This window comes from Molossus molossus, unplaced genomic scaffold (assembly GCF_014108415.1).
Source record: "Molossus molossus isolate mMolMol1 unplaced genomic scaffold, mMolMol1.p scaffold_m16_p_21, whole genome shotgun sequence".
Lineage (NCBI taxonomy): Eukaryota > Metazoa > Chordata > Mammalia > Chiroptera > Molossidae > Molossus > Molossus molossus.
Genome location: NW_023425357.1, coordinates 15,333,075 through 15,467,742, shown reverse-complemented (window position 1 = coordinate 15,467,742; position 134,668 = coordinate 15,333,075). Strand labels below are relative to the sequence as shown.

The 134,668-nt window shown below is 51.6% G+C and overlaps 11 protein-coding genes, 1 long non-coding RNA gene and 1 pseudogene across 18 annotated transcripts in view; 8 read left to right on the top strand and 5 right to left on the bottom strand.

The window, feature by feature from the left end:
* Window positions 1-6,901, top strand: part of LOC118638658 (cytochrome c oxidase subunit 6B1) — an 11,111-nt gene extending 4,210 nt beyond the window's left edge. The window contains exons 3-4 of the mRNA XM_036274745.1: window positions 1,409-1,509; window positions 6,713-6,901. Coding sequence (XP_036130638.1) covers window positions 1,409-1,509; window positions 6,713-6,766 — 155 coding nt within the window. The 3' untranslated portion in view covers window positions 6,767-6,901. The remainder of the gene's footprint in view (window positions 1-1,408; window positions 1,510-6,712) is intronic.
* A 7,735-nt stretch (window positions 6,902-14,636) lies between these two features.
* On the top strand, window positions 14,637-24,433 carry UPK1A (uroplakin 1A). The gene is made up of 8 exons (XM_036274707.1): window positions 14,637-14,681; window positions 14,986-15,074; window positions 16,764-16,964; window positions 20,857-20,931; window positions 21,069-21,176; window positions 22,141-22,320; window positions 23,818-23,901; window positions 23,984-24,433. Exons 2-8 carry the CDS (start codon window positions 14,994-14,996, stop codon window positions 24,026-24,028), a joined length of 774 nt encoding a protein of 257 aa, XP_036130600.1. The 5' UTR covers window positions 14,637-14,681; window positions 14,986-14,993; the 3' UTR covers window positions 24,029-24,433.
* A 22,591-nt stretch (window positions 24,434-47,024) lies between these two features.
* On the top strand, window positions 47,025-50,326 carry ZBTB32 (zinc finger and BTB domain containing 32). Its single transcript, XM_036275094.1, has 6 exons — window positions 47,025-47,057; window positions 48,130-49,106; window positions 49,360-49,433; window positions 49,543-49,611; window positions 49,726-49,890; window positions 50,073-50,326. Exons 2-6 carry the CDS (start codon window positions 48,229-48,231, stop codon window positions 50,324-50,326), a joined length of 1,440 nt encoding a protein of 479 aa, XP_036130987.1. The 5' UTR covers window positions 47,025-47,057; window positions 48,130-48,228.
* A 1,262-nt stretch (window positions 50,327-51,588) lies between these two features.
* On the top strand, window positions 51,589-71,101 carry KMT2B (lysine methyltransferase 2B). The gene is made up of 37 exons (XM_036274759.1): window positions 51,589-51,942; window positions 52,985-53,057; window positions 53,298-55,300; window positions 55,501-55,614; window positions 55,708-55,858; window positions 56,112-56,391; window positions 56,554-56,609; window positions 56,859-57,137; window positions 57,455-57,549; window positions 57,827-57,925; window positions 58,084-58,197; window positions 58,338-58,484; window positions 58,580-58,675; window positions 59,085-59,202; window positions 59,679-59,792; window positions 59,957-60,141; window positions 60,218-60,307; window positions 60,399-60,503; window positions 60,633-60,706; window positions 61,264-61,379; window positions 61,476-61,567; window positions 61,647-61,784; window positions 62,484-62,642; window positions 62,869-62,989; window positions 63,066-63,144; window positions 63,244-63,404; window positions 64,499-64,726; window positions 64,809-66,093; window positions 66,183-66,269; window positions 66,347-66,456; window positions 69,097-69,234; window positions 69,320-69,394; window positions 69,494-69,671; window positions 69,885-69,992; window positions 70,107-70,190; window positions 70,307-70,436; window positions 70,528-71,101. The coding sequence occupies exons 1-37, from the start codon at window positions 51,589-51,591 to the stop codon at window positions 70,801-70,803; spliced, it is 8,112 nt and encodes a 2,703-aa protein (XP_036130652.1). The 3' UTR covers window positions 70,804-71,101.
* Window positions 71,083-74,095, bottom strand: IGFLR1 (IGF like family receptor 1). Of its 3 annotated transcripts, XM_036274699.1 has the most exons (5): window positions 73,882-74,095; window positions 73,220-73,438; window positions 72,609-72,781; window positions 72,023-72,308; window positions 71,083-71,904 (listed from the first exon to the last, which is right to left on the bottom strand). In XM_036274699.1, exons 2-5 carry the CDS (start codon window positions 73,371-73,373, stop codon window positions 71,579-71,581), a joined length of 939 nt encoding a protein of 312 aa, XP_036130592.1. In that variant the 5' UTR covers window positions 73,374-73,438; window positions 73,882-74,095; the 3' UTR covers window positions 71,083-71,578. The 3 variants fall into 3 exon arrangements, with proteins under 3 accessions (XP_036130592.1, XP_036130591.1, XP_036130593.1); XM_036274698.1 differs by having other exon boundaries at window positions 73,220-74,095; XM_036274700.1 differs by having other exon boundaries at window positions 72,023-72,305; window positions 73,220-74,095.
* A 1,519-nt stretch (window positions 74,096-75,614) lies between these two features.
* On the bottom strand, window positions 75,615-77,364 carry LOC118638679. The gene is made up of 3 exons (XR_004961124.1): window positions 77,014-77,364; window positions 76,500-76,662; window positions 75,615-76,396 (listed from the first exon to the last, which is right to left on the bottom strand). It is a non-coding gene; the product is annotated as an uncharacterized LOC118638679 (long non-coding RNA).
* Window positions 77,365-77,486: 122 nt separating this feature from the next.
* PSENEN (presenilin enhancer, gamma-secretase subunit) lies at window positions 77,487-78,841 on the top strand. Of its 2 annotated transcripts, XM_036274739.1 has the most exons (4): window positions 77,487-77,574; window positions 77,709-77,860; window positions 78,261-78,365; window positions 78,558-78,841. In XM_036274739.1, exons 2-4 carry the CDS (start codon window positions 77,800-77,802, stop codon window positions 78,695-78,697), a joined length of 306 nt encoding a protein of 101 aa, XP_036130632.1. In that variant the 5' UTR covers window positions 77,487-77,574; window positions 77,709-77,799; the 3' UTR covers window positions 78,698-78,841. The 2 variants fall into 2 exon arrangements, with proteins under 2 accessions (XP_036130632.1, XP_036130633.1); XM_036274740.1 differs by lacking the exon at window positions 77,487-77,574 and having other exon boundaries at window positions 77,585-77,860.
* Window positions 78,842-80,735: 1,894 nt separating this feature from the next.
* On the top strand, window positions 80,736-85,989 carry LIN37 (lin-37 DREAM MuvB core complex component). Of its 3 annotated transcripts, XM_036274712.1 has the most exons (10): window positions 80,736-80,943; window positions 82,928-82,987; window positions 83,801-83,876; window positions 84,057-84,107; window positions 84,418-84,447; window positions 84,523-84,608; window positions 84,694-84,860; window positions 85,482-85,622; window positions 85,702-85,775; window positions 85,860-85,988. In XM_036274712.1, the coding sequence occupies exons 1-10, from the start codon at window positions 80,910-80,912 to the stop codon at window positions 85,939-85,941; spliced, it is 801 nt and encodes a 266-aa protein (XP_036130605.1). In that variant the 5' UTR covers window positions 80,736-80,909; the 3' UTR covers window positions 85,942-85,988. The 3 variants fall into 3 exon arrangements, with proteins under 3 accessions (XP_036130605.1, XP_036130604.1, XP_036130603.1); XM_036274711.1 differs by lacking the exon at window positions 82,928-82,987 and having other exon boundaries at window positions 85,860-85,989; XM_036274710.1 differs by lacking the exon at window positions 82,928-82,987 and having other exon boundaries at window positions 84,054-84,107.
* A 54-nt stretch (window positions 85,990-86,043) lies between these two features.
* On the bottom strand, window positions 86,044-88,564 carry HSPB6 (heat shock protein family B (small) member 6). Its single transcript, XM_036274725.1, has 3 exons — window positions 88,276-88,564; window positions 87,232-87,354; window positions 86,044-87,123 (listed from the first exon to the last, which is right to left on the bottom strand). Exons 1-3 carry the CDS (start codon window positions 88,471-88,473, stop codon window positions 86,944-86,946), a joined length of 501 nt encoding a protein of 166 aa, XP_036130618.1. The 5' UTR covers window positions 88,474-88,564; the 3' UTR covers window positions 86,044-86,943.
* A 993-nt stretch (window positions 88,565-89,557) lies between these two features.
* On the top strand, window positions 89,558-99,201 carry PROSER3 (proline and serine rich 3). Its single transcript, XM_036274761.1, has 12 exons — window positions 89,558-89,732; window positions 90,056-90,200; window positions 90,948-91,091; window positions 91,295-91,497; window positions 92,595-92,713; window positions 92,820-92,926; window positions 93,568-93,650; window positions 93,751-93,878; window positions 96,436-96,665; window positions 96,777-97,674; window positions 97,764-97,845; window positions 98,016-99,201. Exons 3-12 carry the CDS (start codon window positions 91,086-91,088, stop codon window positions 98,155-98,157), a joined length of 1,998 nt encoding a protein of 665 aa, XP_036130654.1. The 5' UTR covers window positions 89,558-89,732; window positions 90,056-90,200; window positions 90,948-91,085; the 3' UTR covers window positions 98,158-99,201.
* A 3,073-nt stretch (window positions 99,202-102,274) lies between these two features.
* ARHGAP33 (Rho GTPase activating protein 33) lies at window positions 102,275-116,130 on the top strand. Its single transcript, XM_036274760.1, has 22 exons — window positions 102,275-102,353; window positions 104,423-104,520; window positions 104,599-104,683; window positions 105,033-105,113; window positions 105,215-105,352; window positions 105,763-105,855; window positions 106,725-106,847; window positions 106,936-107,013; window positions 107,096-107,162; window positions 107,246-107,305; window positions 107,395-107,547; window positions 107,629-107,731; window positions 108,892-109,036; window positions 109,116-109,198; window positions 109,282-109,389; window positions 111,135-111,280; window positions 111,915-112,068; window positions 112,153-112,298; window positions 112,373-112,447; window positions 113,789-114,460; window positions 114,552-114,943; window positions 115,028-116,130. The coding sequence occupies exons 1-22, from the start codon at window positions 102,348-102,350 to the stop codon at window positions 115,823-115,825; spliced, it is 3,804 nt and encodes a 1,267-aa protein (XP_036130653.1). The 5' UTR covers window positions 102,275-102,347; the 3' UTR covers window positions 115,826-116,130.
* Window positions 116,131-116,337: 207 nt separating this feature from the next.
* On the bottom strand, window positions 116,338-119,257 carry LOC118638956 (annotated as a pseudogene).
* A 3,137-nt stretch (window positions 119,258-122,394) lies between these two features.
* Window positions 122,395-127,099, bottom strand: PRODH2 (proline dehydrogenase 2). 2 transcript variants are annotated; one of them, XM_036274696.1, is made up of 9 exons: window positions 126,926-127,099; window positions 126,653-126,849; window positions 126,322-126,460; window positions 126,154-126,240; window positions 125,502-125,582; window positions 125,264-125,419; window positions 125,024-125,190; window positions 123,703-123,813; window positions 122,395-122,419 (listed from the first exon to the last, which is right to left on the bottom strand). In XM_036274696.1, the coding sequence occupies exons 1-9, from the start codon at window positions 127,097-127,099 to the stop codon at window positions 122,395-122,397; spliced, it is 1,137 nt and encodes a 378-aa protein (XP_036130589.1). The 2 variants fall into 2 exon arrangements, with proteins under 2 accessions (XP_036130589.1, XP_036130590.1); XM_036274697.1 differs by lacking the exon at window positions 125,264-125,419.
* Window positions 127,100-134,668: the final 7,569 nt, after the last annotated feature.

Here is a 134,668-nt window from a genome sequence, read left to right as displayed (position 1 = left end):
TGAGTGAGAAACATTGATCAGCTGTTTCCCGTATGCCCTCTACTGGGTATCAAACCTGCAACCTGGTCATGTGCTTTGACCAGGAATTGAACCAGTGACCTATGGGTGCATGGGCCTATGCTCAGCCACTGAGCCACAACAGCAGGGCTAATTACTTTTATTCATTCATTCATTCATTTTGATTCTTTTATTTTTTTATCCTCACCCGAGGACATTTTTCCATTTTTTTGTTCAGATAGAGTGGGAGGGAGAGAGAGAAGAGAGAGAGAGAGAGAGAAACATCGATGTGAAAGGGACACATCGAGTGGTTGCCACCCATACAACCAACCAGGACTGGGGACTAACTACAGCCAGGTACGTGCCCTTAGCGGGACCCGAACTGGGGTCTCTCTGGACCGCAGGCCGACGCTCTAACCGCTGAGCCAAACTGGCCAGGGCGATTTTGATTCTTTTAAATATACTTTTTTTTTTTTTTTTTAAATCCTCACCCAAGGACATTTTTCCATTTCTTTTTCAGGTAGAGTGGGAGGGAGAGAGAGAGAAAGAAGCATCGACGTGAAAGGGACACATAGAGTGGCTGCCACCCGCCCGACCAACCAGGGCCAGGGACAAACCGCCACCGAGGCACACGCCCCTAGCAGGAACCGAACCCAGGTCTCTCAGGACCGCAGGCCAATGCTCTAACCACTGAGCAAAACCAGCCAGGGCCTTTTAAATATACTTTTATTGATTTTTTTTTTAGAGAGAGAGGAATGGAGAGAGAGAAACATCCATGTGAGAGAAACATTGATCAGTTGCCTTCTGCACGCCCCTTACTGGGGATCATGCCTGCAACCCAGGTATGTTTTCTGACTGGAAATTGAGCTGGGACCTCTTAGTCCATGGAACCACGCTCAATCCACTGAACCACACCGGCCCGGTTGATTACTTTTAAAAGTCAGATTAACCCACTCCTGTCTCTCTCTCAGACTTCAGCATCTTAGCATCAAGACTGTCTTCCCCGATGGACATAGACAACAAAACTAGGGACAGGGTGGGAGGAGGATAGGGAAGAGGGAGTCAGTGTGGGGAAAAAGAAACATCTGTAACAAAAATAAATTAAAAAAAAAAAAAAGGCTGCCTTCCCCTTCCCTTGCCCTGGTTCTGGATTTCCATAATCCCTACACACGCCCCTCATATTGCCCCATCAGTCCTGGCCCCAGAGTTTTCAAGTTCAACAGCAGTTCTCTAGAGGTTCCAAAGTCAGTTTAGTTAGGTATATCTAGCCTTTTTTAGTACACTTGTAAGGGTATATGTTTTTTGTGAAGAGTGTGTGTGTGTGTAACGTGTGAGGTAAAAAGTATTTCTGAGTTTTGTTCAAATTGTGTTTTAGCCGTTTGTCTTGGCTGACCCTGAACCCCTTTTTCAGACTTCCACCGCTGTGAGAAGGCAATGACTGCTAAAGGGGGTGATGTCTCTGTGTGCGAATGGTACCGGCGTGTGTACAAATCCCTTTGCCCTATATCCTGGGTAAGTGACTCCTGCTGGGGCCCTTGCGGTGCTGGGGTGGGGTCTTAGGAGAGAGGAGTTTGGAGACTTGGCGGGAGCTCAGCTACAAGAGGTGAAGGGGAGACAGCATCACACTGTCCATGGACTTGACCTTTTCTTTCTAGAATTGCCTCCCTTTTCTTTCATCCATGCTCTCAACAACTCAGGGCTCTCAGCCACGGTGACCAGAGCTGTTTTCTTGTAAGTCCGTCTCACTCATGTTCTCTACGGATACATACTCAGTGCCGGGTCTCTGTCCCTGTGGAGCTCACCATTTTGTGAAATCCTGTCCTTTTTTTTTTTTTAATCCTCACCCGAGGACATTTTTCAATTTTTTGTTCAGATAGAGTGGGAGGGAGAGAGAGGAAGAGAGAGAGAGAAACATCGATGTGAAGGGACACATCGAGTGGCTGCCACCCGCACGACCAACCAGGGCCGGGGACAAACTGCAACCGAGGTACATGCCCTTAGCGGGAACTGAACCCGGGTCTCTCCGGACCGCAGGCGGACGCTCTAACCGCTGAGCCAAACCGGCCAGGGCTCCTGTCCTTTTTTATTGTGAACATTTTCAAATATAAAAGTAGAGAGAATAATTCAGTGACCACCAAATATACCCATTACCCAAATTAAATAATGTCAAGATTTTTTTTTCTCTTTTTTTTTTTGTTTGTTTGCTATGTCAAGATTTTTTGACATTTTCTTCATCCCTCTTTTTTGTCTTTCCTTTGCTGCTGAAGTATTTTGAAGCGAATCCCAGACGTGTCATTTCGCTCTTCCTTACCTCAGTGTACATCTCTAAAAAACAGGGACACGAGAAGGCAGTCCTTTTTGCCCTGATCTGCCCAGACCTTTAGTCACCATTTAATACTCTCTGCTATACCCTGTTTTTTATTTTATTGACTTATTTATTTTTATTATTTATATATTTATTTTAAACTGACATTTTTAAAAATCTGTTTGTTTTCATGTGTTTTTATTGATTTGAGAGAGGGGGGAAGGGAGAGGGAGAGAGGCAGTGAAACTCTCAGTTAGCTGCCTCCTGCACGCCCCCTACTGGGGACTGAGCCTGCAACCTGGGCATGTGCCTGGCTGGGAAATGAACTGGCAACCTTTTGGTGCATGGGACTATGCTCAACCAACTGAGCCACACCAGCCAGGGCTAATTTTAGTGATTGATTTTGAGGGGGAGAGAGAGAGATTGAGATTTGTTCCTCTTACTTACGCATTCATTGGTTGCTTCTTTTATGTGCCCTGACCAGACTGAACCTGAAACCTTGGCATATAGGAATGATGCTCTAACCAACTGAGCTACCCAGCCAGGGCTGCTATATTCTTTTTCAATAATAAAGAGTTTATGTTTAACATTACTCTGTTTCATCAAATCAAAGCCCCCATCAACTACAAGAAACTTGAGAGATGTTCAAATCTTTACTTAAATACTGGAAGTGAATGTATCAAGCATACTGATTTAAGAGATATTAAAATGAAATACCATTTGTCTTGGAATTGAAATAGGATACTATTGCAAAAGTATTTAGTAGTGCTCATTTAAAAAAAACAAATATGCCCTGACCAGTTCGGCTCAGCAGTTGGAGCATTGGCCCGTGGATCGAAGGGTCGCAGGTTCAGTTCCGGTCAAGGGCACATACCTTGGTTGCAGTTCAATCTTCGGCCCTGGTTGGGTTGTGCAAGAGACAGCCAATCAGTGTGTCTCTCTCACATCAATGTTTCTCTCTCTCTCCTCCCTCCCTCCCTCCCTCCCTCCCACTCTATCTGAAAATCAGTGGAAGAGTATCCTCGGGTGAGGATTAAAAACAAAAACAAATGTGAGCAGAACAGTAAAATAAATAGTCGAAATCCTCTTGTGTTCTCTCTCTAACCCCTGTCCTCAGACGTAACTACTGTTAATTGATTCCCTTTTCTCTATATGAATGTATCATACGTAAGCCTGTGGCACTTTCTGTGTATGAACGGTTCATACAGTTCTGTTCTGACTTGCTTTGACTTATCAGTGTGTCTTGGAACCTTTTTTATGACAATGCTTAGATCTACCTTATTCATTTTAATAACTTACAGATGCTTTTATTTAACTGGCCCTCTTTTGATGGAGATTATGTTTTAATTTTTCAGTATTTTAAGCATCCTTTTTGATGTCTTACCATCCCTCCTTTAGCCTCAGGAGGCCTACATTGGGTACATGCTGGCCAGTGTGCTAGGTTCATGCCTTTGGTCCTGATGCTGCCCCACACCCTTACCTGGGGAGCATGAGATGGTGCGGTTGCCTCAGGTGCCTGTTGTGTCTGCCCTGTTAGAGCTGGATACAAACGTGCTCTGCACAGGCCCTTTTGTACGCACAGCCCTGGCTTCTTTATTTCAAAAACCTGATGCAGTAGAAATAAGTGTTTTATTATTGCTGCTGTTTTTTTTTTTTTTTTTTTTTTTTATCCTCACCCGAGGACATTTTTCCATTTTTTGCACAGACAGAGTGGGACGGAGAGAGAGGAAGAGAGAGAAAGGGAAACATCGATGTGAAAGGGACACATCGAGTGGCTGCCACCCGCACGACCAACCAGGGCCGGGGACAAACTGCAACCGAGGTACATGCCCTTAGCGGGAACCGAACCCGGGTCTCTCCGGACCGCAGGCGGACGCTCTAACCGCTGAGCCAAACCGGCCAGGGCTATTTTTGTTTTTTATAAGCAATGTAATAAATTCACAGAAACTTAAAAATAGAGGAAAGGGCAGAAAAATGTTCCTAATCCTCCTGATCTCTCCAATAATATTATAACATCCTCCAGGTGTTTTCTTTCTTTCTTTCTTTTTTTATTGTTGAAAGTATTACAGATGTCCCCCTTTTTCCCCATTGACCCCCTCCTCCCCACTCCTTCCCCCCTCCTGCTTTTCCCACTGTGTGGCTTTTTCAGTCTCTGATCTTAGTCTGCATATTTTGGGAGGGGTGGGGGCAGGAGTCCAGCATTTTTTTCTATATGAGCATTTAAGACTTTTTTCCAACCACCTTTTCTTTTCTGGTTTAAAAAAATCTTTAGTTTCTCCCCACAAAAAATAGCATTGGCTTTTTGTAGGATCTTCAAAATGAGAGATTTATATGTAACCTAGTCACTGCTTCTGAGTCCTAAAATTAACTCTCCTTAGGAATTTGGTGTAAATCTTCCACTTCCTTTTCTGTGTGCCAATGTATGTGTGTTTGTTTTTTTTTATGTACTTTTTATATAGATACAGATCGTACTCTAGATACTAATTGAATTTTGCTTTTTATCCTTAATATGCATTGCATTCCTATTTTCGTATCAGTGCAGTATGCTCAACTATTGGGTAGCCCATGTTCCCTTCCCCTTTGTCTGGACACATTCTTTTTTTTTTACTACTTTAAATGATATTTGATATGCAAGATATGTTTTCCCCTCCATTTGCTTTATTGATTTTTTTAGAGAGGAAGGGAGAGAGAGAGAGAGAAACATCGATGACAGAGACCATCTATTGGCCGCCTCCTGCATGCCCCTCCCCCCGCCGGGGATTGGGCCCACAACCTGGGCGTGTGCCCTGAGTGGGAATCGAACCAGGGACCTCTTGGTGCATGGGTTGAAGCTCAACCACTGAGCCACACCAGCCAGGCTTTCCCCTCCATTTGAATGGTTTCCTTAGTTTCCTTTCCATGAAGAGGGATTATTGCACAAAGGGTAATTTGCCAAAGGACCAGACCAGCCTGATCCTTTAATTTTACAGGGGGATAGGAATGTAAGCCCAGCAACTGAGAAATTCACACTTAAGAGAACAGTGGACTGTAAATAATACAAGTCCAGTATGAAGGAATCCACGTGAATCCCAAACATGAAAAGATGTTTATCCCCATTCAGGGAGATGTAGCTTAAAACAGCAAAAATGATAAAGATTGATAGTGCTAAGTGTTGGTTGCTCAGACTGGTCCAGTCACTTTTGGGGTCAATATGGCAGAATATTTCAAAATGGAAAAATACATACGCTAGATGTGGCATATTTTTCAAAATGGAAAAATATTACACTCTAGACAACTACAAAAATGTTCATATACAAAGATGTCCATTGCAGGTTTTTGTAATGGGGAACACCCAGAAACAACCCAAGTTAGAGAAATGATACATTTATCTTGGATCTACATGGCAGTACAGAAAGAGCCCTGAGACTTGTGGGGAAAGCAAGTTACAGGATGATCTATATAATGGCCCAGTCTATATATAAAGTACAGAGTGTCTGTGATGTGCATGTAAGTAAAGTAGGTAAATACAGGGCACTTACTATGTGGGCCAGCTACCTTGTAAGCGCTTTATATCATATAAAGACAAAAATGCTAAAAAAAAAAACAAAACAGAAAGAAATAGGTACTATTATCAGTATCCTCAGAAATAGGTAGTATTATCAGTATTACAGAATTGGAAACTGAGTCCCAAGTTCACACAGCTAGGAAGTGATGAGGGGGTATTCAGATTCAGTCTCCCTTATTCATGCTTTTATCCATTACCTCTACTATATAGCACATAATTGTGTGTTTGTGTATGTGTGTGTGTGTGTGTGTGTAAAAAAGTGAATATGTTTCTCACTGCCTGTAGGAGGTTCCACAAAAAGCAGAGTATTACTTCTGGGGAGTGGTAACAGTAGGATGTGTGTGTGTGTGTGTGTGTGTGTGTGTGTGTGTGTGTGTGTGATCAGCGCTAGTCCGACTATATTCTACTTGGCAGCTTTTTGCACTTGACTGTGTCTTGGAGATCCATTCGTGCTGGAGCATAGATCAGCCTTACCTTTTTCACAGCTGCCTAGTATTTCTTTATTCTGACAAACTTCGTTGAGTGTTGACTCGGGTTCCTGCGCAGGGCATAGCCACTCTCTTGAAGCATTGTCCCTCACACGTCTCTCCAGGGACAATCCTGCAGTGAGCCCGGGATTTTTCTACATGTTACTTCTCCTCCCCCCACCCCCTCAGTGGTTCAGCTTGTGTCAGTTCATTCTGGACAGTGATTCTTATCTTTCTGGGTCTCTGCTGGTTCCCCAGCTCCTGGAAGAGTGTAGGTACTGGGGTTACTTGTTGGCTGACTGAGGAAGTGAACAGGTGGGCAAAGTGAGGAAGATAAAGAAGTCCTCCCGCCTGGTTTCCCCACAGAGGAAGGGAGTAACCCTGGCTGTCTTTCCCCAGGTGTCGGCATGGGATGACCGCCGGGCAGAAGGCACGTTTCCTGGGAAGATCTGAGCTGGCTGCACCTCACCTGTCCTCTGTCCTCCATCCTTCTCCCAGGGAGGTGAAGGGGGGCCTGGGTACATCCCACCCTAGGATCCTGAATTATGGCTTAACTAATAAATACTTGTTGGAAAAGTGTAAGACTGTGTATGTGTAAAAGAGTCGGATGATTGGGCAAAAAGCTGGGTTGGAAATGGTACCTGGACCAGTAAGAGGGGCTTCAGATGAGTTTTTTTAAATAAAAATTTGACCACATCCTCTGTGCCAGACAGTAGAGTGAATGATTACATGAAATAGCCTTAAACCCGTTTGTGCTAAAATTTATCTGTATGTTCCCTTAATTATCTATAATTTTCATTTCTTTTTTTTTTTTTAATCCTCATCCGAGGACATTTTTCCATTTTTTGTACAGACAGAGTGGGAGGGAGAGAGAGGAAGAGAGAGAGAGGGAAACATCGATGTGAAAGGGACACATCGAGTGGCTGCCACCCGCATGACCAACCAGGGCCGGGGACAAACTGCAACCGAGGTACATGCCCTTAGCGGGAACCGAACCCGGGCCTCTCCGGACCGCAGGCGGACGCTCTAACCGCTGAGCCAAACTGGCCAGGGCTATAATTTTCATTTCTTTTTCTGAAGTTTTATTGTTAGTATATAGGAATGTAGTGAGGTTTTTTGTTTTGTTTTGTTTTTTTTGGTACATGCCCCTAGCGGGAACCAAACCTGGGACTCTCTGGTCCGCAGGCCAATGCTCCAACCGCTGAGCCAAACCGGCCAGGGCGTAATTATCTATAATTTTTAAAACTTTTCTTAGGTAATGAAAATAGTATAATAAAAACACACGTGTACCTTCCCTAGCTTCAACAATTATCAACAAATGACCAGTTTCATCTTTAATGACTCCCTTCTCCCCTCTAGATAATTTTAAAGTAAATCTTAAGAGATCATAGTTTATTTAGAAATAAGTATGTGTATCTCTTATACGTGTTTTTTAAAACATAATCACACTATTATTACACCTAAGAAATTAACAATACATGCCCTGGCCGGTTTGGCTCAGCGGTTGGAGTGTCGGCCTGCGGTACAGAGAGACCCGGGTTCGGTTCCCGCTAAGGGCATGTACCTCGGTTGCAGTTAGTCCCCGGCCCTGGTTGGGTCGTGCGGGTGGCAGCCACTCAATGTGTCCCTTCACATCGATGTTTCTCTCTCTCTCTCTTCCTCTCTCTCCCTCCCGCTCTATCTGAACAAAAAATGGAAAAAATATCCTCGGGTGAGGATAAAAAAAAAAAGAAATTAACAATACATGAATATATTCTGGCTGGAAAAAAGGGGGGGTGCTCTAACAGGGTCAGTATACACACAGAGAGGCAGTGCAGTGGTTATGGGTAGGCACTGTCTGCATTCAGCTTCAGGCTCCACCATTTACCAGCTGTGAGACCTTAGGCAGATTATTTCACCTCTCTGTGTCAGTTCCTCGTCTGTAGAGTTAACTGACATCTTCCTCATGGGACTGCTTTGCAGATTGAATGAGAGGTTCCATGTAAAGTGCCTAGGACAGGGCCTGATACTATTTGTGAAGTGCTCAGCGCAGCGCCCTTGCTGTTGGAAGTGCTCTCTAAATATTGTTGCTCCCAGCACATCAGTTTCCCTTCTAGGCTGTGGCACACCAAGGACATGTCCTTCTCCCAGTCTTTTTTTTTTTCCTCAATCAGAAGGACTTGGGCCCCCCATGAGTGGCGCCGGGGGTGGGTCTTCGTATTTTTTTTTTATTTTTCATATGCCCTGGCCGGTTTGGCTCTGGTTAGAGTGTCAACCTGCGGACCAGAGTCCTGAGTTCGATTTCCGCTAAGGGCACGTACCTCGGTTGCAGTTTGTCCCCGGCCCCAGTTGGGGTCATGTGAGTGGCAACCACTCGATGTGTCTCTCTCACATCAATGTTTCTCCCTCCCACTCTATCTGAAGATAAATGCAAAAATGTCCTCAGGTGAGGATAAAAAAAAAAAAACATTTAACATGAGATTTACTCTCTTAGTAGATTGTTAGGTGTACAACACCATTGTACATAGGCACAATGTACAGCAGATCTCGAGAACTCTATCCTACACAACTGAAATGTTTATGCCCATTGTTTAGCATCACCCCATTCCCCCCAACCCTTGGCAACCACCATTCTACTTGCAGCTTTAATGGGTTTGACTCTTTTAGATATCTCACATAAGTGGAATTGTGCACTATTTGTCCTTCTGAGACTGCCTTATTTCGCTTAGCACAGCGTCCTCCAGGTTCTTCCGTGTTGTTGCATATTGCAGTATTTCCTTTACCAAGGCTGAAATAACCCACTGTGGGTGTATACCACAGTCCCTCTGTCAGAAACGTTCTTTCCTGCCCTTTACCGCTGGCCTCAGACTCTTCCTCCGATGTCCCTCTCTTCAGGAAGCCTTCCTCTGCCCCAAGCTGGGTCAGGTGCTTCCTCTGGGCTCATACAGTCACTCTGTTTCCCCATTGTGGCCCTGGTCACTGCGACGTGGGATTTCTCAGTGCCTGGTCACCTCAGCATTCCCCTGACCACTCTGGGCTGTCACACTGTCTCCTGTGAAAGCAGAAACGGACCTTTCTTGATTACCACTGTGTTCCCAGCATTGCCCCGCGCAGAGCTGGACGTGAGAAAGCTCATTATGTTATATGCACCGTACCCTTACTGCCTAGTTTAGGCCTGATCATATATTTGGTGCTCAATAAATTTGAGAAAAAAATTAAAAGACCTTTTGACTGTCCCCACAGTAGTGCTTTCCTCTTTGCTTCACCACCGCACTCCATGCCCTCATCTCCCCAGACCCCTCTTTCCCTTCCCTTTCTTTTTAATCCTCACCTGAGGATATTTTTCCATTTATGTTTAGATAGAGTGGGCCGGGAGGGGGAGAGAGAGAGAGGCATTGATGTGAGAGAGAGATGTCAACTGGCTGCCTCCTCACAACCCCGGACTAACCGCAACCGAGGTACGTGCCCTTAACCAGAATTGAACCCGCGACTCTGGTCCACGGGCTGATGGCTGTAACCGCTGAGTCAAACCGGCCAGGGCTCTCCTCCCTTTTTACCTCTCTCCTCATCTCAACTCACACTGGTCCCACCTAGCTCAAACATGTCTCTTTCTTGGGCACAATATTCAGCTCTCCTCCTACCCATGAATTCCAGGCCCTCCTTTGCTTAGCTGACCCAAGGAGCTGAGATTCCAGCCTTTACACATTGATTTAGTGCCCAAACTTGAGGTTTCAGAGTGTTGCTAAGTCTGCATACCTCTGTGCTGCCGTTGATGACATCTTTGCTAAACTGAATTTATTTGGAAACAAAATTTTAACCTATGAAATACTCTTTTTTTTTCATCCTCACCCGAGGACATTTTTCCATTTTTTTGTTCAGATAGAGTGGGAGGGAGAGAGAGGAAGAGAGAGAGAGAGAGAGAGAGAGAGAGAGAGAGAGAAAGAGAAACATCGACATGAAAGGGACACATCGAGTGGCTGGCTGCCACCCACACGACCCAACCAGGGCCAGGGACAAACTGCAACTGAGGTACATGCCCTTAGTGGGAACCGATATGTTTTTAGCCCTGGCCGGTTTGGCTCAGCGGTTAGAGCGTCGGCCTGCGGTCCTGAGAGACCCGGGTTCGGTTCCCGCTAAGGGCGCGTGCCTCGGTTGCAGTTTGTCCCCGGCCCTGGTCAGTTGTGCGGGTGGCAGCTGCTCGATGTGTTCCTTTCACATCGATGTTTCTCTCTTTCTCTCTGTTCCTCTCTCTCCCTCCCACTCTACCTGAACAAAAAAATGGAAAAAATATATATATATGTTTTTATTGATTTGAGAGAGAGATCAACAACTGCCTCCTGCACGCCCTCTACTGGGGATCGAGCCTGCAATCTGGGCATGTGCCCTGATCAGGAATCGAACCAGCAACCTCTGGGTGCATGGGACGATGTTCAACCAACTGTGCCACACCAGCCAGGGCCTGTGAAGTATTCTTTTATTTTTTAAAACTTATCTTTATTGTTGAATTTATTACAGATATCCTTCCCTTCCCCACCCCTGACCCCCTCCTCCATACTTCCACCCCCCCTCCTGCCTTCCCCACACTGTTGTCTGTGTCCATGGGTCATGCATGTATGCATACAAGTTCTTTGGTTTCTCTCTTCCCGCCCCACCTCCCCGCTTCCCTTTGAGGTTCGTCAGTCAAACATCCGATTTGTACTTCTTAATCCCTCCTATGTAGTATTCTTGCACAAAAAGTGGATGAGCTAGAGCCACATATGTGATCAATAAATCTCAAAAGCATAATGTTGAGGTGAAAAAAGTTGCATGAAGATATGTACAAACTATATGCCTAAAGTTTACCAAAACATTTAGAATTATTCTATACATTGTTGATGAATATATGCATATATGTTAAAAATGAAAATGTGTATGGGAGTGAAAACTAAAAATGCTAACAAACACATTTGAAAAGATGCTCAAAATCATTAGTAATAAGAGAATTGAAATAATGGCAGTATCACTTTACAAGGAATTACTCTGTCCAAAACGAGAATGCTGGATAATGCCAGGTGTAGGTGGTAATGGAAGGATACAGGAACCCTCATGAATTCTTGGTTGCTGGGGACAGCCATTGTGAAAAGCAGTCTGGCACACACATACCTATGACCCAGCAATTCTGCTCCCTAAGAAAAAGACATATAGCACTGGCTGATTTGGCTCAGCGGTTAGAGCATTGGCCTGCGGACCAAAGAGACCCGGGTTCGGTTCCCACTAAGGGCATGTACCTCGGTTGCAGTTTGTCCCCGGCCCTGGTTGAGGTCATGTGGTGGCAACTAGTCGATGTGTCTCTTTTCGCGTTGATGTTTCTCTCTCTCTCTTTCCCTCCCTCTCTCCCATTCTATCTGAAGATAAATGCAAAAATGTCCTCGGGTGAGGATTAAAAAAAAAAAAAAGACATATAGGTCTCTGAAGGGCCATGCATGAGGGCGCTCATTGAAGCATCACTTACAGTGATGATGCAGGGAGGGAGAATTGGAAGTAGCTTGGGTGTCTTCCCTGGGGAGGGGACAGTAAACTATGGTGTCCCAAGCAACCAAGAAGCCATGGAGTCAGTGTGTCCAGAGTAACATGGATGGAGCTTAACATCGTAGTGCTGAGCAAGAAACTTAATCGGATGAGCTATTTAACTCAGTCGTGGGTATGTAAATTAGAAAACATGTGCCAAGGAAACCGTGGTACCTGTTCTACAGGAACACACACAACAAAAATAGATATGGGCATATGAGAATGTTTGCCAGTAGGGGGCACTGAAAGGACTGTGATACAGGGATATAAGGAAATATGAAATTTAAAACAAGAGGTGCCGTGTGGGGAATGATGAGCTATGAAACTGAGGGTATGAGATTAATTCAACCCATGACACCTGAGATCTGAAAAAAGAAGACAAAAGGGGTTGGAGGATGATGAGTTCCAAATTTAGTAGTGAAATTATCTCTGAGGTGAGATCAGGTGTCTTCAAATGCCATCTGCAATGTATGCCACTTCAACATAAGCAATCTGGCCCTGGCCAGTGTGGCTCAGTTGAGCATTGTCCCATATACTGAAAGGGGGCAGGTTTGATTCCCGGTCAGGGCACATACTGGGGTTGCAAGTTCAATGCATTCGATGTTTTTCACTTCCTCTCCCTTCCTCTCTCTCTCTCAAAAAAAAAATAATAATAATAATAATAATAAAACTATTTAAAAAAATAAATCTACAGCGAATACAGAAAATTACTTAGGACAAAGCTGGGTGGTGAGGATGGAGGTTGTTACTTTATTCTCTACATGTTCTTGTATATTTGAGTAACTTCAAGAAAACTTTCCTTTCATCACTGACCATTAAAAACAAAACATCTTGTCTTAAAAATACAATGAAAGTATGTTATTAAATTCTAGCCAGACACAGAGGCCAGTTGAGAGCTGCTCTGAGCAAGGCTGGGAACGTCTTGAGGACAGAGGAGCATCAAACTCCTGAGCTTTTTCTCCATGCCACCAGCAGGATTAAACTGGATCATTTTCTCATCACATGCGTTTTATGTCATTTCATGCTATTTCATTTCATGTCCATGGACAACCTAAAATTATCTCATGTGCCGCTATTGGAAAATACCACTTTAACACATTGAATATGTCTTTGAAAGGATTTACCCTCTTTAGAAGGCATTGTAACAAAGTGTGTATATTTGTTATGTATACGAGAAGTGTACTTACTGTTAACTATACAACTTGATGAACTTTCACAGTCTGAATGCCCCCATGTAACAAGTGTCCAAATCAAGAAAGAGAAGTCTCCTTGTCCCTTCCAGTCACAGTACCCCAAGGGTAACCTCTCCCTTGACTTTTATCACTCTAGATTGGTTTTCCCTGTTCTAGAACTTCACAGCTACAGTATCATACAGTAGTAGTCTTTTAAGTATGGCTTTTTTCATTTTGCATAATCCTTTTGAGATTTATCCCAGTAGTTGAGGTTTTTTTGTTTTTGTTTTGTTTTTTAATCCTCACCTGAGGATATTTTTCAATTGACTTTCAGATACAGTAGGAGGGAGGGAGGGAGAGAGAAACATCGATGTGAGAGAGACACATTGAGTAGCCGCCACCCACACGACCCCAACCGGAGCTGCGTACTGCCTTCAGCGGGAACCAAACCCGGGACTCTCTGGCTGACGCTCCAACCGCTGAGCCAGACCAGCCAGGGCCCTAGTGATTCATTTTAATTGGAAAACATCTCATGTTGTTTACTACCAAACCAGTGTCTTGACAATAGAATTTTTAGTTCAGTTTGTTGCTCATTGTGCATACACCCAGAAGCTGCAGCTCAGACAGAGAACACTACCTGTCCTGGCCCTCGGGCTTGAGAAGTTTAAGACAAGAACTGGCCGCCTCCAGACACCACTTTCGCCTGCGGAACCAGCCTCCTGACACTAGGGGGCGCCATCGGAGAGGCCATGCGCCTCCCGGGAGCGCTGCTGCCGAGGCTGGCTCCTTGCACACCAGGACTAAAAGACATCCTTGGAACATGTCACTGAGTTCCCGCTGCCTCCCAGGAAAGTAGTCTTGTTGATACCCATTCCTCAGATGGACAAATGCACACGCTAAGTCACGCAGTACAGAGGAAATGGAACTGGGAACTGAACCTAGGACGTTTCCATACTTTGGCTCCTCCCTGTGACCTGTTTTGTCTCTAAGTGTGTGGTGGTGGGACGGGGACTTTTTCCCCACCAGGCCCATTCAGTGTGCCCCCTCCATTTTCCTAGCACACTTCTCTTCCCCCTCATTGTACACTCACCTCAAACTCCCCTCGCACACCCATCTCCTGCCATCCTCTCCCCTCACCCACAGCGCATGCAGTCAGCCTCTGAGCCCAGCTGCCTCCTCATCTCTCCACCACCCTGCCTTGGGCTAGCCCTGTCCTCACCTGCCAGGGTCCCTTCCTGGGCCTCCCCCTGGGCTCCTACCTTGGAGAGACGGAACCACCCGCAGAAGAGGCAGGATTCCAGGATTCATATGCAGGTCCGACTTGGATCTCTCTTCTGCTCCCAGGAAGGCCCATGTCTTAAAGGAGAGACATCAGGTGGTGCACTCACGCTCCCAACCCCACCTCTCTCCACCACCAGGGCAGCCTTCCCAGGGGCACATCGCCCTGCCCATGTGGCCAGATACTAGCACAATCTGGAATATCAGGTCTATAAACCGCTTGGGGGTGGGGCACACAAGGCTGTTCTCTCATGCTGGTCTGCCTGCTTGACCTCTGTCCCTTTCTCCAGACACCCTCCTCCCTTCCTGGGAGTCTGGGCCAAGGAGGGGCCTGGGCATATATAGGGCACCGCTGTGGGAGGGGCTGGCCAGAGAAACTTCAGGCAGAGAAGGTGAGGTGGGGATTCTGGGGGTCTGGATGGGCAGAGGGAACTGAAGTGGTCTGAGGCTCAAGGAGGCCCAGTGCTGAGCTCTGGCCGGTGACTGCCCTGCCTGGGCCTCACTATCCTCTTTTGTAAAATGGCCCACCGACAGGGGTTGTGGGAAGCTGGGCACACTCAGTTCCAGCCTGGACCTGGCAGAGAGCGAGGAGCAGCCGCTGGCATCTGGGGTGTGGAGTCGGGGCAGTGGGTCCTGCTGAGCCCTGCCCCCCACCCCCAGCCTTTTCCTGGCCTCATCCCTGCTCATGTGTCCCAGGCAGGACCATGGCTTCTGCAGCAGCAGAGGAGGAGAAGGGATCTCCAATTGTGGTGGGGCTGCTGGTCGTGGGCAACATCATTATTCTGGTGAGACATCCCCCAGTGCTGGGAGCAGGTGGGCAGGTGGGGAGAAGGGGGCAGTCCCGAGCCTGGGGGTGGAGGCTAAGGGCCCAGGACTCCCCAGCAGGCCAGGGCTGCAGGCTCTCAAGTCAAAGCAGCCTGGATTCGAATCTCAGCTCTGCCGCTCCCAGCAGTGTGATCTTGAGCAAGTGGCTTTAATTCTCTATGCCTGTTTCCCCCTGGATAGATTATGTCCTCATTGTGGGGATATTTGTGTAGATCAATCCATGTATGACCCTCAGCTTAGAAAAAGTGATTAACAAATGCTAGCTATCAACATTAACATGGTTATGGACTTAAAGTGCCTGTTTGGCACACAGGAGGCCCTTGATAATAAATAATAACAACGTATTTTACTTGCTATTTAATGTTTTGTTTTGTTTTGTTTTGTTTTTTAAATGTGATGCCTGACCTCGGTTGTAGTTTGTCCCTGGTCTTGGTTGGGGTCATGCACGTGGCGACCACTCTATGTGTCTCTCTCACGTCGATGTTTCTCTCTCTCTCTTTCCACCTCTCTCCCTCCCGCTCTATCTGAAGATAGATGCAAAAATGCCCTCAGGTGAGGATTAAAAAAAAAAAAAATGTGATGCCTGTACATGGCTCTGGGGCCAGATAGCCTGGGTTCAAATTCCAGCTCTGCAACTTTCTATTGTGGGACCTGGGATCACCTCCCTGAACCTCAATTTTCTCATCTGTAAGATGGAGATAAAAAAGTAATGCTGAGAGGATAAAATGAGTTACTGGATTAACGTGCTAAGTGCAGTCTGGAAAAGTGATGACTCTTTGTATTCACCATAACAACAAGGTACACCACAGCTGGTAACAATAATGGTCACCACACAGTTACAGACCCATTGCCTGGCACACAGTAAGTACTCTAGGTATGTTAATTTGATTGTTGTCAGTAGGAGTCCACCAAGAAGTTTCCTCTCTTTTGTTCCCTATTCCTCATCCCACAGGTAACCAGGTGTTTAGTTTTTCCAATATGCAACCAATGCAAGATATAGGAGCTTATATAGCTATTTTATCCCCTTTTTTGCCCCAAATGTACCTCAGTGCACGTCCTTTTTCATGCCTCCCATTTCCTCCCACTCACATAGCCTGTAGGCCACTCCACAGAAGTCCTCGAGAGAGCCTCCTGGTCCTTTTTCACAACTGCATAGCACTCCATTGTGTGGCATCCTGGTTCCTCGACCCACGGTGCTGCAGGGGATCACCGTGTGGGTTTGTGATTTTCCTACATAGGCAGGTGTATGTGGAGGGTTGATTTCTGCAAGTGGAACTGCTGAACCAAAGGGTTGATGTATTAGTAATTATTCCAGGAATCATACTAGTAAGGGAGGGCAGGTTGACAGAGCATCTCTGTGCCAGTCATTCACTCTAGGCTTTGCATGTGGCATCTCCTTTTACCCTTGAAGCAAACAACAGTGCAGGGAGGAAGGGAGTTCTGACTGGGCCCTCCCTTCCTTCCTGGCCTCTGTCTAGCCTCAGCCCTGCTCATGAAAGGTGATGCCTTCGCCTCTCTTGTTACATGCTCACTTGACGGAACAGGCAGTGGCGGTTCAGAATGAGGAAGCAACTTGCTCTCGGAGACTCACGCAGCTGGGGCTGTTGCCCCTGACTGAGCAGGTCTTTCTAACCAGCTTCTCTGTCTAGCTGTCAGGCCTGGCCCTGTTTGCCGAGACAGTATGGGTGACAGCTGACCAGTACCGTGTGTACCCACTGATGGGCATCTCAGGCAAGGATGACGTCTTTGCTGGCGCCTGGATTGCCATTTTCTGTGGCTTCTCCTTCTTCGTCGTGGCCAGCTTCGGTGTGGGTGCAGCGCTCTGCCGCCGGCGGTCCATGATCCTCACGGTGAGGCCCAGGAGGAGGGGATGGGGACAGGTAGGCACAAAGATCACGCTCACAAAGTCGTAATAACCACCAGCACTGCAGCCACTAGTATGTGTTCAGCATGGCACCACACCTGGCAATCATTTTAGTTCACCGCCCCACAACCCAAAACACCTGCCACCATTATTTCAAAAAGAAAACTGGGGCCCAGGGGAGGAAAGGAATAAAGCTTTTGAGGAGGACAGCTCTTGAGTAGCAGGACTGGGATTTGAACCTCAGCTGGCTGGTTTCCAGAGTCTACGCTCATGAGTGCTGGTGATAATGACAATAATCACAGCACAGGTATCATGGAATGAGTGCTCACTGCTTTCTAAATGCTTGACGTGGCTTAGTTCATTTATTCCTCACAACTGTTATGAGAAACTCTCATTCTCCTCCTCCTCGTCATCATCATTATCATCATCATCGTGAGCCCACTTGACAGTTGAAATGGAGGCTCAGAGAGGTGAAGTCAGTTCTCCAGGGTCACACAGCAAGTGAGTGGCAGAGCCAGGATTTACAGCTGAGAAGTTCAGCTCCTGAGCCTGTGCTCTCAATCTCTGCCAACAACAACAGCTGCACCAACCATATCCATACTTCCCAGGGTGCTGGCTAAGCAGTTTATAAAATGAGCTCCCTCGACCCTCCCCCAAGCTCTCTGAAGTTACTGCTTTCCTGCTTATGTACTAGAGGAGGACACTGAGGTTCAAAGAGGCCAAAGAGGTAGGGAGAGCAGGGATTCCAATCCCTTGACACAGAGCCAACACTGTGCTTCCTCTAGAGATGAGAGCCCTTTAAATTCCCAGAAGCACCTACTTATTCAATCAACAAGTGCTAATTGAGCCAGAACCATGTGCCAACCCTGTGCTAGGCGCTGGGGCTATCCAGTGAGCAACCTATAAAGTTCTCGTCACAGGGAAGATGCTCGGAGGAGGGAAGACAGTGACCAGGGAAGGGTGAGCTGACGCTGGGGAAGAGGGGAGGCCTCGCAGCCAGAGAAAGTAAAGGCCTCGGGGAGGTGATGAGGGAGCCTGTGGGTGTATCTGCAGGAACAACAGTCCAGGTGGAGGGAACGGCAAGAACAAAGGCTCTGAAGCCAGAGGAAGCCAGGAGGCCAGTGTGGCTGAAAACACATGGGGGAGGGGGGAGGGGCGGAGGGGGGGGGACAGCGGGCGGTGGGCACGGAGGGAAGGAAGGGGAGGTGGGCCTACCAGGTGGGCCTGACCCGCCTCGGTAAAGACTTGGGCTTTACCATAAGATCAAGCCATGGAATGGCTCTTTTCCTCTCCTGTTTCCCTTCTTTTTAAAATTTCTTTCCTGCATTTAATTCTCTGGCATAACAATGTAACCAAAGCCCTAAAAGTTTCCCCCAACTAGTAAAAAAAGGTTGATATCTATCTATGAGTTTGTCATTAACTGAGACGCAGAAGTGTTTTAAACATTATTATGGGACACTTGAAACAGACTAGAGTAGAGAGAATGGCCCGATGAAACCCGTGGACCTATCACCTGGTTTCAACCTGGTGAATCACAGGCCGGCCAATTTGTCTCGTCGACTCGCTCTGCCTGCCCACATTTTTCTTGCCTGGGGTATTTTGAAGCGCATTCCAGACACCAAGTCATTTACCTATAAATACTTGAGGGCACAGTTCCTTGCGTGATAAGGACATTGTTTTGAAGCAGTCGGGCATGTCATGCCACACCATCTCATCTCTCGGCAGTGTGGTTGGCACATCCACACCCTGGTGGTTTACTTTCTTTTTAAAAAAATTTTTTTTTTTATTGATGATTAGAGAGAGAGAGGAAGGGAGAGGGAGAGAGAGATAGAAACATCGATGAGAGAGAACATCGATTGGCCACTTCCCGCATGCCCCCCACTGGGGATCGGGCCCACAACCTGGGCATGTCCCCTGACCGGGAATCGAACCTGTGACCTCTTGGTGTGTGGATCGACGCTCAACCACTGAGCCACACCGGCCCGGGCTGAAAATTATTTTCATTAAACACCAGTCAAAGAAGTTTTTCTGTTTTGCCCAACCACCACGCTGCTGTCACACCTGCAAAATTCACCCTCATTTTTTTTTTTTTTTTTTTTATCCTAACCTGAGGACATTTTTTGTTCAGATAGAGTGGGAGGGAGAGAGAGAGAAACATCGATGTGAAAGGGACACACCGAGTGGCTGCCACCCGCACGACCAACCAGGGCCGGGGACAAACTGCAACCGAAGTACATGCCCTTAGCGGGAACCGAACCCGGGTCTCTCGGGACCGCAGGCCAAAGCTCTAACCGCTGAGCCGAACCGGCCAGGGCTCTTTTTTTTTTTTTTTTGTATCCTCACCCGAGGACATTTTTTTTTTTTTATATTTTGTTCAGATAGAGTGGGAGGGGGAGAGAGAGAGAGAAACATCGACATGAAAGGGACACATCGAGTGGCTGCCACCCGCACAACCCAACCAGGGTCGGGGACACACTGCAACCGAGGTATGTGCCCTTAGCGGGAACCGAACCCGGGTCTCTTGGGACCGCAGGCTGACGCTCTAACCGCTGAGCCAAACCAGCCAGGGCATCATTTCTTCACATCTATCTCCCAATACCCAGTCTGTGTTCAGATGTCCGGTTATGTCGAGAATATCTCCCGCCACCTTCTAGAGTAGACATTTATTTTATGGCATCCAAGTATATCGTTAACTTCAGGAAATACTTTACATATATTTTCACTTCACTTTCCCCTAATATTTTATTATGGAACATTTCTAACATACAGAAAAGGTGAAAGACTTGAACAACGAACACCTACATACCCATCACATACATGCTACCATTATTGTTATTCTGTACTTTTTTTTTTTTAATTGCATTTCTGGCACTCGCCCTCCCTGGAGCACTCAGGGCCTTTCTCCTCCGCCTGCCCTTCCCCCACCAGCATTTCCTGAACTCTAAGGGGCCCCTCAAGGCTGGCAACCAGGGCAGCAATGGGCAGCGGCAGCGTGTCACAGGCAAACCCCCTTTTCTCTGATTTCTTGATGAGCCAAAGCAGACAGCCTAGGCTCATTTCCCCAGCCCTTTCTTATTTCATCGTCCCTGGGTTTTTTGGTTTTTTTTAATATGTTTTTATTGATTTTTTTAGAGAGAGAGAGAGAGAAACATCAATCAGCTGCCTCCTTCATGCCCCCCACTGCGGATCGGGCCCACAACGCATGTGCCCTGACTGGGAATCGAACCGGGACCTCTTGGTCCATGGAATGTCACTCAATGCACTGAGCCACTCTGGGCAGGCTCACTGTCCCCAGCTTTAATAAATGTCCTCTAGCCTGGCCAGTGTGGCTCAGTGGACTGAGCGTCATCTCATGCACCGAGAGGTCACTGGTTTGATTCCTGGTCAGGGCACATGCCCAGGTTGCGGGCTCAGTCCCCAATGGAAGGGTGTACAGGAGGCAGCTAGTGGATATATCTCTCACATCAATGTTTCTATCTCTCTCTCTAAAAAATCAATAAAAACATTGAAAATAAATGAATAAATAAATGGCATCCTCTAGCCTTGGCCAGTGTGGCTCAGTTGGTTGGGTGCCTCCTGTGCACTGAAAGGTCGCCAGTTCGACTCCCAGTCAGGGCACAAGCCCAGGTTGTGGGCTCGATTCCCAGTGGGGGGGCGTGTAGGAGACAGAGATCAATTGCTGTTTCTCTCTCTCTCTCCTTCTCCCTTCCTCTCTCTCTCAAAATCCATGACAAAAATCTTTAAAAAATTTAAATAAAAATAAACGTCCTCTAAAAAAGAAATTGCACTTCTATCCATCAATCCATCCCTTGAGGGGGTGTGATTTCATAGGATTTGGCCTGACTGAGCTGTTTGTTCGTCCCTCTCTCTCTCCACAGTACCTGGTGCTCATGCTCATCGTCTACATCTTTGAGTGTGCCTCCTGCATCACATCCTACACCCACCGGGACTATGTGAGCCAGGCGGGGGCCAGGGGAGGGGCATGACTTCCGGGGGGAATGATGGGGGTGAGGGTCTCGGGCTAAGAGTGGAGGTCGACTTTTCTCCCCACCCATCTCCACTGGGCCCTGTTCTTCCCGGCCCCCCACAGATGGTGTCCAACCCATCGCTGATTACCAAGCAGATGCTAACATTCTACAGTGCAGACACCGACCAGGGCCAAGAACTGACTCGCCTCTGGGACCGCATCATGATTGAGGTGAGCGAGCATAAGCCAGGGTGGGCACGGAGGCCTGGAGGACCTGAGGCTCTGACTACAGAGGTGGATAGGGCTCCCACCATGCCTGCTGGTGTATGATATCCACTTATTTGGTTCTTATGAGGGAGGCTCTGGCCATTGTCATTTTCCAGACGGGTAAACAGGCTCCCCAAAAGGGAACGTGGCTGAGCTGGCATCCAAACCTGGCAGCCTAGATCCAGAATCCCAGCTCTTAATCATGATGCATCCTGTATTAACAACAAACAATTAATGAGCACTGACATCTGGGTAGCACTGTCCAAAGCACATTGAAAGCTTATCTAATCCTCACGACTACCCTACAAGGGAAGTCAGCTTTTCAGCAATGAGGAAACTGAGGAAAGAGGTTGAGGGGCTTGTACAAGGTCACACAACTGGTAGGTCACAGAACCAGAAGGATTCAAACCCAGGATGCCAGGTTCCAGAAATCACATTCTTAGCTAAACCCAACTTGGCATGGCAGCGCAGAGGAGAGCGTTAAGGATTCAGGGGAAACTGGGGCCCCAATTCGGCTCAAGTCCTACAGCTAGCCAGGATGGGAACCCATGTCTGAAAGGGCCTACGTCTTCATCTTTCAGGGACCACAAAGTAAACACCCACAGGGACGAGACAAACACAGAAATCCGCCTTTTGGTGTCACTTAGCTCAGGTTCTGTTGGCAGTGAATTCAAAAGAATTTTAAAATAAGTTACAAGTGTGGCTTTGATCCAAATCTCCCACCAGTCTCTTGGTTCTGGAACAAATATCTATCTCCTGGTCCTTGCTCACACACATGGACCCCGCCCTCCTCTTGGGGGCCCAGGACACGACACGGGAAGGTGGGCCCAGCCGTGGCACGGAACAGCCTGGTCCTTTCTCACTGTCGGACCTCAGGCAAGCGGAGGTCTGCCCTGAGCCGGAGCCTGACCCCTGCCTCTCTCTGCAGCAAGAGTGCTGTGGCACATCTGGTCCCATGGACTGGGTGAACTTCACATCGGCCTTCCGGAAGGCCACCCCGGAGGTGGTGTTTCCCTGGCCCCCACTGTGCTGCCGGAGGACTGGCAACTTCATTCCCCTCAATGAAGAAGGCTGTCGCCTGGGCCACATGGACTACCTATTCACCAAGGTACGTCCCTCCTGCTGCCCCTGTCTGTGGTCTCTCCGGCCCTCCCTGATTCTTCTCTCTCTTCCTCCCTCCCACTGTCTGTTACTTCTTCCTCCCCTCTCTGGCTTTCTCTCTCTCTCCCTTCTCTCAACTCTCCCTCCATTTGTCGCTCCCTCCCTCTGAAAGTCAGCGGGATACACACAGGGTCTGTCTGATTTAGACCTGGCACCTGCAACTCTTCTCAAGTTGTCTGGGAACGTGAGCAACATAATAGCAATAGCACAGCACCAAGAAGAACATTTATTGTGCTTATACTTTGTACCAGGCATCCTTCTAAGTGCTTTAAGTTTCTGTCTTATTTCTCACCACAACCTGATGAGGTAAAGATGATAATTAGCCCGTGTTACATGTGATGAAACAGGGGGTCACTCACTAGTGAGGGATGGAGCTGGGGTTTGATTTTAGACAGTTAGGCCCCAACAAGGTGCTTTAACTGCAAGGGGAGTGCAGAGGCCGAGAAAGAAACCGGAGGAGGTTAGACTAGGAGAGCTGGTCCCAGGGGCCCTCTGGCTGCTCCTGGCTGCCTGGGGCCCTTCAGCACCATGTCTGAGGTCGGCATGCTAACCATCACCACTCTCAGCATGGGACGGTCATGTCCCCAGCCCTGACTCTGTGCAGCGTGCTGACATGCATCCTCATGGAATCTTCACAACTGCTCTCAGAGGACAGTGCTGTTTAAATCATCACTTCGCAGACGGGAAAACTGAGGCTCATGTGGTCAGAGTCATATGTAGGCCCCATAGCCAACAAATGGTAGAGCTAGCCCCCCACTCGGTCCTGCCTGACTCCAGGGCACACACTCTAAACCTTTGTCCTTGGCTGCTTCCAAGTTGGGGCATGAATGTGTGGGGCTCTGGACCCCCTCAGCCTCATCTCTAAATGAGGAGATGTCAGTAGTGGACTGATCCTAAAGGCATATTTCATTTATTTATTCATTTGTTTTTTTAAATCCTCGCCGAGGATATTTTTCCCAGGAAGGAGAGGGGGGAAGAGAGAGAGAGAAACATCGATGTGAGAGAGACACATTGAATGGTTGCCTCCCGCATGACCCCAACTGGGGTCAAACCACAACTGAAGTACATGCCCTTGGTCGGAATCGAACCCAGGACTCCCTGGTCCGCGGGCTGATGCTCTAACCACTGGGCTAAACCGGCCAGGACCCAAAGGCGTAGTTCAAACCCTTGGAACTTGTGGGCAGCATGGAGAGCCGGCTCTAAAGAAAACCCCCCTCAGGCTGTCGGAGTCACCACCACCGCAGCACCTACTTACACAGCGCCTGGGTTCAAGGTCACCTCCCTGCTCTCTGAGACCCTCTAGGAGGTAGACACCAAGTGATCCCCATTGCACAAGGGAAAAACCAAGGCTCAAGAAAGGCAGTGACTTCCCCCAGGGCATCCAGGGGCTCTTGCTTTCTCATTCCCTAGGAATGTTCTCGAACCCTCATTTTCCCCTGCCCAGGGCTGCTTCGAACACATTGGCCATGCCATCGACAGCTACACGTGGGGCATCTCGTGGTTTGGGTTTGCCATCCTGATGTGGACGGTGAGAGGCCGGGAGCCTGTGGGCTGGGTGGGGTGTGGGTGTGGGGCTGGAGTGCCCCTAACCCGACTGCCTCTTCCTCCAGCTCCCCGTGATGCTGATCGCCATGTATTTCTACACCACACTGTGAGGAGCGAGAAGGGATGGCCCCGTGCACACCTCGGCCTCCTCCTCCTCCTGCTTCTGCTTCCTCCGGCTGAGGCTTGGCTGGCCGCCTCACTTCTCCCCTTTCTACCTCCCTCACCCTTCCCTCCGTCTACTCCCAAGGTCTTTTACCAGGTCTCTGAGCTCTGCTAGGAATTGGGGATGCCCTGAAACCCCTGGACACGTATGCATGGACGCTTAGCCCTTAACCTCATTTCAGTTTGATTCCTGCTCCATCTACCAGTGGCAACTTACAGTCCTGTCCTTAGACCTCACCACCCCGTCCACGGATGCCTCCTTCACGGTGGATGTTGCCATTATTACTGAGTGGTTTGTGATCGTCTATTTAAGCTCTGGCCGACTGGGATTGCTCTGAGGGGAGGGACAAGTTCTGTCATGGTCATTCATTGTCCCCAGCATCGCCCAGCACTGGGCTGAGCATAGATATTCAATAAATACTGTTTGCCTGAGTTAATTTGTCTTCTTCTGGGACAGAGGTGAATGAAGGACAAAGGAGAATGAACTTCCCATGGAAAGGGCAGAAACCAACTGGCCCTGACTGAAATACAAAAGGAAATGTACTCACGTAGCCGAGTCATGAGGGCTGGATCCAGGAGCTCAGACTAGGTTTCCAGGAAGCCGGCCTCGTTCTAAGGCAGGAACTACCTGCAACACCAGATGTACATCTTTATAGCTAAGCACCAGAGCGGCGGGAAGGGGTCTCTGTCCCAATAGCTTTAGCCAAGGTCAAGGATTAAATTTCACTGTCTTGGTTCAGGTTGTAGGCCCACCCTTCGGTTAGGGAAGGGAGATCACCGACCGAATGATCCTGCTAAGGATGCATCAGGGAGTCGTGTTGAGAAGGAGGTTGTTCATCAAAGGGAAATCAGAATGCAGGGCTGATGGGCCAGTACGGGTGATAGACATCCTCCTGTTAGGGACCAAAGCTTCCAGCAAGTTCTCTAAGGGGTGCATGACAGACAGCAAACTTTAAGACTCTCATCACTGCTCTTCTGTTCTCTCTGAAGCAAGCTCATCCTCAGGGGCATTTTATTGCAATTAGGCCCTGCCAGGAAAGCCTGGCTCCCTTCCCCAACAGATGAAGTTTCTCAGGATCCTCGTTGACTCCCCTGGTCTGTGGATGGAAAGGCTAAGTTCAGATATCAGTTTTTAAAAATCTGTAATGGTGCCCTGACCAGTTTGGCTCAGTGGTTGAGCGTCGTCCTGTGGACCAGAGAGTCCCGGGTTCGGTTCCCGCTAGGGGCACATACCACCAAAAAAAAAAAAAAATCTGTAATGGTCAAAGAAGTCTCTTAGGGTAAAAAATTAGAAACAACCTAATATCCATCAGCAGGGGATGGGTTGTATGTACAACGCATGTTATATCCTTGGTCTGGAATTCTCAGTGGTGGTTAAAAACAAGATAGATCTATGTGAGCTGATATAAAAAGATGTCATAGCCCTGGCCAGTTTGGCCCAGTGGTAGAGTGTCAGCCCGCAGGCCAAAGGGTCACAGGTTTGATTCCCAGTCAAGGGCACGTACCTCGGTTGCGGGTTTGATCCCAGCCTTTGTCGGGGTTATGTGGGAGGCAACCAATTGATGTGTCTCTCTCACATTGATGTTTCTCTCTCTCTCTCTGTTCTTCCCTCTCTATCTGAAGATAAATGCAGAAAAATGTCCTCGGGTGAGGATAAAAAAACAAATAAAGTAAAACAAATAAATAAAAAGATTTCACAACACCAGTCTAGGTGATTTTGAGAGCATGTTTATTAAAGCTGGTGACGGTGAAACACAGGAAGGACTTAGGGTAGAAGGAGCAACAGGAGCGTGCCTAGGCGGTGCCTGCTTGGGCTCCCTAGGAAGTCATGGAAGAGAAGTGAGCCAAGGTGGGGCTGCTTTGAACTTACTGGAAAGTCAAACGAAAAGGAGGCTTGGAGACAGGATCGGAGGGTAAGCCGGGGACAAGCCGTCACTGGGATGCTCTTCCCCTTGTTGCAAGTCTTGCGGGGACCCTTAGAGTTTAGGAGGAAGTAACAAGTTCATACCTGAGAACAGGCATGGGCATGCTCTAGAGCAAGCCTGCACCAGGTCTTTGTCTTGAAGGTTTTTAATCTCTCTTCTGTGGGCGAGAATCTTAGGGGAGAGTTTCAGTAGAATACTCATCAGCTTTCCAGATGCATTTTCAATATGTTGATGCATCAAAATGAGTGTATGGGGGATTTGGGGATTTTTCTTTGATCTACTTTACTGTTTTACTTTTATCTTGGGTTTGTCTGGCTCTAATCAGGTTTATTTGTTCTCCTGGCTTCATCCATCCTTGGGTTTGACAGGCACAAAGGGCACTAATTGAGTCTCTGTTACCTATCTCCCTGACCAGGGTGATTTAAGCTGTTTATTCTCTGGTTAGGGAGGAGGAGGTATAAACCATTCGCTCTCAAGTATCCTTGGTTAGGGAAGATAAAGTCTTGTGATCCACTAGCTGGCTGTAAATTGTTCAAATTGTTTGGCCTTGTTTAATTATTTTGTCTCAGTTTCCCCATTCCACTTGCCCAGGAATTTTCCTGGCTTATTATCCTGCCTCAGGAACGTCCATGTTGCCCAGCTGGTGTGGCTCAGTGGTTGAGCATTGGCCCATGCACCAAGAAGTCGCCGGTTCCCGGTCAGGACACATGCCCAGGTTGTGTGCCTGATCCCCATTGGGGGGCATGCAGGAGGCAGCTAATCGATCTTCTCTCTTTCATCAATGTTTCTATCTCTCTCCCTCTCCCTTCCTTCTCTTTCTAATATCAATAAAGAAAAAAAACATTTCCCATGTTCCACTCCCACCCCAAAATTTCTCCCACGCCAAATCGGGTCCAACCCCCTACCTAGATAACTGCTATTAATACATAATAAAATTCCTTTTTGACTTTTCAAAAGTTTATGTAGACTGATTTATATTACTTATGTAAGCACACACATATGTTTAATAAAACATGCTTTAAATATTGCTTTGCAACTTGCTTTCTTCACTTAACTGTCTATATTATGGTTATCTTTCCATGTCAGTATATATGAATTCACCTCTTTTTTTTTTTTTACTATTGCAATGTATTTCAAAAAATAGATGCATCCTAAATTATCATGATCTGTTGTTAAGTAAACAAGGCAAGGAGCAGAACAGTATGTATAAGTGATTTCATTTTTATAAAAATCATGTATACAGCCCTGGCTGGTTTGGCTCAGCAGTTAGAGTGTCGGCCTGTGGTCCAGAGAGACCCGGGTTTGGTTCCCGCTAAGGGCGCGTACCTCAGTTGCAGTTTGTCCCCGGCCCTGGTTGGTCGTGTGGGTGGCAGCCACTCGAGGTGTCCCTTTCACGTCGATGTCTCTCTCTCTCTCTCTCTCTCTCTCTCATCTGAACAAAAAATGAAAAAATGTCCTCGGGTAAGGATAAAAAAAAAATTATGTATACAATCAGGCTAATGTGACTCAGTGGATTGAGTGTCACTGAGAGGTGCTGGTTCGATTCCTGGTCAGGGCACATGCCCAGGTTGCAGGCTTGATCCCCAGTAGGGGGTGTGCGGGAGGCGGCTAATCAATGGATCTCTCTCTTTCTCCCTTCCTTTCAAAAAAAAAAAATTAGATAGATAGATAGATAGATAGATAGATGTGTGTGTGTATATATTTAATTATGTACACATATTTCCCATGAAGGACTCCTTTGAGAGGGAGAGTAGGATAGAGGGCTGAAAAGAGGAAGAATTTTCACATCATATGTATCTTTATAATGTTTGAAAATATTTTTGTAAAGATCATCTCTTACTTTTCAAAAACAAAGACTAGTAAAGGGGTTTGTAAAATACTAAACAATATACAACTTTACTTTTGAAGCCAGAATTTTAAAACACCATTTAGATGTGATGTGCAGCCTATTTTAACACACGAGGGCCCCTCCAGGTACCGGCCTAACTGGCTTTTCTGCCGGTCCTGGAATGAAACTTCCCCGACCCTGGGCACATATTTGGCTGCCTTGTAAACATGTCAATTCCAGCCTAATCTACTTACTTTTATTTATTTATTTTTAATTCTTTTTTTTTTTTTTATCCTCACCCGAGGATATTTTTTTCATTTTCTGTCCAGACAGAGCGAGAGGGAGAGAGGAAGAGAGAGAGAGAGAGAGAGAAACATCGACATGAAAGGGACACATCGAGTGGCTGCCACCCGCACGACCCAACCAGGGCCAGGGACAAACTGCAATCAAGATACGTGCCTTTAGCGGGAACTGAACCTGGGTCTCTCTAAACCACAGGCTGATGCTCCAACCGCTGAGCCAAACCAGCCAGGGCTAATGTACTTACTTTTAAATGTAGGTATGGCCTCATGAGCAAGTTCACAGTGACCTAGTCTGTGACCGGGATTCTCTGAGAGAGGCCAAAAGAGGCACCGCTGGGTCTTCACCAGCCCCTCCACACTCTGAGCCTCAGTGTACCCCTCCGTGAAACGGGCCTTTCAACAGTCCCTATCTTATAGCATACAGCCCAAACATTCTAAGAGCTCAGGAACCGGTAGACCGTTTTATTATGAGTCAAGAATTTTCTCGACCCTGGGTAATCAGAAACAATTGCAGAAATACACTGTGTACTGAGGTTGTGGCTGTTTCTGGTAAACCCCAATTTCAAATGTTTGGGTCTCTACTATCCTCATATAGAAGCTGATTCTCTGAAGTGACTCAGATATTTGCACTTATGAAAGTAAAGCCATACTTGAAAATGGCTGGTGCTTTCTCTGAGAGATGGGCGCAGCATATGTTACAATTAATATGATTTTATTTATTTATTTATTTTTGGTTGAGGGAGGGTCTTTAAAGAACATTTGTGGAGCCCAGCCAGTGTGGCTCAGTGGTATAGTGTCGACCCATGCACCAGGAGGTCACTGGTTTGATTCCGGTCACAGCACATGCCTGGGTTGTGGGCCTGATCCCCAGTGGGGGGCATGCAGGAGGTGGCCAATTGATGTTTCTGTCTCTCTCTCCCTCTCCCTTTCTTTCTCTCTAAAAAAATCAAGAAAGAAAAAGAGAGAGAGAGAGAGGGAAGAAAGAAAGAAGGAAGGAAGGAAGGAAGGAAGGAAGGAAGGAAGGAAGGAAGGAAGGAAGGAAATAAGGAAGGAAGGAAGGAAGGAAGGAAGGAAGGAAGGAAATAAGGAAGGAAGGAAGAAAGGAAGGAAATAAGGAAGAGAGGAAGGAAGGAAGGAAGGAAGGAAATAAGGAAGGAAGGAAGGAAGGAAGGAAGGAAGGAAGGAAGGAAGGAAGGAAGGAAATAAGGAAGGAAGGAAGGAAGGAAGGAAGGAAGGAAGGAAGGAAGGAAGGAAGGAAGGAAGGAATAAGGAAGGAAGGAAGGAAGGAAGAAGAAGGAATAAGGAAGAGGAAGGAAGGAAGGGAAGGAAGGAAGGAATAAGGAAGGAAGGAAGGAAGGAAGGAAGGAAGGAAGGAAGGAAGGAAGGAATAAGGAAGGAAGGAAGGAAGGAAGGAAGGAAGGAAGGAAGGAAGGAAGGAAGGAAGGAAGGAAAGTTAGGAAGTTTGTGGAACTAATGGAGACTAATATGCATTAAATCAGTTTTTCCCTTAAAAATCACACTGCAGCCCTGGTTTATTTGGCTCAGTGGTTAGAGTGTTGGCCTGCAGTCCAGAGAGACCCGGGTTCGGTTCCCGCTAAGGGCATGTACCTCGGTTGCAGTTTGTCCTCGGCCCTGGTTGGTCATGCAGGTGGCAGCCACTCGATGTGTCCCTTTTGTGTCGATATTTCTCTCTCTCTCTCTCTCTCTCTCTCTCTCTCTCTCTCTCTCTCTTCCTCTCTCTCCTTCCCACTCTATCTGAACAAAAAATGAAAAAATGTCCTCGGGTGAAGATAAAAAAAAAAATCACACTGCAGCCCTGGCCAGTTTGGCTCTGTGGTTAGAGCATCGGCCTGTGGATCAAAGAGTCGCAGTTTCAATTCCGGTCAAGGGCCCGTACTTCAGTTATGGTTCGGTCCCTGGCCCTGGGTGGGGTCATGCGGAAGGTAACTAATCAATGTGTCTCTCTCACATTGATATTTCTCTCTCTCTCTCTCTCTCTCTCTCTCTCTCTCTCTCTCTCCTTCTCTCTCCCCCAATCTGTCTGAAAATAAATGGAAAAATATCCTCAGGTGAGGATTAAAAAAATTCATACTGCAAAAGAATATTTAATGTCATGGGGAAATACTTGTAAATTGTTATGTGAGGAAAAAAGATTACAAAATAGCATGCCAAGTATGATTGCTTTTCTAATAAAAATATAAACATGTGCACATTTGCATTAAAATTGTTAACAAAGGCCCTGGCTGGTTTGGCTCAGTGGTTGGAGCATCAGCCCACGGACCAGAGTGTCCAGGGTTCAGTTCCCGCTAAGGGCATGTACTTTGGTTGTAGTTTGTCCCCGGCCCTGGTTGGGTTGTGTGGGTGGCAACCACTCGATGTGTCCCTTTCACGTGGATGTTTCTCTCTCTCCCTTCCACTCTATCTGAACAAAAAATGGGAAAATGTCCTTGAGTGAGGATAAAAAAAAATTTGTTAACGAAGTCTTTCAGAGGTTAACACTGGTCCTTAAAGAAGAGGAGCCACCAGCAGGGGATTTTTATTTCATTCTTTGGGCATTTTTGGTATTTTCCAAATATTCTATGATTATTTCTTTTGTCCTCCAACAAAAATCAAGAAATAAATGTTTATAAAAATGTCATGCTGGACATGAGATGTGCATCGAGCAAAGAGTTAGCCACTAAAAATTTTCCGACTTTAACTGAGCAGTCCAGACAGGTCAGGCCTTGGGGTCAAGAGGCCTCTCCAACTCTGTCGCGTGTCTGCCACCAACCTCTCTGGCTCCATCTGGCCATATACCTGTAGAGTATGGCTCAGCCAGACTGGCAGCAGTGTGACCTGTCCAAGGCAGGCCTCAACCGGTGGGACAGGTTAGTCTGCCCTGGTCCTTCCCCTCAGAGGCCCATTCCTGTGGGTGAGAGGGGAGCAAAAACATGAGTGTCAGGACACCCAAGAGAGAGGCAGTCATTCAATGGCTGTTCCTACATGACCACGTCTGTCCATGGCTCAAGCCAGCCTCTAACCCTCCATGGCTCCCCAGTGCCCTCAGCACAAAGTCCAGCTGCTCAGTCAGGCCCTGAAGGGCCCTTATGGCCTGTCTCCTGGCCACCTCCCCAGGCTCTCGCTCTCCTGCCCCCGTGAACCAATCTTTCTTTCACCATCTGAGATCATAAAATGGAAAGAATAACCTACAATGTCAGATGGCAATCAATCAGGAACACCTCTCTGACTAGATCCACTATATTTTCCGTAAGGGCAAGTCGGCTTAAAAAATATGAAACTTACATCCCTTTGACTCAACTGATTCCACCTCTGGGAATCTATCCTGCCTGTATACTCGTGACTTCATACAAAGACCTACGCACAGGAGTAACTGAAAAGCAATAAATGAGAAACATCCTAAATCATGTCAGGAGGGGACTAGTTATATAATTCGTTTGTTCACACTATGGAGTATAATGCAGCTAAGTTTAAAGTTTCCCCTTCTCAAGAAATTTTTGTCCTAATAGCTTTCATTACTAGAATGTGTTCAAGGAGAAAAACAATTTTTTTTCTAAAATTGAGAGAGTATTGATGAAATAAGAAAGGCAGAAAGGCCCGGCTGGTATGGCTTAGTGGTTGAGCGTCAACCCACATACCAAGAGGTCACCAGTTCAATTCCCAATCAGGACACATGCCCAGGCTGTGGGCCAAATCCCCAGTGGGGGACATGCAGGAGGCGGCCAGTCAATGTTCTCTCTCATCGATGTTTCTATCTCTCTCTCCCTCTCCCTTTCTCTCTCTCTCAAAATTAATAAAGAAAAAACAAATTTAAAAAAGAAAGGCAGCCTTAGCCGGTTTGGCTCAGCGGTTGGAGCGTTGGCCTGTGGTCCAGAGAGACCTGGGTTCAGTTCCCGCTAAGGGCACGTACCTCGGCTGCAGTTTGTCCCCGGCCCTGGCTGGGTTAGGCGGGTGGCAGCCACTCGATGTGTCCCTTTCACGTTGATGTTTTTCTCTCTCTTTTCCTCTCTCTCCCTCCCACTCTACCTGAACAAAAAATGAAAAAATGTCCTCGGGTAAGGATTAAAAAAAAAAAAGGCAGAATGTTGATAGCAACTGGGTGATAGGTACATAGGGGTTCATTAAACCATCCTCCACCCTGGCCAGTTTGGCTCAGTGGTTGAACATCGACCTGAGGACCAGAGAGTCCCAGGTTTGGTTCCCGCTAGGGGCATGTACCACAAACAAACAAACAAAAAACAACAAAAACCATCCTCCACATCAAATAAACACCTCCTTCTGTGACTCTGCATGGCTCCTAGGAGAATGCCAGCAATCCTGAGCATGGCCTACTAGGCAACATCCTGCCAGCCACCCCCAGCCTCACTCTCCTCTGCTTCCCCTTGCTTTGCCCTCTCTGCTTCATCAACAATGAACTTCCAGACCATGCTTCCTCCTGCCCCAGAGCTCTGGAACCCATTTTTCTAGTGCCTGGATGAGTCTCCCCAATCCCTCGTCTGATTAGTGAATATTCATTCTTCAAATATCAGTGCAAGCATCACTTCCTCGAGGAAGTCATCCTTAAAAACCCTGGCCAGATCAGAGTCTTGTCTTACTTTCTTTTATTTACTTATTTATTTATCCTCACCTGAGGACATTTTTTCATTTTCTGTTCAGATAGAGTAGGAGGGAGAAAGAGGAAGAGAGAGAGAAAGAAACATCGATGTGAAAGGGACACATCGAGTGGCTGCCACCGCACGACCAACCAGGGCCAGGGACAAACTGCAACCGAGGTACGCACCCTTAATGGGAACCAAACCCGGGTCTCTCTGGACCACAGGCTGATGCTCTAACGCCTGAGCCAAACCAGCCAGGGCTTGTCTTACTTTCTTAAAGTATCTATCTTGGAGTTTTTTGGGGTTTTTTTCCTATATAGCACTTAATGCAGTTTTTCTTGCAATTAATAAAAATAGCTAACATTTAATGAGCACTTACTCTGTGCTGGAGCTGTTCTAAGAACTTCATAGGTGTCTATTCATTTGATTCTCTCAAGGCACAGAAACTGAAAGTTGCTCAAGGTCACACAATTGGTAAGTAGTACAGGTCAAACCCAAACCCTGTCAGAGCTGACATCTATTTTTTTTTTTTTTTAAACCTCACCCGAGGACATTTTTCCATTTTTTGTACAGATAGAGTGGGAGGGAGAGAGAGAGAGAAACATCGATGTGAAAGGGACACATCGAGTGGCTGCCACCTGCACGACCAACCAGGGCCGGGGACAAACTGCAACCGAAGTACGTGCCTTTAGCGGGAACCGAACCCGGGTCTCTCCAGACCGCAGGTCGACGCTCTAACCGCTGAGCCAAACCGGCCAGGGCCAGAGCTGGCATCTTAACCATGCGGCCCTCCCTGTTCCCTCCCTCTGAAGTAATGATATGCATTTCCCCTACCAGACTGATCCCCTCCGTGACAGAGATTCACTGTTATGGACTGAGTTGTGCCCCTCCCCCACCAATTCATATGGTCAAGTTCTACCTCAATGTGAATGCATTTGGAGGTAGGGCTTTTAAGAAGGACATCAAGGCCCTGGCCAGTTTGGTTCAGTGGTTAGAGTATTGGCCCACAGAGCAAAGAATCTCAGGTTTGATTCCGGTTGGGGGGGCCTGTGCCTCAGTTGCAGTTCAGTCCCCAGGCCGGGTCGGGGTAATATGGGAGGCAGCCAATTGATGTGTCTCTCTCACATTAATGTTTCTGTCTCTCTCTCTCCCCCTCCCACTCTGTCTAAAGATAAATGAAAGTGTATCCTTGGGTGAGGATTAAAAAAACAACAAAAAACATCAAGGTTGAATGAAATCATAAGGTAGGGCCCTAATCCAATAGAACTGATGTCCTTATATCTTAGTCCATCTGGGCTGTTATAATAGGTTGGGTACTTAAAAACAACAGAAATTCATTGCATACAGTTCTGAGTCCAAGATCAAGGCTCTAGCAGATTTGAGAGCTGGCGAGGGCCTGTTTTCATAGATGGCTATCTCCTCACTGTAACATCACTTGGTATAAGGGGTTTCTTTTATAAGGGACTAATTATTCACCAGGCTGCACCTTTGTGACCGAATCACCTCCCAGTGGTCCCATTTCCTAATACTGGCATATTGGGCTTTAGAATTTTAGCATATGGATTTTTTGAGGGGGGCAAACATTCAGTCTATGGCACCTTATAAGAAGAGGGAGAGCCCTGGCCGGTTTGGCTCAGCAGTTAGAGCATCGGCCTGCGGTCCGGAGAGACCCGGGTTCGGTTCCCGCTAAGGGCATGTATCTCGGTTGCAGTCTGTCCCCGGCCCTGGTCGGTTGTGTGGGTGGCAGCCATTCGATGTGTTCCTTTCACATTGATGTTTTTCTCTCTCTCTCTGTTCCTCTCTCTCCCTCCCACTCTACCTGAACAAAAAATGGAAAAATGTCCTCGGGTGAGGATAAAAAAAAAAAAAAAGAAGAGGAAGAAACACCAGGAATGGGGGCACAGAGGAACGGCCATGTGAGGACAAAGTGCGAAGGTAGTCATCATCAGGCTAAGGAGGGAGGCCTCTGGAGAAACCGACCCTGCCAGCACCTTGATCTTGGACTTCCAGCCTCCAGATCTGTGAGAAATTGATTTCTGTTGTTTAAACCATCCAGTCTGTGGTATTTTGTCATGTCAGCTATAGCAGACTAATACATTCAGTCTCTTCTTACTTGCCATTATATACTTTGTACTAAGCACCATGTGTAGCATGTAGTGAGTTCTCCAAAAACATATATTCAGACATCACCTTTTCTGGAAAGTCTTCCCTCACCCTTCTCCCTCCCCCGGGTTAAGTGCCCCTTCTGGGTTTCAGCTGCTATACTTTCCAATTGGTTCTTTAAGGATAATTCTTTCCTTAAAGGTTACATCTTTGGCCCTGGCCAGATAGCTTAGTTGGATAGAGCATCATTCCTATATGCCAAGGTTGCAAGTTTGATCCCCCATCAGGGCACATACAGGAGTCAACCAATGAATGTATAAATAAGTGGAAGAACAAATTGATCTTTCTCTCTCCTTTCCTTTCTCTCTAAAATCAATCAATACTTTTTGTTTTGTAAAAAAAAAAGGTTAAATCTTTGAATTTACAGGTTTCAAAGGGGCTAGTCTTCTCCAGGGCTCAGCACACATGGCATGTGCTGACAGAGTTTAATAAATACTTGAGTGAATGTAAGTCTGCTGACCCTTACACATGAGCCCTGGATAGGGAGCAGGAAGATGAACTCTAAGCTTTATGAGTCTCAAAAGTAATCATGGGCCTGGCTGGTGTGGCTCAGTGGACTGAGTGTTGTCCCATGCAACAAGAGGTCACCTGTTCAATTCCAGATGGGGGCACTTGCCTGGGTTGCGGGCTCGATCCCCAGTAGGGGGCATGCAGGAGGCAGCCAATCAATGTTTCTCTCTCACCAATGTTTCTTTCTCTCCCTCTTCTTTCCTTTCTCTCTAAAAATCAATAAAAACATTTTTTTTTTTTTTTTTAAGTAACCATGGCCTTCGGTTTATCCAGAGATCAAAGCTTGGAGAAAGTTCTTCATGTTCTGAAAAGTACAGAGTAATTTTTGTGTCTGTTATGAACACTTGGGCAGTTGAGCTGAACTCCTGAGCCTTAGTCATCTGCCTGGCTCCAGTCTGACTTTTTGCTGTATCTCAAGCATACTAAGTTCACTCCTGTCTCAGGACCTTTGCACTTGCTGCCTCTTCTGAGAGCACACTTCCCTCAGATTTTTCCATGGCAAATATATGGCCTTAATTTTCAGTGTCAAATCAGGTGGCGGTGACTGTGAGGAAGCAACTCAGTTTCAGGGTGTTGGGGGGAAGGGATGTCACTGTTCTAGTTGTTCATTTAATCCTCTCTAAACAGCCCTGGCATGTATTTACTATCACTATCCCCATTTTACAGATGAGGAAATTGGGGCCAAGAAAGGTTAAGTAACTTGCCAAAGGTCTTACAACTATTAAGTAGCAGGGGTAGGACATGAATCCAGGCAGTTTGGATCCAGTGTCTCCAGTGTCCAGCTTTTTTTTTTTTTTTTTTTTTTGGTACGTGCCCCTAGCGGGAACCAACCCCAGGACTCTCTGGTCCACAGGCTGGTGCTCCAACCGCTGAGCCAAATCAGCCAGGGCCAGTGTCCAGCTTCTTAACTACAAGGTTCTCTGCTTCTCAATGTATATTAAAATTTATTTAACATAAGGTCTGACACAGGATAGTTACTCAATAAGCTGTAGGTATTTCTCTACTCTCCTTAGGCATTTGACTCTCCTTCTCTTACAATCCAACCCCCAGAATGAAGTCAACAACCCTTCCTACTCCACCTTGCCAGAGCCAGGGTCCCCTACTTCATCTTCTTACACCTACCTATGCTGGGTAGCTGGATTTCAGGGTTCTCTGGGTTCTCATCTAGTTTCTACTGTTCACTAGCTCTGCTAACAAATAAGTGTTACATCCCACCCTGAGTCTCAATGTTCTCACCTGTAAAATGTGAATGCTTTCTACCTTGCCTGACCCATAAGAGGTATTCAAGTCCAGCCAGTATGGCTCAGTGGTTGAATGTCGACCCATGCACCAAGAGGTCGCTGGTTCGATTCCTAGTCAGGACACGTGCCCAAATTGTGGGCCTGATCCCCAGTGGGGGGCATGCAGGAGGCAGCCAACCGATGTTCTCTCTCATCGATGTTTCTAACTCTCTCTCTCTCTCTCTCACTTCCTCTCTCCTCTCTCTCTAAAATCAATAAAGAAAAAAATTTTTTTAAAGAAGTGTTCAATAAATGGTAGCAATTATGACTAGAGTTTCTCAATGAGAAGCTCCCAATGGTCCTGAGGCTGTAAAATACACTCCCAACCACCTTTAGGGCCAAAGTTGAGACGAGACGAACTCATTTGCAGACAAGTCTAGCTGGATGAGAAGACCTCTCACCTGATCCAAACCAGGATCTACCAGACAAGTACTTCCTGGAGGCAGTGTGGTTCAGGGCATGATCTCTTGGGTCTGGTAGATCTAGGTCTGAATTCCAGCTTTGATTTCTCCTGGGGGTCTCATTTTCTTCATCTGTCAAATGGGAAAGGAGCAGTGCAAGGAGTGATTAAGGATGTGGGTGTGAGCCCTGGCCAGTTTGGTTTAATGGCTGGAGCATGAGCCTATAGATGAAAGTATCCCGGTTCGATTCCAGTCAAAGGCACGTACCTTGGTTGCAATTCGATCCCCAACCCTGGTTGGGGTTGTACAAGAGGCAACTGATCGATGTCTTTCACATCGATGTTTCTCTCTCTCTCTCCCTCCCACTGTATCTGAAGATGAATAGAAAAATATCATTGGGTGAGGATTTAAAAAAAGAATGTGAGTTTGAATTCAGAAGGTTATGTATTCTTCTTCTCCTTGCTCTGCCAAGGACCAGCTGTGTAAACTGAGTGTCTTCACCTCCTTGCACCTTGGTTGTCTGTTCCAATGGGTTAAAAAATTTTTTTTCCTGCCCTGGCCAGTTTAGCTCAGCAGTTAGAGTGTCAGCCTGCGGTCCACAGAGACCCGTGTTTGGTTCCTGCTAAGGGCATGTACCTTGGCTGCAGTTTGTCCTTGGCCCTGGTTAGGTTGTGCGGGTGGCGGCCACTCGATGTGTCCCTTTCACATCGATATTTCTCTCTCTTCCTCTCTCTCCTTCCCACTCTATCTGAATGAAAAATGGAAAAATGTCCTCGGGTGAAGATAAAAAAAATTTTTTTTTTTCCTTTATTGATCCCAAAAAGAGAGGAAGAGAGAGGGAGAGAGAGAGAGATAGAAACATCGATGAGAGAGAACATCAATTGGCTGCCTCCTGCATGCCCCCCACTGGGGATTTGTCCCACAACCTGGGCATGTGCCCTGACAGGAATTGAACCAGCGACCTCTTGGTGCATGGGTTGACGTTCGACCACTGAACCACATTGGCCTGGCTATTCTAATGGGTTTTGTCATCATTCCTCTTCCTAGGGTGGCTAAGGATTGCCAAGGATCATGTGTGCCCACACTGTGGACATCGTACCTGTTAGGATGGGAGGCAGTGTATACCAATGGTTAGGAGCTTAAGTTCTGGATTCAGATTGCAACAGGCCCAGTTCAAATTGCTGCTCTGGCAATTACTTCTGGTGAGATCTTAGGGAAATCAATTTCTTCTCTCAGTCTCAATTTGCTTATCTGTTAAGTGGGAAAAATAATAGTAAATATCTGATAGAGCTTGTTATGAGGACTCAATCAAATGATGTACATAGCCCTGGCCGGTTTGGCTCAGCGGTTGGAGCATCGGCCTGCGGTACAGAGAGACCCGGGTTCGATTCCTGCTAAGGGCACGTACCTTGGTTGCAGTTTGTCCCCGGCCCTGGTTGGTCATGCGGGTGGCAGCCACTCGATGTGTCCCTTCACATCGATGTTTCTCTCTGTCTCTCTTCCTCTCTCTCCCTCCTGCTCTATCTGAACAAAAAATGGAAAAATGTCCTCGGGTGAAGATAAAAAAAAAAATTAAAAAAAAAAAAAGATGTACATAAAGCACTTAAAACTGGCCTGGTTCAGTGTAAGTGGTGAATAAGTGGCAAAGATATTATGAGGTTGATTTTTTAAATATTCTTGTCCAGAATGCAAATGCATTCTGTTTGAGGAGTTGCAAATATGTGCTGAATCATGAAGACCTCAGGATCAGATTCAAATCCAAAACAAAACAACAGCAACAAACCCTCATTTACAAATGAGGTAAACCAGGGTCATCAGACCCCACCCCACATCTACAAGATCAACTCTACTTAATCGTAGTGTACCTGGACTGTTAAACTCTGAGCAGAGCAAGGTCGGAGTCTCAGCAATTCCCATACTAGTTGTGAGACAAGTAACTGCTTCTGACCGAGAAGTTAACCTGGCATAGTAATCGGCTCCCTTCATAGAGTTATTTAGGAGTCAATGAGATGACGCAGAAAGCTGGTACACGTTAAGGCCTCAGTAAGCGGAAGCTGCAGTCACTGTTACAACGACTATCTTCCCTACTCTTTGAGGGGTTCGCTCCCACGTACTGTAATAGACACGTTTCTTAGGCAGTCTCCCTCCGGTTTCAGCTCCGTCTACGGTCCCAGGCGCCTCCGCGCGTCCTCTCCAGGCTTCTCCTGCCTCAACATCCCCACCCCCCACCCCCAGCTACCCAGCTAGCCGCAGGGCAGGAGGCTCCAAACAACCCTCCGCGGAGCCTGGGAGCTGAGCCAAAGCACAGGGACAGAACCCTAATCGCCTGAAACTAACTGTTGGGCTGGGCTCCAGCCGACCGGCCCTCTAATCAACTAAAAGTGAAGCTATCCCGGGGGTGGCCAGCGGGGACCGAGAAGAGATAAACCAAAGAACTTAAATACTTATATGCATAAGCCCATGGACGCAGACAATAGTGTGGTGAAGGCCTGGGGGCGAGGGACTGGGCCGAGAGGGTAAAGAAAGAGGATGGGGGACATCTGTAATACTGCCAGAGTGTGTGTGTGCGTGTGCGTGTGCGTGTGCGTGTGTTTAAGCAAAGAAGCTAAGCCTCGGGACCAATCACAAGTGAAAGCAGTTGCGCAATGCCTGCCTCCTCAAAGCGCCCTTGCACCTCATTGGATGTGTCAGAGCGTGAAGCCAAAGCTAAGCCACTTAGAAGAGAGTGGAGCCAGCCAATCAGCGATGCAACCGCAAAAGGGCCGGTGGGAAAAGGGAGGCAGTTGGCCCTCGCGGGCTGGCGCGGTACGAGGTTGCAGTCTGTCCGCCTAGGCAGAAAGCCCGCTGGCCGGGCCCTAAACCCGGACCCTAAACCCGGACCAATTAGTGGCAGGGCAGCGCAATGGGCTATTTTCTCTACGGTGTGGTGGGGGGCTGGAACACGAAGTACGCAGGTAATCCTGGCTCAGCTACAGTCAAGGTGTCAATGGGCATTTGAAGAGCGAGTATCTAGGCCAAGCCATTCACTGGTCAAGGCACTGCCTCCTCTTGTGTCTTCCTTGTCCCCACATACTTCCTGATGAGGCAGGGTGTGTTCTGCAGCCAGTCCGTGGTGGGACAGGGCAGGCGGTGGGAAAGGGGAGCTGCCTACAAGCACCTGAAGTCTGGCTGGCTCTTGAAGGCCCCCCGCCAATCACACACACACTTCTCCATAAATTGTAAGAAGTTGAGAGAAAGGTGAAAGGGTTTGCAAAAAAAAGAGCTACTCGGCGTGGCAAGACAGAAAGCAAGAAAGCAATAGTATCCCAGAGCTCTTGCAAAGAGAGCCTCCAAGGTTATTTGAGTGAAAGAGATTCAGGTCCCAGTCTCCTTATAGAAAGGGTGGGAGAAGGTAAATTCTGCAGCCAATCAGCACTGGGGGCAGGCTGGAGGTTTAGATCTCAGCCTTAGGGCCTGAAGCGTCAGTCCGAGACCGACCAGACTCAAGGGTCTAACCCTCCACTGAGCCAGAGCAAGCTCCAGCTTGCTCCACAGCCAACCAGCAGCGGGGCTCGAGGCAGGATCGACACCACGGAGCTGTCTAGGTGCCTCCCAGGCTGCCGAGCACGCTCATTAGGCGGGAGCTAGGAAAGAGGGTGCAGCCAGAGCTGCAACCAATCAGCATCCGCCTCGGGATCCAGGCGCGAAGAGCGCGCGCCCGCCTCCCATTTCTGGCGCAGCGACCATCCCCACTTCCTAACGGCTGCTCTAGCCTGCGCCACCCTATGTGTATGTGAGGCCAAGTGGGGAGAGGAACAGGGTCTGAGCTGGTGAGTGCCATGGTTTTTCTTACTCTTCTTCGAACTTGGGCTTGGCCCAAGTACAGATGGAATATGGGGGATTGAGTGGCCGCCGTGAGGGTCAGGAAATGAGGGCTAATGGCTTTAGGCCCTTGGAAATCCCTCTGCCTTGGAGAGGCTGGAAATGGGACCTCCTGGGCACCTTTGGGCCCTGGCTGGGCAGAGGCCAGGCCAGCATGTCCTGAGTTGGTCCATGATACCTGATGCCACCATGATTTGGAAGTGTGCTGTAGGACATTTGGAGGCCCTTAGAGCCCTGTGTGGGGTCACTGGCCATGAGGTATAGCCTCTGAACTGTGAGAGGTTGTCTGGGGTTTCTGGAATGAGTCTGGAGCTGGTGATGGAAGGAGAAACATGTGACTCTCCATAGGTTATTGGGAGTCACTGGCCAACAAATGAAACTGTTGTGCACTTGAGAGGTTTCTGGGGTCTTTGGATTAAGCCTGGGCTGAAGGGAGCATTGATGAGGTCAAAAGCTCAATGGGAAATTGTCAAGGGTCATTGCATCCAGGCTGTGCTGGGAACATGTGGCTGCAGACTTTGAGAGGTCTCTGGACTCTAGGTTGAGGAGCTCTTAGCAGATTTTCCAGTATTGGGTCCAGTTTGGACAATGTGGCTAGGAGGTTAGGCCCATGGTCTTCTGAGGATTCTGAGGAAGTGGGGGGGGGGGGGTGTCTTCAAACCCCAGCCAAATTGTTTGCCTTCCATGACGTATCATTGCCTTGTAGTGGCTCTAGACAAAACCAGATTGGATCATGTCTGGGGCATTTTAGTCTCTGTCCCCACCTCTTTCCCAAACACTTTCTGGTCACTCCCAGAAAATATCAGGTTGTAAGCATGGGGCAGGTGCATGGGATAAATGGACGTTGTACTAGAGCACAGGAAGAGGTATGTGAAATATCTTATTCTTTAGGAAATCACCCAGGTTGTCTTTATTGATGATTTTTTATACTTATGGGACAGGGTGTTGAAATCTAATTTCACTTAGCTTTTCCAGCATTACATGGTATCAAAGCTTTCAGAGTGCTTTCATGTATACCCAGAGTTCTTTTTTTTTTTTTTTTTCTTCCTTTATTGACTTTTAGAGAGGAAGGGAGAAAGAGATAGAAACATTGAGAGAGAACATCGATTGCCACCTCCTGTATGCACCCCCCCACACACACTGGGGATCAGGCCCACAACCTGGGCATGTCCCCTGGCCAGTAATTGAACTGGTGACCTCTTGATGCATGGGTCAACGCTCAACCACTGAGCCACACCAGCTGGGCTATAGCTGGAGTTCTTAAACTAAGGGTGGCCCTGGCCGGTTTTGCTCAGCGGTTAGAGCGTCGGCCTGCGGTCCAGAGAGACCCAGGTTCGGTTCCCACTAGGGGCATGTACTTTGGTTGCAGTTTGTCCCCGGCTCTGGTTGGGTTGTGCGGGTGGCAGCCACTCGATGTGTCCCTTTCATGTCGATGTTTTTCTCTCTCTCTCTCTCTCCTTCCCGCTCTATCTGAATAAAAAATGGAAAATTTCCTCGGGTGAGGATACAAAAACAAACAAAAAAAACCAAGGGTGGGGGATAAAAGGGAGTGGTGGTCTATGGATGGATTTCCAGGGTCTGTGAACTCTTGGAAATCATAAGAAAAACAATGCATTTTGGATTTTGGGGAGAGAGGGGGCAAAAGCAGTAACAGGAATAAGTGAGGAGTATTTGATCTGTCCAATGATGGGCTTCAGAGCAGTCCATGAATTTCTTATCATTCATATACAAAATGGTATGAGAGTCTAAAATTTCTGATGTAAATAATTGATTCCATAACTTACATTTTCAAAGGGATGGCGACTCCCTTAAGAGGTTAAGGGCTACTGGAATAAAGTAGGCTCCCATATTATTTATGGAGCCTAGGCATGACTAGAAATGGAGATTCCCCTTTTTCTTCCCACACCTACTGTTGGCATACATTTCAAGGTATCTCGCATACTAAGTAGCCTGTGCGTCCAAGCTCAGTCTACCTGCCCTTCACACACAGTCAGATTTTAAGGTTACATCAGTCTTTCTGTCTACTCTCTGAGTACAGAGGGTTTGAGGCCCATGTAGGCCCTGGAAGTGGGCCATCTGGGCTAGGAGGTATAGGATTCTGAGTTCCCAGAGCATGGTCTAGAATGGGGGCGGGGGGGGGGGGGGCGGCAAAGGTTCCAGGTGGACACTTTCTAGATGTCTGTGGACTCCTCAGCCTATGGGGAGGGACATAGCCAGAGGGTGTCAGAGTGGGGCCCTCTCTCTGGGTTTAAGGCAATACTGGTATTAATTAAGTACAGTACTGGTCTTAAAAGAGTCCCTGTGAGGCAATTGAGGGTGGATGGAAGAGTCAGCCCCATATTAGGGCTGAAGAAAAAGGCCCCTCACTGTGAAGATGCAGTGAAGCCTAAGAGTTTTACTTCTAGTCTAGTTCTTTTTCCACTTAATCCACAAAAGGTATACTACTATAGGTTCTCTGTGACCTCGATTTAGCTCACCTAGTTATGACTATATCTGATTCTTGGGTTATGTAAACATAGATTTAAGAGAAGAAAGGCCCTGGCCGGTTTGGCTCAGCGGTTAGAGCGTCGGCCTGCGGTCCTGAGAGACCCGGGTTCGGTTCCCACTAAGGGCGTGTACCTCGGTTGCAGTTTGTCCCCGGCCCTGGTCGGTTGTGTGGGTGGCAGCCACTCGATGTGTTCCTTTCACATCGATGTTTCTCTCTCTCTGTTCCTCTCTCTCCCTCCCACTCTACCTGAACAAAAGATGGAAAAATGTCCTCGGGTGAGGATAAAAAATAATAATAAATAAATAAATAAAAAGAGAAGAAAGAAATAGTCTGGCCAGTGTGGCTCATTGGTTGAGCATCGACCCATGCACCAAGAGGTTGCTGGTTCAATGCCCAGGTTGTGGGCCCAATCCCCAGTGGAGGGCATGCAAGAGGTGGCCAATCGATGTTCTCTCTCATTGATGTTTTTATCTCTTTCTCCCTCTCCTTTCCTCTCTCTCTAAAATCAATAAAGAAAAAAATATTTTTTAAAAAAAGAGAGAAGAAAAAAGTGAATTTACTCTGTGGTTTTTCTTCTCTGGTATGCACTGAACAATCGAACATTTAAAAGTTTATGTAAGATTTGAATAATTGGTCTCAATCTATAAAAAATGCTCGGGGTGGATGTTGTTAGCCACCTTAATATGAGTAAAGAGATGTGTTCCTGGGAAGAGTTGCAAGTTCATAGAATTTTTCTAAATACAATCTTTTTAAAACTTAGCTTTGGGGTTACTCAATATTTAAAATAAGTGAGATAAAGGGAGAATGTTTTTCATAAAATAACCATCCCTCTAATTGGTCTATTCTGATTAATTTTAATGATAACATTTAAAGAGCATCCGTACTTGTATTGCTGTGTTGATATAAATTTTTATATCAAGCTTGTGCCTGAAGGGCTCTTGGTCAAGCTTATCAGTGAGAATAAAAAATACCAGATTTCAAACTTTACTTAGTAATATGAGTATTATAAAGGATCAGGAGGCAAAAATCATACCTCCTTTTCCCACATACTTCTCTTCCAATTATGTCCTACCTAATCTCTCCTACCTACTCTACCCTCTCCCGGGGTCCAGGCTTGCATCCTCATAACCCATGGTTCCCAGGGAGAAAACCACAGGTGATTCCTACTGAGTGAGCTTGGGAAGTGGAAAGTGGACAAGATTTCTGAGATTGGAGAGGGGAGACCTTTCAAAAATAAAAAGAGCGGTGTCCCTGTCCTTCCAAGTCAAAGTGCTAACTGTGCTGTCACTCCTTACTCCATACAAGATGGCTTGGGCTGTGCAGTAAAAAATATAAAGACAGAACCCTGGCCAGTGTGGCTCAGTTGGTTGAGCATCATGCTGTGCAGCGAAAAGTTTGCTAGTTCAATTCCCAGTCAGGGTATATGCCCAGGTTTTGGGCTTGATCCCTGGCAGGGGGCACGCAGGAGGCAGACGATCAATGTTTTGCCATCACATCGCATCGATGTTTCTCTCTCCTCCCCTTCTCTCTCTCAAAATCAATAAACACACACACACACACACACACACACACACGCATATGTGTGTGTGTGTGCGTGTGTGTGTGTGTGTGTGTAGAGAGAGAGAACCTAGAGTGACACCAGCCTAAGGGCTGAGGTGTAAGGAGCTCTAGAGACAACTTTAAGGAGGGAGGAAGTCTCTGAAGGGATATCCTTAGATGAAGTAGACACCAAGTGGGAGGCAAGATAAGGGTTTCCTATTCTTGGGGACTTTTGTTCACTGAATGGGGAGTTCCCTTGCCCCTTCTACTCCTTTTTAGGCTTCCTAAAAGCTTGTTGACACTCCCTGTCAACTACATTGGGCTTACAGAGGATGCTGCCTTTTGAACTGTCTCCAACTCTCTTGAACATCAATGGGCAAACCACACCGGTGGGGGTGTTGAGTCACAGACACATGATATGGGGCTGGGAGGTGAGGGGGACCACATCCCACTGGGTGGTGATATAATCTTCCAGAACTTGTCCTTAAACACTTGGGGTTTATTCTTCATGGTTTTTCCCACTTATCCCATATCTTCAGGGATTGTGTATTTCTGTGTTGGAAGTTATTTCCCTCTGTATACATAAATATCAGGCATTGGTCCTTCTATGTGTCCAAGCCAAGCATCTTTTATATGGGTGTCTAATAAGTCCCTGGGTGTGGTGGTGTGTGGAGTTAGAAAGCTCAGAAATGGAAAATATTTAACATTCAGAGTAGAAAATGAATACAGCTTGCCCATTTGCATTTTCCCTTTCATTCTGACTCATTTTCCCCTCTCCCCACCCTATTATTGCCCCTCTACTAGCCCCACCCATTGGCACACCCTGTCAATCTAGGAAGGGTTAATGTTGACTGTACCCAAGCTAGAATGAGAGGTAGAGGGAAGGCATGTTAGGTCTGGAAAGATAAAGTAAAAGGCTGGTCTGAACATTTTGGGGTCCTAGAACCAAAGAGAGAAACAGGAGTTTAGAGACACAATATTTGAGTCTAAGAGGGGACCAGGATCTAAGGGAGAAGCCTAGGGGGGAACCAGACTATGTCTTTTCACCAGAGTAGCTTACATATCTGAGCCTGACTTATATATCTTCCGGTTATTTATTGGGCACATGTAAGTGATTTATCACTTGTCAAATGAATGAAAATTTGCCACAGGATGAGGGATAACAGAATAATAAGAAACAAAAAGAAATTTTAGTTTCTCAGACCTCATCCTTCCCCCAGGTTAACAAGTGCTAAAATGTGAAAAGAGGGGAAATCTCTGAGAACCTTGACCCTTTGGGCAGGAAGTGAAAGAAACCCTGGAGTCGATTTCAGAGAAATGTCATTTGTCATCAGTCTAAGAAAAGGAGACCACCACAGACCCTTTCTGGGGTTGCCCCCTTCAAAGCTTGATGGGAAGATCTGAGTCACTCACATACCGAGTCCCTAGTGGTGGCCCAAATGACAGAGGTCATTCCCACAAAGCAGTCAAGGCTTCCTAGTACCAAGTTAGGCATGCTTTTGGCCCTCCTTCACTCTCTCCTTGGAATCTAGATATTTCAGTCTTTTTTACTTCTGAGATAGTAGAAACTGTCTGCTAGAGCTCAACTGACACTGCTAAGAAACAGAATTAATACTATTTGAATGATACTGACAAACCACTTTCACATTCATCATTTCATCTTCACCCCCACCTCCAAATGAGATAAGCAGAGGTTTACCCTATTTCACGGATGAGGTAAAGGAGACTCAAAGAGATGACTTGCTCAAGGTGACTCAACTAGTAAATGGCAGAGATGAGACTCAAATGCAGGTCTGATTAGTTCAAATTTTTGTTGCTTCAGATGCACTTCTTTGACTCCGTAAGTTCACAAATGAAATAAAGAGACAGGAAGTTAGGAGGCCTGGATTCTGGGAGAAGTGGTCTCTACTGGAGGGGTGAAGCAGAGTCGGGTATAAAACCACACCCCCTGGGGTAACTGTGGCAGACTGATACTTGGGACACCCAATGGAACACTGTGAGGTCAGGGGCGGGGTTATTGGGGTAGGGGTGGGCAGGAGCCCAAATAGCAGTTCAGAACATGCTGTGTTCAGGAGGAAGCTACAACTGGTGAGTGGCTTCTTATCTCCAGCTGAGACTTTTCTCCCATTATACCCCTCTTTCTCTCCACTTCCTGCCAACCTGTAGCCATCTCCCTGAGGAGTCCAAGTAATAATCCTCCCTCCCACAAGGGTCCTCACACCTAGGAATATGCCTGCTGGTCACTGAGACACTTGGGCCTATCTCTGTTCTGGGTTCCCAGTCCTCTTCTTAAAAGGCAATGTGGTGGTTTTAATGTGTGATAAATTTCTGCCTTGCCGCTTCTGTCTTTCTATTCTTCACTTTGGGCTTACAAAAAGCAAAATTATACCTTCTCCTTATCTTAACCTTGAAAGGAAATAGCCTCTCCTCTACAGTTCTCATTTCCCTTTCTCTCACTTCCTCAGGGGTCAGTCTTCTCCAAAACCTCTCTCCATCCTTGGGTCAAGAACCTTCTCTCTTGTGGCTTCTGCCCCTGCTCTCTTAACTCACTATTCAGGCATCTTTGGTCTCTTCCAGTTCCTTCTCTGAGGATGTGTTCTAGACCCTTCAGCCTCAAGCAGATGATCAATTGATGCCTTGGAGCCTGCCCTCCTGCAGCTATGACCCCTGTATTGCTGACTTTTCTGCTTCTCAGGACCCTCAGCTCCACATGATGAATTGGAATTGTGTGGGGACATACTAGCTCTCTAAACTCTCCTATGAAGCTATGTCTTGCTCCATCCCTAAGTGCCAGGGCTGACTGGGTTTTGAGGTAATCTCTGTCTCGAGTGAAGAGAGACTGGCCTGCTCAGAGGTCTTTCCCTGCAGACAGGCTCAGAAAAGCAAAAGTATCAGTGTCTGCTACCCTATAAGCCAGAGATTGCTAATTGGCAGGATCCATCTATAATACCAGTAAACCCTCTACTTGATACCGGTGTTAATTACCTGGTCCTTGCTCTTTAAGTCCTGACTATGGTCTAATTTCCATTCTCTTGTCACCCAACCCCAGGCCCCTATTAGAAGCTCAAGTCCTCTTTTGAGTTAGTTTATTTGCTCCATTCAGGAAAGAGAGCTCTGATCCAGAACAAGCAACTCACTCTTTCTCCCCTCACCTCCACAGGCTTGAGAATATGCTGTTCCTCCTTCCCCTTTCCACCATGGACCTCACACTGTGGCCTTTGTCTCAAAAACTCTGAGATTGGTATCCAGGCAAGGCAAAATGCCCCTGTCCCCAACAAGACTGCCTAGTCCCTATGGCTCTGATCGGCTGGTACGGCTAGCAGCCAGGCTCCGGCCAGCACTATGTGATACCATGATCACCGTGGGGAGCGAGGTGTTCCTTGCCCACAGCTTGGTGCTGGCAGGTGTGAGCCAGCAGCTGGGCCGCAGGGGCCACTGGACTCTGGTGAAAGGAATCAGCCCTTCCACTTTTGCACAGCTTCTGTACTTTGTTTATGGAGAGAGTGTAGAGCTGCAACCTGGGGAACTGGGGCCCCTTGAGGAGGCAGCCAGGGCCTTGGGGGTGCAGTCCCTGGAAGAGGCATGCAGGAAGGCTCGAAGAGACAGGGCTGGAGAAAAATTAAGTCGAGGGCTGAAGGAACATCAGGAGGAGCCAGAGAAACCCACAAGAGATTCTGAGAGGGGAGTGGGGGACCTTGGAGAGCAGAGACCAGAGTTTATTGGAGCTGGTGGGAGAGAACGGGAGACGGTGCACAAGCACAGGCCACCAAGGGAGAGCCCTGAGATAGCAGAGGCAATGCAGGAGGGTCAGGAGGAACAGACAAGATCAGAGAAACTCGACCAATCTCTTTTTGGTCACAGGGGAGTAGATGGGAAGCAAGAAGCGATCATGTGGGTGAGGGAGAGTCCAGGGGACTCTGAGGAAAGTCTGGAGGAGTTGCCTGGCCCCCCACCCCCACCAGGTTCCCTCCAAACTAGCATCACCTCTAGGCCCTGGTGGGCTGAGACCCCTTGGTTGAGGGAGGGCCAGCCTGCCTTGTGCAGCTTCCTGCTACTGCCACCCGGATATGGCACTCCCTTCTCCCATAGTACTCCCATCACTGCAGCCTGGCAAGAGGTCTGGCCTCAGGACCCGAGGTGAGTGAGGGGCCTAATGGAAGCCTGGCTGGGAGGGAGTGGCTCAGGTGAGGCAGTGGTGATGGGTGGAAGGGCACCACATCTTTCATCTCTCTTGTATATTTCCTGAGCTGGAGATAGGACAAGAAGCTCCCACTACGGGGGAAGCCAAAGCCCGGCCCCTGAGAACTCCTGACACCTTTCTCTCCAGGATGGGATCGGTCAGGATCCCAGGTTTTGTCAAATCTGTTACTCTTCCCCACCCCATCCCCAGGATCCCACTGCCCCTGAACCTCCACAAAGGGCTCTGGAGCCCGAATCAGCTGGCCTTCCCTAACCTTACCTCAGGTAAGCCCCTCACTGTCCTGAATGAACCTTGTCATACGGTCTCTCTGCTGGGGCTGGGGCTGCAGGAGTCCAGCCTGAGTAGGGTCCTACTTCACTCTGCTCCCTCCAGGTTCCCTCCCCCAGGGCCCTGCCAAGCTCAGCCCTGGGGAGATGGAAGAGTCTGGTCAGAAGCACACAGGTGAGTAGGGTGAGGGCACTTTTGGTTCGGTTTCACCATACCCCGATGTCTTGCCTGAGTGTTCCAGTGATCCGACTCTGAAATTCCCAGCTCTGCCCTTCTTTGTCCCCACAGGTGCACTTGCAACCTGTGTGGGTCATGTGGGCAAAGCAGGCTGCCCATCTCGGCAACACCCTCCCCCATCCCCTCCTGCTCGGTCCAGGCCCTACTCTTGTTCTGTCTGTGGAAAGAGGTTTTCACTCAAGCATCAGATGGAGACACACTACCGAGTTCACACAGGTATGGGCACCTTGCCCGGTGTAAATTGTCTGCTGCTCTCCAAGCACTGGTCTGCCTGCCCCAAGTTGCTCTCTGCGCACCTGGCTCCCACGCAACTCCCTTGCCCAATTGCCCGGATCTACCCCTAGGCCAGCCTTCACCCCCCTCTCGTCTTCACTGGCCTTCCCCTTCACCTGCCCTAGGAGAGAAGCCCTTCTCCTGTGGCCTCTGTCCCCAGCGCTCCCGGGACTTCTCGGCCATGACCAAGCACCTGCGGACACATGGGGCGGCACCCTACCGCTGCTCTCTGTGCGGGGCCGGCTGCCCCAGCCTGGCCTCCATGCAGGCACACATGCGCGGCCACTCACCCAGCCAGCTCCCGCCGGGATGGACCATCCGCTCTACCTTCCTCTACTCCTCCTCCTCGAGGCCATCCCGGGCCTCCCCCTCCATGTAGGCCCCATTCCTCCACCTGATGGGATGTCAGTAGCTTCTTTGGTTTCAGCCAAAGAATTTAAGAATTAAAGACGGGCCGGTGGGTTGGCTAGGCTTCTGACCCGGCACCCCGGCTTCGGCAGCCTATCAAATTCGGCGCTAAGCACCACCGCAGGAAGGGACTGAGAGCCCTCTCCCAGATGACCGCGGACGGCGGAAGCCTGGACCAGCGATCCTGGGTGGGGTGCGGTGAAGTCTGCACACGTGAATCCTAGCTATGCGGGGACTGTTGATTTCATCACCAAAATAAAGCGTTTTCTGTGCCTTCCTCTCGGGGCGAGAAAGCCAAGTCCAGACTAGTCTGCGCGGGGGTAGGGGTGCGCGCAGCCTTGCCCAGTCCTGTAGCGGCCCCTCGTGGCCGCCGCCTCCGTCTCCCTGTCCTCCCCCGCAGGAGCCGGCCGGGGGCTCGGCATTCAGGCTGACTTAGCAGCAAGCCCCGCGGGGAGAGGCTGTAAAAACCCCAATTACTGCCCCCTCCGCAGAGCAAGCACAGGCGCACGGAGTGTGAGTCTGGGGGCGCTCGGCCCGGGGCTCGAGGAGTACGCGTGCTCCGCTCTGCTCGCGACCCCCGCCGCCTCTCCGTGAGGACGAGGGCCGCGGCTCGCTTCCTCCCTCCGCGCTGTGGGGAACGGCGGCCGGGTCGCACTGGGAACTGAGACTAACTAACCCTGGGCCGCCGCCCCTTCCTCAGCCCGAGCCGCCTGCAGGCGTGAACTTCATTTCCCAGTGTCTTCGGGGTCCCCAGGGTAAGAGGCGCCTGCACCCTGGGAGCGGTAGTTCACGCGGGCCGCCGGCCTTCGCAAGAACGAGGGGAGGAGTCTGGGGCGAAAACCACACCTCCCGGCGGCTCCGGAGCTGGCCTTCTTTCTGGGTCGGGTCCAGCCCGCAACAGACCCGGCTCTCGCGGCCCTAGCTCCCGGCGGAAGAAGCGAGGCGCCTGGACTACATTTCCCTGAGGCCCCCGCGCTTCACCCCTCTTCGGCCGCGACGCGGGGTCTGTGCTCCTCAGGCGCGGTCTAAGGTGACGGCCGACCGGCCTCGGACTCCCGCTCCCGTGGTGCCCCGCGCGTGGCCGGCCCAGCCCCCGGCTCCCGCCAGACCCGCGGCGGCGCCGGTTGTTGTCGTGAGCCGCAGCCGCACCGCCCCTCCCCTCCTCCCCTCCCCCCGGCCCTGCTCTTGGGCCGCCCCTCCCCCTGCCTCCCCGGCCCCTCTCACGGTGCCAAGATGGCGGCGGCGGCGGGCGGCGGCAGTTGCCCGGGGCCTGGCTCCGCGCGGGGCCGCTTCCCGGGCCGGCCGCGGGGCTCCGGCGGGGGAGGGGGCCGCGGCGGACGGGGCAACGGGGCCGAGAGAGTGCGGGTAGCCCTGCGGCGCGGCGGCGGTGCGGCGGGGCCGGGCGCAGCCGAGCCCGGGGAGGACACGGCCCTGCTCCGCTTGCTGGGGCTCCGCCGGGGCCTGCGCCGGCTCCGCCGCCTGTGTGCCGGCCCGCGCGCTCAGCGGGGCCGGGGCCGGGGCCGGGGCTGGGGCCTGAGCCGGGACTGCGTGCCGGAGGAGAGCAGTGACGGAGAATCCGACGATGAGGTGAGGCGGTCGGAGGCGTCCCCAGCGCCGGGCGGGGCGGAGGCCGGGGGCTTCCAGGGGTCCGGGTGGCCCCGAGGAGTGACGTGGGGAGCGGGGTCCTCGGGGGCCCTGCGGAAAGGGCCCTGGAAATGGGCATGGGAAGAGGTAGGCTGCACGGAGCTGTCGGTGAAGGGGCCTTTCCAAGTGAATGGAGAAGCCCGAGCTGCAGCGGGGCACTGGGGCCGTGGCGGGTCCTACCGAAGTGTCCTGGGCTGATCCTTCTCGGTGGTCGGCAAAACCGGGGCAGTGGAGGTGTGGGCGAGGAAGCTGTGGGGACCGCATGCCCGGCCCGTGGTGGTTGACAGCAGCAGCTCGGCTCCAGTGGACGCAGGCTAGGGCTCCTGGCTCTTACCTGTGAACTGCCCCGCCCAGGCACATAACCCCTGACACAGCCCTGCTTTCGCCAGTGCCCCGTTTCCTCTTCTGACCTGAAGTGGAGAGAGGGTAGAATGGTGGAGGGCTTCCTCTTAGGGGCACAGGTGGAAGAGACATGGAAAGAGGGCTGAGACGGGGCACTCCAGCAGGTCTGAGTTCAGCTCGGGATTTATTCCCAGCCTCGCAGAAAAGGCCGGAAGGTGTGGGGATCCTAATGGGATAAACCGTGTGATACACACACACACACACCACACTTGGGTGGCCGTATTCCCATCTTCATTCTGGAAGAAACTAGGACCCCAGAGGGCATAAGCAGAGGTCCCACTTTGTTCTGAGTTGGAGTATAAGGGAATCTGAGGGTAGTGCCTACTGCCTGGCCTGTTTCCTTCTGTGCTGTTGTGGTCTGGCTTAGGAAGTAGGGGTTCAAAATACTCTGTGTCTTCATCCTTAGGTAGAGACCCTGAAGAACACTCCCTTCACTTCCCAGTCTTTTTAGTTCTTTTGTAAATAAGCAGGGGGAAATTAAGGGGGAACCTGGGAATATTCCTTGATACCTGAGTCTCAAGTGGAATGGGGGCTTTGGCACTGACTGCTGTTTCTCCCCTCCACCCCTGGTCCCCTAAATCAGGAGTTTCAGGGTTTTCATTCAGATGAAGATGTGGCCCCCAGTTCCCTGCGCTCTGCGCTCCGGTCCCAGCGAGGTGAGTGACGGGGAAACTCTACCTCTGTAGCTTTACAGGAATGTTATTCTTGCTCTCTGTGTCAGCTTTCCCCTGTTCAACTAGAGTCTCCGTCAGTTACTGAGTGTGTTCTGTGTTCAAAGCCCAAGCTAGGCTGGTCTGTGGGGGAAACAGACAAGTAAGACTAGTCCTGGCCCTCCTGGAGTGCCTTAGTCCGAAGGGCTAGCTTGACCCATCTCCCCACACCTATTCTCCTTTTAGGTCGAGCCCCTCGAGGCCGGGGTCGCAAGCATAAGACGATCCCCCTTCCGCCTCCTCGCCTAGTAGATGTGACGCCTACCCCTCCAAAGACTTCTGCCCGGAAACGGGGTGAGGAGGGTACAGAACGGATGGTGCAAGCACTGACTGAACTTCTTCGTCGGGCCCAGGCACCCCCAGCCCCTCGGAACCGGGCATGTGAGCCCTCCACCCCCCGTCGGTCTCGGGGGCGGCCCCCAGGAAGGCCTGCAGGCCCTTGCAGGAAGAAGCAACAAGCAGTAATGGTGGCAGAAGCAGCTGTGACAATCCCCAAACCTGAGCCCCCACCTCCTGTGGTTCCAGTAAAACATCGAACTGGCAGCTGGAAGTGCAAGGAGGGGCCCGGCCCAGGACCTGGGACCCCCAAGTGTGGAGGACAGTCTGGGCGAGGAGGCCGTGGAGGCAGGGGCCGAGGCCGAGGCAGACTCCCCCTCGTGATCAAGTTTGTTTCAAAGGCCAAAAGAGTGAAGATGGGACGATTGTCCTTGGGACTTGAATCAGGTCAGGGTCAAGATCAACATGAGGAAAACTGGCAGGATGCCCCCCAAGGAAGAGTTGAGTCTGGACAGGGAGAGGGCCCTTGCTGGAGCAAGGAGCAGAAGTTGAAGGAGGAGGGAGAGGAGGAGAAAGACAAGGAGGAAGGGGAAGAGAAGGAAGAGAGAGCTGTAGCTGAGGAAGAGATGATGTTAACCGATGAAAAGGAAGAGGCAAAGCTGCCCTCACCACCCCTGACTCCTCCAGCTCCTCCACCTCTTCCATCTCCCTCAACATCTCCTCCATCCCCACTTTGCCCTCCAGCACCCTCAGTGACCCCACCATCCCCTCCACCGCCTCCTGCCCCAGAGGAGCAGGAAGAATCCCCTCCCGTGGTCCCAGCTACCTGCTCCAGGAAGAGGGGCCGGCCTCCCCTGACTCCCAGCCAACGGGCAGAGCGGGAAGCTGCTCGGGCAGGGCCAGAGGGCACCTCTCCTACCACTCCAACCCCCAGCACCACCACAGGAGGCCCTCTGGAAGACAGCCCCACTGTGGCCCCCAAAAGCACCACTTTCCTGAAGAATATCCGGCAATTTATTATGCCTGTGGTGAGTGCCCGGTCCTCCCGTGTCATCAAGACACCCCGGCGATTTATGGATGAAGACCCCCCTAAACCCCCAAAGGTGGAAGTCTCACCTACTCTGCGGCCTCCTGTTGCCATCTCCCCACTTGCCCCCCCGGAACCAGCGCCAGCCCCCTCTCCACCATGTGCCCCAACTCCCATATCTGTCCCAGTCCCACTCCCTGAAAAGAGACGGTCCATCCTAAGGGAACCCACATTTCGTTGGACCTCACTGACCCGGGAACTGCCCCCTCCTCCCCCTGCTCCTCCACCAGCCCCACCCCCACCTCCTGTCCCTGTCACTCCATCCCGGAGGCCCCTGCTCCTTCGGGCCCCTCAGTTTACTCCAAGTGAAGCCCACTTGAAGATCTATGAATCGGTGCTTACTACTCCTCCACTTGGGGCCCCTGAAGTCCCTGAGCCAGAGCCTCCTCCCGCTGATGAATCTCCAGCTGAGCCTGAGCCACGGGCAGTGGGCCGCACCAACCATCTCAGTTTGCCTCGATTTGCCCCTGTAGTCGCCACCCCTGTTAAGGCCGAGGTACCCCCATCTGCAGCTCCAGCTTTGAGCAATGGGCAGCAGCCTCAGCCTCAGGCTCAGCTACAGCAGCCTCCACAGGCCTTGCAAACCCAACTGCTGCCCCAGGCACTACCAGCACTGCAGCCACAGTTACAACTGCAGCCACAGTCACAGCCACCGCCACCGCCACAGCCACCACCTCCACTGGAAAAGGCCCGGATTACAGGCCTGGGTTCCTTACCACTGTCTGGTGTAGAGGAGAAAATGTTTAGCCTCCTCAAGAGAGCCAAGGTGCAGCTATTCAAGATTGACCAACAGCAACAGCAGCAGAAGGTGGCGTCTTTGATGCCGGTAAGCATGGTGCTTTGGCCAGGCCCTTGCACCCAGTCATCCAGCCTCAATTCCCTGCTCCCTTAACCTCCTGCCTCCCTCCAACATTGCAGGAAACCCTCTAAACCAGTCTGTTCCCTGTCCCCCAGCTTCCTGTACTTTCCTGGCCTTGTCTTTCCTTATTTTCCAGCTTCTAAACCTGTTTATTATTTCCCCACCAGCCAAGCCCTGGAGGGCAGATGGAGGAAGTCGTGGGGACTGTCAAACAAATCTCAGATAGAGGTTCTGTCAGGTCTGAAGATGAATCGATGGAAACTAAGAAAGAGAGACCATCGGTATGGAGTGGGTGGAGAGCCCTCTGAAGGAGGCTGGTTGCAGGAGCATAAGTAGCAACTCCCCATTCATATTCCTGGTTTCTCTTCCCCTAGGGCCCCGAGTCCCCTGTGCAAGGCCCCCGCATCAAACATGTCTGCCGTCATGCTGCGGTGGCCCTGGGTCAGGCCCGAGCTATGGTGCCTGAAGATGTCCCCCGCCTCAGTGCTCTCCCTCTCAGGGATCGGCAAGACCTTGCAACAGAGGGTAGGGATGGGCGTCTTGTGGGGAAATTTGATGGCTGTGTCAAGTCTGGGAGCAGGTGAATACACCAAGAGCCTGGGAGAGTTGGGTGTTTAGGGCTAGGTCTTAGACAACGCGGGTTTAGGGGCATGTGGAACCTGAGCACCTCGAAAGTGGTGGCCAGAGGGCCCATTGAATGAGGTCTAGAAGAAAATAAGAGATGAAGTAGAAGGCCTGGTGACTCCGTAGCTCCATCTCCTCCTCTCCACTGTACCAGATACATCATCAGCATCTGAGACTGAGAGTGTCCCATCACGGTCACAGCAGGAAAAGGTGGATTCAGCAGGGCCTGGGGGAGACTCAGAGCCTGCAGGGTCTGGAGGAACCCTGGCCCATACACCTCGGCGCTCACTGCCCTCCCATCATGGCAAGAAGATGCGGATGGCACGGTGTGGACACTGTCGGGGCTGCCTGCGCGTGCAGGACTGTGGCTCCTGTGTCAACTGCCTGGACAAGCCCAAGTTTGGGGGCCCTAATACCAAGAAGCAGTGCTGTGTGTGAGTAGCTGGGATTCAGTCTCCATTCCTACCCATGGTTGTCTGTCACCAAGGCCCCCTGCCCCACCAGAGCAGTGGGATTGGCATCCTTGTGGAGAGCTTCCTCTCTTCCCCTCAGACCACCAGTCCCCTACCCTGGTGACGTGCTGCTCCCCTCCCCAGATACCGGAAGTGCGACAAGATAGAGGCTCGGAAGATGGAGCGGCTGGCTAAAAAAGGTAACAAGTTTTGAGGAGCATTTTTCTATTCAACCTTATTTAGACTCGTGGTATGGAGGAAACCACGTTTTCTTTGTTTTCCTCCTCTTATCTTTGCAGTTCACCACCTTTGTCTTTTTTTCCATCACGTGCTTTTATATCTCTCCTGTACTTGTTTTCTTCTGCCCCACTTCTTTCTGGCTTTTCTCCATCCAAATGTCCCATGTCCCTGGCTGAGATCAGATCCTACTAAGTCCCCTGTTCCCACAGGCCGGACGATAGTGAAGACGCTGTTGCCCTGGGATTCCGATGAATCTCCTGAGGCCTCCCCTGGTCCTCCAGGCCCACGCCGGGGGGCGGGAGCTGGGGGGCCCCGGGAGGAGGTGGTGGCCCCGCCAGGGCCCGAGGAGCAGGACTCCCTCCTACTGCAGCGCAAGTCAGCCAGGCGCTGCGTCAAACAGCGACCCTCCTATGATATCTTCGAGGACTCGGATGACTCAGAGCCCGGGGGTCCCCCTGCTCCCCGTCGTCGGACTCCCCGAGAGAATGGTGCGAATTGTTTGTGGTTTCCTCTGTCGGTTAGTCCTGTGTCGTTTGTGTGGAAGGGAGGGGGCTCTGACCCTAGGGTTCCATCTGTGATGGAGAAAGCAACTGAGTGCAGAGAGGGAGGTGGTAGTCTCAGGTGGATGGGGGAACTGGTGTGTGACGTGTTTGGTAGGTTATTGAGCAAGGCCTAACTAAAGGTCACTCTAGCAGACTTTGATTGGCTAAAGAAGCCCTGGGGATCCAGGTAATATTTGGGGGTTGTAAAAGAAGGGCAGTGGGGCAGGCAAAAGGGGGAAACTCACCACTTGTGTCGTGCCTAGAGCTACCAGTGCCAGAACCTGAGGAGCAGAGCCGGCCCCGCAAACCCACCCTGCAGCCTGTTTTGCAGCTCAAGGCCCGAAGACGCCTGGACAAGGTCAGCACGATCCCACACCAAGAACCCTGAGCCCTGTGGGAAGGCATGGCTCCTGCCCTCCAGGAGCTTCCTGGCAAATCAGGGTAATGATCTCACCTGAGTGTGTGGTGTGTCCACACCGGAAAACAGGCCCTGATGGGTGAGACAGCCTGTCCTTCTGGAAAGCAAAGGCTCTGGGCAAAAGACAGGGTCTGGCAGGCAGGGGGAGAGGGCAGTAAGGAGAGAAGCCTGTAGAGATGGGGTGGGCAACCTTCTGACCATCACCATCCCTCCCTAGGATGCTTTGGCCCCTGGTCCCTTTGCTTCCTTTCCCAATGGCTGGACTGGAAAACAGAAGTCTCCTGATGGTGTGCACCGGGTCCGTGTAGATTTTAAGGTATGGCTTTGAGGGGGAGGATGGCAAGGGCTCTGTTTGGAAGAAAGTTGTCAATTGTATCTGAGAAGCCAGGGCTTTAAGATGGATGGATGGATGGATGGATGGATCTGACTTACATTCCTGACTGCTCTTTGATCCTGTGTCCTTGTTTCCTTCAGGAGGATTGTGACCTGGAGAACGTGTGGCTGATGGGAGGCCTGAGTGTGCTCACCTCCGTGCCAGGGGGGCCACCTATGGTGTGCTTGCTGTGTGCCAGCAAAGGCCTGCATGAGGTTGGATTGCCACCTTTTTCACAACCCTTCAAGTCTCCATTAGCCCTACTGTCTGATTTCTTGGGCCCTCTCAGTGAGGTCTCATGTCCTGGCCTCTTGGCCTCACACTGTGCTCATTGTTCACTCCCCCCCCCCCCCAGCTGGTGTTCTGCCAAGTCTGCTGTGACCCTTTCCACCCATTCTGCCTGGAGGAAGCCGAGCGGCCCCTGCCCCAACATCATGACACCTGGTGCTGCCGCCGCTGCAAGTTCTGCCATGTCTGTGGGCGCAAAGGCCGAGGATCCAAGGTTTAGTCACTGGAGCCATGGGGGTGGGTGGAGGAATGGAGGTATCCCTATGCCAGTAGATCCTGCCATTGCTGTCTTTCTCCAACATACAACAGCACCTCCTGGAGTGTGAGCGCTGCCGCCATGCTTACCACCCAGCCTGCCTGGGGCCCAGCTACCCAACCCGGGCCACACGTAAAAGGCGCCACTGGGTGAGAGATGAGGCCCACACCCTTTGCTTTAGAGTTCTGATTAATGCTGCAACCACCCTCAGGCTTGCTGTAGGCCAGGGTTCTCATGAGGAGGGGAAGGTTGGAGGTTCTTTTGAGAGTTTGATAAACAACATTTATTCTTCGGGCATTTCACATAGACAACAAATTATATGTAATGTTTTTAGGGGTTAATGGATTCTACAGTCCCAGGCTCAGAATCCCTCCTCTCCTCCCGGTTTCCCCATCACCAGTCTTCCTGCTTCATTCCTCTCCTGTTCTCCTCTCACCCTTGCTTCCTTATCTAGTTCCTGCCTGCCGTCCACTCCTCTTTGCTCCTCCTCCCCTTTCACTGCTCTAGCCTGGTGTCTGGCTCTACCCCTAATGTTGCCCTGCCCACCCCGCTCCCCAGATCTGCTCAGCCTGTGTGCGCTGTAAAAGCTGTGGGGCAACTCCAGGCAAGAACTGGGACGTCGAGTGGTCTGGAGATTACAGCCTCTGCCCCAGGTGCACCCAGCTCTATGAGAAAGGTGGGGACTTGGCAGGGGCCCTGGGCCCTGGGTCCTGGGGGTCCACCAGGGAGTGGGCCAGGCTCCTGCATAGGCAGTTAGAACAGATGCTCAGAATTGGCTTTCACTCTCTTTTCACCATGGAATTTTTCCTTTGGTTTAGTGTACTCTTCCATAGAGGTTCCTCCAGTACATACAATGGACATAGTTTCTCTGAGGGCAGTGGAAGTGGAGGACCTGGGACCCCACCTTTGTGGTGGTCCCTGAGATGTTTCCTGGAACCTCAAGACTCCACTGAGCACTTTGAAAACCTGGGCTTTCCTCATTTATTCAGGCATCATGTTTAGCAAGGCCCTATATCTTATGAATCATTGGGGTTGCAGGGTCAGAAAAGAGGCTTTATCCTCAGCCAGCTTTTTGGGAATGGTAGGGACCCAGGATGGTGCTGTCACCTCTATGACAGAAATTCTTACTTGCCTTCTTCCCTCTTCCTTCAGGAAACTACTGCCCGATCTGCACACGCTGCTATGAAGACAATGACTATGAAAGTAAGATGATGCAGTGTGCACAGTGTGACCACTGGGTGCACGCCAAGTGTGAGGGACTCTCAGGTGAGTAGGTGGAGTGCCAGGGGTGTGACCTCAGCCCCGTGGGGATCCCTGTCCTACCCCCCAGCACACGCCCTCATAGGACAGGTGTGCTAAATGTCCTTGGTATCCTAGGGGCTGCTGAGAGCCCCAAACCATTTTTTCCTTTCTCACCCTGGCTATTCTAGATGAAGACTATGAGATCCTTTCGGGGCTGCCAGACTCGGTGTTGTACACCTGTGGACCGTGTGCTGGGGCCACGCACCCCCGCTGGCGAGAGGCCCTGAGTGGGGCCTTGCAGGGAGGCTTGCGACAGGTGCTCCAGGGCCTATTGAGCTCCAAGGTGGCGGTCCCATTGCTGCTGTGCACCCAGGTCTGGAGGGCTCGGGTGGCAGGAGGGCTCTGAGGCCAGGCCTAGCGCCAGTCCTGCTGACTTCCCCTCTTTGCAGTGTGGGCAAGATGGAAAGCAGCTGCACCCAGGGCCCTGCAATCTGCAGGCTGTGAGTCAGCGCTTTGAGGAAGGCCACTACAAGTCTGTGGTGAGTGGGACACTGAGAGGAGCAGGTGGATGCCAGGAGGAGAGAGGGCTGGGGTTGGCAGGGGCTTGGATCCTGACAAGCCCCCTTACAGCACAGCTTCATGGAGGATGTGGTGAGCATCCTGATGAGGCACTCGGAGGAAGGAGAGACCTCAGAGCACCGGGCTGGAGGCCAGACGAAGGGGCTCCTACTGAAGGTGAGCTCTTCGGGGAATGCTTGTAGGGTGGATTCAGTGATAGTGGGGAGGAGAGAGTGGGTCCTTCAACCCCTTTCGCCATCTCTCCTGGGGAAGCCAGTTCTTCTCATCCTGTTACCCACTCTCCAGCTGCTAGAGTCTACGTTCTGCTGGTTTGACGCCCACGACCCCAAGTACTGGCGACGGAGTACCCGACTACCAAAGTGAGCAAGGCTGGGTAGCAGGAGGGGAACCAGGGAGTGAGGGCAAAGGCCAAGGGCACAGAATCCAGGATCAAACTAGGCTGAGAACAGATGAGGAGCAGAGTTAGGATCTGGAGGGTGGTAGGACCAGGGTAACAGTCCCCAGTGGTTATAGACTAGCAGAGATTCAGACTGAGGACTTTTGCTCTACTTTGTGCAAGCTACTACTGGGGACAGCAGTGTTTGCGGATTTGGGCAGACACTGGTGACCCCGATGGTTAGGGTGGTGATGAGGAAGCCCAAGGGAGGTACCTGCTGGAGCCTAGGGCTTAAGACTTGCTAGAAGTGATTGGCGTCTAAGCTGAGAGGTGAAGGAAGGGTACTCCAGGCATGAGGAACAGCGAGCATTTCATGTGCCGAAGGTGGCATGAGAGGCCTGGCTTGAGAGGTGGCATTGAGAAATGCCACATGGGGTGAGGACAAAGGGTGTCATAGCATGTTTAGGCTGAGATTGTGGTTGGTCCCTAGTCCAACCACCCTTGTTAGACATGTCAGATGCTGACCTAGCCTATCCACAGCGGAGTCCTTCCCAATGCCGTGTTGCCCCCCTCCTTGGACCATGTCTACGCTCAGTGGAGACAGCAGGAACCAGAGACCCCAGAATCAGGGCAGCCTCCAGGGGACCCCTCAACAGGTACTGGGAAGTGGGAGCTGGAAACTAGATCCCCTGAGTTGGTGATCCAAGCTCTGGGTCCTGATTCTTAGACCTCCCTTCCCATATTCCTTCCAGCTTTCCAGGGCAAGGACCCAGTTGCTTTCTCCCACCTGGAGGACCCTCGTCAGTGTGCACTCTGCCTCAAATGTGGGGATGCGGACTCGAAGGTAAGGGCTACTGCGTGAAGCCCCAGGTCGTGGGGCCTGGTCCCTGAGGCCTCTCCTCATGTCCCTCCTCTGCTCCCAGGAGGCAGGACGACTCCTGTACATCGGGCAGAACGAGTGGACACACGTTAACTGTGCCATTTGGTCAGCTGAAGTATTTGAGGAAAACGATGGTTCCCTCAAGAACGTGCACGCTGCTGTGGCTCGAGGGAGGCAGATGGTGAGGGCATGGGCCTGGAGAGGTGGGCAGCTTCAGGGTCCCCGGTAGTGCCCCGCCAGTGGAGACAGCTCTGTTTCACAGTCTACTACAGCATGTCCTTTCACTACTGGTCATAGGTGCCTTGTGTGGTTGTCCCAGGACTGTGGTGCAGGAGACATAGTGGTTTTTTCCCCCTTTTTTGAGCCCTCCGGCCTGGGAGACTAGAAGTTAAAAGACCTCCTTTTGATTGATCCCGTGCTGGATGCTTCCTATACAGTTTGGCACTTGCCTCTTACTGCATCCCCGTGAGGTGCGGTATTGCCTGGGTTAGGATCCCCCTCACCAGTGTGGGACCTGTGGCATGCTCAAGCTCACGTCCAGAAGTGGCACGGTAGAGGTATCTACTACAGGGAGCAGATGCAAGCATTAAGTAAAACAGGTTCTACATTAGGGCCGTGTGAGAAAAATGGTAAATGCTACTCAGCAAGTGTTAGCTGTTATTTTTCTTTCTACTGTAACATTCTGCTTCACAAAATCTGAAATGGCTTTGATGTGAACCTGGCCCTGGATGCAGCTAGGTGAGAGGTTATGTTTGGTGAGTGCCCTTGTGAAGTGCTGGGCTAAACGGGCCCAAGCAGAATCTTAAGGACAGTGATGCTGAGTGTCAGGCTCTGGCCCCGGTTACTGGCTTTTCCCCTCAGCAGCCCCTTCCACCCGCAGCGCTGTGAGCTCTGCCTAAAGCCTGGAGCCACGGTGGGCTGCTGCCTTTCCTCCTGCCTCAGCAACTTCCACTTCATGTGTGCCCGGGCCAGCTACTGCATCTTCCAGGATGACAAGAAAGTTTTCTGTCAGAAACACACAGATCTGCTGGATGGCAAGGTGGGCCATTACCGTGAGGAAGGCAGCTCCCCACGGCTCTCTTTCCCCTTCCACTCAGGGATCCCCGCAGCACTCAGGCCTGGCCCCCGCTGCCTCTCAGCGTCTCCTTGTTCTCCCTGGGTCCTTGAGCCAAGCTCCTGCCTACAAGACCCCACCCACAGAGCCTTCCCTTGCATCCCTCTCACACCCTACCAACCCAGCAACCCCATTTGCCACCCACTTCCAGGAGATCGTGACCCCTGATGGTTTTGATGTTCTCCGTCGAGTCTATGTGGACTTTGAGGGCATTAACTTCAAGCGAAAGTTCTTGACAGGGCTCGAACCTGATGCCATCAATGTGCTCATTGGTAAGCCACTTGCTCTCTACCATCCTCTTCCTGACCCTGCCTGGCCCATCCTCCTGACCTCTCCTCTGCCCCCTAGGCTCCATTCGAATTGACTCATTGGGTACTTTGTCTGATCTCTCGGACTGCGAGGGACGGCTCTTCCCCATTGGCTACCAGTGAGCAGCCCGGGGGGAATTGGTGGGGCTTGGGACTTGGGCACCAGATCTCATTTTTCAAGTTGTTCTGATCCTGTGTCCCACATGCCCACCCATCAGGTGCTCCCGTCTGTACTGGAGCACAGTGGATGCTCGGCGGCGCTGCTGGTATCGGTGCCGAATTCTTGAGTATCGGCCGTGGGGGCCGAGGGAAGAGCCAGTTCACCTGGAGGCAGCTGAAGAGAACCAGACCATTGTGCACAGCCCCACCCCTTCCACTGGTAGGCCATAGAGCTACTTCACCTTCTTCCCTGAATGCCTCTCTCTCAATTCTTACTCTCCTCTCCCTTAAAGAAACTCCAGGATGCTTGCTGTTTTTTCCTTCATTGTAACCGCAATAACACAACTTAGTGGCTATGCATTGTGTGCCAGGGGCTGTGCTCAGCATTTTACAGAAAGTGAGGGGAGAGCACCGTGCTACCTGCTTTGGGGTGGGGGTGGGGGTGCCAACTTTTGTACAAATGTAAGGAGCTTTTAGGGCTACCTGACTCGGGGCTCCATGTTTATGTAATGCTCCCCACAGCTCTCTGAGGAAGGTACAAGCTCAACTGTACTGCAGCTCGAAAGGGTAGTCGCTCTCCACAGTAGCAGTGGTGGAGCCAGGATTCTAACCTGATCTGCTCACTTCCCAATCTGGCACCTTCACAGCCACGTTGGCACTCAGGGATGTAGCTGAGGACTGAATAGCACAGAGCAAAGAATGGGCTTGGAGATTGGTAAAGGGAGAGGCCATTGGGGGTTGAATGGGAGGAGGAAGAGATTGGGATTATGTTTGCAGGTAAGGGGTTTGTTCCAGGTTAGAGTCTGACATGAAGTAGAGAAGGGAGGAGTGTGCAGCTGTCCTGGATGGAAACAAGGGAATGTTGGGAGGAGGCGGCAGAGAGTGGCTTGTACAGGTTGGGTGGAGCCAAGTAATGGGGAGCCAAGAGTGCCAGAATGGGGCGGGTGCGTTTGATGTGGCAGGGATGCACAGAGAGGTAAGAAAGTGGTAGGACTGGCCGTGCTGGAGAGAGGGCAGTACCTCTCATGGCATGTAGGCCCTAAATCAGAGCAGTAGGCAGGCAGGAAGTGGGGAGATAGCAAAGGATGGCTGAGGAAGGGTCACAAAGGGACCCTGACCCAGTGTGTGCGGAGGTTTTGCAGAAGCCATGCAAGGGTATGGGGCCTGGGTGATGACTGGGGACCAGTGCCCATTGTGGCTGGGTTGGGCAGGGGTGGAGAAGATGCAGTTGGCTCAAAAGGAGAGAGGGCATGTGAGGAAAGGCTTTGACAAAGAGCCCCTGCCACCCTTGATGCCATTTTCTTGCCTCTTTAGAGCCCCCAGATCATGTCAACTCCCCACCAGATACAGATGCCCTTATCCCTGGAGCTCCTGAGCACCACTCACCTATTCAGAACCTGGACCCCGCTCTTCGGCCGGATTCAAGCAGTGCCCCTCCTCTGGCTCCCCGCTCCTTTTCAGGGGCTCGAATCAAAGTGCCCAACTACTCACCATCCCGGAGGCCCTTGGGGGGTGTCTCCTTTGGACCCTTGCCCTCCCCTGGTGAGTACTTGGGAGTGTTCAAGGGAGGGATGGGGTAGGTGAATCAGGAACACCTGGCTGACAATGACCCTTCGCCCCACAGGAAGTCCATCTTCTCTGACCCACCACATCCCTACAGTGGGTGACCTGGACTTCCCAGCTCCTCCCAGGCGCTCCCGTCGTCCCAGCCCCCTGGCCCCAAGGCTGCCACCATCACGGCGGGCTTCTTCCCCTCTCAGAACCTCTCCTCAGCTCAGGGTGCCCCCTCCTACCTCATTCCTTAGAGCCCTTACACCTACCTCAGGGGAGCTGGCTCCCCCTGGCCCTGCTCCATCTACACTACCCCCTGAAGACCTGGGCCCAGAGGACATGGAGGTGGTGTCAGGACTGAGTGCTGCTGATCTGGACTTTGCAGCCAGCCTGCTGGGGACTGAGCCCTTTCAGGAAGAGATTGTGGCTGCAGGCGCAGTGGGAAGCAGCCATGTGGGCCCAGGGGACAGCTCAGAGGAGGAGGCCAGCCCTGTCCCCCACTACATCCACTTCCCTGTGACTGTGGTGTCTGGCCCTCCCTTGGCCCCGGGCACTCTCCCTGGAGCCCCTCGCATCGAACAGCTGGACGGAGTGGATGATGGCACAGACAGCGAGGCTGAGGCAGTCCAGCAGCCTCGGGGCCAGGAGACTCCTTCAGGGCCAGGAGCAGGCCGGGCTGGGGTCATCGGGGCTGCAGGGGACAGGGTCCGACCTCCTGAGGACTTGCCATCAGAAATTGTGGATTTTGTGTTGAAGAACTTAGGGGGGCCTGGGGAAGGGGGTACTGGGCCCAGAGAGGAGCCACTCCCCCCAGCACCTCCTCTGGCCAACGGCAGTCAACCCCCCCAGGGCCTGCCCCCTAGCCCTGCTGACCCCACTCGGACGTTTGCCTGGCTCCCTGGGGCTCCGGGGGTTAGAGTATTGAGCCTGGGCCCTGCCCCGGAGCCCCCCAAACCCGCCACATCCAAAATCATCCTTGTCAACAAGCTGGGGCAAGTGTTTGTGAAGATGGCTGGGGAGGGTGAGCCTGTCTCCTCTGCAGTGAAGCAGCTGCCTCTTCCCTCTCCCATCCCCCCCACAACCCCCACTTCCTGGACTCTGCCCTCAGGACCCCTGCTGGGTGTGTTGCCAGTGGTGGGGGTGGTCCGCCCTGCCCCCCCTCCAGCCCCCCCTCCACTGACACTGGTATTGAGCAGTGGGCCCTCCAGCCCACCCCGCCAGGCCATCCGTGTCAAAAGGGTGTCCACCTTCTCTGGCCGTTCCCCACCAGCGCCTCCCCCAAGTAAGGCCCCCCGGCTGGAGGAAGAGGAAGAGGCCTTGGAGGATGCCCCCCAGGGCCCAGGGCTTAGTGGCAGTGGGTAAGTGAGTGTGCTGAGGCTGTGGAGGAGGGCAAGGGCGTTGGGCAGGAGAAGGCAGCTCAGGCTTCTCGTGGTTCCCCCACCACCAGTTTTAGCCGAGTGAGGATGAAAACGCCTACAGTGCGTGGAGTTCTCAACCTGGATGATCCTGGCGAGCCCACGGAGGAAAGCCTGAGGTGAGTGGCCAGTCCCTTTTCCCTGGAAGCTCTGGGATCTCTTTCCCTTCCTTCTTCTGACAGGTCTCTCCTCACAGGCCCCTCCAGGACCAATCCCCTCTGCTGCCACTTCCAGAAGGTGGTCCTCCCCAGGCTCCCGATGGTCCCGCCGACCTTCTGCTTGAATCCCAGTGGCACCACTACTCAGGTAGGGACCCGCCTTTTCTTCTCTCCGCCTTCTTCCTTGTGCTTGCTCAGCTGAGTGACTGACAGGTACAGTGGAGAATTGGTACACTTCAAAAAACACCTGCTGGGTGTCGCACATTGCACACCCGCCTGGGAACAGGCCTGAAGCTGGGTGTTAGAGTTATAGAGATGCCCTCGAGGAACTTATGGCCTGTGACAGAAACAGATGGAGATGAGAAGTTTCAGCTTGATGTGAGAGGGTCTCTGAAAGTGCCTTGTCCAGCATGCCCACGCGTCCCAGGGAGGGCTTGAGAGCCTAGTCTGCCTGGGTCAAAGGGTTAGGGACCTAGTAAAACCAAAGATGAAGTTCCGGGAATTATCCAGAGAGGATGGATCCCACCTAGGAGCCAGAGGAGGGGCAGGAACAGTAGGAAGGAGATCAGGAGAGTGGTGTCCCAGGGGCCTGGGGAAGGGAGTAGTCAGCAGTCCCAACTGCCACAGAAGGCCCTAGCATGCAGGGTCTGGGGTGGGTGTGTACCGTGTGGGCCAGTGGCACAAGGTGGGGAGGATATTGTGTAAAGACCAGAATCAAAAATGGTGATTAATGAGGAAGCCAAAACAACACCCAGGTGCTTTGCCAAAAAAAAAAAAAAAACGCCTGAGAATTTGGGAGGAGAGGGTGGGCCAACCACTTAGAAGGGTTTAGTATGAGGGCTGAGACAGCAAAGCCAAGGATGAAGGCCAAGGAGGTAAGAGAAGGCATGGCGGTCAGGTTGACTAGGAGGCCTCCCTGAGGTTAGGTGTCCCTGCGGACATCAGTACACAGGATGAGGGCACTTGGAGTCATTTGGCTGACAGTGAAGCCAGAGAAGAAGTACTCTGTAGGTCAGGGCGCACAGACAGAGGGCTGCAACCAAGTAAGCTGGTGTTAGGCTGAGATTTGGAATTTCTAGTGGCCCCAGTCCCTTTCTGATACGTAGATTTTCTCATTGTGTAGAATACAGCTGCTGAGCATGGCAGTGGAGTGAGGTAGACTGACTGTTTTACTGAAAGACGGCTTATGGGGTCAGAGAGGGTGTGAGGATATGGCAGTGACCGTGACTCTGACTGCCCTCCGGGAGCAAACCACATTTTTTTTTTTTTTTTAATCCTCACCCGAGGACATTTTTTGTTCAGGTAGAGTGGGAGGGAGAGAGAGGAAGAGAGAGAGAGAGAGAGAGAGAAACATCGATGTGAAAGGGACACATTGAGTGGCTGCCACCCGCACGACCGACCAGGGCCGGGGACAAACTGCAACCAAGGTACATGCCCTTAGCGGGAACCGAACCTGGGTCTCTCGGGACCGCAGGCTGATGCTCTAACCGCTGAGCCAAACCGACCAGGGCGCATACCACATTTTGGTAGAGGAAGCAGACACGCACGTTAGCTAGTGCACTGCAGCTTAGATGGCACTGAGAGTAGTGTTCAGAGAACAGATGGAGGGGAGGGTGGGAGAGAGCTAAGAAGAGGTGGAAGGAGTTCAAGGTGGGCCCAGGGGCACTGAGGCAGAGACATGATGTGAGTCATACAGCAAGAGTCAGGTTTAGAATCTTGCTTAGGGCTGGGAGTACGTGTGGGCAGGTTGGCCCAGGGAAGTGATGTGGGGAGAAAGAGCAGCCACATGAGTCCTGCCTCTCCTGAAGTGTGCTCCGCTCAAACTTGTGTTACCCCCGCTCCACCCATACACAGTGGTCAGTCCTCAGTCCCTATCCTCCTTGAACCAGCAGCATTTGGTGTGCTGATGCCTCCCCTCTTTGAAGCACTCTATTTCCTAGCTTCCAGAACCCCACCTCTCTGGTTGTAAGTCCTCATTGCCCCAACCTGTCAACTTGGGCACCTCCACGGTGCTGTTATCTAATTTCATGGTCCGAAATAGCATTTCTAATTCTGATAACCCCCAAGTTGCTAGCCATACTCCTTTCTCCTGGTGCCTGCGCACCATCTCCACCAGCAAGTTGCCAGGGAAGTTTTAATAAGAATCTGAGACTCAACGTGTTTCAAACTGAGCTCTCAACCTTCACCCCAAACTTGTTTCTCCTCCACTCTCACTATCCTTCCAGTTCAGACCCTAAATCTCAGAGTTTTCCTTGCCCCTCCCCCTTTCTTTTACATCTACGTCTCCTACATCTTAGTAAGCCCTGTCTGCTCTAGCTTTAAAACCTTTAGCCCCTGAGAAATCCCTTAAATAGCTCCTAATGTACATGTATTTGATTTTGTGAGTATGGTTCTACATAATAATAATATGTTTGTAATATTGAAAGCAATATGCTGCATATAAAACTATACATGTGCAAAATATCATTCTTTAGTATTTTTAATTTTTTGTGAGACAGAAGGAGGGGTGGGTGTTTATGGTAGATGGGGTTTGAGTAAGCCATAGTGTGTCCTACAGGGCCAAAACACTCCAAGCTACCGTGGAACCGCTCATCTAGCCAAGAAGTCGTGCAGAAAAGGGACCGCAGACTCTTTAGAAAAAAATAATGTTTGGTCTGTAGGGTTCACTGGACATTTAGATCCAGAGTCTGTGCTTGTGCCCAGGGAGGGAGGGAGGGTGGTGGGGAGCGGGGAGGTTTTGACTCCAGAAAAGGTGATCCTTACCTACTCTGACCTGCCCTGGGACCAGGTGAGGCCTCAAGCTCTGAGGAAGAGCCTCCATCCCCAGAGGATAAAGAGAACCTGGCCCCGAAACGGGCTGGCCCACATCTGCGCTTCGAGATCAGCAGTGAGGATGGGTTCAGCGTGGAGGCAGAGAGCTTGGAGGGTGAGTGAGGAGTAGTGGTGACAGGGAGGAAAGGTGTCCCATAGAACACCATCCTTACTGCTATGGCTCGGCGCTCTCTCCTCAGGGGCATGGAGAACTCTGATTGAGAAGGTGCAAGAGGCCCGAGGGCACGCCCGGCTCAGACATCTGTCCTTTAGTGGTAAGTGGGGGATCCACAGGGACTCTGGGAGCTGGGATGACTTCCTGAGGGCAAGATGGGCCACTGACATGACATGCATCCTCACCTTTGACTCCTCAGGAATGAGCGGGGCAAGGCTCCTGGGCATCCACCATGACGCTGTCATCTTCCTGGCAGAGCAGCTGCCTGGGGCCCAGCGTTGCCAGCACTATAAGTTCCGCTACCACCAGCAGGGAGAGGGCCAGGAGGAGCCACCCCTGAATCCCCATGGGGCAGCCCGTGCTGAGGTCTATCTTCGGTGAGAGGTCTGGGGTGTGATGCCTGGGTCAGGGGAACCCTATGGGCAATGAGTTCATATCAGAAGAATGAACCTCATCCATTCCCCTTTTGCTTTGTCTTCAGTAGTAATGGTATTCCTTCTACTCTGCCAGCAGCAGGCCCAGGCCAAGAATAGGGGGGTTGCATCTTGCAGGAATGGCTGTGAACCTCCTCTATTCTTTTCTACCTGCAGGAAGTGCACCTTTGACATGTTTAACTTCCTGGCCTCCCAGCACAGGGTGCTCCCTGAGGGAGCCACCTGTGATGAGGAAGAGGATGAGGTGCAGCTCAGGTCAACCAGGTATGGAGGGCAGGCCAGGGTTCTGGGGTGGTCTAAAAGGGTCCTAAAGAGTGACTAGGGGCAGAAGAGGTCATTCCTGGGTACCAGCCTGTGTGACACTGCTTTCCCCACCAGACGCGCCACCAGCCTGGAGCTGCCTATGGCCATGCGCTTTCGCCACCTCAAGAAGACATCCAAAGAGGCTGTGGGTGTCTACAGGTTAGTGGGGTTGGGGGGAGGAAGCCCCTTGGGTGGATGACAGGTGCCCTGGTGTGGGACTGCCCTGCTTCTGTCCCCCTGCCCCCTGAGCTCCCCTTGCCCACCCTGCCCTGTAGATCTGCCATCCATGGGCGGGGCCTGTTCTGTAAGCGCAACATTGATGCTGGCGAGATGGTCATTGAGTACTCTGGTATTGTCATTCGCTCTGTGCTGACTGACAAGCGGGAGAAGTTCTACGATGGGAAGGTAGGCTCTGCCAGGTCATGGGAATGGGGTGGGTGAAGCAGGGCCTACCCATGGGAGCAGAGCACCTGACTGCCCCACCTTGTTCCTGTAGGGTATTGGGTGCTACATGTTCCGCATGGATGACTTTGATGTAGTGGATGCCACAATGCATGGCAATGCCGCCCGCTTCATCAACCACTCTTGTGAGCCCAACTGCTTCTCTCGGGTCATCCACGTGGAGGGCCAGAAGCACATCGTCATCTTCGCCCTGCGCCGCATCCTGCGTGGTGAGGAGCTCACCTATGACTACAAGTTCCCCATCGAGGATGCCAGCAACAAGCTGCCCTGCAACTGTGGCGCCAAGCGCTGCCGTCGCTTCCTTAACTGAAGCTGTGGCTGCCCATGTCCCCCCGCTGCCATCTTTTCCCTGGTCTGGGGGCTCCCTAGTCCCTCCCAGAGCATCTCACCCCCACCCTCATGTTCAGGGTGGAAGTGGGCATGCAGGTGGCAAGGGCCCTGCCCGCACCCCTCCAGCCCACTCAGCAATTGTCCCCTTCTTGTCCTGGGGCCCAGAATGTAGATATTGTACAAAGGTTTCTAAATCCCTTCTTTTCTATGCACTTTTTTATTTAAGAGGTGGGATCCCAGGTGGGAACCCCCCACAATAAAGTCTGTCAATGTTTGGAGAGGTGGTCTTCCAGTTTGTATGGTGCTGGGGTCAGGTCGGAGCTCCCATTTCTCTGTGCCCCACACCCATTCTGAGCTAAGAAAGCCCATTAGCCTCATCATGGAGGTGAGAGGCCATTGTTCAGAATTAGAAGTAAGTTGTGGGGTCTGTCTTCAGAACAACAAATGTTCTATATATTGTAAGTTAGAACCCAGCTGGGTGCCTGGGGGTGAGCTCTCTTGGAATGGCAATTTTTCTCAAAAGCAGACCCTGGTTGCCCAGAGGCACCCAAGGCCAGCTCTCCCACATCTGGTCTATGTGTATGATAGAAAGGCCCCTTTTCTTGGGGGAGGGAGGTCAGGAAGTGGAGGATGAGATGTCTGTTGAGTCTTGACCCATTTAAGACTATTTCAAGAGGGATCCTAATGACTTCAGGAAACAGAAGGCACTTATTTCAAGGGAAACTTGACCCATACTAGGCCAGGTGAGCCCCAGATCAGGCAAGCTTGGACAGCACCTGCAGTGCATCTGCACGCCCTAGCTGGGCCAGGTGTATGCCAAGCTGGCCCAGAGAAGCAGAGGGCTCCTTTGCCACCACCACCTCAATCAGGGCACGCAGAGGCGAGCGACTGGGTCGCAGTGAGTAGGCAAAGGTGGACCAGGCAGCAGGCAGTCCATATTTTGCAGCCAGGTGTCGAGTGGTACCACAGGCCAATGCCCCACCAGGCCCAGGCTCAGGGTCCAGCAGCACAATCAGCTCCTCCAGCACCTCCAGTTCATCCAACAGGCAAGACAGGGGCTTCGATGTCAGATTTGACAGCTCTGAGAGACAGAGGGGTGAGGGGGAGAAAGGCTGGGCTTCCAGTCCATCTTCCTTCCCATTGGCATGTCTGGGACTAACCCCCAGCCACGAGTGGAAGCAGAGAAACCCATGATTCACCTGCTTCTGATGCCTCCAGAAAGCCTCTAGAGGTTTTGGAGTCTCTGGAAGCCAAGCCAGGGTAGCGGTGGCGGAGGCTGTGCCTTTGCAGGATGAACAGGAGGATAGCTGCTGAGGTCAGGAGCAGAACCAGCAGAACCAGGGGCAGGGCAAAAGTCTGCCAAGGGACAGTGTGCTCATGTGTCAGCAAGGAGCTGGAAATCGTCAGTGAGCTGGGCTCCTGGGAGCTTAGGACTTTGGGTGTTTCAGGCTTCAGAGGGCTGGAATCCTTGGTAGAGGACGGCTTCTGGGAATAGGGGGTTGGGGTGAAGCAGGAGGCAAACCCCACTCCTGCCCCCCTCAGCCCAAATCTGTCCTTATAAGCTCTCCATAGGGCCACATCCCCACCCAATCCAACCCGCACCGTAGTACTTTAACCCTAGCTGGTCACCCCCAGATACAATGTCCCCACCCCCATACTCTTCTGTGGGGCTACACCACCACATTTGATCCAAAACCCGCCCACCTGACCCAAAACCACTCCCTCCAGACATCCCCCCCTCCCCAAAGGCTGCCTTGTCCAAGCAGTCCAGAGCCCCGCCAACACCTGTTCGCCGTGCCACCCGGTTGTCGCGGGAGTGGGGGTCCTGGCTGTCCTGCCACAGGGGCTGCATTGCTCCGCGCTGTTGGGGTTGCACATCCCAGGAGGACATTCTTTGAAGGGGTGCCTTTCGTGATCACCAAAGTCATTGAGCCCGCAGTTTTCCGAAAACTCATGGCCTAGTGGGAGACAGGATCTCTTTTGTGGCTTCCTAGCCTCACCTCCTCTATAAGGTCCTTTCCCCTTTGTCCTGTGCCAACAGGCCTCGCCCCTTGGACTCTACCCAACCATCACCGGACGTGCTCACCTCCGTTCTTCCTTCCCCACACTAGCGCTGCCAGTCTCCCAACCACCGGCTGGGTACCCTTTACGCCCCTCCTGCTTCCGCACCAAGCTCCGCCCATGCAGATTTCTCTGCATAGCTCACTCCCTCGCCCCCTGGATCCCGCCTAACAGGCCGCAGCCTTAAGCGGTAGCCTCCAGATCTGCCTTATAGGATTAAGGCCTACCACCCCCACCCTGAAGCGAGCCCCCAAACCTCGCTCCTTGGGCTCCCTATCACCCCCTCGCTCCACCCGAACACATGCATAGGCGTACGCCCAGTCCCTGGTCCTCACCAGGCTTCGGGGTCCCGAAGCGCTGCAGGCAGCTGCGGCAGCTCAGGGTGTCAGGGTTCCAGTACTCTAGGGGGCTGCAGAACTGGGAGGCTTCCTGCAGCACCCCCTGCCCCAGGAGCAGCGCGGCAAACAAGAGGAGGCACTGGGGCTCCATCCCCGGCGGGGTCTGCAGCCTAGGGGCCCGCGACCGCAGGACTTCCGTTCACAGCGCCTTTGCGGCTTTCCCAGGAAACCAGGAAGAAGGAAACAGTGGACGTTGGGGCATAGGACCCCTAGACACCTGTGAAAGCCAGGACTCTACCTCCACCCCAGTCCAACTCCTGGCCCATACCAGAGGCCACAAGTCCTCCAGATTGCTAGAGCAAGGGCTCTGAAGCCTGACTGCGTGGATTCATATCCCATCTCGGCCGTTCCATCCGTATGAAGGCTAATACCACCTGTCTCATAAGGTTATTGTAGAGAATTAAAACTCTTACTAGAATCAACTGTAATTGAAAAATAAAAATGATTTAAAACACCTTACTAGAAGTAAAGCTCTTAGGACAGCACCTGGCATATGGTAAGCTTTATATTAGGTATTACTAACCCCCATTTCAGGGAATCGGGGATAGAGCCCCCAGGCCTCATCTACTTGATTCCCTATCAACTTCAAGGGACCTTACCTTGGCTCCTAACTCCAATCTCCTCTGGGCTGGGACTCCTCCAATTTGCCACACCAGGCGTCTTCCCCTTGAAAAGCCTCAGATGGATTAATGAAGTTTCCAGCACGAAGGTGCCCCCCACCCCTACCAGTCCCACTTGGAGGTTTCTAGGGTGTTGGGCCCTGAGTCCGATAATTTTCCACCTGCTTGAAGTTCTTCAGCTGCAGCTGTGGCTAGAGCCCCACCTACTTCCCCTTTTCGTCAGATGTGCAGGGTGGAAGGAAATCAGCCCACAGCTAGATCCAAACTCAAAATCCTCGATACAAAACCTTATTAGGGGAGAGGTGGTAGACCCTAGAGACTAGGGAAGATAGCCCTGGGGAATTAAGGGTTTTTTTGTTTGTTTGTTTTATCCTCATCCAAGGACATTTTTTTCCCATTTATCTTCAGACAGAGCAGAAGAAAGAGAGAGAGAGAAATATCGATGTGAGAGAGACACACTGAGTGGTTGCCACCCACACGACCCGAACCAAGGCCGGGGACAAACTGCAACTAGATAAGTGCCCTTAGACGAACGAACCCGGGACTCACTGATCCGCGGGCCCACGCTCTAACTGCTGAGCCAAACAGGCCAGCGTGTAAGAGAGCTTTTGAAACCAGACAACAAGCCCTGGCCAGTTTGGCTCAGCGGTTAGAGCGTCAGCCTGCGGTCCAGAGAGACCCGGGTTCGGTTTCCACTAAGGGCACCTACCTCGGTTGTAGGTTGTAGTTTGTCCCCGGCCCTGGTTGGTCATGCAGGTGGCAGCCACTCAATGTGTCCTTGATGTGTCCCTTTCACGTCGATGTTTCTCTCTCTGTTCCTCTCTCTCCCTCCCACTCTACCTGAACAAAAAAATGGAAAAATGTCCTCGGGTGAGAATAAAAAAGAAAACAGACAACAAATGGGTCCAGGCTTCCTGTTACTACTTGAGCCAATTAAGCAGAGACAAGGTTGAATCTCGTATATGAGCGTTTATTCCTATATTGCCGAAAGTATGGGAGAGCAGCCAAGTCATCCTGCAAAAATCTGCTCTGCTCTCCTTCCATAGCAGGTCGCTTATATCAGGTATTACATGGGGAAGTAGACAACAGGGAACATCAATGGGCAAAATAGTTGGGGAATTAGGCAAAGGGAGGAACACAGATTACAGGCATGGGGAAGTAATGGGAGCTGGAGAAAAGTGGGCTGTCTCTAGTGCTCTGCCTCCAAGACTCTAATGTTGTTAGTCTTTCCATGGCGGGGTGCAGGGACAGTTCTCAGATAAGGAGAATGGACAGCATTCCTGAGGTAAACATCCAGGGTGTACAGCTCCCAGCTAGGTCAGAATGGGCTTTCTTTAATCAGAACAAAGCAATCAAATTAACAGAGTAAGGGTTCAACATTTCTTGTAACTATGGCTAGCACCCTATTATGATTAGTTCTGTATTATTCTCTCCCACCCCTTTCACTTTGAGGGATCCTGGCCAGGAATATCTGTCAGGGGTGGAGCGTAAGAGGGCCAGGATCTCAGAAGCAGCCACGCCAGTGGTCTGGGGAATGTTGTTGGTTTCTTTCTTGGGGAAGGTGGTGGGTATGGGACCATGGGGGTGACCTGGGGACTGGAATGGAAAGAGGAGGGTTAGAGGCATGGGGCAGAGCAGGTGATGAAGTAACTAGAGTTCCTGGGGGGTGGTCTAGGATAGGTGCTCAGGGGCTGATCTCAGGATTAGAGATCCAAGCTCTTGGATTTGGATCTCAGGATGGTTTGGGTGTTGGGGCTCAGTGCTAGTCTTAGGATACCAAAGACTTGAGACACTGTTATTGAGGCATAGGATCAGATTCATCTCAAAATAAAGGAACGTTAGGGTATAAGAAGTCTTAGCAGGCTGGTCCTGAGATACCTATGCCTGGGTTACTACCCATATAGCTTCCGGGAGATGAGTTGCAGGTGCATAAAGTTGCAGAAGCCACCACGGGTACATTCTCTAGGTTGAGGATAAATGAATAAATGGATGACTGGAGGGGGACATTATCATTGACAGCCCCACCAACACACACACAGGGGTCTGGGACTCCAGGTGCCCATGCCACCCCTGTACTGCCATACCCTATCTCATACTGTTGACAGCATAACTCCCGGAAGTCGGAGACAGGAGACAGCTCAGCACGCACAGCCTGCCCACTCAACCAGCGGTTACTGAGTTCAACTCCTGCCGGCTCAGCATCCTCTTCAAACCAAAACTGAGGGGAAAGTCAGTCAGGGTCCGCAGTCAAACTCAGAAATCTTCAGGGGATTAGTTAGCAGCTCTGGGGTTGGACTGGATTTAGTGACGGACTTCAAGCTATGAAACTTCAGTGGTGGCCTTTACGTACTGAAATGCCCCTACTTCTGGGCTCTAATGGCGGGAAAGCAGGCACCTTCACAAAGACATTGCCCATGAGGTGGTTCCCCAAATTGTCACACACATTCATCTCTTCAATCTCCCTGGACTTCTCCTGCAGTTCTGTGAACAGCTCCTGCAGAAACCAGGAAGTGTTTAGCTGAGGTCCTGGCCCACAAGAAACTCAACCCACCCCTGCCAACCCTCACTTCAAAGAAGTTATCACAGTGTTCTTGTACCTCCACGTTGCTCAGGCAACCTGGAGAGGGTCGAGTGGAATCAGGGGGTGGCCTGCTGAGGGCTATCTGCCCTGCCCCCAAGAAATGGTCCCTCGCAGTGCCATTCGTCTGCGGTTTGGGCGGTGTTCTAAGGATTCCGGTACAAGCTGAGCAGCACTATGGTCTGAATAGAATTAAGAGGGGCAGAGCCTGAGCACAGAGGGCAGGGCTATGTGCAAAGGGGTTGGTGTGGGACCTTGCAGCAGAGAATGAAGGCTAAGCATCTTGAGTGCATCTGTGATGCATGTCCTTAAGGAAACCGGGACGTAGTCCGTATGTACGGGAGCGTGGCCAAGTTCCTGGGAGGAGGGCCTGAAGGTTGCGGGAGGAATTTGTAGAGGTTCGACAAGAAAAAAGCGGGGCGGTAGGGTGGGGGACCTAAGAAATACGGAAAAAGCGGGACCTCCTGATGATGGACAACAGAAGGGGAACGGCCGGGAGGCGTTAACCCCTTAGGCTCGGTGCCAAGTCTCACCTGGCTGAAAGTTGGTTTGTTGTGAAGCCGGGAGCACCGGTCCCCATGCCGGCAGACCCCGACCTTAAAATAAAAAGAGCAGTTAAGCCTGGAAGAGGTGCAAAGACAGAGGCGAACCGATGGCCAGGGAGGCTTGATACCCACGCCGCCCAGCAACCAGGGAACTAAGTACGCCGTTCCCGGCCCCGCGATGGGCCATTGCTTGCGCCCGTTCTCACTTGTCCTCAGTCTCGAATATCGCAGCTAAATATTCAGTCATTTTTACCCGAACCCTCTAATTCAGTCTGCTCTAAGTCACTTCCGTTGCTTAAGAGCATTGGGAGGTGTAGTTACTCGCTGCCTTCGGCTGCTTAGCACACGCTCAGAAACTCCCTAATGCGCTTGCGCATCGGAGGCCTGCGCCCGCGCCACAGTCGCCGACAGAAAGTCCCTGAAAGCGCATGCGTGCAGCTCTGCCTGGTAAAAAAGACTACAAATTCCAGAGAGGCTTGCGGCATCTCACGCAAACGTCGGTAGTTGAAAGCCGCAAAGGCATCCACCCGGAGGAAGTAAACTCCACTGGTGAGATGGGGATCGTTTTACGCACCCCAATAGACATAAAGAGCGTCCCAACGCAATCAGCTTGCTGGTGGGGGCGCAGGTGCCCTACTTGCAGCAAACCCATCCTTCATTTTATCTCTGTTTTGTCGTAAAAGGAGCGTGGATTTTCGCGATCCTTGCATCTCACAGAGTCAAGGCTTGGGTCTTGCCCCGCAGACCCTCGAGAAGACCGGCCCCAGCGCAACTATGAACTTGGAGCGGGTATCCAACGAGGAGAAGTTGAACCTGTGCCGGAAGTACTACCTGGGTAAGGGCCAATCTCCTAGGGTCCAAGGAGAAGGGAGCGGACAAGAATAAGTTCTGGGGGGCTGGATTCTTGGATCGAAGGGATGAAGCGGTTGGGAGCGCGGACTCCTGGGTCTGAGGGAAGGGCCTGGGTCCTGAGGAAGGAGGAGGCTGGGTCTCAAGAGCTTCTTGGTCCCAAAAGAAGAGGGGAGTTGAGGACTGGACTCCTGGCTCCTGAAAAAGAGATGGCTGAGGAGTCAGATTTCCTGGATCCCAGGGAGGGGCCCTCGATACCTGAGTCCCTAATAGCAGAGATCTCAATTTGAACTTGGGTTGGGAAGGACCTTCCAAATAAATCCTCTAGGTGGGCGTTGGGGAGGATACTCATTGCTTTATGTTCAGTTTGTTTTATTTCTCTTTAGGTGGGTTTGCTTTCCTGCCTTTTCTCTGGTTGGTCAACATCTTCTGGTTCTTCCGAGAGGCCTTCCTTGCCCCGGCATATACAGAGCAGAGCCAAATCAAAGGCTGTGAGTCCAGGGCACAGTTGAAGGAAAGCCATTGGGGGGTAGGGGTTGGGGAGTGGACGTGGAGCTTTGGTGGGATGCAACGATGGAAGTTCCAGAATTCTAGGGCTCTGTGGAAGAGGAGAGAGAACTGGTCTGGATGTGATCAGAGAGCAGGTGGAAGCCAACCTTACCCACTCCTGTTACTCCTTACAGATGTCTGGCGCTCAGCTGTGGGCTTCCTCTTCTGGGTGATTGTACTCACCACCTGGATCACCATCTTCCAGATCTACCGGCCCCGTTGGGGCGCCCTTGGGGACTACCTCTCCTTCACCATACCCCTGGGTACTCCCTGAAAACTTCTTCAGCACAGGCCTGGGACCTGATCATTCTCTCAGGATGGACTCCTCTACTCTGAGCCCACACTCTCAAGCCCCTAATACTTATTCCCGTCTCTTGTGTTCTCTGTTGACATCCCCCAATAAATGATCCTAATTCTCTATGTTGACTTCCTGAGATCTTTTGGACATTGAAACAAAATTATTAATATTCAGAAACATTCACTGAATTCTTACTTTGTTCCAGGGTTAGTGCTTCACACATTCTGTGCATTTTTTCCACTGAATACTACTCATAACCCTCTGAAATAGGAACTGTCCTGCTCCAAAAACCTGTTTTACAGATGCAAAAACAAGAAAGGAATAATGCTTCTATTACTAGGGGTTGCTATCCTGTACTGGTAGTATGTGAGTTTGAAAACATTACTTTCCCACTTGGCCTACGTACTCTCTGAAGTGTGGACCACAATGCTACCTCCTGGAATTTATCTGGGTCAAGACATATGAGGTAAAATGAAATTTCCCGTTTTCTGAAAGAGATGTTTGCTTTATTAGAGAAAGCTTCCTTAACCAAACTAACATTTCAATGTTTTGTTTATTGTTTATCCCCCATGCTCTAAAATATAAATTCTATTAGGACAAATATTTTTTTTGTTCTGTACACCGTGTGTCCCCAGTGCCTAGAAGAATGACGCACACACTAATAAATTATAAAGAATGAGGTTGTGAACCCAATTAAAAAATGGGCAGAGGACCTAAATAGACACCTCTCCAAAAAGGACATACAAATGGCCAAGAGACATAGGAAGAAATGCTCAACGTCACTGAGCATTAGAGAGATGCAAATTAAAACAACTATGAGGTATCACCTCACACCTGTCAGAATGGCTGCCATCAATAAATTATCCAACAACAAGTGCTGGCAAGGGTGTGGTGAAAAGGGGACTCTGGCACACTGCTGGTGGGAATGCAGACTGGTGCAGCCACTATGGAAAACAGTATGGTGTTTCCTCAAAAAATTAAAAATTGAACTTCCATTTGACCCAATGATTCCACTTCTAGGAATATATCCTAAGAAGCCTGAAACACCAGTCAGAAAGAATATATGTACCCCTATGTTCATAGCAGCACTATTTACAATCGCTAAGATCTGGAAACAGCCCAGGTGTTCATTAATAGATGAGTGGATAAAAAAGCGGTGGTACATATACACAATGGAATACTATGCAGCTATAAGAAAGAAAGATCTCTTATCCTTTGAGACAACATGGAGGGACCTCGAGAGTATTATGTTAAGCAAAATAACCCAATCAGAGAAAGAGAACTGCCACATGATCTCACTTATTTGTGGAATATAATGACCAAGGTGATCTGATGAATGAAATAGACGCAGAGACCTAGAAAGGAGTATGGTTCAGACTGACAAACCTCAGGGTAAGGGGGTGGGGTGAATGGAGGAGATGAACCAAGGAACTTATATGCATATATGCATAACCAATGAACATAGACAACAATGCAGGGGGATGTGGGGGGCTAGGATGGGGAGGAGGGTGTCTAGGGGGGGAAAAGTAGAAACATCTGTAACAAAAATTAATAAAAATTGGAAAAAGAAGGAATGAGGTTGTGCCTGAAAAGAGAGTAATAGGTAGCTGGCACCCAGCGAGTGCTCAATTAGAGGAAACGAAGCCTAACTCCAGACTTTTCTACCATTTAGGGGCAAGAGGAACTCCCACGGTTAAATAAGTCCTGTTAATATCTAAAGGGGTTTTATTCAAAGCTAACACTACCAGTTCCAAAAAACCTCGCGATGCCCTCCCACCGTGCCTCGCGCGGCGCAGGCGCGGTTTCTCCGACTGAGCTTCGGGAGCTAGAACTACACCTCCCAGAAAGCGTTCCGGGATGTCGTTGGTTTGTTTCCGGAAACCGGTCCCCAGCAAGGTGGGACTTAGAGCCGAGAGCCGACGGCAATAGCTGCCAATTGGTCAGGGTACGAGATCGACAGTTACACTGACTAATGGGAACAAGCGACTGTCGCTGGGGCCCTACCAAAGGGCCTTACTAGAGGTGGTGGCTGCGGCAGTGGTCGTGGTCCGACGCTGTTCAGGGTGGAAGACTTCCCGCACATGAAGCTTATTTTTTGACCGCTCCCCGTCTGCCTGCGGCCTTGACTTGTAATCCTAGGCCCTTTTAGGCTCCTCTGACTCAGCTAGCCAGACCCCAGACCCAAACCATGTTCCCGGTGAAGGTGAAAGTGGAGAAATCAGGTGAGAACTCGGATGTCGGGGGCCTGTAGGGGAGCACGGGATTGACCAGGGTACGGGAGTCCCTATCGACAGGGTTATCGCGATAAGGCAGACTGCGCGACTTCTCCGCGCAGCCCTTCTTGACTATCGCTATGCCAGGCATGGAACGATTTCTGCCACCTACATACCTTCCTGGGCTGTGCTCAAGATAACTTTGAGATTGAGTGGTGGTGGCTCGGGCAGTGTGGTGCCGCAGCCCTGTGGGGATTCCGACCCCGAGACTCTGAGAAGGACTCTTTTCTTGGCTGTGCCTCAGTTTTTCCATTTCCAGCAGTGGTCATGAGTCAAGCTCATTGTAATGAGTGCCTGAAGTACAAGGACTTTTTTAAAAATCTGTATTCCAGATGCCCCTCCCTTTTTAACCCCATTGACACCCTCCTCCCCGCTCCTGCCCGCCACAAGGAAAGTTTTAATCCTGGCAGTCACTGTATACCAATAATCCTAGAAGTCGGAAATGTGGTAGATGGGGCAACAGAGCTGAGAGAAAGGAAGTCATTTGGGGGTTGGGGCTGAGCTTATGGGTACCCAGGACTTGGCATGTTAAGGGCGGTGGGAGAGGCACAGAATCCAGACAAAGTATAGTAGTAAAATGATGTAGGATGTTACATGGTATAAGTGGCAATAAAGTGAAACAGGAGGGAGAATGTGAGATCAGGAGGCAGGCAAGGTGAGAGAGAGAGCCATGAGGATATGGGAGCAGACACAGTGAATCAGACAAAGGAAATAGCTTAGAAAAAGCCCTGAAGTGGTAGCCTGTTCAAGGACCAGTGGGAGGCCAGTGTGAATGGAACAGTGAGTGAGGTAGGTAGTGTGAGGAGACAGAGGCAAAGAGCGGAGGGGAGAGGAACAGATCTTGTGGGGCCGGATTAGGACTTTGGCTTTTGCTCTGAGGGAAATGGGGAGCCAAGGGAGGGTTTTCAACTGAGAAGTGAGTTAATAAAGATACCCTTCAAATGCCAAAAAAAAAATCTTGGGTGGAAAAGTCTAAGGGGCCTGCCCTGGCCAGTTTGGTTCAGTCAGCCTATGGACCAAAGGGTCATGGGTTTGATTCCCAGTCAAGGGCACGTACCTGGGTTGCAGGTTCGAACCCCAGCCCCAGTCAAGGTTATGTGGTAGGCAACCAATCAATGTATCTCTTTCACATCGATGTTTCTCTGTCTCTTTCTCTCCCTCCCTTCCACTCTATCAAAAAATCAATGGAAAAATATCCTCCGGTGAGGATTAACCAAAATAAATAAATAAAGAAAAGTATAGGGAGCCTGACAACAATGAGGGTGTGGGTAGGTATAGTCATGGAGGCCTGTGAACACCAGGCTGAAGAGCTCAGGCTATCTTGGGAATGCTGCAGAGTCATGGAGAGTTCTAAGAGGAAGATCAGGGTCAGGATTGGTTTTAGGAAGATATCCCTGGCCACTTTGTGGAGGGTGGATCAGAAGGGGAAACTGAGGTTGGGGGCCCAGGGGAAGGAAGGAAATGGACCAGGGTGAGCAGGGTAGGGTTGGGATAGGTGGGAGAGAAACTCAGGAAGCCAAGTAGACAGAGGTTGGTGGGTTGGGACGGAGAAGGGAGAGAGGTGTCCATGTTGAGGCTCAGGGAGGGACTGGGAGACAGCGGAGCTACCCCTGAGATGGGGGCCCAGGAAAGAGGGTAAGTTTAGAGAAACACTGGGGCCGGTGTGGGTCCCAGTAGGTAGGAGGCTGCGTGATGTCCAGGAGTCCGTGGGATCCCAAGGTCTGAGGTTCGGGAGAGAAGTAGGCACTAGAGAAAGAGATGTGGGCATGATCCATACCTTGGCTCCTGTCCAAGGCTTTTTGCTGGAATCTCAGCTGCCTCATCCCACACCCCTACCCTGTCTCCTCTGAGTGATGTCAGGAATCCCTGCATCTTCTGGTCTCCTTAGGAAGTCACAGGGCTGGCCAAAGCATAACCCCAAGTGTCCTTCCAGGCTTTGAGCACTGGACCAGAGCACCTACTAGTTGGAAGAGGAAAGCAAACACCTCACAGGGTGAGAGGAGAATATTTATAACATCATTATCTCCTTAAGTTCTGTGATGAAGGGAGGCAAACACAGGCTGTAGGGCCTGTGACATGCAGGAAGGTGGGTTCAGATCTCATTTTCTCAAGGGGGCTGGGGCAAAATGGGTATTTTGGGTGAAACTTCCCAATTAAACGTTGTGAACTCATTCAGATTTAAAAATAACACCACTGCCTCATCCAAACAAAGCGTATCTGGGGGCTAGGTTCTGCACCCAGTTTGAGTCTCTGCCTTATAACTTCAGCTGTGGAGCTAGATGGCCTGGGTGCATCCTTAGCCCTGCGATTTCTTAGCTGTGTGACTTTGGGCAACTACCTAACATCTCCGTGCCTCAGTTTCATGATCTGTCAAATGGGGAAAAAATCATATATATCTGCCAGTGTTATTGTGAGAATTCAGTGGGTGAATATGTGTGATATGCTTGGAACAATGCTTGGCACATAATAAGCGCTCTGTACATGTTACTTATTGCATTCTGCTAAGAGATTCATATGCAACATAGTTTATTTAAATCTCAGAAAAGTCCTAGCAAGTGGGTTTCATTTGGAGACCCATTTTCAAGATGAGGAAATGGGCTCAGTGAGGTAAAATGACACGTCTTAGGTGGGACAACCCAGGAACCCGGAGTTCTTGCTCATCGCTTCAGTAGTCTGCCCACTGCACGCTCTCAGCATGCCTGGGCCTGGCCATAGGATTGGCTACACATGCCCTTCCCCAGCCCAGTTGGCTGCCTACCTGCCTTGGACCTGGGAACTGACTTCTGCTTTGTACCCTCTTCCCCAGAGTTGGAGATGGCTAAGGCCCGGAACCAACTGGATGCTGTCCTGCAGTGTCTGCTAGAGAAGAGTCACATGGACAGGTTGGATCGTGGGCCAGCATGGAGTTATGGGGGTTAAGTTGGGCCCTCTGGTTCTAGGTGGATCTGGGTGGGACCCCAGAACCTGGCTTAGGGAAGAAGGGGCCCAGTGGAGAGGCCACTCATTGCCTTCCCACTCTGGGCCCTTGGAACCCTGAGCCCACAGTTCTCTTCTGCTAGCAGGGAGCGTCTGGATGAGGAAGCCAGGAAGACGCCCTCAGACACCCACAGCAAGTAAGTTTTGTTGATGGGATCTGTGTCTGAGGGTTTGTGGTGAATGACTTCCCTCACCCAAGCCCCGTGCTTCCTCTGCCATAGTTTAACCACTCTGTGTACAAAGACCCTGGGGCAGCAGAAGCTTAGGTCCTCTCATAGTTGGCACCTAGAGTCCCAGGGGTGTGGGTGGGACCCAAACCTATGAGGTTAGTGGGGTCCATGGGAGCATCTCAGGCTTGATCTCAGTATCCTTAGAGTATCCTCTGAGGGGTTTTGAGCAGGCATTTGTTCAACGGTCAGTCTGCTGACACCCTGTCTCTCCCCACAGGGATTGCTCCATTGTGGCCACCGGCAAACGGTAAGGTGGCAGGGGTTTCAGCCAAGTGACAAGAGGTCCACAGTGCTGGTCCTAATGTTCTCCCAACTCACACAGGCCATCCGCCCGCTTCCCCCACCAGCGGAGGAAGAAGAGGAGGGAAATGGATGATGGGCTGGCTGAAGGAGGGCCGCAGCGATCTAGTGAGTAGGTGGTAGCCCTAGAGGGCGGTCAACAGTAGGGGGCTATGTAAGCATGTTCACGTACCTCCCGCTCCCACCACCCTAGACACGTATGTGATTAAGCTGTTTGACCGGAGTGTGGACTTGGCTCAGTTCAGTGAGAACACACCGCTGTACCCAATCTGCCGTGCCTGGATGCGCAACAGCCCCACAGTGCGTGAGCGCGAACGCTCACCTGGCTCACCGCTGCCCCCACTGCCTGAGGATGAGGAGGTGGGATGGGTGGTAGCCCCTTGCCCAACAGCCAGGGAGGGAGTGGGTAGATGGTTACAAGGTACCCTCCCCACAAGCTAGTGGGATAGACAGGCACAGGTTTCTGTGTCCCTTAAATGTCTCCTGGATCCAGTGAGGCACACAGATGTGACTCCTTAGACTGGGGGAATGGATGGAGCTCTCCAGAGCAGACAGACATGGCTACCTGTCTGGGAGGGGGAGGGGACAGGGTTCCTCTGGGTTGATATGTGTGACCTCTAAGATTGGGATCCCCAAGAGCTGGGAGGCCGGAGAGGTGTCCTTAGTGTAAATAGGTGTAGCCACCTGATCTAAGGGAGCAAATGCCCCCCCCCCCCCCCCCCCGGGCTATGCAGACATAGATGGGAGGCTCTGGACTGGCTGGGCAGGGGTGGACAGGAGAAAATGGGGATCTCTGGGGTAGACAGACCTGACCCCCAAGCTAGGTTAAGGTCCCCATGCTTCAGACATGACTCCAAACTATAGGTCCTGGTGAGAACCTCATGTTTATTGTCACTGGGAAAGGGAGGAGAGGTAAAATGTGTACCCCTGGCCCTCTTCTCTGACTCTCTTGGGCCTGGTATGCGGCTCTTGTGTCCCCAGGGTTCAGAGGTCACCAACAGCAAGAGTTGTGATGTGTACAAGCTGCCTCCTCCCACAGCCCCTGGGCCACCTGGGGATGCCTGCAGATCCCGAATTCCATCCCCACTGCAGCCCGAGATCCAGGGTATCCCTGATGATGAGGTGGGTCTGCAAGGCTTGCCTGGGGCTATGTTGTGGGACTTGGGCATGGCCACCTAGCCTGGCTTCTCTGTCTACACAGCCCTCTGAGCCTGAGCCCTCACCCTCCACACTCATCTACCGCAACATGCAGCGCTGGAAACGCATCCGCCAGAGGTAAGCATCCCAAACCTGCTTGCCCCTTTATGTCTCCTGCCCCAACCGCTGACTCCTCCCTCCGCTTCCCCTCTCTCGCTGCAGGTGGAAGGAGGCATCTCATCGGAACCAGCTTCGTTACTCAGAAAGCATGAAGATCCTACGGGAGATGTATGAGCGACAGTGATGTTCCCCTGACTCCACCCCACCCCAATAAACATGTCCACTCTTCACACTGGCCTCTGGTTGCTCCAGCTCATCCTTCCTGGCTCAGACATAAAACAGTTGGCACAGCTGTAACACATTTATTGAGGGAGTAAGGGGATGTGGCAGCGGGGAATTCAAGGAGGGAGAAAGATTGTGGGGAATCAAAGAAAGCGGCTGTTGGACTGGGCCTTGGAGAATAAGGGGAAGGTCTGGAACGGGGATTGCCTGTGGTTAGAGACTTAGGGGTCAAGACAAGGTGACTGGAGTGTCCTTGGTAAAGTTGGAGATGGGGGTTAGGACATTTTGCAGGGTCTGGAGAGATGGGCAGAGTATCTACATTTTGAGGTTGAGGGTCCTGGTTGGCCTAGAATAGGTTTCCAAAGGTGGGGGTCAGAAAAGGGATTCAAGAGTCTGAAGGTGGTTGGCTGAGGTTTCAAGTCAGAAGATGGGTTGTGGGGTGGGGTAGTGGGGAGTAGAGTGTCTGGTTGGAATGAGGGGAAGACCAGGCCTGGATGGTCCAGTGTGGGAAGTCTGCAGTATGGGACTTTGGGGTGATGGGGGCGTTATACTTGACTGGCCTAGGGTAAGGACAGGGCTCTATCATAATCTGGTGTCAGAGTGGACATGTTTTCATAGATGAGTGAGAAGGAACTAGGAGAGAGTTTGGAGTAGGTTTATAGGGCAAAAAAGGGGTTAATGGGGATGGGAGACTATAGGCTGAGGGGTTGTGCTTGTAGGGTCTGGAAGCTAGGAAGGTGTTGGGATTTGAGAACCAGAGGGAGTGTGAGCAGGAGTGTCCCTGGAAAGGTGTAGGTTATCAGGGCTGAGTCTAGGTTGGAAGAGTCTGGACTGAATCCCAGATTGGTGTGTGCGTGCGTGTGTGGGAGGGGGTGAGAGTGGGTTTGTCTTGGCAAGCTCAGGATATCTGGCTGGGTGGAGTCAGGTCGGCTTTAAAGAGATGGCCTGAGGCGGCTCCCAGGGTTCAGGCCTGCCCAGACCCCACTTTGGCAGCAGCTGGTGGTGGGGCCTGGGCCAGTGGGGGTGAGGCCTGGATGGACAGAACGCCCTCAGGGGACAATGCTGACGTCACAGTGGCAGGGTCCACGCCAGGCGGCAAACGGTAGCGGCGGTGGAACTCTCGAGCCACATATCCGTGCTCGTCCTGGAAGTGGAGAGGCTTGATTGGCCCCATCCTCCCCTGTCGCTGCCCCCCTCCCTTCAGTCCGCGGATCCCGCCCTGGTTCTGGCTCTGGCCCGCCAGCAGGCTCACCGGGCGCTCCTCATGGCGAGCGTGCACTTCCACATGTTCACCAACCACCTTGACTGCGATTTCCTCTGGCGAGAAATGCTTCACGTCCAGTAGCACAGAGAAATGCCCAGGGTCGGTCGGCACCTGCGCACAGCCGGATTGTCATGGGGCCAGCCGGGGCTCCCAGGACCCAAGCAAGGCCTCTCCCCCCTAGGTTCTAGTGCAGCTGACCCTAGCCTCTGAAACTGGGGAGTCCCCTTTCCTACTCATAGCCATGGATGACCTCCTCATCCCAAATAACTAATCTCATCCTCTCATCCCTTCCCTGACAGGTCAGGGACCTCCACCCTCTCAGAGTGAGCACTCCCCCACCAGTGTCAACAACCCCATGGTCAGCGTGTCCTCATGGACACTGACTCCGCAAGCCCTTTCCTGTCAGAGCCCCAGGGGCCCTTACTGCCACACACACCTGGCCCCCCACCTTCAGAAATCGCCAAGATGCCTCTTCTCCCAACTCCAGAGTCGTTCTAACCTTCCCCTGGAGTCACGAGACCATTTGCACCCTCAGCAGTTACTAGTCCTCCTCCCCCACTTCTCAGAGTGGACAACCCCCCTTCTCAAATCACAAGACCCTCCCCTCTGCCTCTCTGGGATACATAGGGTCACCCCATACAGTCTCCAAATTCTTCCCCAGGAGTAACAAAACATTCCCTCTTCATAGAAGTCACTGGGAGCCCCTACGCCCTTCCCATTCCAACACCCCCCCTCCCATTCCCTGGGTTACTAGCCTCTTTCAAAGTCACCAAGACTCCCTCTTCAGAGTGACCTCTTCACCCTATCGTTCCCCTTAGAACTGAGACCCTCCTTAGATCGACGGGGACCTCCGACCCTCTCTAGTAATCTGGCCTCTACAATTCCATACTCCCGGAATTCCGGAAGCCCTTCTGAGTGCCCGGCCTCTTCATCCCGCTCAAAGTCAAGGGACATTCCCTCACCCCTCTCAGGGTGACCGGAACCCTGAGCTTTGGAAGTGGTCGGGTTACAGTCCCTCCCCAGGCCTGGCACCTGGGCCGCAGGCAGCGCCACGCTGGGTGCGCGCAGGTAGTAGGGCGCCAGCGCGGCGGGGCAGAGCGCAGCGAGCTCGGCCTCCAGCAGCCCCTCGCCGAAGCGCTGGTCGAAGAGGCGCCCGGGGGCCGAAAACCCGGGCAACGGGGCGGAGGCGCGGCGCAGCCAAGACGGCTGCACAGGCACCGGGATCTCCATCCTGCTCCTCCTGCTCCACCGGAGGCTCGGTAGTGCCCCTGCGTGCGCCGCCGCTGCTTTATAGTACGCCCTGTGTCCGCCCCTCGGCCGGCCGCCCGGGGACACTCGGACCGCGGCCAGACCCAACCACTAACAGAGCCTTATTTAGAAAGCCAACAATGACTTGGCCATTTATTAAGCTCCTGCTGGATACCAGAGAGGTATCAAGATTCTCCAATTTCCCAAAGGGAAACTAAGGCTGAGGAGGCGGAGCCTTGCCGGGAGTGGGGAGTACACCGCGGCACTTGGGACCCAGGGCCTGAGAAGTTCTCCGCAGAGCTCCCAGACCCTTAACTCCACCCCCGCCCCGCAGGCAGCTCTGGATTTGACGCAGATGGCAGTCTTAAGAGCAGAATCCTGGGTACAGAGAATGCGGTGGACTAGCCAAACTGTCAGAAGGACACAGGACAGACCCTATTCCCATCAGCCCAGCCCCCCGGCAAGCCAGGCCTAATTCTGTGCCTCTGACTCAGCCTGGGATGCTCAGGGTAGCGGGGTCTGCCAGGTGAGCAGCGGCCAAGGGGGCGGAGACAAGAAGAGTCCAGGCTGGCCCCCCGGGGGCCGTGCGCCTGGCCCGAAATAGCTCGTTTTGATCCTGCTACCTGGTCCGGAGCCCAGGCCTGGCACTTGGCGCAACCAGCTGCTCCTGCAGCAAGACGAAAGTAGTTAGGTGACCGGGCCGGATGGACCTTGCAGGTCCAACTGATGGAGGGAACGTCCGTTAGAGAGGGGTCAGTCTCCCTGATTGCCCTGCAACGAGAAAAACGGTTTTTGGACTCGAGTCTGGACGAGATTTCCGCCGCAAGAGGGGGCGTGGCTGGAAGACAGGACTGCAGGGAAGCGAGTGTACTTCAGAAACCCCTCCTAACCTCGAGCACAGTTTCACATTCTTCCCATTGGTCCACAGGCTTGCCAATTATGCGGCACGTTATGGTTCTCCAATCAAACACGCTTTCTCGGTCACGTGGATGTTACAGCCAGTTGTGAGACGCGCTCCCTTTCGCCACTTTCCAATTACTTTTTATCATTGGTCGCTTTGGAGACTGTTGTCTGGCCGCGAGGGCATCTCGGAGAGGGGCGCTGGACAGCAGTCCCCAGAAGGAGAGGAGCAGGCGGAGGCGCTGAGGGAACGGCGGGATGAATGGCGGGTGAGGCCGATCCCTCTACCGGGGACCACAGGAGGCCTGGGGAAGACCAAAGTAAGATAAACATAACCTAAGGTCAGGTTTGCTGGGGTCCGGAGTCTCCCTCAATCGCAGGGAACTACACTCCCAAGCTGTTCCACAGCCTTTGGCTGCTCCAGCCTTGGACTTCACCATTTCGGGGGTCCAATAGCTTCTTACGTTCCACTCTCTTAGTGGTCCCAAGGGCTTTTTTTTTTCCCCCTCTAAGAGTGTCCAGAGGCATCTTGGGAATTAAGTTCTTAATTTTGAAATTACCCCTAGACTCCTATCGGTGTTTTTGTTGTTGTTGTTGTTGTTTTTAAATCTTTCTTGCTGAGTGACTGATGGGGATTGTAGTCCATCCACCTTTTTTCCCTTAGACAGTGTCCTCAGGACTTAAATATGATGTTGGATTTAATCGTGGTTCTTAACCCGAGCTCCACTTCGAAATTACCTGGGACGCTATGAAAGAGATACAGATGCCTAGCTGCTGCTTCCGGATAATTCTGATTCTTTTGGTGTAAGGTGAGGACCACGTATGTGTATTTTTTAAATTATTTTTTTCAGAGAGAGAAAGGGAGAGGGAGAGACAGAAACATGGATTGGCTGCCTCCTGCACACCCCCTACTGAGAATGGAACCCGCAACCCGGGCATGTGTCCTGACCAGGGATCAAACTGGGACCTCTCAAGTCCGTGGGGAGACACTCAATCCATTGAACCACACTGGCTGGGCGCATCTGTATTTTTTTTTTTTCTTTATTGATATTAGAGAGAGAGGAAGGAAGAGGGAGAGAGAGAGAGAAATATTGATGAGAGTGAATATTGATTGGCCGCCTCCTGCATGCCCCCCACTAGGGATCGGGCCCACAACCTGGCCTGTGCCCTGACCCAGAATCAACCAGCGACCTCTTGGTGCATGGGTCGCTGCTCAACCACTGAGTTACACCAGCGGGCGCATCTATATTTTTTAAAAGACATCTCCTAGGCTGGTTCCAGTGTCGAGAACCACTGGTTAGCAGTTCCTGGGTTCTTCTCTTCTGAGACTTCCAAGGGCAGATGGGAATCCTGTCTCCAGTATAATTACCTTGAACATGCAGTGGCACTTCGTGGGAATTATAGTCCATCTCTTCCAGCAGTCCATCAGAAGTGTAGTCTGTTCTGCCCTCCTCTTCCCATCCTCCCATTCTGATGCTACCCTACACCCCTCACCCCGACTCCTCCCTGGCCGCAGTGACCATGCTCTGCCTACCAACCTCACTCTTCCCTTGCAGCCTGCTAGTTTTCTCCACTCAAGACTTTGGGGATGCTCCCCTGGCACCCCAAGGTGAGGACATCCCACAGAGAGTGCTGTGTGCTAGCCCAGTAGCAAGGGAGTGATGACTAGAAAGAAGGAAGACCTGTGATAAGAGATGCAGGTGAGAGATTAAGAAACAGTTCTTCCTCCCCTCCCCAAGGCCCTTCCCTTACCCAGCCCTCTACCACCATCACAGCCTCATTTACTCGATGAGTTGTTACCATTGTGAGATGTGTTTCCTCTCCTCTGGGCTAAGACTTTATGTGTGTCTTGGTTTTCCTACAGGGATGTCACTTTTTCTTCTCTCCACCTCTCCTATCTTAGACCCTGAGTCCATCCAGGTCTCAGAGATCCAGGATCCCAGAAACTTCCAGGGCTCTGGCCACAGATCCCAACTCCTCTGAGCTGTTTGAGAAGTCCTGGCCATCCAGTTCATGGACCTCTTCCTCATCCAGCACCACTGAAGAACAGATGGGTGCCTCTCCACCACCCACCCTGACTGACAGTGGTGACTCCGTAGTGGCCAAGTAAGTATTATCAGCCCTTCAAGAAAGGTTATGGGGCCCTGGCTGGTTTGGCTCAGCAGTAGAGTGTTGACCTGCGGACCAATGAGTCGCAGGTTCAATTCCAGCCAAGGGCACTTACCTCGGTTGCAGTTTGTCCCTGGCCCTGGTTGGGGTCGAGCGGGAGGCAACCAGTCGATGTGTCCCTCTCACGTGGATGTTTCTCTCTTTCCCTTTCTCTCCCTCTCTCTCCCTCCCACTCTATCTGAAGATAAATAGAAAAAGAAAAAAAATAACCTCGGGTGAAGATAAAAATAAAAATAAAAGAAAGATTTGGGGGCGGGTATCCTGTAATAATCACCACAGCCAGTGCTGTTTATGCAGCACTTTCAGGACCACGCTTCCTGTGTGTTAAGAGCCCTGGAGTTAGGCTGCCTGGGTTCAAATCCCAGCCTGTCACTTACTCACTGTATGATCTTGGCCTAAGTTTTTTTGTCTGTAAATTGGGGATATGAATAACATCTCCCCTAGGGCTGTTTAAGCTTTCAATGAGTTACTGTCTGTAAAGCTTTTATAACAATGCTTGTCACATAGTGAGCACTTGGATTTGTAGGACACAAGTTCAGCTGCTATACCTAAGAGTCCCAAATTAATTGTGGCTTAAACAAGATAGTATGTATTTCCCCCTCACCTAACAGTCCAGGCAGAAGCAACCAGGGCTGATATGGCACCCTCTAGTGGAGGTGTCGGAGACACAGTTTCCTTCTATCTTGCTCTCCCACCCCTAGGCTGTTGCCCTTTCCTTCATGGACCAAAATGGCTCCCAGTAACATCCATTATTCATAATCACATCTCTTCGTATCCTGTTAATCAGAACCCAGTTACATGGCCATAAAGGACACCTGGTAAATATATCTATAGAAGAGTGGCTATGTGTCTAATAATGGTCTTACGAAATACTGTATCACTATGTAAGAAAGGAGAATGGATATTGAGGGCCAACTACCAAGTGCTGCCACGGTGCTCAATAAACATTGGTTATTGTGATTATTGTTGTTGTTTTGTTGTTATTATTATGATGATGATTTGGCTCTCTACCTCCCATTCTCTGGTGCCCACAGGTTCATAAACCGGTTCCGCCAGGCTCAGCCCACAAGCCGTGAGGAACGCCAGCCTGCAGGCCCAACCCCTGCTGACTTTTGGTGGCTGCGGCCTGACTCTAGTAGTCACCTTGCAGCAGGTACTTGCTTTAGTCCCATCCACGCCTGGCCCCAAACCTTTCTTGTTCAGTGCTCTCGGCAGCCACCTCTCCTGGCCCTCCTAAATCAACTGGGGCTTCTCAACAGGAGCCAATAAACCAGAAGGAAGACTCAACACAGAAGTCCCTACTCTTGCCCAGGTGGCCAGTGCATCACAGGCTAAGGCTCTGGGCCCCCTTCAGGAAATAAAGCAGGTGACAGCCCCATCTACTCCTTTCCCTGGGTTACCCAAACTGACAGCACCAGCCCTGGGATAGAATTAGAGTCAACCCCCAGTTCAAGGAAGCTTAAACAACAAAACAGGAGGATTGGTTTGCTAATGCAATAAAAGAGTCCAAAAGTAGGTGCTTTCAGGCATGGCTGTATCAGGTGTTTGAACATTATTGGGAAGAAATTGACTGTTTTGGCTCTCTGTTCTTTTTTGGGCTCAGTCTCAGGCAAGCTTTCCCCTCTAGGTAGCTAAGAAGGCCCCAGTAGTAGTTCTAGGCTTCTGATTTATTTAATCCACAGGAAAGAGGAGGCTTTTCCAGTAGCTTCATCCAAAGCCCCAGGGCTTACTCTCATTCACTCATCATCACTATGAACCAGAGGACAGAATGTTGTGATTAGCCAAGCTTGGTCAGGAAGGTAGGGCCAACCCTTCTGCAACAGTGACTGCATTGAGGGGTGTGGATCCACAGGGGAAACTTCCCTGAGGAGGAGGAGCAGATTCTCAGCCAGCATGTGAGGGTACCAGGTGGAGTGCAGATGTGTGTGTACTCCAGGCCCTCTGTCTGGAGCCATTTTCTGAGCGGCCTTTGGGATGGGGCTGGCCTCTGACCATCTCACCTCACAGAGCCTCAACACCTGGAACTCATCCCTCCTGGACCTGGAGATGCTGAGCCTGCAAAGCAGAGCTGCCAGGCTGCTGAAACACAGGTGCTTCCCCCACCCCCATCATCCTCCCCACTCCTACAACTCCAGGCCCCACCCACTGCCTCTGAGACCCCTGTTGCCTCACTCTGTCTTCTTCCTACAGCAAGGCCTCCATCTCCTCCTCCAGCAATTCCAGCAGTTCCTCACTCCCTGTCAGCTCTGATGGTCTTTCTCCCTCGTCTGTGACCTTCACCCCTGACTCCAGCAAGGGCTCTGACCCCAAGGCACATGGTGAGTTCTGGAGAGCAAGAATTGAGGGCAGTTGGTGTGAATCCCACTTCTGCCACTAACCAGCTATGTGACCTTGGGCCTCTGGGCCTTCTTTCTTTCCTCAATTCTAAAACAGGGATAATAATTGTACTCTTCTGCTATGGGTGTTGTGGAGATTAAATGAGTTGGTGAATACATGGAGTACTTAGCATCACTCTGTTAGCCCTGGCTGGTTTTGCTCAGTGGTTAGAGCATTGGCCCCTGGACCAGAGAGACCCAGGTTTGGTTCCTGCTAAGGGCATGTACCTCGGTTGCAGTTTGTCCCCGGCCCCGGTTGGGGTCGTGTGGGTGGCAGCCAGTTGATGTGTCTCTCTCACATCGATGTTTCTCTCTCTCTCTTCCTCCCTCTCTCCCTCCCGCTCTATCTGAAGATAAATGCAAAAATGTCCTCAGGTGAGGATAAACAAAACAAAACAGTAGCTATCATTAGTGTGACAATTTCTCTTTCTGTATCCTGTCTGCCTCTCTGAACACAAAGCTCCAAAATGAGAAGGCTTTTTGCAAATTTGGCAGCACACTTGATTTGACAGCAAAATCTGACCTCAACAATGAGAAGGATATTTATAATCTATCTATCTATCTATCTACCTACCTACCTACCTACCTACCTATCCTGTAGAGTCATTTCTTATTTTTTGCTATGGATATATTACATTGAACCATATGAAATTTTTGCCTTTATAAGTAAAAGTGGTTAAATAATGGCAATTGCATATTGTTCGATCAAATACCAAAGTGTCTGAGTCTGGTGTACTGCGTCAGACCCCTGTCTGCACCGTACATGCAATGCAACTTTGCTAAAACTTGCAAACTGTTGAACTCACAGATTTCTGCCCCCAAGATTTCAGAGATGAGATGAAGGACCTGGGTTCCTGTTATTCCCGTCACTGTTGTTACTTTTACTCTGTGCCCAGGTCCTGGGATGCAGTGGACAGGTGCTCTGTATGTCTCGTGGGGCTTCCATGAGTGGTGACAGGCAAGCACAAGTACCCAGAGAGGTGTTCATGCATGTTGTGTGATCCTGCTCCAGCACTTGCCTGTCTGATTCTTCCTTCCATTTAAGCTCCACCTTTTATTCCCCTTTCCCTTCTGAGCTTCAGTTTTCTCTTCTGTAACATGGGATAAACTAGTACCTACTTCATGATTTTTTTTTTTTTGCAAATCAAATGTGTCCATTCATTTATCTAACAAACATTAAATTTCTACTGTGTATGAGGGCCTGTGAGCAGGATTAGAGTTTCCACAGTGAACCAACCACACTTAGTCCGACTTCAGGATTCTCACAGCATAGTGAGTATAGTGCAGACAGTAGCTACATAACTCCACAAACATGAAATGTAAACAGAAATGAGGACCACACAGGAGAGGATTGTGATGCTGGGAATCCAGAGAAGGCCTTCCCAGAAGAGATGCTATCTAAGTGGAGACCTCAATGATGAAGGTTGGGACAATAGACTCTAGCATGTACAGAGGACCTGACGTGGGAGGAAGCATGGTGCTGATGATGAACTAGAAAAGGAAAGAGGCAGCCCTGGCCTGTTTGGCTCAACAGTTAGAGCGTCGGCCTGCGGTCCAGAGAGTCCCAGGTTCGGTTCCTGCTAAGGGCATGTACCTCGGTTGCAGTTTGTCCCCGGCCCCAGTTGGGGTCGTGTGGGTGGCAGCCAGTCGATGTGTCTTTCTCACATCGATGTTTCTCTCTCTCTCTTCTCCCACTCTATCTGAAGATAAATGCAAAAATGTCCTCAGGTGAGGATTAAAAAAAAAAAAATTAAAAAGAAAAGGCAAGAGCCAGAGATGAGAGTAGTATGGGATAAGGAAGGAGAGGTTGGCAGGGGTCAGACTATATTGGGCCATGTAGGCTTGGGGAGGCATTTGGTCATTATCTTGGTGCTGGGGAGCCATGAGAGAGTTCTGAGCAGGGAGGGTACATAACCTTGAGTGTTAACAGTCCCCCCTCCCCCACGGCTGCTATCGATGCTGGTAGTTTGGCTTGGGCCACAGGCTAAGGAGCAGAGTAGAGGGAAGTGGCCAGGTTTGGAAGTAGAATCACGGGATTCTCTCCACACACCTTTTTGGGAGATATAAAGGGGAGAGGGGAGAGGTCTGAGATGATGTCCCCCTCTCTGTTCAGCATCAGATGGTAGGGCTTCTGAGAGATAATGGTAGTCCTACTGATCATCGCTGTTGACATGATGCTCTGGGTGATGGAGAAGATGTCCTTTTGCCCGTACTGGACTGAGGACAGCCAGTGGCCCTATCCTGAGTCACTGTTGTATTGAGCCAGTGCCTGGCTCAATAGTAAGAGATGAATAAACACTTGTTAATGAAGGAAGAATCGAATGAAGACAAGTTGAGAAGTCCATGAGTCTTCCTCTGACTCTGCCCCTTCCCACTTGCCACTCCAGAGAGGAGTTGGGATATTATCTGGAGAGCCTGTATGAATACTGGTACAGTCGAAGGTTGTGTGCTCATCCCTCAGGCTCCTGTCTTACCCTTCTTCCCTCTACTTACCCTACAGCAACTCCGGCACCAGCCCCCATCCCGGCACCAGCCCCCAACCCAGCGCCAGCCTCCATCTCTGCTCCAGCCCCTCTCTCTGCTCCAGCCCTGGTCCCCTCCCAGGCACCCCTGCGGCCAGAGGATGACATTCTGTACCAGTGGCGGCAACGGCGGAAGCTTGAACAGGCTCAAGGAGGTCAGGGTGATGGAACCTGGGTGCTGCCAGGGACCTCTGCCCTCACCACTCCGGTGAGATGGGAGAGGGAGACACCTGAGGGGCTGAAGGGGATCCTAAGGGAAGTGGGAAGAGGGGGGGCCTGAGTGGGACTGAGGACACTCTACCCTTTCTCTCCCCCTCAGGTCCCTGTCCCCATCCATGTGCAGACCTCACCTGCCCCTGCAGAGACCCTTGGTTCCCTGGGAACACAGCCTAACTGCATCCCACTTTGGGGCAATGTGGCCCGACCTGGTCCTCAGGGAGCCTTCTATTTGGAGAGGCCGCCTATTCTCCCAGGGTTCTCTCCACACATCTTTCAGGACCCCTGCCCCAATGGGTTTTTCTGGGCCCCACAGACTAGTCCCTGGGTATCTTTTGGGGGCGTTACCCCCGCGCCTTGGGCCTCTAGCCTTGTGCCCCCTAGTCCTGCACCCCCTACTGCCCCCCAGGGCCCGCTCACCCCTGCAATATGCAGCCCTGCCCAGCTCAAGAAGCAGGTCCCCAAGCAGGTCCCCAAGCCTCGGAAGGGTAGAGCCCGGCATCCAGAACCTGTTGGACGAGTCACAGTGGCTGACCAGGGACCTAGCCCGCAGCTCCGAGGCCCTCTGGGCCAGGTAGTGACCGCTCGGCTCTTCCCAGACTGCCTAGAGGACATGTCCCCATCCCTGGCTGAATCTCCGGAAATCAAGACCGCACACCCCCAAACCAAGCTTACAAACCCTTGCTCAGAAGTCACGTCCGCTTTATCTGACTCACGGTTTCCACAGACGGAGACCCCACCTGGCTGGTCTAAGGCTGAGCCTAGAAATGCCAAAGTCACGCCTCCAGCTGTGGGGTCGGCGCTTCGCAAGGAAGTCCGGCATCCTCCCCCCAAGGTCCCGCCCCCTCCAGCTGAGGGGGCTTCCACTGGCGTCGAGGTCCCGCCCTCTCAGTGCAAGGCGGGGTCTCTAGAGGCTGTGGTCACCTCCTCAGAGGCTGCTGACCACGCCCCCCGGGAGGACCTGCTCTCCCAGGCCGCCGAGCTTCTGCAGGCTGCTGAAGGTGAGCTGATGCGCGCGGCTGCTGGGATCCGCGTGGCTGTCCTGCACGCTGTCAGTCCAGCCCCATGGAGCTCGCTCGTTTTCTCCCAGACTCCGACAGCAGCGAGTTCCAGGAGGACCCTGTACTGCAGGTGCTAAGGGCTCAGAGGGCAGAGCTGCGGCGGCAGAAAAGGTGACTGTCTCCAGGATTTAGGACACCTGGCTCTTGAATCTTCTGAGACTCCTATCGAGTGCCCACCTCTCTTGAACCCCTTTCCCAGAACTGTCCGCAGTCCCAGACCCCAATCCTAAGCACATACCTCAGCCTCTACTACCGGGCCTTTTTTTTTTTTTTTTTTCCAGGCAAGTGGATGCCCGATTATCCCAGCTTCTGGGCCACACTGAATTCTCGGGGTCTCCATCTCCTCCAGCTAGGTCACCCCCCAGGTCCCCAAGGATGAGACTGAGGAGGGAAGGAGCCTCACTTGAGGCCAGAAGACTTTGAATTGTACAAATTTTGTTTTTCCCAATGAAATGCCCTTTTCGGGTTACAGGTTGTCTCTGAGAAAAAAGTTCTGGAAAGGCCAAGAGTCATGCTAATTTTGGGAAATGGCACACGCACACCCACCTGTCCTGCCCCACCCCAACCTTAGTTCCTGACCTGTAATATAGAATCTCTTCTGGTTTCCACTTCTTTGAGGGCAAGGCAGGAAAGGGGTTCCAGGCAAGACGGGGACTCACCATAACTCAGGAGTGGATCCTCCTGTCTCAGATGAGACCGAAGGGATTGCCTTCTTTACACAAAACTAATGGGGTTATCAGAGTGTTGGACAACGGTTAGTCCTCAGTCCACATCCTGCTTGAACCCGCAGCAGCTCTGGGTGCATTGATCCCTCCTTCCTTGAAGCATTTCCTTTCCCTGCTGCTGGCATCACCAATCTGTCACTTTAGTGTGCCCTGGGGCTCTGGCCTTGACTTCTCTATCTACACTCATCCCCAGGTGCTGTTGTAGCTTCATGGCTCTAGTCCTATCTCTGTTCTGATAGTGCCTGAATGTTTACCTTCAGCCTAGACCTGACCACTAAACCTCAGGCTTCATATTCTGCCACCTGCTCACTGTCCTCACTCAGAGGTCTAAGAGATGTCTCAGACTGCACAGGTCTTAAACTGAGCTCCCGATCTTCCCCCTAAACCTGCTCCTCCCTAACTTTCCTCAGCTTCATCCTCCCTGCTCGCTCCGAAAGCCTCATAGTCCTCCTCGACTCCTCTCTTTTCCTCACACCCACAGTCAGTGGACCAGCAAGTCCTATCAGGTCTACCTTAAAAATCTATCCAGAATTTAACCCCTTCTCCTCTGTCCATGGCCCTCACCCTAGTCTAGGCTATCCTTCTCTGTCTGGACTATTAAAAACTGATTGTTTTGTCAGCAAGTTCTTTGAAACATTTCCTATCCAAAAGTAGAATCTAGGTTTCTTCTTGAAACTGGGTAGAACTTTGTGACCCCTCCATAAACAGAATGCAGAGGAAGTGATACTACTTTAAATTTCTAAACTGGATTAGAAAAGATATTTTTCACCTCTCTTTCTCTCTCTCTCTCTCTCCATCCCTCTCCCTCCCTCCCCTCCCTCTCTCCCCTCCCTCCCCTCCCTCTCTCCTTCTTTCTCTTCTCTCTCTCCCTCCTCTCTCATCCTGGGCTGCCATATAACAAGTCCAGTTGCCATGCTGGGTAGAGATTAGTGTTACACAGGTGTGTGCACTTGTGAAAATTCAGTGAAATTGTTGAATTTCATTGTATGTAAAGTTTACCTCAAGAAAAATAAATATTGAACTCTAGTTAAAGATATGAATGCTGAAGTATTTAGGGGACAGTATTCCAATGTCTATAATTTATTTTGAAATACATTTTAAAAATTAGTTAGCTTAATGAATGAAGAGAGTAATAGGTGGATGTGAGGTGAACCAAACATAGTAAGACGTTAGTGGGAAGATCTAAGTGGTGGATATATCTGTGTCCAATGTAAATTGTTCAGCTGTGCTGTATGTTAGAAACTTTTCATAATAAAATGTTGAAGAATATATAATCAGTATCATTTTGACATATTTATTTGTTGTTATTATTATTATTTATCCTCACCCGAGGACATTCTTTGCATTCATCTTCAGACAAAGCAGGAAAGAGAGAGGGAGGAAGAGAGAGAGAGAAACATCAACGCGAGAGAGACACATCGAGTGGTTGCCATCTACATGACCCAACCAGGGCCAGGGACAAATTGCAACTGAGGCATGTGCCCTTAGTGGGAACCAAACCCGGGTCGCTCTGGACCGCGGACCGACACTCTAACTGCTGAGCCAAACTGGCCAGGGCAACATCTTTATTTTTTAAAGGGTGGATGGAATAGCTTTCTGTAAAAAGTAGCTTCTGTGTGTCTCAGACATGGTAAATACTTATTTTTAGCTTTTTTGAACAAACCACACATTTAAATTAACCCAACAAGAAGGAAATAGATTTTTTTTTATTGTTGTTTTTTGTTAATCTTCACCCAAGGACATTTTTCTATTGATTTTTATGTAGAGTGGAAGGGCGAGGAGAGAGAGAAACATTGATGAGAGAGAGACACATTGATTTGTTGCCTCCTGGATGACTCCAACCAGGGCGGGGGCTTGAACCTGCAACCCAGGTACGTGCCCTTGACTGGGCATCAAACCCAAGACCCTTTTGGTTCACGGGCTGGTGCTCTAACTGCTGAGCCAAACCAGCCAGGGTAGAAATAGATGTTTAGATATAAGAAGAAATAAAATATGTTTATAGGAGAAGAACCTGATCTAGTTAGAAGGTGAGTAGAGCCTAGAAGGATTCCCAAGGAAGTTACATTTAAGCAGAGACAGGTAGAAATTAACTAGTTGGCAAAGTACCGTTTCAATTACTATTGCTGGGTCACAATCCCCCCTCCCCAAACTTAGTGGCATAAAACAATCTGGCACCAGGGCTCAAATGATGGGCTGGAATCATGGACTATAGTACATACACTTGATTTCCATGTGGCTTGGGCTTCCTCAAAACATGACTACCTCAGCACAATCCCACTTCTCACATCCTCAGCTAGTCAATCTGGCAGACAAGGAGGAAGCTGCATTGCCTCTTACTCCTTAGCCTTGGAAGTCACATTCTCTATTAGTTGAAGTTGTCACAATTCTGTCCAGATTCAGAGGGTAGGGGATGTACACACTACCTTTTCATGAGAGACGTGTCAAAGAATTTGCAGCCACCACAGAGGTTGAGATTGGGGAGAGGACTACTCCAGGTAGAGGGACCATCTCATGGGAGGTATCTATGCTGGGAGTGAAATCTGCAAGTGTAGTAAATTCAAATAAGTAACTGTACATTGACTCCCCCCCTCCCCAGCACTCCCCTTCCTCGATCCCTGCTTATTATTTTTGATGTTGTTAATCCTCACCCGAGGATATTTTTTCCATTGACTTTTTTTTTAGAGAGTGGAAAGGAGGGAGGAAAGGGAAAAGCAAGAGAGAAACATCATGTGAGACACATTGGTTGCCTCCTGCATGCGCTCCTACTGGGGCCAGGGATCAAACCTGCAACCCAGGTACGTGCTCTGGACCAGGAATTGAACCTGAGACCCTTTGGTACTTGGGCTGATGCTCTAACCACTGACCAACACTGACTAGGCACCCCTGCTTAATTTTTATCCAAGGAACTTATCACCCTCTATATTTTTAAATATTTATTTTGTTCATTGTTTCTCCCACTAGCTTTTGAGTTCCGTGTGGGCAAGGTATATTTTCCTGTTTTGTTTACTGATGGGTCCACAAATTAAGCGATCAGAGTTTTTGAACAAATGATCAAGGATATACCATCTGAGGTGAGGGCATGACCAATGGGAGGGTTCTCTTGGAAAGGACGTTGTTAGTGTTTTCTGAACCAGGCTCAGTCAGCAGGGAATGATCAGGATTGGCTTTATGGGAGGCGTGGCCATGTTCTGGCATTTTGGGCTAAACTAATTCCTAGGAAAAAGGATTCAAGGCTGGAGGCCGGCCTGTAATAGCAGTAGAGAAAGCAAGGGAAATATCCAATGGGTTGGGCCAAGTCGCAGAGTGCCTAGGATTATGTGCCAGGCAGGGCATCTGAGCCGGTGGAAACTGTCCATGGGCGAATGTCTTCAGTATTCTGTGGACAAGGTTGGGGTCAGGACTGACAAGGTGGGGCTTAGAGCGTTGAAACTTTGAAAAGCTGCTTGAGGATGGAGAAAAGCCCTGAGCCCAAGGGAGAATCCGATTGCTTCGTGTTAGAAGTAAAGAAGCAAAGCTTAAAGAACCTGGGCGGGTGTCTGTCTCAGGAGGGGAATGACAGCCAATGAAAGCAGTCATGGGCGTGGCGCTGTCAAACTTCTCAGGGCGGGACCGAAGAGACCCAGCCAAGCCAAAGCCAATGACAAGCCGCTAGATGGGCGGGGCGTCCTCGGTCAAGGATGGAGCCAATGAGAAGCGGCGCCGCGTCCTCACTGTTGCCGCCTCCGTGGGGCTAGCGCCAGAGCCACCGGCAGCGGTTAGGGGCGGAGCCTGCAGCCGCCCGCGCGCGGCTCGCGCCCTCCCCTTTGTGTCGCCATGGCGGCGGCATCGGCGACGAGGACGACGATCGAGGGTTCTAGCGCGGCCAGCGCCTGAGGAGGCCACGCGACCATGGTGGTGAGGGGCCTACGCGGCCGTCAGTCCGTCTGCATGGCAGTCTGTCCATGCACGGCCCCGCCCGGCGCGCCCCGCCCCCGGCCCCGCCCGAACCCGAGGCCTGCGCCGCCCCTCACCCCTTGTCGCGGGTCCTGGTCCCCTGGCTTGGTCTTGGCCCCGAACCCTCACCCCAGCCCCGCCCTCTCAGCGTGCATCTCTTCCCACGCCCCGGATGGGGGTGACTGTGGCCGAAGGCTTCGACTTAGGAGGAGGAGGGGCTGGTCCAGGGAAGGACCCCGCATCCCACTAGTGGCCCCCGCATGGGCCTGCTGAAGCTCCCTGGGTCCTCACCAGCCCCCATACCCGGGCCATCTTCATCATCCTCATCCCAGCCTCCACCCCTTCCTGGCCTGGCCCCCTCCTCCTCCTCCCACCAGCCCCGTTCTCATTCTCGAGCCCCACCCCCACTCAGCTCCATCCTCAGCCTGACCCTTTTCTTCTCTTTCTCATCATCTCCACCCCATCCCAGTCCCTCTCAACCAACCCTCCTCTACTCCCATCAGCCTAAACCTTTGCCTCAGCCTCTTCATCTGCTCCCCCTCCTCCTTACTCCGCCCCAACCCCAAGCCAGCACTGATCCTTGGGTCCTCTCCATCTTGTCCTCATCCTCCTTCCCCTACTGGCTCCCTCTTCCACCATGCTGCTCCTGCTCTTTCATCCATTCCCTCATTCGCTCACCTAACAGACATTCACTGACACCTCTGCAAGCCCATGCTCCAGGCACAGAGAGAGTCAGATCCCATCCTGCCTTGGGGGAGTTTCATGAGTTGGATGGGGACAGACCCGAGGGTGAGACCCAAGGATGAACCTGGGGTTGCAGGGAGGGAGAAGCTAGAGACCAGTCTGGGAAGTCCCCATCTGGCAGCTGGTTATTTTATTTATCAGATTTTACCGGGTCTCTGCTGGCAACTGGGCTGACTCAGCATTGGGACCCAGCGAGGAATCAGGCACAACCCTACCTGTGAGGAGCAAAATACTGTGCCCACCTTGTGCTAGGCAATGCTGGGGAGCTGGAGTGCTTAGCCCCAGGCTCTGATCTTGGAAGGTTACAGTCCAATGGGGGAGATGAACTTGTTGCCAGACAGTGACATCTCAGAGTGGTCAGGGCTATGCTGGGGGAAGCCCAGGCAGAGTCATCAAGCCTAGGATGAGAGAATCTCAGGGGATGAAGGAGTCCAGAAGAGGTGACTGATAATAGCCTGAAGGATCAGGGAGAACTTCTGAGAGGAGGAAACATGAAGAGTTAAGACCTGAAGGATGAGAAAGAGTTAACCTAGTGAAAGAATGGGGAAGAGTGTTCCATGCAGAGGGAACAGCCTTTGCAAAGGAGTGCTGAGCCCCAGGCTCTGATCCTGGGAGGTTACAGTCCAATGGGGGAGATGAACTTGTTGCCAGAGAGTGACATCTCAGAGTGCTCAGGGCTATGAATGAAATGAGAAGATGGTGATTTTGTTGGACCCTTAGAAATTTGAGAGCTCTGAGAGTGGAGGAAATGGGGAGAGATGAGGATGGAGAGGTGAACAGAGACCAGAAATTTATCTTGAAGACAACAGGGAGCCACTGAAGGTCCATGATCTGTGGAGAGACAGGCAGATTTGTGTTGTGTGAAAATCATACTGGTTTTGCTGTGAAGATGTGGGTAGGAGGGGAGAGGTTGGAAGCAGGAAGACTGATAAAATAGGAGCTGTGGTTGTCCGGACACTGATGAGAGGCATGGAGAGGTACAGTTGGAATGTGACTATACCGGGACTACAGGAGTAGTGTAAATCCAGAGAGATGGTACCAGCATGCTCTCTCTCTGTCTCACCCTTGACCCCTGCTCTTCCAGACCCTCACCCCAGACCACACAGGAAGATGAAGGCCTATCTTCACTTGACCTTCACCTCCCCCTGACCTACCCTGCTACTCCATGTACAGGGCAATGTATGGAGTGACTTAAGCCTCTAGGCTCAGGGTGGCAGATAACAATGGTCCTGTTGTCTCTCTGCTCCCATCTCTGGGGGCCTCTGATTCTTCTTTCTGTTCTACAGGCTCGCAGCACTGACAGCCTGGATGGCCCAGGGGAGGGCTCAGTGCAGCCCCTGCCCCCCACTGGGAGGCCAAGTGTGAAGGGGAAAACTGGAAAGAGGTGAGAGGTGAGGGAGAGGCTCAGCTTAGAAGGGGGCCAAGCACAAGAGACACTAGTGATGTGTCACCTGTCCCCTAGGCTCTCGGCTCCTCGAGGTCCCTTTCCCAGGCTGGCTGACTGTGCCCATTTCCACTATGAGAATGTTGACTTTGGCCACATTCAGGTATGAGGGTTCGCACCTAGGTGGGAAGATGAGATCCCACCCAACCATGAAGCAATGCCAGCCACCCTACCCCTGAGACCTGTCCCTGGGACTGGCTGCTCCACCCATCTGAGCAGTCAGTGGCTGGAGTTGCAGGGTGGAAAGGGAGAGCTGTTCATCATTCATTCATTTGTTCTTTTATTCATTCAGCAACAACTTTTTGTATGCTCTGTGCCAGGACCCTGTACTCTGATTGAGGCACCACCTGCCCTTGGGGAACACAGCCCCATCCCTAGATAGTGCCAACCTGGAGAGGTTAGGACTGGAACAAACCTGAGGCCCTCACTTGGGCCTTTCTTTCCCTCTACAGCTCCTACTGTCTCCAGAGCGTGATAGCTCTAGCTTCTCTGGGGAGAACGAGCTGGTGTTTGGGGTGCAGGTGACCTGTCAGGTAAGGCCACCCCTGCCTTTCATCTAGCCTGTCGGACTGGTTGCCATGATCCTCAGTGAAATGTGACCAATGCCCCTTTTTTGTTCCTCCCACTCCCACAGGGCCGTTCTTGGCCAGTTCTTCGAAGTTACGATGACTTCCGTTCCCTGGATGCCCACCTGCACCAATGCATATTTGATCGGAGATTTTCCTGCCTCCCAGAGCTTCCCCCACCCCCAGAGGGTGCCAGGGCTGCCCAGGTAAACTGCTTGTTATCCCACCCCTGCCTCAGCCATAGTGTGTCCTCATCATCGATGTGTGAAACCATCAAGGCAGGAGGGATTGATAAATATTAAACACAATGTTTAAATCCTCTCCACTAAGAATGGAGAAGCCCTAGGACAGCAGCAGGGTTCTGGAGGCTCCCTTTAGGTTTAGGATCATGGGGAGTTCCTGAGGGTTCCATGGGATGGTCAATACAGCCACACAGGAGTTTGGCATAGCCTGTTTACCAACTGATCTGACAGTATTTTAGTACTTAGCAGTGGAGTGGCACCCATGCATTGGGGTTGAATTTCTGTCCTGCCTAGAGGCAAGCTAAGGCAGTAGAGAAGGGCAGTGGGCTCTTGGGGTCTCCTCACAAGAGCCCACCCTGACAACCTGACCACAGATGCTGGTGCCGCTGCTGCTGCAGTACCTGGAGACCCTGTCAGGACTGGTGGACAGTAACCTCAACTGTGGGCCTGTGCTCACCTGGATGGAGGTGGGCCTGGGAAATGGGGCTCGGAGTTGGGAGTGAGTGAGGGATACCCGAGGAGTGAGGACCAGCCTGAGTGTGTGTGGGCGCAGGAAGGAAACGAGCCGGACAGGAGGAGGCACTGGCATTTCAGTGTCTGGGTATATGTCTGTGAGAGAGAATGAGTGCGTGTGCGTGCGTGTGCGCGCGCGCGCGTGTGTGTGTGTGTGTGTGTGTGTGTGTGTTAACAGGTGTTGGGCTGTGGGGATGTGAGGATTTCACGGAGTGACAGAAATTGATTTGGCTGTAACTCAGAATGCCTGGCTAAGAGTGAGTCAAAACAGCAGCTTTTTATTTATTCATTTATTTTCTAATCTTCACCGAGGATCTCTTGTTTCTATTTATCTTCAGATAGAATGGGAGGGAAGGAGAGAGAGAGATAGAGAATCATCAATGTGAGAGAGACACATCGACTGGTTGCCTCCCACACAACCCAACCAGGGCCGGGGACCCACCCCAACTGAGGTACATGCCCTTGACCGGAATCGAACCCGAGACTCATTGGTCTGCGGGCCGATGCTCTACCACTGAGCCAAACTGGCCAGGGCAAAACAGCAGCATTTTAGATAGCAGATGTGCAATCTGCCACGGAGGGTGACAGTGCAGGGGTGTTGCAGGAGGACCTCAGGGCAGAGGAGTCCTGAGACACATGAGGGGAAGGAAGGGGCCTTGTTTTGCAAGGGGCATGAATGTAGATGTTTGATTAAAGCTCTGAGTGATTTGGGCTCTTGGGTGGGGAGCAAGTGGTGGCCTCCACTGGGCATGGAAGAACCTTCTCTGCTTTAATTATGTATCACCTTCTGGCCTCTCCCTGCCGCGTCCACCCTCCATCTCAGCTGGACAACCATGGCAGGCGACTGCTGCTCAGTGAGGAGGCCTCGCTCAATATCCCTGCGGTGGCCGCTGCCCACGTGGTGAAACGGTACACGGCCCAGGCCCCAGACGAGCTGTCCTTCGAGGTGAGGCTGTTGGGGGGGACAGACTCCAGCTGGACTCCCCACTTCCCAGCCACTCTGACCCTCCCTCATCTCATCTGTCCACTCCCAGGTGGGAGACATCGTCTCGGTGATCGACATGCCACCCACAGAGGATCGGAGCTGGTGGCGGGGCAAGCGAGGCTTCCAGGTGAGCCTGGGTTGGGGTATCCTGGTGGCTAGGGCACCGCGCGAGCTAGTGTGGCCGGGCACTGACCCTGAACCCTCCTCAGGTCGGTTTCTTCCCCAGCGAGTGTGTGGAGCTATTCACAGAGCGGCCCTGTCCAGGACTCAAGGGGGGTAAGTGCCAGGGGCAAAATGGGGAGTCCTTTCTGATTCCTTTGCCTGCCGTCCATCCTTTCCACCCATCATTCACCCCACAGATGCCGATGGTCCCCTGTGTGGTGTCCCGGCTCCCCAGGGTGTCTCCTCTTTGACCTCAGGTAATGGCAACAAGAGGCCAGGCCCCTGTCCCCCTCCCAGCAGACTGGCAACTGCACTGACTCTGTGTGGCCTGCCTTTCCCCTCCCAGCTGTGCCCCGGCCACGTGGAAAGCTGGCGGGCCTCCTGCGCACCTTCATGCGCTCCCGCCCTTCCCGGCAGCGGCTGCGACAACGGGGGATCCTGCGGCAGCGGGTGTTTGGCTGCGACCTTGGAGAGCACCTCAGCAACTCAGGCCAGGACGGTGAGGCCCCGCCCACCTTCCTAGCCGCCCCTCCCACCCGGGATTTGACCTGCCCGGCCCTGACCCACTGCTTTCTCCCAGTGCCCCAGGTGCTTCGCTGCTGCTCCGAGTTTATTGAAGCACATGGCGTGGTGGATGGAATCTACCGGCTCTCCGGAGTGTCATCCAATATCCAGAGGCTACGGTGAGGGCCTCCACCAACCCCTTCCCTCCACAGACATTTACCTGAACATCATCTCTAGTCTAGGCCCTGGGCCATGTGCTGGGGACACAGTTCCCGGGAGTTGGGAGGGCATCTAACCAGGGTGGATCAGGGCCAGAGGCAGGGAGGGCTTCTTTGAGGAAATGACACCCCAGCTGAGGCCTGAAAGGTGACGGCAGAAGGAGTGTTGGAAGTAGAGAGATCACCTTCACTGAGTACTTGCCCCATGCCAAGCACTGGGCACTGGGGACACAGTTGTCAGTGAGACACCAGAGACTCCCACCCTCATGGGTTCGCATGATAGAGGCAGACAGACAAGGAAATGAAAGAGTTTACTAGTAGGTGAGAAGTGCTAAGGAGAGCAAGAGATTGGGGCGTAAGGAGGATCATAACAAGTCTGGGGTGGGTACTGCAGTTTGAAGTAGGGTGGGCAGAGACGGCCTCCTGGGGGAGGGCTCCTTTTGGAGGATGGGAGGGAGGGAGCAAGCCATGCGGCTTCCCTGGGAAAAGCATTCACGGTGGACGAACAACCAGTCCAAAAGGGAAAGCAGCAGATGGGAGAAGTAATTAGGGGCAAAGCGTGCAAGGCCTTTTTGACAGCTGTTTGGATTCTGGCTTTTACGCTAGAGGGTTCTGAGCCGAGGAGGGATGGCGTGCAGGGCAGTCTGAGCTGGGAGGAGGGAGCACCCAGGCCGAGACTGACGGGAGGCCATGAAGTGAGGGCATGGAGCCTGGGGGTGAGACGCGGCACTAGTGCCTGTGCACTGAGTTCTCCTCGAGCAGTGGGACACCACCAGGCAGTTGTGAGCAGGGGTCACTGGGGTTTCAGCCAGTTTTCCAGTGACCTCCGGAAGCCAGAATGGTAGAACTCGGTGGAAGTAGCGTGGTCACGCCCTGGAATCGGACAGACTGGGTAGTTCCAGGCAGGGACACCGCCCACCTGAGCTGCAGCGTCCTCTGTAACATGGAGTGCCCTTGTCTTTGGCACCCAGGGTCACTGCAGGTGAAGTCAGTCTCTGCCTCGGAAGAGCACAGTGCAGGAAGAGGGTCGCGTCCTTCTGTGCACAGTGCAGGGGCGGGGGTGCACAGCCAGGGGGCCAGCTCTGACGCGATCTTTCTCCTCTTCGGCCTGGTGGCCTCAGGCATGAGTTTGACAGTGAGAGGATCCCTGAACTGTCCGGCCCCACCTTCCTCCAGGACATCCACAGTGTGTCCTCTCTCTGCAAGCTCTACTTCCGAGAGCTGCCCAACCCCCTGCTCACATATCAGCTCTACGGGAAGTTCAGTGTGAGTGAAGGAGACGGTGAGGTTGGAGGGTGCTGGGAGGCCTCGGGCCGAGCCCCCATCACGCCTGTCACAATTTCAGGAGGCCATGTCAGTGCCTGGGGAGGAGGAGCGCCTGGTGCGTGTCCATGATGTCATCCAGCAGCTGCCTCCGCCACACTATAGGTAAACCAGAGGGGTAGGGAAGGGCGGTGTTGGTCTCACAAGGGAGTTGAGGCTCAGGTGTCCCCCTCCACTCCCACCTCCAGGACCCTGGAGTACTTGCTGAGGCACTTGGCCCGCATGGCAAGACACAGTGCCAACACCAGCATGCATGCCCGCAACCTGGCTATTGTCTGGGCACCCAACCTGCTACGGTAAGCTGGCAGCTCACCAGCCTGTCACCCACAGCTCCCTCCCACAGGCTGAGCCCCAAATCTCCCCCTACTGCTGCACCTACCCTAGGTACTCACCCTTTTGTTCTCTCGTTCATTTCATTCAGCTTATATTTATTAAGTATCTCCAGTGTGCCAGCCCCTGTTCTCAACACTGGGACAGAGTAGTGAGCAAGATCCTGTGCTCCTGGGCTCACATTCTTGGGGGGTTGGAGGGTGGACAATGAACTAGCAGCCAGAAAATACAGAGTAAGGTCTGATAGTGAGTGGCAAGGAGAAAGATCACAAAGCAGGGAAAAGGCATGCACACGGTCATGCCATTTCAGAATGTGTAGAGTGGCAAGGAAGGCTTCAGTAAGAAGGCTTCTAGCCCTGGCTGGTTTGGCTCAGCAGTTAGAGCGTTGGCCTGCGGTCTGGAGAGACCCGGGTTCGGTTCCCGCTAAGGGCACGTACCTCGGTTGCAGTTTGTCCCCGGTAGAACAAAATATCGAAAAATGTCCTCGGGTGAGGATAAAAAAAAAAAAGAAGTCTTCTATAGCCCAGCCGGTGTGGCACAGTGGTTGAGTGCCGACCCCTGCACCAAGAGGTCTCCAGTTTGATTCCCGTTCAAGGCACATGCCGGGGTTGTGGGCCTGATCCCCATTGGGGGGGCGTGCAGGAGGCAGCCAACTGACATTCTCTCATCAATGTTTCTATCTCTCTCTCCCTCTCCCTTTCTTTCTCTCTAAAATAAATAAATAAATAAAAATTAAAACAGAAAAAAAAAAAAGAAGTCTTCTATAGCCAGCAGCACAGTAAGCCCCAGAGGATTTGACGGTGACCGAGACACTCAAGTTCTCTGTCCTAAATAAAATAGGTGGTACATCAGATGGTGGGTATAAGAATTATGGGGGAAAAGAAACAAAGACAGACCTGCAATACAGAGGTTTATGATTTTAAAGAAGGTGGATGGGGAAGACTCCACTGAGAAGGTAGCATTTGAGTCAAGATCCGTAGAAGTGAGAGATGGAACCATGTGGATATCTGGGGAATAGCGAACCAGGCAGGAGGAACAGTAAGTGCAAAGGTCCTGGGGCTGGAACAGTAGGGAGGCCAATGTGGCTGGAGCTGAATGAGGGATTGAGTAAGGGGCTGAGGGGGAGGAGATGATGAGGTCAGAGAGGTGACAGGGGACCAGATAGAGGAGGAGTGACTTATGCGAGGACTCTGCTTTTACCAGGAGTGAGGTGCAGCCAGGAGAGGGCTCTGAGCCAGGAGGGCCCTGACTTGACCCAGGTGTTCACAGCTTCCTCCAGCTGTGCACGAGAAGCAGACTGCGGGGGTGGGGATGGGAGCAGGAGACCAGGGAAGAGGTGCCTGTGTGGTCCAGGAGGGAGAGGATGGAGGCTGAGCCAGGGCAGAGCAGTGGAGGGGTTTAGCTTCTGGACAGATTTTGTGGGTGGAGCCCACTGGGTTTGGGGGCAGATTGGATGTGGGTGTGAAGGAAAGAGAGGAGTCAAGGACAATTCCAAGGTGCCTTGCCTGAACCACTAAAGGACTGCATTGACTGAGATGGGAAGGCGGTGAGGGAGCAGGTTTGGGAAAAGTTGAGAACCCAGTTTGAGATGTGATCAGTTTGATAGTCAGAGGTATTGAATGATAGTCATTGCTTCTATCGGTTCTCCACCTAACCTAGCCAGAACCACCCACCTGAGGCACCTGACCTTTCTCTCCCTCCTCCCATTCAGGTCGATGGAGCTGGAGTCAGTGGGGCTTGGGGGGGCAGCCGCCTTCCGGGAGGTGCGGGTGCAGTCAGTGGTGGTGGAATTCCTGCTCACCCACGTCGACGTCCTGTTCAGTAACACCTTCACCTCTGCAGGCCTCGACCCTGCAGGTATGCTCGTCCCATCTCCTGATGTCCCGGCTACTGCCTCCTCATTGTCAGGGCTGCAGGGGGAGGGCAGGTGGGCTCCCAGTCCTGTCCCTACCCACTGAAGCTGGACCTCCCTCCTGGCTCCTTGAGGACCCCGCCCCGGCCTCTCCCTCCCCTCCCCACCCTTCTCATTTCAGCTCCTACGCTCAGGATCCCCACTTCTTGGCCCGGACATCGTTCTTCCTACACCCCTTGTAGTTCCTGGGGGTGCTTGGGGCCAGAGGTCCAGCTGGGAGGAGGTGGGAGGTCCCCAGACTTGACCCTGCCCAGGCCCCACCCAGACTCCCCACCCTGCCCCGGACCCCAGCCCAATCAGGATTCGGCACATCGGAGGGCCCTCTGGCCCGAGGTAACTGAAGCCAGAGCCACTGCCCTCACTGGCTGCTGGAGCTGCCTCATCAGCTGGTTCTGCCTCATTCCCGCTCACCTGCCTGCTGCCCACGCATTCCCGCCTGATCCTCTCTGGTCCCCTGCCTTGCCAGCCCGGGGTCGGGGGGCACGCTTTGGGGCTGGGGCTTGGGTAGTAGCGCTTGGCTTTGCCTGCGGCCTTGAACTGCCCCTGGGCTGACAGCTGCCCACTTTCCCAACTCCCCAGGCCGCTGCCTCCTCCCCAGGCCCAAGTCCCTTGCTGGCAGTGGCCCCTCCACTCGCCTGCTGACGCTGGAGGAAGCCCAGGCTCGCACCCAGGGCCGACTGGGGACACCTACTGAATCCACAGCTCCCAAGGCCTCAGCCTCACCTGTGGAAAGGTGAGTGGGATACCAGGGAGAGGAGGGGCTAGCCTCGAGGTCCCAGCTGCTTAGACTGTCTCCTGTGTCTCACCCAAACCCCAGGAGGAAAGGGGAGAGAGGAGAGAAACAGCAGAAGCCAGGGGGTAGCAGCTGGAAGACTTTCTTTGCACTGGGCTGGGGCCCCAGCATCCCCCGAAAGAAGCCTCTTCCCTGGCTGGGGGGCATACGTGCCCCACCACAGCCCTCAGGTCAGAGGTCGGGCAGTCAGCATGGTGGGGAGCACTCTGGAGTCCCTCTGTGACCCTTCGACATCTCCTTGCAGGCAGCCGACCTGACACAGTCACGCTGAGATCTGCCAAGAGCGAGGAGTCTCTGTCATCACAGGCCAGCGGGGCTGGTGAGCTCAGGGTGGCCAGGCCTGGGCCAGGGTGGAACTGGGAGGAGCTAGGGCCCCGAGTCGGCCTCCAAGTGCTGTACTTCAAAGTTGGGGGTCTTCGGGGTTTTTTAATTTTTAATTTGCACATTGGATATAATAAGTTAGATAAAGCTTCACCCTTAGTTCATGACACACTGTGATCATTGGTCCACAAGGTCCTTTCAAACAGTCTTATGTATTGCTTTTGAACAAATTTAAATAATATAATGAACACCATGTACCCAATGTCCAGAACTAAAAGAGCCCCCGCGACCTTACCTGCAAGCTCCTCCCCTTTCCTATCTGCTGCCTCCCCACCAAAGGCATCCTCTAGATTTAATGGTCATCATCCTCTTTTTTTTAAGGTTTTATCAGGTACAGGTGTATATATAAACATACTGCACAGTTTTAGTTATTTTATTTATTGTTTGTTTATTTTTAATCCTCACCCGAGGCTATTTTTCCATTTATCAGGCCATTTTTCCATTTATCTTCAGATAGAGTGTGAGGGAAGGGGAGAGGGAGAGGGAGGGAGAGAGAAACACCGATGTGAGAGGGACACATCAACTGGTTGCCTCCCGCAGGACCCTGACCAGGGCCAGGGATAAACCGCAAACCGGGCAAGTGCCCTTGGCTGGAATCAAACCGCAACTCTTTGTTCCGCGGGCTGATGCTCTAACCGCTGAGCCAAACCGGCCAGGGCAGTTCTAGTCATTTTAAAACTTAAATTAAAGGTATAAAAAAGGGGGTGCTGTATGTGGAGCTTGACTGTCATTCACCGCTGGGTTAGACTTCTGCTGTGTTCCCGGGTTAGCTCAGGCTCACTCCTGTCTGCTGGTCCTTAGTGTTCCACGTGGATCCCCATCGGGAGTCGCTTGTCCATCCTACTGGCCCTGGGGGATGTTATGGGCACGCCTGCCATGCCCACACTCGTGAGAGAGCTACCCATGCCCAGGCGCAGAGGCGCATGCTCCAGGGGACACCCGTGTTTGGCTGAACAAGAAAAGGCCCAATTGTTTTCCAAACGTGGCTGCCCCAGTCTGTGCTCCCAGCAGCCTTGTTCGGGATCCTGTTGGTCTCGTGCTCACAGCCCATGGAGCCCATGGCCTTTGGGTCTGTCATGGTTCTCCTCAGGGACTTGCCATTAATTTCCTTTGTCACCTGAGTCTGAACAGCCCTTCCCTGGATTCACAGCCGTTGGGACCTATCCAGGGGGGTGGCACTCCGGAGCCACCTGGGTCGCGTGCCCTATTCTCACTAAGGTCTGGGTATGGAGAGTTTTGAGCCCTGACCCCTAACTGCCTCCATCCACCCCGCTTCCAGGCCTCCAGAGGCTGAACAGGCTACGGCGACCCCACTCCAGCAGTGATGCTTTCCCTGTGGGCCCAGCACCCGCTGGCTCCTGCGAGAGCCTGTCCTCGTCCTCCTCGGAGTCCTCCGCATCCTCCGCGTCCTCCGCGTCCTCCTCGTCCTCAGCAGCTGGGCTTGGGGCACTCTCCGGCTCCCCCTCTCACCGAACCTCAGCCTGGCTCGATGACGGTGATGATCTGGACTTCAGCCCACCCCACTGCCTGGAGGGGCTCCAGGGGCTCGACTTTGACCCCCTTACCTTTCGCTGCAGCAGCCCTACCCCAGGGGACCCGGCACCCCCTGCCAGCCCAGCACCCCCAGCCCCGGCTTCTGCCTTCCCACCCAGGGCAACCCCCCAGGCCCTGTCGCCCCGGGGGCCCACCAGCCCTGCCTCGCCCTCTGCCCTGGACATCTCAGAGCCCCTGGCTGTATCAGTGCCACCTGCTGTCCTGGAGCTGCTGGGAACTGGGGGAACACCTGCCTCAGTCACCCCAACACCAGCACTCAGCCCCAGCCCAGGCCGGTGCCCCCATCTCATCCCCCTGCTGCCACATGGAGCTGAAGCCCAGCTGAGTGACACCTGTCAACAGGAGATCTGCAGCAACCTGGCACCACCTGGTCCCCGGGAAGTCCAAGGACAGCATGGTGAGTTCTACTCAGCACAACCGACACCCTCACAGACCCTGAGGCTGAGCCCGAGACCTGCTGACGCCCCTTCCCATTCCTCTCTGTACAGGGCCTGGCATGGATTCACCACTGCTGCCACCACCCCTGTCCCTCCTGCGCCCTGGGGGGGCTCCACCTCCGCCCCCCAAGAACCCAGCACGCCTCATGGCCCTGGCCCTGGCTGAGCGGGCTCAGCAGGTAGCCCAGAGACAGAGCCAACAGGAGCATGGGAGCACCTCCTCAGCTCCCCGCTCCCCTTTCTACTGCTCACTGTCCCTGGAGGTGGGCAGTGAGCCCCTCGGGACCTCAGGGAGTGGGCCACGCCCCCCCTCCCTGGCCCACCCTGGTGCCTGGGCTCCAGGACCCCCACCCTCCCTACCAAGGCAACAAAGTGTTAGGCACCTGATGAGGAGCCAGCGACCCATGGGGATCTCCAGGAGGGGACGCAGAGGCTCTGCCCAGGTCAGTGCCCTGCTTGGGATGGGTGAGGGCTTCAGGGATATTCCAGAGACGTCAGCCCAGTTTCTACGTTCTGTCTGCTCACAGGTTCTTTCTTCTGTGAGAACCCCCAGCTGCTTCTCCTCAGCTCCCCAGGAGTGCCTGCCACCCTTTCTTGGGGTCCCCAAACCAGGCTTGTACCCCCTGGCCTCCTCATCCTTCCAGCCCAACTCCCCAGCTCCTGTCTGGAGGAGCCCCCTGGGTCCTCCTGCACCACTTGACAGGGGAGAGAACTTGTACTACGAGATCGAGGCGGGTGAGGGGTCCCCCTACTCTGGCCCCACCCAGTCCTGGAGTTCCTTTCGCTCCATGCCCCCAGACAGGCTCAACGCCTCATATGGCATGCTTGGCCAATCGCCACCACTCCATAGGTCCCCCGACTTCCTGCTTAGCTACCCACCACCCCCGTCCTGCTTTCCCCATAACCGCCCAGGCTATTCAGCCCTTCAGCACCCTGCCCGGTGCCCCACTAGGCCTGAACCCCTCTATGTCAACCTAGCCCTGGGGCCCAGGGGTCCCTCTTCTACTTCTTCCAGCTCCTCTTCCCCTCCAGCCCATCCCCATAGTCGCTCAGATCCTGGCCCCCTAGCCCCCCACCTCCCCCAGAAGCAGAGGGCCCCCTGGGGCCCCCCCACCCCTCATAGGGTACCTGGGTCCTGGGGCCCTCCCGAGCCTCTCCTGCTCTACAGGGCGGCTCCCCCAGTCTATGGGAGGGGGGGCGAGCACCACCGAGGGTCCTTATATAGGAATGGGGGCCAAGGAAGGGAGGGGGCTGGTCCCCCACCCCCTTACCCCGCTCCCAGCTGGTCCTTCCACTCTGAGGGCCAGACCCGAAGCTACTGCTGAGCCAGAGCAGAGACCTTCCTCCCTTCTCTTCTCCCTCACTGATCTCGTCCCAACCCAATCCCTTGTTTTGTATTTTCTTGAGCTCCTGACCCCTACCCAAGTTTCTAACTTTGTAACTTGCTTCTGATGTGGGTCCCTAACCTGTTATGGCTTCCCTACCGGGGCTGAAGGGCATACCCATCTCCCCACCAAGCTCCATCACGGGGCTGTCACCCGAACCTGAGGGCTAGGCTGACACAGTCCTCCCTCTCCCTCCAGGAGCCCCCAGCATGTCCTGACCTGTGCACAAAGGGTGGGGGGACAGCTCCTGCCCCTCTCCCCACGTACCCCACTAAACCATCTGACAAAATTAATGAATAAAAACGGTGAAAATGTGGCTGCTGGTGTCATGGACTAGGCTCAGTGAACAGGGGCAATGAGCTGCATTATCATTGTATCACTGCAGCAGGGGCTGCGTGGGGAGCCCCCCGAGAGGCTCTTCGGGTGATCACTGCAAGGGGGCCGTGGATGGCCTAAGAATCTGTGTCAGGAGTGGGGTCGAGGCTGGGCCTGTCTCTGAGTTGGCATCCACCTTGCAGCTCTGCTAGAATCTCCCCCAGCAGATCCATCCGGGGGACTGGGGGGTGGGGTGGACTGAGGGTTGCCTCAGGTATGAGGAAGGAGCCCCGGGCCCTCCACCAGGGCCCATTTCTCACTTCTGCAGGCTGGGCAAGGGACCTCCTCTCAGCCACCTGTAGGGGAAAAGGCCACAGCTGCCACCCAGTGGCCATGAAGCTCAGGATAGGCTGGGGGGTGGGGGGCATGGTCTCCAGGTCTTCTGCTTCACCTGCCCTGGTGACCTTCTCTGCCAGCAGCCTCCAGGGTATGGGAAACTCCCTGCAGGTCAGCAGGCAGGGGTGGGCTCCCAGGGCTGGGGTCCAGCAGGGCAGCCCTGGAGAACAGAGCTGGGGTTCTGGCTGAGCGCTTCCTCTTTTTTTTTTTTTTTATCCTCACCCGAGGACATTTTCCCATTTTTTGTTCAGGTAGAGTGGGAGGGAGAGAGAGGAACAGAGAGAGAGAGAGAAACATCGACGTGAAAGGAACACATCGAGTGGCTGCCACCCGCACGACCGACCAGGGCTGGGGACAAACTGCAACCGAGGTACGTGCCCTTAGCGGGAACCGAACCCAGGTCTCTCTGGACCACAGGCCGACGCTCTAACCGCTGAGCCAAACCGGCCAGGGCTGAGCGCTTCCTCTCAAGGGCTCCACAGAGCCCTGGCTCCTCAGCAGGGAGGCTGAGTCCTGAAGGCTGGAGTGCAAGGCAGAGCCCTGGGGGAAGGAGGGTTGGTCAGGGCTCACAGCTTAGTGGGGGAACAGTTGGGAGTCCTAGGAACGGGTTCAGAGGAGAGGCAGCTGGAGAAATTGGAGTTGGTGACAACTGAGGGGAGGGGTCACAAGTTAGGGACCGAGTGGTCACGCAGGAGTTCGAGGTATCCATACTGTGGAGCTGGGCTGCAGGCGGTGCTGTGGACTGACCCTGGTTGTGGGGCTGTGGCCTGGGCAGAGGGCAGAGCTGGGACTGGGTCTGCTGCCAGGAGTCAAGCTGCTGCCCACGTCCCAGGCTGGGCCCCTCTGGACTCTGCTGTGGCCTGTGACCTCAGGAGTCTCCGGGGCCTGCAGAGAGCGATGGCAGAGAGCCGGAGTGGGTGGCCTAGGTGCCCACGGCTCCCTTGACTCTCCACATCCCTGCCCTGCCTCCTACCTGGGATGGGAAGAGCCTTGGGACATCACAGGGGCACAGGCCTGGGTATAGTCTTGCCTCCAGGAGCCACCTCACAGTACAGTGTCACTGGGGGTACAAACCAGTTGGTTGGCATTGGGGGAGGGGTACAGCTGAGCTGTGCCCAGCACCTGCCACCATCCTCCATGCCCTCTAACCTGGTGAGGAACCCTGGGGTGCTGGGTACAGTGTGGTCCCATCCATCGGAGAGCTCACCTCAGGAGCCAAGTCCTGTGCACAGGAGGCTGGATGTGGGGACATGAGCCCTGCCTAAGATCCCCCAGCTACCACCCACCCCTGCCAGCCTGTCCTGTACTCGGGCCCTGGCCTCCTGCAGCAGGTACTGGGTATTCTGCAGGCTGCCCAGGTTGAAGCAAGGCCTGGCAGGGGCTGGCACCAAGGGGTCCAAGGCCGGGCTCTCACCGGCCTCCCTTTAGCCTGTACTTCAGGCTCCTCCTTTCCAGCCCAGGGCAGCTCTCCTGTGAGGAGGCCTGACTGGAGGACCAAATGGGTGGGGCACCTCAACAGGGCAAGGGTGTAGGGTCACTCACTGACCAGTGGAGACCTGGGTCCGGTACAGAGGCGGTAGAGGTCGGGATGGCAGGCAGATCATGGCAGATGAGCTCAAGCGGATACAGTTTGGGAGGTGGGGGCAAGACTCATTTTATGAAGCTAGTGTGACCTTAATTCCAAAACCAGGTGAGAGTTTCCAGAACCAGAAAATAAAATTCTATTTGTGACCATATATGCAAAACCCCTAAATAAAGTAAAAGGGCTAACCCATCAATTTATTCCCATAAAGCTAGGATGATTCCACAAAAGAAAATCTATCAATGTAATAAAACACACATATGGGTGAAAGAACAAAAATCATGGTTGAACTCAGTCGATACAGAAAAGGCAATTGATAAAATGCAATACCTACTTGTGATTAGGGGGGAAAAACACCTCAGAAAACTAAGACAAGGTAAGAACTTCCTTATTTGATAAAAATTATAAGCCAAAATCCAAGAACAAGCATGATACTTAATGCAGAAACAAACTTATTCCTTTAAATATCAAGAACAAAGAAATAATTGCCAATTGACGACAAGCTTTGGGGGTTCTGGCCAACACTTTATGACAAAATACATAAATAAATGAGAGTTTAAAGACTGAAGAAAAGACCAAACTGTCACCATCTGCAGATAGGCACAGTCACAGAATCAATGATTACAACTACTAAGCAAGTTGACAAAGTAGCTGGATACGCAATCAAATTACAAAAAATGAAAACCAAAAATTGTAAACTGGGTAATATTAATTTCCTACCCATGACTCCAATGGTTTCCCATCACACAGAACAAAATCCAACAAAATTCCTGTATTCCTTTAAGGCCCTTTCCTGTCTGGACCTGCACCCTCCGGCAGCAGCCTTGTCCCTGTCCCTGAGTCCCCTCGCTCCCTGCTGCTACTCACACGTACCCAGATTCTTCCCACTACAGGGCCTTTGCTCTGATTATTCCACCCTTCAGAGAGCTTTCCTCCCCAGTTTTTTGTATGATTGGCTCTTGCACTGTGAGACTCAAGTATCATCCCACCCAGAAGGCCATCCTGTCCAGTGTCCACCTCATCCTCATCACTCTTAAATCCCCATAGTAGATTTCATTCACAGTGACCCGGAAGGTCATGGTTACCCCTGAATCACCGTCACAGACAACACAGCCGGGTACACAGTAGGTGTCTGGTACAAAATTGTTGACTGGCCAACGGAAGTCGAACCTTCTATATTGGCCCTTGATTTGCCCCCACAGGCAGTTCCAGCAGCCAAACCCCCACCTCTCCTCAGGAGCGGGATAAGGCCCCAGTATGCCCCCCTGTGCCCCACCCCCCAGCCAGGTGATGCAGAAGGCCCACCTGGGTTTCTGGATCCCCAGTGGAGCCCAGGTCCACAGGGAAGTGAGAGCTCAGAGGCGGCATCCGTGGGCTCCGGACTCAGCTCCTGGGCAGCGATCAGCCAGGGGGTCTCATGAGGGCAAGTGGAGGAGACGGATGGGACCTCAGGAGGCAATAAAGACAGAGCCGGCTGGGAGTCCCGTAGGGGAAGTCTGATTTGGAAGGAGGCGTCTGAAGGAGACGAGGGGTAAGTTCTGGGAGAGCTACATACCCTAAGATCATAAAGATCAGGGATGTAGGGAGTCTGAGAGCTTAAGGGATCCAAGGAAATCTGTGTGCTGGGCCCCGGCTGGGAAGAGGGTGTAAGAGCTACAGGGAGAGGACCTGGGCCTGGGAAAGGAGTCTGGGGGCTTGGCAAGAGGTCTGAAGATTCCCTACGGGCTGGAGGAAGAAGGGCCTAAGAGGTGGTGGGATCTACCAACTGTGAGAGCGGTGGAGGGAAGAGGACCGTGGGAGGCGGGGTCTGTGAGCTGGGGAAGGGCCCTGCGGGCAGCGGCTGGGCTCCAGGGAGGAGAGGGGGCTCCAGGTCTGTGGGCTACGAGAGGGTCTGCGGGTTGGGGCGCGGGCTGAGGTTTAGGGAAGCATTTGTGTGCTGGAGTGGGGTCTACAGGCTAGGAGAAGGACGGAGGACACAACGGGTCTGAGGACTGGATCTGTGGGCTGGGGGAGGAGCCTGGGGAATGGAGCCAGGCTCCGATGAAGGGGTGGGGCCTGGGGCTGTAAGAAGGGTGGGGAGGAAGGGGGCAATCTGGGGCCAGGGTCAGCAGGCTGGAGGGGGTCTGCTGGAGAGAGAGCTGAGGACCCAGTTCGCTCTAAAAAGATTCTGGGGCCCAGACCTGGGTCCAAGAGGCTTGGCACCTGCCTTTGTGCTCCATCAGTGATCACCACGTGGCTGCCACGTGACCCTGGCACACTAGCTAAGGCACATCAGTGGCTTCCTGCCACGTTTGCGTTTGCGCAGTAGTCTCCCTCCCATGAGAGGCACCCCTCCCCCTAGGGCTCTGGGGTGACCAGAGAGAAGAGACACTGATGTCTGTCCCAGAGCTGTCAGCTGCACCCCACATGTTACCCCTTCTCTCCCCGTGAACCCAGGACTTCGGGACTTGTTTAGGTTGCTGGCCTTCCTGATCCCTGTGCTCGATTGTCCTCTTCTGAAACTTCTCACCCACCTCCAAGGGCTGTTTCCCCTCTGTCCCTGCCTCAGCCTCTCCTCTTTGCCCCAGACCTGGGACCCCACAGTGTCCTAGACACCTCCTCCTGGACATCCTCTGGGACCGTTATATCCACCAGGTCCCACACTGGCCTCAATAGCTCCCCAAAACTGCATTTCCTCCCAGACCCTATCTCAGAACTGGCCCAACTGGCCCCTCTTCAAGCCAGAACCCTAGGCCTTGCCCGGCATGTCTCCTTACCATTGAGCCTATCAGTCCCACTCATCCTCCTGATGGCCCCCTCCTCCATTCCCCACAGCCCAGCCCTGGGGGATTTCCTAGCCTGGGTTCCCCTGGGCTCCCAGCCTGTCTCCCCACTCCGTTCCACCCACCACATGGCAGCCAGGGGGATCTTTTGAAAGCTAAAGCTGACTGTCCCTCCCCTGCTCAAAACACTCCTGACTCCCCAGTGCCCTTGGGACCAGGTCCAAGCCCTCCAGCCTGGCATCTAAAACTGTGCCATCTGGCCCTGCCCATCCTCTGTCCTTGTCTCCCCCTCCCCAGTCTGTTTCACGATTCCGTGTATGCCCGTGCCCTTGCCTCTGAATGCTCTTCTTGGTGTGCACTTGGTCATTCCTATGAATACTCTGGGAAGCTCTCTCTCTTTTTTTTAAATCCTCACCTGAGGACATTTTTTGCATTTATCTTCAGGTAGAATGGGAGGGAGAGAGGAAGGAAGAGAGAGAGAAACACTGATGTGAGAGAGAAACTGGACACCACCCACAGGACCCCAACTAGGGTGGAGATAAACTGCAACCGAGGTACGTGTCCTTAGCGGGAACTGAACCCGGGACTCTCCAGTCTGCGGGCTGACGCTCTAACCGCTGAGCCAAACCAGCCAGGGCTGGGAAGCTCTCTTGATCACCAGGTGTTTCCTCTGGCTTTTGAAAGCCTCCAGCTTCCCTCAACGTCACCCTGCTATTCTGCACGGGCTTCCCCCATCACAGGCTGAGCTTTCTGGGCGGTCACTGTTTGCAGATGGGGCTGTCTACCCCTGCTGGACGAAGAGCCCTGTGAGACTGGGCCTGGGGTTGTCTTTGGCACTGTTGTGTCTCCAGCAGTGTTCACACCAGAGTCTAGCTCAGAAGGGGCCTGAGAAAATGTTATTAAATGAGAGAGTGGTTTGCCTCTTCCCTCTCTCTCTCCCTGAACATGTGGCCTTAGCTCAGCCTCTTGACTTCAGTGCCTCTGTGTCTGCTCTTCATCTGAGCATCACTGGAGAGGAGAAAGTTCCTGCTTCAGCCACTGACGGGCTGAGTAGAGCAGAACCCAGGCCCGGGCAATGTAGACTGTCTCGTGGGGGCGGGGAGGATTCCCGGGTCTTTGATCAATGCCCTTGCTGTGCTCTAAGGTTATCTAAGGTCTCTCTCGAGCTGCAGAGCACCCTAGCTGGGCTGGCTGAGGTCAAGATTAGCCCTTTTCCAAAGAGGCAGCTTCAGTGCTGGGCAGCAGCCTAGGCAGTAGCTCAGGACCTTTATTGACCACATAACCCCTGGGGGTGCTAACGGGGTGCCCCCAGGCCTTGCCCCAGCAGCCTCCGGCGAAGTTCTTGGCTGAGCAGCTCCCATTCCCTGCGGGCACCCCGCAGCACACTCCGGTTTTCCTGCGCCCTCCGGATCAGGTAGGGGATCACTTCCTCCAGGGAGCCGTAGGGGATGGACTTATACACGGCATAGCCGGCCTGCCCTGCAGGGGGAGTTGGCAGGATGCGGGCTCATGTTTGGAGAGAGGCTCCCCGAGGCCCCATCCGGAACAGAGATTTCCAGTTCTGAGAACATGGCAGACCAGATGAGTTAGACAAAATTTCCTACTGAAAAACTAAAAATCCTGGAGTTAACATTGAAAAGTCTTAAAGCTATTAACATGCTGCCAAGAGAATAAGGAACTGACTCATCCCAGAGCTGAGAGACAGGGACAGGCAGAGAGGGGAGTGACGGACAGGAAGCACTTCCGCCCCCAGGGGTACAGAAAAGGAGGCCCAAAGTCTGACCAGGATGAGAGGGGTAAAGGAGAATTCCCCACATTGAGCTGGAACACAAAAATGTACACCCTCAGAGCTCCCCCCACTCCCAGGGAATGGTCTTGACCGTAAGTAGGGCGGGGGGGGGGGGGCTAAATTTGCATATCTGGGATGTCTTAAGAAACCTGAAGCTATGCATTTAGGGTACAATGGTAGAGGAAAATATAAATCTTCTAGTCTCAGTCCCAGGGGAACAGCGCAGTAAAGATAACAAAGCACATAGGAAACAAGACACCATGATCAAGAACCAGCCAAACAACAGACAGCAGGCACAGAGACAAAGGCCTTTAGACATGGGAGCAACAGATCTATCTGGAAGGGTCTGGAGTCTGGGCATCTGCAGGCTCTAGAGAGGAGCGAGGCCAGGCATTGGCTGGAAATGTGGGAGAGGACCTGGCTGAGAAGGAATGAGGTCTGGGGCTGGGTAGGGCATGATGGGGGGGTGGTCATTCACATACCCAGTGCCAGGGAGACGTGGTCACACATCCCCAGGAGTTGTCCAAAACAGACAGGCCCATCCAGAGGAATGCCCAGCTCCCACATGCTACAGAAAAGGTCACATCACCAATCCAGACAGTGGCTGGATCCAGAGCCGAAAGTCAGCCATTCGGCACCCACAGGGCTATTCCAGTGATTTAAAGATGGAAATACTTTTAAACTTAATGATAAATAAACACTGCTCTGAAGTCCCTGAAAGCCCCCCAATGAGTCCCAGCTCCTCCCCTGACACCCTTGGACTTCCCCATGCCCCAGCAAATGAAGATGGATGCCGTGTTCAGCTGGGGCCTAAAGACCTACAGGTGTAGTGGGGGTTAAATGTTTTAACACCCTTCCCGGCATTCCTCTGAACCTACCATCCCCACACTGCTCCTCCCCCTGTTCCGTGCCCACCACCCTCTACCGTCCCTGACACAGAGCGAGGGAGAGGTAAGGAGGGACCACCTCATACCGTCTGGTTGCCTGGTGAACAGATTCCTCATTGTGGGAAGCTACCATGAGGTGGCACCCGGGGCCATGCTGGGACACCTGGGTCAGCATCAGCTCCAGACAGCGTCTGTAACTGAAGAGAGACGCACACGACAACATGGTGGAACCCCGAAAACACACCGAGTGAAAGAAGCCAGAGACAAAGGCCACATATTGCATGATATCGTTTCTATGAAATGTCAGAGTAGGCAAGTCCATGGGGACAAACAGATCAGGGCTGCCAGGCGTCAGGGGAGGAGGAATGGGGAGTGACTGCTAATGAGCAGAGAGAGGGTTTCTTCTTGAAGCGATGAATATGTTCTGGAATTAGATAGTGGCGATGGTTGCACAACCTTGTGAATATACTAAAATCTTTTGAATTAATTGTACACTTAAAAAAAATTTTTTTCGCCCTGGCTGGTTTGGCTCAGCGGTTAGAGCATCGGCCTGCGGTCCGGAGAGACCTGGGTTCGGTTCCCGCTAAGGGCACGTACCTCGGTTGCAGTTTGTCCCCGGCCCTGGTTGGTCGTGCGGGTGGCAGCCACTCGATGTGTCCCTTTCACGTCGATGTTTCTCTCTCTCTCTTCCTCTCTCTCCCTCCCACTCTGAACAAAAAATGAAAAAATGTCCTCGGGTAAGGATAAAAAAAAATTTTTTTTTCTTTATTGATTTTTAGAGAGAGAGGAAGGGAGAGAGAGAAACATCGATGAGAGAGAACATCAAATGGCTGCCTCCTGCATGCCCCCCATTGGGGATCGGGCCCACAACCTGGGCATGTGTCCTGACCAGGAATCGAACCAGTGACCTCTTGGTGCATGGATCAACGCTCAACCACTGAGCCACACTGGCCGGGCTAATTGTACACTTTTAAGTGGTAAATTTTATGGTATGTGAATTATATGGTCCTGCTTAGAAACACTCACTGGCCCTGGGGATCATCAAGGAGTGCAGGGAGTGAGGTGACAGTGACTAGGTCATGTGGGGCCTGGTGGGCTGCTGTAAAGATTTGGGGTCTACTGAGGATGCAGTGGGAAGGATTTTGAGCTGAGAAAGGGCATGATTTGACTTAGGTATAAACAGGGCTCCCTCTGGCTGCATGTGGGGAATGGACTGGGAAGGGGGGACAAAGGAGACAGCAAGGAGCCCAAGGAGGAGGCTGCTGTTCAGGTGGGAAGTGGGAGTGTCCTAGACCAGGAAGAATGAGTGATGTGTAGACACATGCAGGATGCTCAGCATCATGGGTAGTGAACCCTAAAGGTTTGATGTTATTATTTTTCTCAGAGGCTGGCCTGGCCCACTCCTACCTCTGATTGGTAGCCTCATAGTCCGGCTGAGTAGGATCGTTGGTCCCGTGGAGCTGGGCTACCTCTCTCTCCTTGTCCAGATACGCCCCTCGCACCAGCTTCACTCCAAAGGCCAGGCCAGCCCTGTGTGCAGCCTCCGCATCCCGCCTCAGCCTCTCGTGTGTGTCCTGGCAGGCACACGGGCAGCTTCAGTCGGGCGCTGGGACCCCAGCCCAGATTTCCCCGGGAGGCACCGCACACCTTCAGATAGGCCTGGTAAGTGTTCCACACCCAGGGCCCACCCTCCCTGAAGCTGTTCCAGCGCAAGGCCAGGGCGGCCACCAGCAGAGAGAGCGCAGGATTCAGCGAGGTGTATTCAGCATCCACTAGGAGCCTCACGTGTCGGGCCCGGGCGTGCTGAGGGCAAGAGAGTCTGCGGTCAGAGCCCTCGGGGCGCCCAGCAGGTGCGGCGGAGCCAGGCCGCAGCGGAAGGCATTACCTGCACCACCCGCTGCAGGCGGCTCAGAGAGGCCTGGAGATGCTGGTTTTGCTCCGTGCTGAGGCAGGAGACCTGGAGGCCCTGGGGGAGGGCAGCCGGGAAGGCAGAAGCAGCTCAGGACTTTCTTCCCGGGCTCAAGTCTCCTCTCCCCCACCACCAGGAAGGGGAAAATGTTTAGAAATTTGTAGAAATCTGAAAAGTTGCTGTATCACAGATACACAGTTTATTGACGTGTAATACAACGGTTAAGAGCCCAGAACCTGAGTTTGAATCCTGGTTCTAGTCTACCACTTACTGTGTGGCCTTGAGCAAGTCATATAACTTCTCTGGGCCTTAATTTTCTCCTCTGTAAAATGGAGATGATAATAGGAGCTTCCCCTTGTAGCTGATAGAGAACTGCTGTCTCAGTCGCTCGTCAGAGCTCGGAGCCCCCAGACCCTCCTCCAGAACCCCCAGATGACCATACGCCACCCATTCCACCCGTGCCCCAGGGCTACAGCCGCAGTTCTGATTGCTCCGAGCCTGGAAACAGTGGTAATTCAACAGTGTGAACATCCCATTTGCAGGGTCTGCTCCACCCCAGTCCAGGGGATTCTGCTCGCCCCACATTCCCCACCAGCCATTCATTTCTCCAGCAGCCTGAGGTCCTTACCCGCCCAGAGTCCATGGCTTCTGCCAGCCTCTCAGGGCTCAACTCCGGGGAAGCCCCTGGCCTTTGGATGCATGAAGTTAGCTCCTTCTGGAACGGGATGCGGGTGGGGTGGTGAGGGGGACAGGGTGGGCAGCCACACCTTCCTCCCACATCCTGCCAGTCCCTTACACAGAGCCGAGTGCTGGTCAGCGCCGTCACCTTCAACTGCATGAGGACGTTCCCAGTTGGGCCAGAGGTCCCCAGGAGGCTTCGCGACAGGTCCACACACCGCAGCATAGCACTGAGGTTCCCCTCATACCAGGCCTCGCTGCCCAGCCAGCAGGCATCAGGTCCCCGAGTCTGCTAACCCCCTTCCGCCATCCTCCCAGCCTCCCTGGGCCATGGCCCCCTACTCATTCAGTCTTTTTAAAAAATTTATCTTTAATCTAACCTCCCATGACAAGCCAGGGACTAGGCATGCGTGGACTGTGGTGGCCCACGAGGTGCCTGTCTTACTCACCCAGTCTTGACAGCTGAATCAGGCTCCTCCTCTATGGGTACCGCCAGCAGGGGCCGGAGGCTGACGGTCCCGAGTTGCTGGACACAGCCCCTCACCTCCTCCGGCGTCTCACCAGCCACAAACTGCCCGTAGATGGACGCTCGGAGAAGTGCGCCCGAGAACCGGGAGCCCAGGAGTCGCTGAGACCAGGCCTGGAGCTGGGGTGACAGGGAGCAAGGGCTCAAAGCCAGACCCGGGGGAGCCCCTAGGCCTGTCCCCAAGACCACTGCTCACCGCCAGGCCATGGGTGACCAGAGGGGGCCAGGCACACAGCCGCAGCACCAGCAATGCTCGTGTTAATTCTCTTGTGCCCTTGAGGTGGAAGGCCCCACCATCAAAGCGCAGGGGCTGCCAGTCCCCACTTGGGGGGCCAGCCTGGGAACAGAGTGCACGACAGGTCCGGAGCATCATGAGCCCCTCACTGCTTCCACACCAGGGAAAGGGGCTGACAGCAGCACTACCAGCTGGGGCAGTGACTGATTAACCAGGCAGGAGGCAGGGGAAGGCAAATTTTTAGGATCACAGGCTCCTTGGGAGGCAGTTAATTATTAACTGATGGGGACAGAGTCCAGAATAACATAGACAGGAAAGGAAACCCCGAATAACAGCCCCCCAAACCCTCAGCGTAATAGCTCACAATGATCTGGTGTCCACCGTGTTCCGGGGGCGCCAAGTGAGAACGCGGCTCTGGAACAAGGATCTCTGGGTTCAAGGCGGTTTGGCTTCGTGATCTTGGGAAAGTTACTTGACTTCTCTGGTTGCAGGTGCTTCATCTTAAAATAGGAAAGAGTGCAGTGTTATTGAATAAATTTGAAAGTGTGAATACATCTGGCCGGTGTGGCTCAGTGGATTGAGCATCGTCCCATGGACTGAGCCTGGTTCGATTCCCAGTCCGGGCAAATGCCCAAGTTGTGGGCTTGATTCCCAGTAGGGGGCGTGCAGGAGGCAGCCGATGGGTGTTTCTCTCTCACATCGATGTTTCTATCTCTCTCTTCCTCTCTCTCTCTAAAAAAAAAAAAAAAAAAAAAAAATTCAATAAAAACATATTTAAAAAAAACAATGTGGCCCTGGCCCAGTTCAGTGGTTGGAGCATCAGCCCATGAACCAAAGGATCACAGGTTCAATTTCCAGTCAAGGGCATATACCTCGGCTGCTGATGCGATCCCTGGCCCTGGTTGGGGTTGTGTGGGAGGCAGCCAATCAATGTCCCCTCCCTCCCTCCCTTCCACTCTATCTAAAAATCAATGAAAATAATATCCTCAGGTGAGGATTTAAAAAAAAAAGTGTGTATAACCTGTAACCCAGCTGTTCCATGCATTTGTGAAAGGCATGCGGGTTGTTCAGTAAAGGATTAATTTTGCCCAGCTCCTGGTGATAACATTTAAGCCCTTGGATACCCTGCTCCATAAGAGTGACTTGGTTTCACTGGGGGCCTTGGTCTGTGCGGTATCAGCTTGCCTTCTGGAGGGGCTGGAGACCAAGTTCAGTCAGGTGGGCGGTCAGCCATGCCTATGTGACTGACCCCTAATAAGAAGCCCGGGCACCAAGGCTTATGTTAGCATCCCTGGCTGCAGTACTCTGCATGTTGCCACACACTGTTGCTGGGAGAACTGAGTACTGTCCGCTTGTTTCTAGTGGGAAAGGACAACTAGGCTCTTGTGCCCTGTGTCTCCTGGACCCCGTGCTCCTCCTCCCTTTGACATTTTCAATCTGTATTCGTTCAGTGTAATAAACCATAAGTGTGAGTAAAAAGCTTTTCTGAGTTCTGTGAGTCCCTCAAGTGAATCACTGAACCTGAGGTGGTTTTTTTTGTTTTGTTTTTTATCTCCAGACACAAGGATGATTCATGGTATATCCCTCACCAGGGGCACAGGCACCAAGGAGATTATGCATACACAGCATGCACTGATCACAGACAGTACTTACTGAGTTCACATTGTGTACCCGTCTGTGTGTCCACAAATTCATTGAATCCTCATGACAACTCCATGAGACTGATGATTTTTTTTATTCCCACCCCCCACTGATGATTCATTTTTTAAAAAACTTTTTATTGTGCAATGTATTTTACATTCAGGAGTATAAAATATAGATGTACGGCTTTAAAAATTACTTCTGTGCCCTGGCCGGTTTGGCTCAGCAGTTAGAGCATCGGCCTGCCGACCAAAGAGTCCCAGGTTCGATTCTGGCCAAGGGTACCTACCTCGAGTGCAGTTCGTCCCTGGCCCCTGTTGGGGTCGTGTGGGTGGTGACCAGTCGATGTGTCTCTCTTGCATCGATGTTTCTTTCTCTTTTCCTCCCTCTCTCCCTCCCACTCTATCTGAAGATAAATGAAAAAATGTCCTCAGGTGAGGATAAAAAAAAAAAAAGGATAGAATGGGGGAAAGGGATTTAAACAATATATGCACACTTAGTTTTGCAATTTCAGGCAAGAAAGTCTTAACACTATCTTGCATCTGTTTTTGTATAATCAGAATAATTCAGATGTTCTGGCCTATTGTAAAAGAATGTTGCCCTTGCCCGATTGATTCAGTGGATTGAGCATTGTCTCATGAACTGAGAGGTCCTGGTTCAATTAGAGATCAGGGCACATGCCTTGGTTGTGGGCTGGATCCCCATTGTGGGGGTGTGCAGAAGGCAGCCAATGAATGTTGCTCTCTCACATCGATGTTTCTAACTCTCTCCCTTCCTCTCTCTCTCTAAACAAAAAGAATGTTGCCCTAGCCAGTTTGCTCAGTGGTTAGAGCATGGCCAGCAGACCAAAGGGTTACAGGTTCGATTCCTGTCAAAGGTACGTGCCTGGGTTGCAGGTTCAATCCCTGGCCCTGGTCAGGGTAGTCCAGGAGGCAACCAGTCGATGTGTCTCTCTCACATCAATGTTTCTCTCTCTCTCTTCCTCCCTGCCTCCTACTCTATCTAAAAATCAATGGAAAAATATCCTCAGGTGAGGATTCACAAGAAAAACCAAAGAGAGAATGTTTATGTACTGTCAGTCAAATGTGAATGAGCATGCTTTGAAAATTAAAAGATAGGGAACAAAAAACCCTGGCTGGTTTGGCTCAGCGGTTAGAGCGTCGGCCTGCAGTCCAGAGAGACACAGGTTCGGTTCCCGCTAAGGGCATGTACCTTGGTTGCAGTTTGTCCCCGGCCCTGGTTGGGTTGTGCGGGTGGCAGCCATTCGATGTGTACCTTTCATGTCGATGTTTCTTTCTCTCTCTCTCTCTTCCTCTCTCTCCCTCCAGCTCTGTCTGAACAAAAAATGAAAAAGTATCCTCGGGTGAGGATAAAAAAAAAAAAAAGGGAAAAAAAGGAATAAAGGACATAGAGGCCCCCAGGAACCCCTTACCCAGTGACAACTCCTCTCAGCTCCCGAGGTAATCATTTTCTTGCTTGTCTTTTCTTTATAGTTGGCCCACCCATGTATGTATGCCCAACATTTTATTGCTTCATTTTACTTTCTCTGCTTTCAAGTTTACTGAATGAAATAATACAGCATGTCCTCTTTGGTGTCTGGCTTCTTTCACTTAACATTATGTGTGTGAGATTTTCCATGTGGTTGTGTGTATCAGTAGTTTGTTCTTTTTACTGCTGTATAGTATTCCATTGTATGACTATACCACAATGTATTTATTCATTCAGTATTTGATGGAAAGCTGAGTGATTCCCATTCAGAGCTACTACAAACAGTGCTGCTATGAGCATTCCTTCCTGTAATTGAGTCTTGATTGCTGTTGACACATCAGTGGGAGGGATTTACTCAGGCTGATCAGCTGCAAGGACTGGCTGTGTCCACTGACCACTGACCTCTGACAACCTTGGAGGATCAGCTGTGTAGGGAGCCACCACAGAGAGCAGGGCTCTGGTACCCACTGAGTCCACTCCTTGAGTGTGTTGCTTGTGGAGGTGGTTGGGTGGTGGTGCTTCGATGTGGTCTGAAGCTGTCCACTGGGTGTGCTGGCTCTGGGGCCTCCTGGGAGGCACAGGCCAAGGTTAGCCACTGCCTGTGTTCTACCTGGGGACATCAGGTATAAGCTACAAAGCAATAAGCAGATGGCTGCTTCTTGTGCTGGGCTTGGAGGTGCCCAGGCAAGGCGAAGCTGTGAACCAAGGCCAGCTGCTACTAGTACTGGTCCTGGGGCCACTTAGCAAAAAGTAGAGGGCTCGCTGAGGCCAGATGCTGCTTGTTTGAGAGATTTTAGAAAATACAAAGCATGAGCCCAGACAGGCCATTCCTATGATAAAGCCATTGGAAACAGCTTGGGTGGGCCTGAAAGTTGGGTGGGGCGGGGCCTCAGGGAATCACCAGGGCTGGGAAAACAGTGTTAGCCAGGTTGCTGGAGTCCCAGATATGGTGCCTGTTGGCTCAGTGGGGGAAGGGCTCAGCAAAGGAACAACAGCCTTGGCCAGCACATCTGTCATGGAGAAAGCTGCCCCTCCAGCTCTCAACCCAATGCCAAACAACTCAGTTCTTCCCTGTATTTCCCTGGTGCCTTTCAAGCCACCTCCCCCACGCTGGAGCCTGGAGGAAGCAAATCACAGTAAGTCCATGCACGGGCCCTTTAAGAGGAGCTGCCTTGGACTCCTTGAGCCTCAGCTTGAGGCCTCCCTCAGCCTCAATCCCTGCTGGTTTTTACAGCCAGAAGTTATGGGGATTCTCTTCCTGGCACTGGAACCCTGAGCTGGAGGGCCTGGTGTGGGACAGGGCAGGGAGAACTTCACAGCTGAGTTATCCCTCCTGATTTTTACCCGCCACACGTGAGTGTGGGATTAGCCCGACTGTGCCTCTGCCCCTCCTACCAGTCTTTTAAAAATTTTTTATCCTCACCCGAGGATATTTTTCTATTTATCTTCAGATAGAGAGAAAGGGAAAGAAAGGGAGAGAGAGAGAGAAACATCGACATGAGAGGGACACATCGACTGGTTGCCTCCCGCACAACCCTGACCAGGTTTGGGACAAACCGCAAGCAAGGTACATGCGTGCCCTTGGCCTGAATCAAACGTGTGACTCATTGGTCCGTGGGCCGACGCTCTACCACTGAGCCAAAGGGCCAGGGCCCTTCTACCAGTCTTGATGTGGGTCCTTCAATTTCATAGCTGTAGGACTTCCATTCAGCTCAATTTCAGGTGACCCTGAATGATGGTTGTTCTGTAGTTTAGTTGTAATTCTGATGTGGTTGTGGGACGAGGCGAGTACCACGTTTACCTATATATACTGCCATCTTGACCAGAAGTCAAGATCCACTTCTTGAATCATTGTGATTCTTGCAGAAAGTAGAGAAGGCCACAAGAATCACCCCTTCAAAAAATCATGATCTGGCAAAGGGTAAAGCAGGGGATAGCTGGAGAAGTAGAGTTGCCCTGAGAGTGGTTGCCGATAGTAGAATTGCTATTGAGATGCTAGGTCTTGGGCTATTGGTGAAATGGGGGATCTGGCCTTGGTATTCTCAAGTTAAGCCAAGACCTTGACAGGGGCTGAGATGGACTCAGGTCAATAGTTTCCCCTTAAGTACCACCAGAACCAGAAGCTAATTCTCTCTGGAGCAAGATTTCCTCAATTTAAGTTTGCAGGACTCCCAGTAACTAAGATTAAACCATAAATTTACACTCAAAATATCACCAAGCACACAAGAAAGTAAACCACCATGAATGAGAGTCTGCAGAAGTAATTGTTTCAGTTATTTACTGCTGCAAAATGAGCCACCCATAATCTTGGTGGGTTAAAACAACAGCAATAATTTATTTTGCTTACAAATTGATAATTTGTGCAGGGCTCAGTCTAGCTAGCTTATTTCTACTCCATGTAGTATGAGTAGGGGCAACTCAACTTGAGGCTGGAGGATGTACTTTCAAGATGTTATGTACATGTCTGACAACTTGGTGCTGGCTAGGTGGCTGGAATCTCAGTCAAGGCTGTGAGCTTGGGACCTCAGTTTCTCTCCATAGGCTACTTGGGCTTCTTTACAGCCTGGTGATCGAGTTCTTAGACTGAGCATCCTAAGGGAAATAGGAAGAAGATGTACTGCCTTTTGTTACCTAGCCTTGGAAGTCACACAGTGTCACTCTGCCACAGTCATAAACCTGCCCAGATTAAAATGGGAACACAGTTCCTATTTCATCTTTCAGGGGATAGTGTCAAGTCACACTGTAAGAGGAGCAACTCTTGTTGTGGCCATGTTTGAAAAATACAATCTGTCACAACAAATTAAGACCTGAAAGAATCTCAGATAGTGGAATTGTCTTTGATCTTTACCAATTTATGATGTGTCTTGGTGTGGGTCTCTTTGGGTTCGTCTTGATTGGAACTCTCTGTGCTTTCTGAACTTGTGTGACTCTTTCACCAGGTTAGAGAAGTTTTCTGCCATTATTTCTTCAAGCATGTCTCTATCTCTTGTTCACTCTCTTCTTCTGGTACTTGATATTGTCCCAAAGATCCTTTAGACTTTCTTCATTTCTCTTAATTTTCTTTTGATTTTCATGTTCTGCTTGGTTGCTTACTATTATCTTATCCTCTAATTCACTGATTGGATCCTCTGCTTCATTTAATCTGCTGCTGATTCCTTCTAGTGTGTTCTTCATTTCAGATATTGTATTCTTCGTTTCTAACAGGTTCTTCTTTATGGTTTCTTTGTCATTTTTAAAAAATATTTTTATTGATTTTTTTAAAGAGGAAGGGAGAGAGGTATAGAAATATTGATGTGAGAAACGTCGATCAGCTGCCTCCTGCACACACCCAACTGTGGATCAAGCCCACAACCTGGGCATGTGCCCCAACCAGGAATCAAAGTGGGACCTCTCAGTCCATGGAACGACGCTCAATCCACTGAGCCACACCTGCTGGGCTCTATGTCATTTTTTTTTTTTTAATTCTCACCCGAGGATATTTTTACATTTAATTCTTCTTCTGGGGATTTCTTTTGTTCTTTTGTTTGGGGCAATTTTCTTTGTCTCCCCTTTTTATCTCTGTGTATTAGGTAGATCTGCTGTGACTCCCAAACTTGTTGTGTTGGTTTTACGCTTCCACATCTTGGCAATTGTAAATAATGCTGTAATAAATATAGGGGTGCATATACTCTTTTGAACTAGTGTTTTGCATTTATTAGGATATATAGCCAGAAGTGAAATTGCTGGGTTATAAGGCAGTTCCACTTTAAATTTTTTGAGGACCTTCCACATTGTTTTCTATAGTGGCTGCACCAATCTGCATTCCCACCAACAATGCATGAGGAGTCCCTTTTCTCCACATCCTCACCAGCACTTGTTTGTTCATTTATTGATGAACCATTCTGACAGGTGTGAGGTTATATCTCATGTGGTTTAATTTTTATTTCTCTAATATTTAGTGATGTTGAACATCTTTTCATATGCCTATTGGCTATCTATATGTTCTCTTTCGAAAGATGTCTACTCAGGTCATTTTTAATTGAATTGTTTGGATTTTTTTTTTGGTGTTGAATTGTATGAGTTCTTTATAAATTTTGGATATTAACCCCTTATCGAATCTATCATTTGTGAATATGTTCTCCCATTTAGTCGATTGTCTTTTTGTTTTGTTGATGGTTCCTTTTGCTGTGCAAAAAACGTTTTAATTTGATGTAGGTGATGCCGTTGTAATAACCTGGTTATTATTTAACAGGAAAGGAGTGAAGGGAAGACCAGATAATATAGGCATGTCATTTATACAGCTTTTGTCAAAAAGCTAGTTTAACACACTCCAGGTCCGTTCCCTGCTAATCGATGGGGGAAGATACTGGACAAATGTAGTTTAGACACATGCCCAGTATGGTCTAAGTAACATGGGAAGGTACTTTACCCTTCTGTCACACCTGGGAGCAAGTCGGAGGCCAGAATGGGCATGGCCACTGCAAGTGCATGAAACCTGAATATTTAATCTCCTGGACAAAGGAAGTTTGCTCTTGCTCTTTCTCTCTTGTTGCTGCATCTGACTCCCAGTTTGCAGGGCTCCCAGGCCCTGCATTT

Bases quoted from the DNA above. Each gene is read 5' to 3' on its own strand.
- UPK1A (XM_036274707.1), top strand. From the start codon at position 14,994: ATGGCTTCTGCAGCAGCAGAGGAGGAGAAGGGATCTCCAATTGTGGTG. The intron at 15,075-16,763 runs GTGAGACATCCC...TTCTCTGTCTAG, and splicing joins TGGGCAACATCATTATTCTG to CTGTCAGGCCTGGCCCTGTT. The intron at 22,321-23,817 runs GTACGTCCCTCC...TCCCCTGCCCAG, and splicing joins TGGACTACCTATTCACCAAG to GGCTGCTTCGAACACATTGG.
- ZBTB32 (XM_036275094.1), top strand. From the start codon at position 48,229: ATGCCCCTGTCCCCAACAAGACTGCCTAGTCCCTATGGCTCTGATCGG. The intron at 49,107-49,359 runs GTGAGTGAGGGG...CCCCATCCCCAG, and splicing joins GTCTGGCCTCAGGACCCGAG to GATCCCACTGCCCCTGAACC. The intron at 49,891-50,072 runs GTATGGGCACCT...CACCTGCCCTAG, and splicing joins ACACTACCGAGTTCACACAG to GAGAGAAGCCCTTCTCCTGT.
- KMT2B (XM_036274759.1), top strand. From the start codon at position 51,589: ATGGCGGCGGCGGCGGGCGGCGGCAGTTGCCCGGGGCCTGGCTCCGCG. The intron at 66,457-69,096 runs GTAGGGACCCGC...CCCTGGGACCAG, and splicing joins CCAGTGGCACCACTACTCAG to GTGAGGCCTCAAGCTCTGAG. The intron at 69,235-69,319 runs GTGAGTGAGGAG...CTCTCTCCTCAG, and splicing joins GGAGGCAGAGAGCTTGGAGG to GGGCATGGAGAACTCTGATT.
- IGFLR1 (XM_036274698.1), bottom strand. From the start codon at position 73,373: ATGGAGCCCCAGTGCCTCCTCTTGTTTGCCGCGCTGCTCCTGGGGCAG. The intron at 72,782-73,219 runs GTGAGGACCAGG...GTCTCCCACTAG, and splicing joins CTTCGGGACCCCGAAGCCTG to GCCATGAGTTTTCGGAAAAC. The intron at 71,905-72,022 runs GTGAATCATGGG...TCTGTCTCTCAG, and splicing joins TCTGGAGGCATCAGAAGCAG to AGCTGTCAAATCTGACATCG.
- PSENEN (XM_036274739.1), top strand. From the start codon at position 77,800: ATGAACTTGGAGCGGGTATCCAACGAGGAGAAGTTGAACCTGTGCCGG. The intron at 77,861-78,260 runs GTAAGGGCCAAT...ATTTCTCTTTAG, and splicing joins GTGCCGGAAGTACTACCTGG to GTGGGTTTGCTTTCCTGCCT. The intron at 78,366-78,557 runs GTGAGTCCAGGG...TACTCCTTACAG, and splicing joins GCAGAGCCAAATCAAAGGCT to ATGTCTGGCGCTCAGCTGTG.
- LIN37 (XM_036274712.1), top strand. From the start codon at position 80,910: ATGTTCCCGGTGAAGGTGAAAGTGGAGAAATCAG. The intron at 85,623-85,701 runs GTGGGTCTGCAA...CTGTCTACACAG, and splicing joins AGGGTATCCCTGATGATGAG to CCCTCTGAGCCTGAGCCCTC. The intron at 85,776-85,859 runs GTAAGCATCCCA...CTCTCGCTGCAG, and splicing joins TGGAAACGCATCCGCCAGAG to GTGGAAGGAGGCATCTCATC.
- HSPB6 (XM_036274725.1), bottom strand. From the start codon at position 88,473: ATGGAGATCCCGGTGCCTGTGCAGCCGTCTTGGCTGCGCCGCGCCTCC. The intron at 87,355-88,275 runs GTGCCAGGCCTG...GGCTGTGCGCAG, and splicing joins TGGCGCTGCCTGCGGCCCAG to GTGCCGACCGACCCTGGGCA. The intron at 87,124-87,231 runs GTGAGCCTGCTG...CTCCACTTCCAG, and splicing joins CTCGCCATGAGGAGCGCCCG to GACGAGCACGGATATGTGGC.
- PROSER3 (XM_036274761.1), top strand. The intron at 92,927-93,567 runs GTGACAGCCCCA...CTCACCTCACAG, and splicing joins CCCTTCAGGAAATAAAGCAG to AGCCTCAACACCTGGAACTC. The intron at 96,666-96,776 runs GTGAGATGGGAG...TCTCCCCCTCAG, and splicing joins CCTCTGCCCTCACCACTCCG to GTCCCTGTCCCCATCCATGT.
- ARHGAP33 (XM_036274760.1), top strand. The intron at 105,856-106,724 runs GTGGGCCTGGGA...CCTCCATCTCAG, and splicing joins CTGTGCTCACCTGGATGGAG to CTGGACAACCATGGCAGGCG. The intron at 109,199-109,281 runs GTAAACCAGAGG...TCCCACCTCCAG, and splicing joins CTGCCTCCGCCACACTATAG to GACCCTGGAGTACTTGCTGA.
- PRODH2 (XM_036274696.1), bottom strand. From the start codon at position 127,099: ATGCTCCGGACCTGTCGTGCACTCTGTTCCCAGGCTGGCCCCCCAAGT. The intron at 126,850-126,925 runs GTGAGCAGTGGT...CTGTCACCCCAG, and splicing joins TGGTCACCCATGGCCTGGCG to CTCCAGGCCTGGTCTCAGCG. The intron at 125,420-125,501 runs GTAATGCCTTCC...TCTTGCCCTCAG, and splicing joins GCCTGCAGCGGGTGGTGCAG to CACGCCCGGGCCCGACACGT.